The 144179-nt window shown below is 31.1% G+C and overlaps 4 protein-coding genes across 13 annotated transcripts; 1 reads left to right on the top strand and 3 right to left on the bottom strand.

Moving 5' to 3' along the window:
* Positions 1-9095: 9095 nt before the first annotated feature.
* LOC109787991 (chromatin remodeling protein EBS) lies at positions 9096-14740 on the bottom strand. Of its 5 annotated transcripts, none has more exons than XR_003802929.2 (6): positions 14507-14739; positions 14028-14370; positions 13636-13704; positions 12639-12777; positions 12387-12527; positions 9096-9408 (listed from the first exon to the last, which is right to left on the bottom strand). XR_003802929.2 is itself a non-coding variant. In XM_020346604.3 (5 exons), exons 1-5 carry the CDS (start codon positions 14577-14579, stop codon positions 9382-9384), a joined length of 651 nt encoding a protein of 216 aa, XP_020202193.1. In that variant the 5' UTR covers positions 14580-14728; the 3' UTR covers positions 9096-9381. The 5 variants fall into 5 exon arrangements, 2 of the variants coding, with proteins under 2 accessions (XP_020202193.1, XP_082918310.1); XR_003802930.2 differs by having other exon boundaries at positions 12387-12543; positions 14507-14737; XR_002238663.3 differs by lacking the exon at positions 12387-12527 and having other exon boundaries at positions 12639-12788; positions 14507-14737.
* A 4048-nt stretch (positions 14741-18788) lies between these two features.
* Positions 18789-22825, top strand: LOC109787994 (chromatin remodeling protein EBS). The gene is made up of 5 exons (XM_083062282.1): positions 18789-19066; positions 19203-19545; positions 19871-19939; positions 20745-20883; positions 22630-22825. Exons 1-5 carry the CDS (start codon positions 18994-18996, stop codon positions 22654-22656), a joined length of 651 nt encoding a protein of 216 aa, XP_082918408.1. The 5' UTR covers positions 18789-18993; the 3' UTR covers positions 22657-22825.
* Positions 22826-29538: 6713 nt separating this feature from the next.
* LOC109787987 (sodium/calcium exchanger NCL1) lies at positions 29539-34804 on the bottom strand. Of its 4 annotated transcripts, none has more exons than XM_020346598.3 (9): positions 34132-34800; positions 33397-33546; positions 32791-32957; positions 32100-32245; positions 31741-32002; positions 31027-31166; positions 30537-30777; positions 29930-30211; positions 29539-29848 (listed from the first exon to the last, which is right to left on the bottom strand). In XM_020346598.3, exons 1-9 carry the CDS (start codon positions 34520-34522, stop codon positions 29600-29602), a joined length of 2028 nt encoding a protein of 675 aa, XP_020202187.1. In that variant the 5' UTR covers positions 34523-34800; the 3' UTR covers positions 29539-29599. The 4 variants fall into 4 exon arrangements, 3 of the variants coding, with proteins under 3 accessions (XP_020202187.1, XP_029124983.1, XP_029124984.1); XR_003802933.2 differs by having other exon boundaries at positions 29710-29848; positions 29930-30021; positions 34132-34804; XM_029269150.2 differs by having other exon boundaries at positions 29710-29848; positions 29930-29999; positions 34132-34804.
* A 27088-nt stretch (positions 34805-61892) lies between these two features.
* LOC109787989 (putative LRR receptor-like serine/threonine-protein kinase At1g56130) lies at positions 61893-127203 on the bottom strand. 3 transcript variants are annotated; one of them, XM_083062897.1, is made up of 24 exons: positions 126086-127201; positions 124881-125064; positions 124695-124766; positions 123788-123859; positions 123483-123554; positions 111462-111533; positions 110710-110781; positions 110520-110591; positions 88287-88358; positions 88137-88208; positions 87962-88033; positions 87417-87488; positions 87244-87309; positions 84909-84974; positions 84738-84782; positions 83673-83737; positions 67724-68103; positions 66537-66735; positions 66288-66452; positions 65715-65833; positions 64673-64883; positions 64347-64578; positions 63065-63221; positions 61893-62460 (listed from the first exon to the last, which is right to left on the bottom strand). In XM_083062897.1, exons 1-24 carry the CDS (start codon positions 126192-126194, stop codon positions 62140-62142), a joined length of 3039 nt encoding a protein of 1012 aa, XP_082919023.1. In that variant the 5' UTR covers positions 126195-127201; the 3' UTR covers positions 61893-62139. The 3 variants fall into 3 exon arrangements, with proteins under 3 accessions (XP_082919023.1, XP_082919024.1, XP_082919025.1); XM_083062898.1 differs by lacking the exon at positions 110710-110781 and having other exon boundaries at positions 126086-127203; XM_083062899.1 differs by lacking the exon at positions 126086-127201 and having other exon boundaries at positions 124741-124766; positions 124881-125050.
* Positions 127204-144179: the final 16976 nt, after the last annotated feature.

Below are 144179 nucleotides of genomic sequence, written 5' to 3'. Positions count from 1 at the left end.
GCCTTGACCATAAATTGTGGTATAAGATAAGGAAGACAATTCACATTTGTTTCCATATACAATATATGTAATGATCAAGTCTTGATCAATTACTTCTTGAAATGTTCCAACCCTTGGGAGAAGAAGATGAAGCCACATGTTGTGTACAATCCTACCAAAGGATTTCAAATTTGTTGCCTTGAGATCATGCTCTCCAACCTCTAGTACTTTTTTTAGAACTTTTTTCTTAGAGACTTTCAAGGTCTCATACCAGTCATTCCATAACTCAATCCCATCAATAGGCAATCTCATAATCTTTCCCAGAGATTCAACTATAAGTAATATATCAGTGTCTTACAAGTTTACTAATATTATACTTGCTTCTTCATCAACTTCAAGCAAGGGAGAGAATGGGTAGAACAGTTGTGAGAACAAAAGAGGGAAGTTGAGAGAGGTTAAAAGATGTTACTATTTTATTCAAATTGGGATAGAGAGATAGATAAAGTGAAGCAGTTTTAATTACTTTTGTAACATCCTAAGAAGTTATCGTTGGAGTTTACAATAGTAATATTTTATTATTTAAACCCTAAGGCCCAATTTTTCTTTTTAATAGTTTTAATGTAATTTATTATGATGTCATCACATAAGGCTTACTTAATCAGAAGGCAAAAGTACATTTACAATTAGACATCATAGTCAAATTAGAGAATATAACCAATGATATCAAAATATATAAAATATGATATCTAGCACAATTTAATCTCAGCCATGCATTTAATATTTGATTTTTTTAATAAAATTAAACCATTCTTTTGAGAGAGGTTTAGTAAAGATGTCAGCCAATTGGAGTTTGGTCTCAATGAATTTTACCTCAATGTTCCTTTTCTAAACATGGTATCTAATGAAATGACGTTTAATATCAATGTGTTTTGATTTGGAGTGTTGAATTGGATTCTTGGATAATTCAATAAAACTTGTATTATCACATAAGATTGGAATTTTCAAATCTTAATGAGTGATCCAATAGTTATTGTTTGATCCATATCACTCGGTGCAACATGCATCCACATTTACATATTCAACTTTTGTAGTAGATAAGACAATTGTTGCTTGTTTCCTTGATCCTTATGATACAAGAGAATTTCCTAGGAATTGGCAAATACCACTTGTATTTTTCCTTTTTACTTTATCTTTAGCAAAATCAACATTAATAAATCTTGTAATGTCAAACTTGGATCCTTTCTCAAACCATAAGCCATGATTAGTAGTTCTAGTTAGATATCTAAAAATTCACTTTATAGCAAATACATGTGATTCTTTTGGACAAGATTCAAATCTAGTACATAAACCTACAAAAAAAACAATATCTAGTCTATTAGCAGTTAAGTATAGAAGAGATTCAATCATACCTCTATATTCTTTTTCATTGATATATTTACCTTCTGAGTTAGCACAAATGACATTTGATGGGTGAATAGGTGTACTCATTGCCTTACCTTCATCCATCTTGAATTTCTTTAAGATTTTCTTAGTATATTTTTCTTGGTGGATGAAAATTCCATGGTATAATTGCATAATTTGTAATCCAAGGAAGAATTTTATTTATCCCATCATACTCATCTCAACTTCACCTTTCATTAGATCTGAGAATTCTGTACACATCTTCTATAAAGTATCTCCAAATATGATATCATCCACATATATTTTTACTATTAGAAGGCTATCCTTCTAAGCTTTCCTGAATAGAGTCGTGCCTATTACTCATCTGGTGAATCCATTTTGTAAACAAAAACTGTTCAGTCTTTCACACAAAGCTCTTGGTGTTTGCTTTAATCCATATAATGCTTTAAAAAGCTTGTACACATGTTAAAGTTTTATTTTACCCTCAAAACATGGTGGTTGTTTAACATAAACCTCTTCATTCATGAATCCATTTAAGAAGACACTATTAACAACCATTTGATATAAAATTATATCTTGGTATGCTATACAGGCTAGCAATATTCTGGTTACTTCAAGTCTGGCTACCGGTGCAAATGTTTCTTCATAATCAATTCCTTCTTGTTGATTATACCCTTGTGCAACTAATCTTTCCTTGTTCCTAACAACATCTCCTTTCTTATTGAATTTATTCTTGAATATCTATTTAGTACCTATTAATGTCTAATTTCTTGGAGGAGGTACAAGGTGCCATACTTGACTTTTCTCAAACTGATCCAACTCCTCCTTCATTATAGCAACCCAGAATTTGTCTTCTAAGGCATCTTCAATTTTCTTTGGCTTTATTATGGACAGGAGATAAATAAGATTGTATTCTCTGTTGATAGAAACTCTTGTCTTCACTCTAGATTTTGTGTCTCCTATTATTTGTTCATGAGGATGGGAGGATGAAAATCTTTAGCTTTAGGGCATAACAAGTCTTTCTTTTGCTTTAGGATTCAACTCTTCTAAAGCCTTGTGATTAGGCCTGAGAGATTCTATTTTTTATGTGGTATTAAAAGGTGCTTGATCTTTTTGAGTGATTTTCATTCTCTCTAATTCTTCTACTTCCACAATCTTTCTCAATTAAAGTGTATTATCTTTTTCATCAAACATTACATGATGTTTTCTTCAACAATTAATGTTTTCAGATTATAAATTCTATATGCTTTTGATGATGATGATAAATATCCTAAGAAAATCTCTTTATTTGATTTTTCATCAAACTTTCCTAGATTATATTTATTATTTAGAATATAACATATACATCCAAGTACATGAAAGTATGATACATTTGGGTTTTTATTTTTCCATAGTTCATATGAAGTTTTATTTAAAACCTTTTTGAGAGTCAATATGTTCAAAATGTAGCATGTTGTATTAACAACTTCAACCCAAAAGTAATTTTGAATAACAAAATTTGAAAGTAGTATTCTAGCCATTTCTTGAAGTGATCTATTCTTTCTTTCTACCGCACTATTTTGCTAAGGTATTCTTGGACAAGAAAAATTATTTGTAATCCCTTTGTTTTAACAAATTCTTTGAACAACATATTTTCAAATTCACCTTCATGATCACTTCTAATTGAAATAATTTTCAAATCTTTTCATTTTGAACCTTTTTTGAAAACGTTCTTGAATGCTTGGAAAGATTCATCTTTATGAGAAAGGAACAAAACCAAGTATATATTAAGAAATCATCAACTATGACAAATCTATATTTCTTTCTGCCAAGACTAAGTATTTTTGTAGGTCCAAACAAATATATGTGAAGTAGTTCAAGTGTTCTCTGAAAGGTAATATTTTTTCTTTGGTTGGAAACTATATTTTGTTTGTTTTCCTTTTATACAAGCTTCACAAATTCTTTCTCTCATACCTAATTTTTGGCAAGCTTCTTGCTAGATTCATGTTGGATATTTTTCACAGAGTTTTCATCTTTAGATGTCCTACTCTTTTGTGCCACAACCACTTGTCACTTTCAATCATAATTAGACATTGATGATCTGAGATATCTTCTAATTGAACACTATATAAATTATTTTCCCTATTTCCAAAAACAATTTTCCTAGTTAATGTTTCTTTAATTAGACATGCATTTGGCTCAAATATAACTTCAAAACCATTGTCACATAGTTGACAAAGGCTTAAAAGGTTATGTTTTAACCCTTTTACATAGTAAACGTTATCTACTTGTGTTGAATGCATGTTACTTATCTTTTCAATTCCTTCGATTATAAATTTTCTATTGTTTTCAAAAGTGACAGATCTTCCATCTACCTTTTTTTTCCTAGAATTAGGAATTTACTTTTATCTCCTTTCATATGTCTTGAATATCCACTGTCCAAGTACCATTGCTCTTTCTTGTTCACCATGTTTCTATTCTAGTAACAATGTGAGGTATATGCCCCTATTTGTTACGGTTAGAGCATTTCTTTTTGGCTCTTCTATTTTCATATCTATTATATTCAACCTTTCTTTGAACTTCTCTAAATCCCAAGCCAAATGTATCATGAAAATGCCTTTGATCACCAATCAATCTATCTAGATTTTTCTTTCCATTAACAAATTTTGATAGATCTTTAGTCAATGTTTCAACTTTAAGTTTAAAAAGTCTATTTTCAATTTTCATTTGATGAAAAGTTTTCATTTCCTTGATGATCCCTTTTAATTGTTCAAACATATTGAAATGAGTGTCTCTTAGACAAATGTTTCTTTTATCAAAATTTAATTGTTTAAGGAGAGCTTCTCATTTTTCTTTTGAGTTATTAAAAGTTTTCCTTTCAAAGAAGCATATTTCTTAGCTAGAAGATTTGAATCATTTAGAAGATTATCAAAGGTAATTTCTAAATCTTTATCATTGGTAAAATCAAATTCAAATTTAGGCACCTACTCTTTGTTTGAATCTACCATTAAATATAAATTTGTTGCTTATTCATCATTTTCATAAGAAGATGAGCTTTCTAAGTCGTCATAGGTGACCATCATGGATTTCTTCTTTGTATTTTTATCATCCTTTTTGAGTTGTGGACACAATGACCTGTAGTGTCCAAATTTATTGCATTCATAACATTTGATTTGGATTTTGGATGTTTCCCTAGTTGGTGATTCCTTTTTGAAAGAAATTCTTCTTATTCCTTTCTTTCTTCTGAGTAATCTCTGTACTTTTCTAGTAAAAATGGCTAACTCATCATCATCTAACTCATTAATGTTTGATTCTTTTGTTTCTATTTCCTTTACAAATTTTAATGCTTTTCTCTTTTGACTAGCTTTAAAAGCTACAATTTTTTCTTTAGGCTAAAGTTTTTCTTGAAATTCTTGTTCATGAACTTTAAGTGATCCAATTAGCTCGTCCATCTAAAGCAATCTAAGATCATTTGCTCCCTGTATAGCAGGTATCTTTGATCTCCAAATCTTTGGAAAAATTTTGAGAATTTTCTTGATCTTTTGATAAGTTGAGTACTTTTCTCCTAAGTTATTCATCTCATTCATTATAATAGTGAATCTGTTATACATGCTTTCTATGGTTTTTCTATTCCTATATTTTAAACATTTTCAAACTAGTGAGTTAACATATTTACTTTAGAATATTTTACTTAATTTATTCATTCATGTGCAACTCTCAGTTTTTCCCATATGTCTTTTATTGTGGTGCACTTTCTTACTTTGTCATATTCAATTCTACTTAATGCACAAGTAAGATAGAATTTTTCTTTCACATTCAACAAGCATCTTACTTTTTCATCAACATTTCATTCTTGATTCGGCTTAGTTACTATGATTCATGTATCTAGTGTCTTCTTAGGCATTATGGTCCTTCTTCTACTATCTCTAGTAGATCCATATCTTATGAGTCCAAGAATAGCTTTATTCTATTTCTCCAGTAGTAATAATTTTTCCATCAAAGGATGAGGGTCTATTTGTTAAAGCCCCTTCTAGAATAACATAGGTGGGAGTTCCATAGCCGTCACTTCTTCAGGATTTGTTCTCCCACGTTGTTAAGTGTGCTCAACTCTAGGAGGCAAGCTCTGATTCCAATTGACATGAATATTTAGAATTCAAAAATGGGGGTTGAGTGTTGGAATTGAGTATATTTTCTAAAAGCAATTTATAAGTTTACTTGTTTATGATTCAGATTATGCAGCAATATATTAATGAATGTAGTAAGTTAAATAAATAAGTAAGGAGACAAGGAAAGAGAGATTGAACCCAAGATTTATATTGATTAATTCATCCTAGCTATGCCACATTCAATTGCCACAAAATGTTGTGGGATTTTCACAAAGTCACAACCAATTGTTGTTCAAGAACTTAGCCACTTGTTGATACAAAACACCACTGGACAATCACTTGCTATTAGTAGCAACTACTTAGCCACCTACTGAGATTTCCCCACTCAACCACTTGCTGAAAAAATAGCCCCACGGTCACTTACTATGAGACTACACAACACCCTTTGTGATTTCTTTCTACTTCAATACACCACAACACACTTGGTTCTAGGTAGGGACAATATTTTTATAATAATGGATTTTTGTATTCTTGCTATCTACTAAACCTTAAACCCTAAACCCTAAAAATTAAACATAATAAAAAAACCCACACATAATAATATATTGTTATTAATAATAAAAATTAAAGGCAGTATAAAAAATTAAAATTTTATAAATACTACAAAAAATATTTTACTCATATTAACGTTTTTGTATAGGTATCAAGCATAGTTATTATTATTATTATTATTATTATTATATATATATATATTATTTAATAAAAATATAATAAATTGAAATAATCATGAAAATTATTAATTTAATTAATATTTTTTAAAGAATAAAATTATTTATTTGAAGAAATTCAGATGTAAAAATTTATTAATTTTTTTTATTTATTTTTGATATATTCAGGAGAAGGAAGACAGCATTTTAATGAGGAAAAATAAAGATAAAATTTAAGAAAAATTGTTAATAATTTTCAAGAACTTACTTATAATATTAAAAGTAAATGTAATTATTAAATGATGCGACAAATGAGTATAGTAAAGAAGTCATTAAACACTTTTATTACAGAAAACCAAGCTATAATAGTCACAATCTCACTTAACTAAAACATTACTGTCCATATGAATAATAATTATTTAAAATATAGAGTGCTGAAACCATAAATAAACAACATCGAATAAAAATTATTAAAACAAATGACATGCGAATGTAGCAGTTTACACGCTCTCGCACACGAGACCAATATCGTGGACAATAAAATAAAAAGTAAAATATATGCATACATGTGAAGTGTGTCCAAGTCCAACTGCGTCTGCATGCATGATGCATTCAACGCTTGAATTAATGCATATGGCTACGTAGCAACCACTTCTCTATGCGTCATTTTCTCTTTCGTGTCGTTCATACATATTCCTTTTACACTAAAGTAGTAATTAACCCTCGAGATTAAAGTCATATTCATAAGAAAACTACCATATAAAATTAACCTAATCAACGAGTAATCAGATTAATTGGTTAACAAAACAGTACAACAATTTCATCGAATTAAAGTGGAGGAAAAAAGTCAGAGAAATTACGTGGTGGGATGGAGATCATCGAATACGACATACATTGTACATTGTACCATCATAATCAATTCAAAATATATGTACATGTATATCGAAACCAAACCACTATGCTTACAGACAAATAATAATTAGCATTGAATAATATTATTTTTATCAATATTTTAAGATTTTGTCATAAACTAATATGAAACAAATCATTGTTTTCCGCAAAAATGAAACTCGAACACAGCATGAAGGATTGAATAATTAATATATACTAAGGTTCGCTTTCTCATATAAGATATATAGACCGTGCAATGCAAGCATAGATAATTTGGTTGTGCATTTTACGTCAACAACTTCCATAAATATGCATGCACGAGTAACATACCATGATATATATGTTGATATCTCTGTGTCACTATGACTTAATACACGACAACCACAAATACATATATAACCCATAGTTTTTTTTTTTTTTTCTTTCTCCATTTTAATTACCTTTTTTATAATATATGTTTAGCATGTCGCTTTCCATAGTGGATGGATCGTGCACAGTGGCTAGATAAGGTTGGTTTTGTCGGCGAACATCATATGTTCTTTATGTTAAATATATATATACACATATATATCTCTATGCTCTAATAAAGGTGCCTAAACTTTGCATTATGAGAAAAAGAAAATAAATGTGCTGGAATAATTATTCTTTGATATTGCTGACGTCAAGAAGACGTGTGCACAGTCCAAATATCATTCGATGAAATTGAAAGACTGTTGGTGAATCGTATGCGCACGATAACACTTGTAGCCATGTCATGGTCAACAAATATAGGGTTCGTCTAAAAGGGAAATTAAAAGGGAAATATTTGTATTTTGTTGGTTTGACGTAAAACCTTTTTATTTTAGAAAAAGATGAGTTAATGTGAGAATTGTGGGTGTTTAGAATGGTTTAATTTTAAGGTTTTTTATATTTTATTTTTTAATTCTGTGAGGTAATTTTTAAAAATCCAATTATTATGTTTGAAAATTCATATAAACTCAATATGGTATAAGAGTTTATTTATGTAGATAAAATAAATTAATGGAAATTTCACATTAATAAACAAAATGTCAATTTATTATTGAACTTGATGTGATTGGTTAGTTTTATTCCTGAGATAAAAAAAAAAAAATAGCAAATTTAATCCTTAACTTTAATAGCCGTCAAACAATTTGATTTTCTACCATTAAAAAAATGTTTAACCCGTTCTTTATTATCTAACGATTAATTGTTCTTAATTAGTATACTTCATTTTTTACCTTCTTATTAATTGATGATTATTAAAGTGACTGTTTTGTTAAAGTTATGAATTAAATTAATTGAAAAAATTATTATTTTGAAAGAGAAAATTTCAAAAATATTAAAATTAAAGACTAATTTTACTTTTGCATCACGGCTGATTTGACGATTACAAGTTTGGTAGACTAATTGACATCTCACTCTTAATAAAAGCTAAAGTAATTGATTAGGTGATTTAAAAGCAGATAATTGTTTAATTCTTTTTTCAGAAAAAGAAATTGTTAGGTTCTATGGAGTACAAAAACCAATCTGAAACCATGTTAAATATTATTCAAGCAAACAAACTTATTATACAAATTAATATCAATTTATAATTGCATAATAATATAAAAACACCTTTTTTATGTTAGTACTTACACCATTTACTATAAAAATAAATTAGTTTCTTTTTTCAGCTTGCTTGCTTGGATAAAGCTGGCTCCAAATGTAGAATCGGCTCTCCCACTGCGAAATCTTCAAACCTTCATTTTTGAATTTTTGGTGCATATAGCTCTAACTGCAAAACATACATAATGTCTAATATATAAAGAAAAAAGGAAAACATTTTATTGCCCTAGCTGGTTCTAGATAAGGAAAATATTGTGCACTAGATGGCACAACAAAAAATTATTTTCCTTAATTTGGAGGTTGGCTTTTCAAATATGGGAAAAAAAATAAAAATGAAATGAAGTTAATTATTTACTATATGACACACAATGGCAATTTTTAAATGTTGAAATAATGGAAGCCCCTTAACCAAACAACAAAAGCTAACTGCTAAAAAGGAACTAACATTTTAAATTGACAATTGTTGTGTGCTTGGTTTTAAAGGTTTGATTTCATCTCAAGAATTAACACTTGGATTGGAGTTGTCTTGGTGGAGAAGGGGAAAAGAGATGAATGTGTCATAGAATCTAAGACTGAATACATACATAAGCTGAGTCAAATACATAAAATGTTTATAGCCTCTTGAAGAAGCTGTACATCACACAAAAGCTACATAGAGCCACCCAAATTCAGCAAGAGTCACTCACGCCTCATAGGTTACTACCGCCCTATCGTCATCTCTTCCGCCGTTTCGGCTCCACCTGCAAATTCAAATTTTAATTCTAATGATACCACACTCCAAACAAACATGTAGAACTTGCTAAAGAATGAATAAACTCTCCAACCACCGATCTCTTTGAAAATTTTCAGTAAAATTATAGATCGTCTATCTCATTCCAAGCACAAGTCTATATGGAAAAATATAACAAAGAGAAAGATCAATTCGATTTCCAGATCCTAGCTAGTAAGAATAAATGAACTTAACCAACTCTGCTGCTCTAGTAGAGCTCAAGGTTATAATACAACTCTATCATTTTTATTTATTGGTTTCACAAGTTTGTACATGAAACATTAAATAACCATTATAAGGCCATTATAACCCTAAGGTTTTCTCAATCCATCCCCCATAGACAATTTGTGAAAGGCTACATGCTACGGTGTGTTTATAAAAAACAGTGAAAAAAAAAATAAAGAGTTGTATTCATTGTTAACTACAGAAATATTTGAATACATGAAACGAAGTAAAAATAAAGTAACATTTTTGTAATTTAAAGTGAAAATAGAAAATAAAAATTTTACAAATCACCACTCTAATGGTAGCTACCAAAAAGACACTAAGCATCGTGCTTAACAGATTAACAAGGAAGCACAGATTAACAAGGACAGAAATTGGTCCTCAAAGCTACTACCGTCTGTACGGCAGTTAAAAGTAAAAGAAATCTAAAACAAATATATAACTAGAGATATGTGCTTAAGAAAGACTTAGTTTACTAGAAGACCTTACATGATTCAACTATCACTTCAAATTCAGCAGTTCCATTAGTAGAAAATGCACCAATCACAAAAGTACAGAAATTGAAGAATGTCAACCTTATAGAACTTTAATGCAGACACTTATTTCAAACAAATGCAATCATATTTCTTTACACAACACAGATAGAGACCGAATACAATCGTACAATCTTCATTTTATAACCTCAAAACACATAGATTGGTAAACATTTTATTGTTTTTTAAAAAAAAATAAAATGTATACGCAACTAAAATTGCTTATAATGGGTTTGAACTGGCTTTTAAAATAAGGTTATTATATATACTTTTTCATAGGATTGTTTTATTATTATTTTCCCTAGAAGAGAACTTTGCTCATGTTTCGTCTCCAACACTTAAATGTGAATTTGTCAACAAAATAAAACGATGTTTCTTTGTAGCATAAGAGTTATCTCCTACTTATATATACTATTTTAGTCATCACTAATCAATGTAGAATCTCCAACACATTTCCTCATGCCAAGAATTAAACATTTTGGAACTAAAATTTGCAAATCTAGACATTTACTAGCTGTCTGATGGAAGATGGCTTAAGTCCAACAACTATTGGAAAAGACATTAATACCATCTCAACCCCACTTATATATATATATATATATATCTATATCTATATATATATATATATATATCTATATATATATATATATGTGTGTGTGTGCGTGTGCGCGCTATTTTGGTCATACTATTAATCATTGTGGGATCTCTAACAAAATTCATATTTGAACTACATACCGTATACAAATTTGTAAACCTATTCAAACAAAGAACAACTTAATGCCACTTAAAATAAATACAACGGTACTGGATGATATAAATTATGTATTTATCAAATAAGAACCTTGAAAAACAGTAGCTTATTAAACGATAAGTAATGGTTATGTCATGGCTTCAACGATCTTATGTTCACTTCTCATAGATTCCTCAAGAGGCTAGTTAGATCACAAAAATATTCTATTGATAATTAGCAATAAATCTAGATGAATATGAAAATAAATAAATAAATAAAATAACATAAACATCAGTAGCAGAATAGCCATCAATCTAAGCTCCATATTAACTTCAGCCTACCATAAAAGAGACATAACGAGGATCAAATTACATGCATCAGAAATAACACCATTGTGCAGCTCCCCTAGTAAAAAAATCTAAATTTATTAAAATTATGACACTGGATTTTCATGGCACAATCAAAACTATGAACACATTAGCCAAGACAAAATTTAGTCAAAACCGCATTACAAGAGGCATGCAAGAAGAAACTTAGTTTTACAACACTTAAATGTGAATTTGTCAACAAAATAGAACGATGTTTCTTTAAATTACTGATATACAAATAAAAATAATAATGGAAACAAGATCACCCACAAGGAAATTCCCGACCAGTGAGTCCACCATTAGAGAATGAGTTTAGTTATTATAGAATTGGTGCCAGTATGTATTTCACTTGTAACTACCACAAATATTTTAGCTTTAATAAAATTTGGATTGTTAAGCATGTTTTTTAATCTGAGTATTAGTTTTTGATGATGGGAAAAAAAACCAGATTTTATAATTTGAAATTATCTTTTGAATTGCGGATATAAAGCTATATTTAGAGCTCACCATGAACCTTAGTATACATTGATGCAACTCAGAAAATGCAGATGATAGTTATAAATCATGGAAAAACATGGGAAGAGAAAAAGCATGAATCAAAGTGAATTATGTATGGAGTATGATAATCTTAAGGACATAAATTAGGCGAAGGCTCATGAGAATAAACACCACTGATAAATCTAGATATCAAAATAAATGCAGCGTTCAATACATTTACAATTATTAGAAAAAGAAAGCATGTTTACCAGAGAAGAGTACACAATTATAAAGGACAAGAGTATAGTTTAATGTGATGGCATACATGAGCACCAATGATCTCTAGATCAATTTTAGTTTTAGCTACTGCACCATGGTCTGAACTAATTACTCTCTGCAACGTTTGAATTCAAACAATGTCCAGAGTTTCAAGATAAAGAAAGCAAAGCAGAAAACAATAATGAACTATGCAAAGTTTGGATCAAAACAGGAGAAACACACTTGTCGGCACACTATACTGATTAGCATACACATGCCATGTACTTTTTCAAGTGTCAAAACATCATTGTTTTCTTGGTTTTGCGACTATAAAGAAAGAGAAGAAATCCATGCTAACCGGTGAAAAACAAGCTGCATAAAGGGTAACTTTTTAAAACAAGAAAAAATATAAATTTTTCCATCAAACTCTGAATGCTACACCATATGTTAAACCAGCCATCCCTTCCTCAGCAATGTGTCCCCATTCCCCTCCCCGTGTCTTCGCAAAAGGGAAACTAATTAGTAGAAAATTAAAGTCCAAGTCATATGCCAGGAACAATAAGTAAGAAAAACAAACTAGTAATTATTCAGTACAGGTTCAAGAAGTCACCTTGCCATCAGGTCCCGGTGATGTAGAAAATGTAGGATGGGGTTTTTTCATATCATCATCAGATGAACATTCGGAACATACAAAATGGTCTAGTTTCTTTGCTTCTTCAATAGTCATGCCCACACAGGCAGGATGATACCTACAAGAAACCTACAAAGATTGAAATATGTGCTCTATAAAACATATAGGGACATCAACAGATACAAAAATCCACAATATTCTTTGGCATTCATTACATTTAACACACTTTCACAATTAACACAAAAGTGATGTCAACAAAGTTATAGTTGATCCATGAATGCGCTAAAACTTGCATCCCCAAAATTACATTAATAGTGATATACAAAAAACCTCAAAGTATAATTTTCACCACTACCGTGAAGCCAATCAACAGAAGGAATAAGCCTCTGCATCATACAATTTATATATTCACTAACATATATATTGGAGAAAAAAAGCTATGGAACACACAGTCATGATAAACAATGGCCACAGATAAACACATGGAAGTTTCAGCCAGAGATAAAACTCATCTGTCATTGAATTTTTAACTGAATACCACCCAATCAAATGAACAATCCTTTATATATTGACTCTTTCTATTTTATTAGCTTCTTTTTTTATCATACAACCAAGATGCTTTTTCAAGACAAACACACAAAAAGCTAGCATAGGCCAAAATATAGTTGCAACAACCCAAACTTAAGCATTATTTAACATTATTGGACCAAGGGAAAAATCTTTCATTTCCCACGATCTTCTTGGTGTCCCAACCATCCCCCTTCTCATTTTACTACCAAAATTTGAACTTATAACTCTCTTAACACCCTTTTGGCCACTAATTTTGCACGTGCTGTAATCATATAATCCTTCCAACCAGTAAATAACACCCAACACTAAAATTCCACATATAATAACTAGAAGCCTAAAAAATACCAAATCCGAACTCCAAACACAATAATAGCAAACAAAGTAAAGCTGAATACACTGATTTTACCAGTCCTTGCACCCTTCACATTGTACCATAAGGTCATCCGGGTTATAAGGCATCTCACACTTGCAATACCTTCAAAACACAAACCAAGAAAAAGCCCATTAGTCTTAAAACCCTAAACCCCCAACCTCACAATCAATAAACCAAAAATCCATATTGAAAAATAGTAGAATAATTTTCAGCCCGTCAAAATATCTCAAAATTCCATTATACTCCCTATAAAATTGTAACTCATTTTTTTTATCTCTACATTTACTGAAAGTAATACGGTTTTAGTCCTTCACCATAAACCATAAAAACACGTGTTTCTGGTAAAATGTAAGGACTGAAAACATATTAAATTATGATATTTCGAGATATTTTGACGGGCCAAAACACATTAGAAAGGAACTCACACAGCAACACGGTCAGGGGTGAAAGCCCCAGTAGCAGCCTTGTACTCAAATCTACAATAGTAATCCTCAGCACCCACATTCTCAAGCTTAGTGTAGTTCTTGAAAGAGTGCACTACACACTTCCCTTCAATGGTGTGAGCACTCTGCACATCATAGTGGTCAGACAGAAAAAGTTCCTTAGCCCCATGAAACTGCCTTCGACCCCCAATCGACTCTTCAGGCCTATAGTACCACCTCACACGCACCTTCACGTTGTTCCTGTTGTCCTGCTCGATCTTCTCCACGCGCGCCACGTAAGGAGGCTTCGTAGTGTCCTGGGGCCGCATCAAAACGCAGTCACCAGCTGCACAAAACGCAAACTTTAACAACCCCAACTCAAAACCACATCATGGGCAGCCACGAAAACGGGAAAAGGAACCGTTTTTGACTTGAAAACGGAAGTGGGTAGGGGAAAAATGAAAAGGGTGGGTGTTGGTTACCTCGCACGATCTTGTTGGTTCCTCTTATGGTGTAGGAGTCCAAGTCCTTTCTTCCTGGCCTCGTTTTCGCCATGGGGATCGCGAGGAAGAAGGGTGTTTGGGGGAATGTGAATTTTCTGAGGTGTTGTTGGGTTGGAAGAAGATGAAGAAGCAGAAGAAGAACAGAGGAACCCTAGGTTGTAGGACTATGGGGTGTGTGGGGAGAGTAAAACTTATAAGGACACTAACCCAAAACTAAGGTGTTAAACACAACCAATTAAAAGGTGACACCACATCAAAATTTTGAAATATTACAAAGAAAAAAAAAATTTTAAATCAACCAGCTTTCTCTGTTTTGTCTTCTAGTATAGCTGGTACCCCAAGTCTCCAACCGAGTCATCCTTTACCCACTACTGTTACCGTTTGTGTATAACTCCATTTCTCACTTTCTTCTTCTTCTTCTTTTTTTTTTTTTTTTTTTTTTTTTTTTTTTTTTTTTTTTTTTTTTTTTTCTTCTCTTCCTACTCGAGTTACCGTGTCTCTCTCGCGCCAACGTTGTCCTCACCCTTTCTCACTTAGGTCGGAGAAATACTAGGAACAAATTGTCGGAAACAATATTTTTAATTCGTTAAAATTTATTAAAAACATGAAAATTAGAGACTATATATTTTGTTTTATTTTCTTTAAGTTTATGAAGATGATTTAGATAATATTTTAAAATTGATTATACGTAATTTTTATTTGACAAAATATTATTGTAACCCAATTTTATATCTTATTTAAGATTTAAATATATTTTTATTTCTTAAATTTAAAGTAAAATTATTTTTATTTTTAAATTTAAAATTAATATTTTTAAATTAAAAAATATATATTTTAATTTTTATATTTAAATTTTATTAGAGAATTTGTGAAATAGTATATATAAAATCTACCAACTTATTTCTTTGTTGATAAAAATATTATATTAAATCTATTAATATTATATAATTGTATCATTTTTAAATATGTTATGAATGATTTGAGGAATTAAAATAAGATTTTTAAAAAATATAAAAATTAAAAATAATAATTTTAAATTTAAGAGATTAAAAGTAAATTTATTTGAAGAATTAAAAACATATAATTTTTAATAAATTTTAATTAATAAAAATGTATTGAAAAAGTGTCTTGTATGATATGTCAGTCCATGTAAGTTTTTCTCTTTCCTAATTTGCTTCATCGTTTGATGTTTGCTTTCATTTATATGTAACGTGCTATATTTGTGAAGTCTAACGGTTTTATTATTGCAAAACATCAAAGTGAAATTTCGATTATAAACGAACAACAGTATAAACAATCCTTAAAAACCGGTTCTTTGACTTATTCGTGAAAGTAATTATGTACTTTAAGATGACTGGTTTAATTTTTATAGTTTGATTATTCTCATTTTCACTTACATTGTGATTGGTGAAGTGATTTAATAAGAAATTGAGAGGAGGCAAGAGATTAGCATAGATTTTTAAAATATTGTGTTTTTGGGAGAGGATTTGCAAAGAATTGTGTGTGAGTATCATAGATGAGTTTCTTACTCTTTAATTGCAGGGATTCATGCAAAAATATAACACTTGATGATGAAACTAATTTCACACTCCTATGACAAACTATATGTTATTTCCTCCCATAATCAACTATGTTGGTTTATAATCTATTATCATAGGATTCTAATACTGTTATTTGTGTATATAGAGTTCATCATACTCAATGTCAACTAGTATAGTTGCTTACACTAATAAATCATATAAAAAAATTAAATACTATATGTGAACATAAATAAAATTATAATTGTTAATATTATTTATTTTTACATAAATTTTAACTATATAAAATATAATTTTAAAATACTCATTTTTCTAATTTTTATTTGATTTTATTCTATTAAATAATTACAAATTTTATTTTATTTTTACATATTTTATATTAAATCATTTCTCACTTATTCTCTCATATTTTCTATTATTCATTTCCTCTAAAGAACACGTTAGGGAAGTTAGAGATCCCCTCGAAGAAATTTTTTTCCCAAGTTTTACCTTTATTATTTATTATTTTATTATTGTTGGCTTTGGCTTGACGATTTTTTATGTTCACTAGGAATGACAAACATACCCGTACCGGCAGGTAATATCCGAACTCGTCCCGACTTTAATGGGAAATACTCAGTTTGACCAGGTACAGGTACGGGTATGGGTAAAACTCGATATATTAAATCAGGTACGGGTACAAGTACGGGTATGTACTTACCCGCCCGTACCCGTGCCCGTACCCGTCCCGTTCTCATTTTTAATTTAATACTCATTTTCAATTTAATTATATTAAAAAAAATTAATATTTTTTTATGTATAATTATTTATTATAATATAAGATAAAGAAATAACTTAATTATAATTATAATATAATAAAAAAATAATTTAAAAATATCATTTTTTTACAAAAAATAAAAAATAAAAAATTTGACGGGTACGGATACGGGTACGAGTATATCTGATACCCGACGGGAACAGGGATGAAGATGAAAATCTATACCCGACGAGTATGAAAACGGGAACGAGAATGAGTTTAACTCGCGGGAACGGAAACGGATATCATGAAACACGTAACCGCCCCGCCCGTTCCCATCCCTAACGTTCATTTTCAACTTTTTATTCTGGCGATAATCAAGGGTGTTTTTTTTTTGTCATGTAGTAGCATTTGTCTTCTGATAATGGTTATTCTGGTCGGGAAGGTTTGTGAGGTTAGTCAATCAAATTAAGAAAATATTAAATAAATTTTTAAACACTACATAAGTTCCTAAATTTCATCATGCATTGTCATTCACTTTAGTCACATTTTTTTTTAAAAATTTTTTTTTGGATGGTTGTCTTATAATTTTGACACAGGCATCTCTAGTTTATTATAATATTTGGACTATTGCTTACTCAACCAATTTTTCATGTAATAAATATCATGGATTTGATATTAAATAAATCGTCTACATAATTGGTGAGTATATGATGTCTAACTTCTATATTAACTACAGAGTTAACTTTGGTACCTCATGATTTTAAATTAAAAATTTTAGATAAAAATAGTTTAAACATTACAATCAAAATATTTTAAAATTCATCTCTTTCCCTCCAAATCCTTCCATATTTGAAAAATAACTAAAATTAGATGAAATGAATTTTGACTCATTCCTTTCTTATAGTTAACAAAATAACAAAAATTATATAAAATAAATAAATTTTCCCTCTCTCTTTCTTTCCCTCTAATCAAACACTATGTGGAAATCTCACATTTTTTTTAACTTAATAAACTAATATTATTTTAATTCGTTGGAATATTATAATGACACTAATAACCTTATCCATATTTTTAAAAAATTATCTTTTTGGTTCATGAACATAATTTATAATATTAAAAAATCAATAATAAAAAATTAACTTATGATCGTAAAATGATTTTCTTTAACCAAATATTATTTTAATATTATTAGAAATCCATATCAAAAACTGGATACTTAAAAAACTAATTTTTTTGTCACATAAAAGTTTAGATTAACAAAAAGCAATCATATACAAAACCAAGACAAAATCACATGCTTAAAAACAAATTTCTTTATACCTTATTATAGTTTAAGATTCTACATATAAATTAAGGATAACAATAAATATATACCTTTTATACAATTTTACCAAAATAACCAACCATTTTAATAAATACAATACTTTGAATTTTATTTATTGAATAATCTATAAACCGAATAATTAAAAAAATAATTAATATTATATTAAAAGTGAAACTATCATGTATCTCGAAATATTTTATAAATACTAAAATTGTAATTATTATGAGATGGAGAGAAAAATAAGATTACAACTTCTAATTTAGTGATTAAAAATAACTATTTACTACTTTTTATTTAGAATAAGTTAAAACACCATTTTTAAGTATTATTGATACTGTTCTTGTTTTATAATTGGAATTTTACTTTTGATGATTTCGTAATAAAAATGTGCATCATGAGGGAAACTAAGAAAGGATAAAATTTAGGTAAATTATCATCATATTATGATAAAAATTGGTAGAGAATATCAGAATAAGACAAATTAGCCATCACATTAAATATAAAAGCATGATTTTAAGATAAAACACATTCAAAGAATACCAACAGTAGTAGCAACAGTATCTTATCTAAATTTTGTTCATTGGGAAATCGGTCAAAGCAGATCTCAGGACTGAAAAAAATTTACGAAACGGTCAAATATAAATGAACCATCCAAGAATCGCATTGCATTCCCAAAAAGCACTGTAATAAAAACTCAGGCGAAGCGTCACAGTCACTCCCTTCCCTCACACAACATAAAGTGTCACCCCTTAGTCCTACAACCTAGGGTTCCTCTGTTCTTCTTCTGCTTCTTCATCTTCTTCCGACCCAACAACACCTCAGAAAATTCACATTCCCCCAAACACCCTTCTTCCTCGCGATCCCCATGGCGAAAACGAGGCCAGGAAGAAAGGACTTGGACTCCTACACCATAAGAGGAACCAACAAGATCGTGCGAGGTAACCAACACCCACCCTTTTCATTTTTCCCCTACCCACTTTCGTTTTCAAGTCAAAAACGGTTCCTTTTCCCGTTTTCGTGGCTGCCCATGATGTGGTTTTGAGTTGGGGTTGTTAAAGTTTGCGTTTTGTGCAGCTGGTGACTGCGTTTTGATGCGGCCCCAGGACACCACGAAGCCCCCTTACGTGGCACGTGTGGAGAAGATCGAGCAGGACAACAGGAACAACGTGAAGGTGCGTGTGAGGTGGTACTATAGGCCTGAAGAGTCGATTGGGGGTCGCAGGCAGTTTCATGGGGCTAAGGAGCTTTTTCTGTCTGACCACTATGATGTGCAGAGTGCTCACACCATTGAAGGGAAGTGTGTGGTGCACTCTTTCAAGAACTACACTAAGCTTGAGAATGTGGGTGCTGAGGATTACTATTGTAGATTTGAGTACAAGGCTGCTACTGGGGCTTTCACCCCTGACCGTGTTGCTGTGTGAGTTCCTTTCTAATGTGTTTTGGTCCGCAAAGTATCTCGAAATATCAGAAATTAATACGCTTTTAGTTCCTATGTTTTACATGAAATCCATGTGTTTTGGTTTATGATGAGGGACTAAAACTGTATGACTTTTGGTAAATGTAGAGACTAAAAACGAATTAATTTTTTGTATGGACTAGGGGGTAGAGTTGAATTTTGAGATATTTTTAGGGGCTAAAAGTTATTTTACTAGTTTTTAAGATGGTTTTCGGGTTATTGATTGGTAGGGTGGGGATTTTGGGTTTTAGGACTAATTGGGTTTTTCTTGGTTTGTGTTTTGAAGGTATTGCAAGTGTGAGATGCCATATAACCCGGATGACCTCATGGTACAATGTGAAGGGTGCAAGGATTGGTAAAATCAGTGTATTCTGCTTTACTTTGTTTGCTCTTATTGTGTCTGGAGTTTGAATTTTGTATCTTTTTAGGTCTTTGTTTTGTTATATGTGGTTTTTAAGTGTTGGGTGTTGTTTACTGGGTTGAAGGGTTTATATGATTCCAGCACGTGCAGAATGAGTGGCTGAAAGGGTGTTAAGAGAGTTATAACCTGTAAGGTCAATTTTGGTAGTAAAATGAGAAGGGGAATGGTTGGGTCAGGAAGAAGCTCATGGAAAATGGAGGATGTTTCCCCCGGCCCAATAATGTTATAAATTTCTTTTAAGTATAGGTTATTGTAACTCTATTTTGGCCTATGCAAGCTTTTGATAAAAAAAAAAAAAAAAAAAAACTAGAAAGAAAGAATTAAAATATTAAGGATTTTCCATTTACTTGTGAGCTACTCAGTCAAAAATTCATTGACATGAATTTTATCACTGGCTGAAACTGCTATGTGTTTTTGTGGATGTTGTTATGATGACTGTGTTCCATAGCGTCTTTTTACCAAAATTTGTCAGTGAATATTAATTAAATGATGCAGAGACTTATTCTTTCGGTCAATTGGTTTCACAGTAGTGGGTGAAACTTAGCTTTGATATGTTTTTTTTTTGTATCAATATCAATGTTTATATAATTTTGCGGATGTAAATTTTAGTGCATTCATGGATCAACTCTAACTTTGTTGACATCACTTTTCTGTTAGTTGTGAAAAAGTGTTAAATCTAATGAATGCAGAGGCTTATATGTTTTAAGAACACATTTTAATCTTTATGGATTTCTTGTAGGTATCATCCTGCCTGTATGGGCATGACTATTGAAGAAGCAAAAAAACTAGACCATTTTGTATGTTCCGAATGTTCATCTGATGATGATATGAAGAAATCTCAAGCGACATTTTCTATATCACCGGTACCTGATAACAAGGTGACTTCTTGCATCCCGTACTGATTAATTACTACTTCACTCTGTTCTTCCTACTTATTGTTCCTAGCATATGACTCGGACATTAATTTTGTATTAATTTGTTTCCCCTTGGCAATGACATGGAGGGGAATGGGGACACATTGCTGTGGAAGGGGTAGCTGGTTTAATATATGGTGTAGCATTTAGAGTTTGATGAAGAAATATATATATATTTTTTTAAAAGAAAAAACCCTTAGTGCAGCTTCTCTTTCATGAGTTAGCATAGATTTCTTCGTTTTAAATACAGTTGCAAAACCAACAAGATAATGATGTTTTTTGATCGAGACATGAACCAGGCATGTGTAGTTCATTTTTGTTTTTCTGCTTTGTTTTCCATAATCTGAAACACCGGGCATTATTTGAATTCAAACATGTTGCAGAGGGTAATTAGTTCAGACCGTGGTGGGATAGCTAAAATTAATCTAGAATCATGGTTGCTTATGTATGCCATTAAGTAAATATACTTTTGGTGTTTTAAATTGTTGTACTCTTGTTTTACAGACATGCTTTAATTTTTTATATCGTTTTGAATGTATTGACGACTGCAATTATTTTGTTTGAGATATAGATTTGTCAATAATGTTTATTCTTACAAGCCTATGCATATTATGAATCCTTATGATTATTGTACATTCACTTTGGTTCATTTTTTCTTCTTCCTGTGTTTTTCTGTCATATATAACTTTCATCTGCATTTTCATAGTTGCATCAATATATGCTCAGGTTCATGGGGAGCCCTAAAGGTAGCTTTATATCCAAAATTCAAAAGATAATTTGAAATCATAAAATTTCAATATTATAAAATCTGGTATTTTTTTTGCCATCATGGAGAACTAGTAGACATTTTATATTAAACCTAAAAATATTTGCAATGACGACCAAACGGCACCAATTCTATTAATAACAAAACTCATTCTCAAATGGTGGACTAGGAATTTTCTTTATGGATGATCTGATCTCATTTCCATTATTATTTTAATTTGGATATCAGCAACTTATTGTTTATGTTACAAAATAGTACTACTATCATTTTATTTTGTTGACAAATTCACATGTAAGTGTTGTAAAACTCAATTTGCTTTTTGCATGTCTGTTGTAATGTAGTTTTGACTAAATTTTGTCTTGGCTATTCTATTCATAACTTAATAATTTGTACATGAAAACCCAGTATCTTCCATTTTTGTCGGATGACATAGAAGCAGTCATGATTTTTTAATTATTATTTTCATTCACTGTCATAAATTTTCAGAACTTTTATTAAAACCCACAACATGTCTTCTATCAAATGCTTTAGAGTTTTTAGGGGTTGGGGAGCTGGCACACTGGGTTTCTATTCAGGATACATTAATTTGATCCCCATTATATCTGTTTGATGGTAGGTTTAAGTAAATATGGGGCTTGTATAGATGACTATTCATCTAGTGGTTTAAATACCCTCTAGAATAATCTATATGAGAACTGAACATAAGAATTTTGAAGTCGTGACTTAACATTATTTATAGGTTAGTAAGTAGTAAGCAACTGTTCGTTGATGTTATTATTTGATAAATACATAATTTTTAAGTGGTATTAAGGTGTTATTTGTTTGAATAGGTTTACACATTTGTATCCAGGGTATTTAGTTCAAATTTGGATTCTGAGTTTGTTTTCATAATTTTTTTTTTTTTGAATTATGGTTTCATTAGAATTCAAATTTTGAATTTGCAGGTGGAGCACAAGCGGCGGAAGAGATGACCAAAATGCGGTAGTAGCCTTATGAGACGTGACTTTGCTAAATTTGGGTGGCTAGCTAAGCTTTTGTGTGTTGTACAACTTCTTCTAGAGGCTGTAAACATTTATGTATTTGACTAAACTTATGTATGTATTTGTCTTGCATTTTATGGCATTCATCTCTTTTTCCTTAGTCCATGAAGATAACTCATCCAAGGGTTAATTCTTGAGATGATATCAAACCTTTAAAACTAAGTATAGAACAATTCAGTTTAAAATGTTGGTTCTTTTTCAGCTGCTAACTTTTTTGGTTAACACGCATGCATCATTTTCACATTAAAAGGTTGATAGAGTTTGTTTGAACCAAGTTTAAGAGTATTTTTAAGGATTATTCTATCAGAAAATATTCTCATTTTATAATAGAGAAATTTTTAAAAACGTTTTTAACTTTTTCAAACAAAATTTTCAATAAGTTAAATAATCATCAATACCTTATTTGTTATTATAGAGTTATAATACTCCTTCCGTTTTTTTTTCATAGTCGTTTAAGGTTTTGCACGGGAATTAAGGAAATCGTTGATATTTTAATTTTCAAAAATATTTATTACTTATTTTCTTATTTTACCCTTTTTTTTTGTATTTTTTAAACTATTGAACTACTCTATTAAATAGTTGTCATTTTTTTTGTTTTTTTATAGTATTTTGTTGGGAACATATTGTTCTTATAAATGCACATTAACTTTATATAAGTAGTTAGAGAAAAATTAGGTAGATATTAAAAATAAATACACACATTGTTCAGGAAACATGTATTAATTATCAAGGGTAAAAATGGAAGAAAAAAATTAATAACTCATTAATTTTAGTAATATGACAATGAAAAAAAAAATAACAAATTCTAACAAAATGATTATGAAAAAAAAAACGGAGGGAGTAACGATTTTCCCTTGGTAAACAAGTGGGGGAGACACTAAAGGTTAATATGGTGATGATTTATTCATTAATTCTTGAATAATCTATTTTTTATTTTAATTTTAGGGAAATACATTAATTCATTTCTAAAGGTTATGTATGTCGGTAATTTCCTTATTTGGAATGGAGATGCAAATGAACAGCATTATTTCATTGTGGCTATTATAAAAAAAAAAAAAAAAAAAAGTAAAAACACATGCATTTTGGAAACACATGACCTTGAAGAGTGAGAAGAAAGACTAAGCTTAAAAGTGTGATCTTTTTCTATCGCGAAGAAGTGAGCACTATTTTGTGTGGCAATACTAGGTGACAAATGAAATGCCATCATCACTTTTGTTCAATTATTGAAAGCAAAGAAACATTATGTTGGTCAAATTCACGACAGAGGAATGTATCTCATCGAGAGACACAGACACTAATATTGGTTAAATTCATGAACAAAGGATTGACATGCATCATGCATGCTTATCAGGTCCTATGCTCTTGAGAAAACGAAACAATGTGAATGATTAAGAGATCAGGAGACCAGGGCTTATTGATTTGTGAATATTTCTATTAACAGCAATATATGTGCAGATATTATAAACCACGACAAATAAATCTAACCAATTATACTTGACTTATCAAAATTTAACACGTTTGGTTTTCCATTAGGAATAAAAAAGCTTGTCTTTTGAATGGTGTAACTTTTGTACAAATTATGTTTTAAGGACTCTAAAGAGAAATCAAAGAATTGTAACTTTTGGAAACCTCAACACAAGAAGCTGTATAAATCAAATCTACATTAAAAAAAAAATCTAGAAAAAAAAATATAAAATCTTATTTAACATTCAATACTAGACAAATCTTATCTATCACAGAACCGTGTAAGCAAGATACATTATGAGATGAAAAAACAAAAATTTCTTATGCTTAAGATGAGATCTAAGAGTGTAAAGTATGCAATGTAATATGATCATTTTCGGAATTTAAAACTTGGTATGTCATTGTAAAATATGAAGTGTAATATCAGGATAGGGATAAAAGCCCAAAAGAACTATCAAATTTACAAAAAGAGGGGGCAACTCATCACGCAGTCAGTAGTCAGTACTCATTTAAATAACAACCACCTTTAGTCATTTTTTTGAACATGAATCCCAAGGAGTAAAATAGCAAAATTGCTGTCATAAAGACAAGGCTAAGATTATTCATATTAAAAATTAAATGACAATTGAATATCTATTGGTGTTTATTGAACAGTTTTCTTGAATTTTGGTCATAATTACAATGTAATTAGCATAGAAACTCCTAGTGAAATCAGGATATTGTATATAACTTGCTAATTTGACTGCTAACCACTAAAAGATATATTTCTACATGTCAAAACAGAGAACATCCATCCTGAAGTGAAAATTTGTACTCTACCACATATTAGTAAGAAACTTCAACACTAGAGTTTGTCAAGAAGAAAAAGTGTAAAAGAAACTGAAAAATATATTTCCTAAATGTTTCATGAGCTGTTGGGGTAATTTTTTGCCCCTCAGGCAAGGTTTTCTTATTGAGTTTGAAAGCATGTCATGACTTCAATGCTTAGGGTCATGCATCATGCATGGAAGCCATGATCTATAGAAAGAACCTGCATATTCAACCTTTTAATATGAAAGAACAAAACTATTTCTTTAAGAATAAAAACAATAGAGCAAACTAATAAGATTAATGCTTAATTACACTATTTTGTTACCTATATTTTATAATTTTATAAATTTTGTCATTCAAATTTTTAATTTATATATTTTACTATCTAATTTTGATTGAAAAATATTGAAACATTTTATCATCCACTAATTAATTATATGATATCGTTAATTAATCATTGAAATGATATTTTATATCATATTATCATTGTATTATATCAATTAATGTTAAGAGTCAACTATTACGTTAATAATCAATCTGTTATATCAATTATCAATTATCTAAACAATAAAATATATAAAATTTTAAAAATTAAATGTCGAACGTTTAAAAGTTAGACAACAAAATTGCAAAATCATATCGAAAGAGTTATAGAAAGTGCAGACAGCCTAAACATAAAAATTTATTTATAATTCCTTTCAAGTAATGTTTAACCATTAATAATTAACTTTTAATTATCAATTTTAAATAATATATATAAACTTTTAAAAAAAATTACAGTTCCATTCAGTCGAATTTATTTCCAACTTAATTCACCACATACATATGTATATTTTTTTATTTATGCATCGAAAAATGCAAAACTTTTGTTCAATGCCATTGTAACAGATATTCGACCACATCCTTAGTAGTTAACTTTGTTTTCACTTTCGATCCCGATTCAGGTTCCAAGGAATTTTGTTATTTACCGATTGTTTGAATTGAAGTGTCAAGGAATGTTTGGATCAGCTAACTTTGCAAAGATAGCGGCACCGAAGAATCTTCCATCAAAAGATCAGCATCTTAAAATGTGTGCCGTAGCTAAATACAAACTGTACACCTCAATTATTTTTATGTTCAGTGCCATACGTAAGCATTAACTGAATATCATTTAACATAGTCATCAAAACTCTCAAGGTTGATTAACTAGTTCACACTCTCATGTAAGGAAATGTGATGAAAAAGATTTTTCAGAAAATTAATGGTAATGTATACATCAAGCAGGATAAAAAATAAATCACATTAAACATTAAATATATAGATGTTGTCTACTCTACAAAATTAGAATATAAATATAATTTATTATAAATTTTTTTTATAGATTTAATTTGATTTTTTTAAAGTTTGATATGGGAAGTTCTATTTATATTAATAATATTAATTAGCTTAATAAGTTTAATTTTTTAAAAAGTCAATAAATTTATTTTTAATATATAGTTTATTCAATATTATTAAAATTTAAATTTAAAAAAAATATAAAAAAAAAAGATTTAATCATTTTTTGTTAAAGAGACAATTCATAAATAGTCATGTATATTAATGTACATTTATGTATAGACCTTAAACTTATACATTTATAATGAAAAAAATGTATAAAAGATATATTTTAAATATTGATAATTTGCTTTTGTTTTATAAATTTATTTATTTATTTATATTTTTAATATATGTATATTAGATTTTTATTATATTATATAAATAAATTTATTTTTTAAAATATAGTTTACTCAATATTATTAAAATTAAAATTTAAAATGAAATATAAGAAAAAATGAATCATTTTCTATTAAATAGACCATTCATATTTAATCATGTATGTTGATGTATACTCACGCACAAATTATAAATTTATAAATTTATAATAAAAAAAATAATTATATAAAGAAATATCTAAGTTGTCTCTTCTCTTATGTGGTGAGAATTTTTTTTATTTTTTATATTTATAATCTATGTCAATATATAAAAGTAATTTTATATTTTTGTATATAATTATTAAATTATTTTGGTTTTTATAAATTATAATTCTTTTATCTAATCATTTACATTTCTTTTTCTAAATTTGTCTTTCACTTTTTGGATAATTACCTATGCTATTATATATATATATATATATATATATATATATATATATATATATATATATATATATATATATATATATAGTGTCTCTTTTAAGTTAGTAATATATAAAGACCATATAGTCTTTTCATTTACATATTTTTAAGACTTTTTTATCTTTATAAATTACTTTCTAACAATCATCACATTTTCTTATTAACTCTTCATTCCATCCAATGATAGAAGTTTTTTCAGTCATTCCATTTAGGGGTAGAGTTGGTTGTTATTATGGTGACAATTAAATATGCCTTTTTCTATAGAATAATAAGTTATGGTTGGAACGAGATTCATGGTTGATTTTAAAAGTTTTTCATAATTCTATCTTGGTAATTTGATTCATTCATAACAGATGAAATTATAGTCTGCTTTTGTACTCCAAGATGCAGTTTCAAGTTTCTCACATCTTTAGAAAAGGTAATCAATATATTGATAGATTGGTAACTTATAATTTATCTCATATGAGTGGTTTTATTTAGTAGGATACTTTGTCATCTTTTATTCATCGGAGTTTTTTTTATAACTATTATGATCTTCCTTTTTTTAGATTTTGTTAAATTTTTCTCATGAATTTTAGTTTGGTCCCCTCATGCACTTTGTATTATTTTCTATTTTTATTTTATATATTTAGGTGTGTTGTAAATGAATGACAAACTTTGAGATGTTAATGTTGTTGGGATATTTTTGTCTTATAAGGAAAATGCTATGCATGCCTAACTTTATATACAAAAAATTGTTAATGATATTATTAATATATATATATATATATATATATATATATATATATATATATATATATATACCTTCAATTAATGAGAACAAATGTTAGCACACAATTTTTTATAATACATAAGAGAGTTGAAATAATTTATGCACACTATCCAATTAAAAATTCTAACTCACATAATTACTATTTTGAAATAAATATATATATATATATATATATATATATTAATAATATCATTAATTGAAGGTATATATATATATATATATATATATATATATTAAATTTAATGATGGGATCTATTATAATATTTATCAAAGACACATATCTATTATCATTTTCAATATAGTTTGTGATTTCAAATGATTACACTGACTATCAAAGTCAAGAGCTTGTCACGTATTTCAAATAAATTTATTAAAATAAAAAATATATTTTAAAAATAATTAAATATATTTTCTTAAAATGAGAAATGATTTTTAAAAAAAATTATAATAATATATGATATGATTTTATGTTTAAGTGAGTTACATTTATTTAATTAAAAAGAACAAAAGAAAGTTTGATCCTTGATCAATCTTTACGATGTTTGATTGAGATGTGTAAGTGTTGAATTGAATATCTTTAAAGAACTTATAGGGCAAGTGAGAACACATAATTTTATAGGGTAAGAACAAAGATTGAGCAATATATATAATTAGAGATTGAGTAATTGGTTTGTTATATTCATCCATTTTGTCTGTGTTTAATTTCTTGTTTTGTTTGGTTAAATGCTACTTGCAAGAGAAAATCTTTAGAAAGTTGGTATTGATCATAAGGCTTAAGATTTTTTTTATGTGTTTGAGTTGTAGTTTGATAGGATGCAACATCAAAACTAATGAAATGTATGTTTATGTCAATATGTTAAACCTTTTGATGTGGAACTGATTTCCCTATGTTTAGAAACCTTTGTTTAACTTTTACAACTTGAAATGGCCTTTAGAGAGCCATGTTAGTTCTTTTTATTTCATATTAATTACAATTTGAAGACTTTGTTTATTGAAGTGATGAAAATGTGAATCCTCTCCATGAGACATTTTTATGTAAATGTTTTTTTTTGTTTTTTTATTTAAAGAAATTTATTTTGAAATTCTTTTATATATATAGAGAGAGAGAGAGAGTAAGTCCACCTAGACTTACTCTATTTAATAATTGATGTTCTACATCAAATTTTAACGATCCAACTACATTCAATTTAAAATTCTTAATATATAGATCAAATCTATAAATTTTTAAAAAGTTTAAAAATCGTTTGATACTTTCTTTCATTAATTAAATTGATAGATAATTATAAAATTATTTTATACGTTAATTTAATTTAATTAAATGAAATATCAAATGATTTTCAAACTTTTTAAAAATTTATAAATTTGATCTATATATTAAAAACTTTAAATTCAATAGTTGAATCATTAAAATATAATATAGAACATGAGTTATTGAACGGAGTAAGTTTGCGGAGTAAGTTTAGGTAAACTTATTCTTAGAGTAAACCGATCCCTTCTCATATATATATATATATATATATATATATATATATATATATATATATTAGCTAGAAGGTATCATCACTTGTGATACTATTTTGAATATTCAAATAAAAAATGTGAAAGCCTTAAATATACTTGGCTAGTTTAAGTGAGATATATGATTAAATGAGATGTTCAAACACAAATAGAATCTCTAGACATAATTAAAAACATCTTTGAGTACAAGAACCAAAACTAATGAGACGAGGTACAAAAGATATGCGGGATAAAATGTCCATGAAGGAAAAGTGGATCTAAACGATGCAGTAAGCCCCATAATAGAACAAACAATTGCCACAACCAATACATCAGCTGAGAATTGCCAAGTGATATCTCGCACATATATAAGAATAGAGATCACCACAAAGCCAAGAATATTGTTCATGAACACTGCTCCATAAATCTGCATTCACATAAATAATCTTCACATAAATATTATATAGTTAGATTAGTGAAATGTATTTGACCCAGGAAAAGGACTAACCTCATAAATTGTTTGAGAAGTATTGCGTCTCTTCTTGTGGCTAGCTTCGCTTATTGCTGAGGTTGCTTCTCTAAAATTTGTAGCCAAGGGGACTAAAATAAATGAGATGAAAAATGAGGGAATCCCTGCTTCTTCAGAGAGTTTCTGGACACTTGCTATTAAGGGCTCAGCTAGAAGAGACAACATAGTAATTCCTAGCACCACATATCCTATAGCATTCAACCATGCACGTACCCCTTTGCTTTGATTACCTTTCACCAACTTTTCAACGTGTTCCCAAGTCTAACACAAAGAATCCAACTGCAAATTTACTTGAAGAATGCTAACAACACTCTTTTTGATACTTTCATTGAAACATTCTTTATTATTGGTTGAAATTTATTGTAAACCTCAAATTTTGTGAGTCCTATATCTTATTTAATGGACCTTGATCTTGATCTATAGGTATGACTCATTAAAATTTGTGATTTCAACCAATATTGGAAAGAGTATTAAGGAGAGTGTTAAATAGAGTGTAACTAGTATTTCTCAATATACTTTATTCAATGTTTGATACCTTAAAATTGCAAATAATTGAGTTGTTTGAACAAATAAACAGTGTACTTACATGATCATTTCTATGAGGCAGAGATTTTGAGCGAAGTGCTTGACTGGGATTTGTGTTGAGCAATTTTTTAACTCCATCCAGAAATTCTTCTTTGCTTATTTCATTGTCTTTATTACGGTCAAGTTCTTGAAGCATTTTTGTAACTGCTTCCTCATTAGCAAACTGAGTGTCCTTTAATACATGTTCTAACTCGGATCTTGAGACCTTCTTGTCCCCATTGCTATCAATTTTCTCAAATAAACTGTTTCATCACAGCTATGAGAACATGCAAGAATACAGAATACTCAATTCAAAAATATTTAAGATAATGCTCTCATTTGCTTATTTGACAACTTACACTAATCAACTTGAGCTTTTGACTATTTAAAGTTCTTAATTATGATATTCCGTTATTTCTTACATATAGTTGAAGTCAATGAACATCAAATTAATTAAGTTGTAAACTGTACAATTTGCATATAGAATATTGAAAATATTTCAAGATGCTGACCCTCTGATAGCAGATTCATCAGGTGTGCCATCCTCTTTGCAAAGCTTGCCAACCCAAACATGCTTTGAGACTTCAAGTATAACATGTCTCTTCAATTCACGTTCTTCCCTTGTGTAGTCCATCCATGGCTTCACAATATCCTGTTTAATTAAGGACGTGCTTAATTTAGCAAGGAAATGAGTGAAGATGCCCTTTGTATCCCACCAAACATGACTGTAGGGGCTAAAAGAATGAAGGAAAATCCAACCATAAACAATGTGAACAGGACTAAAAGTCCGAAAATAGATTTTCTTAAATGGGTAAATCACCAAAGTGTTAAGAGTTGTTACTTTAGTTTTTGAAAACAAGAAAATTTTAAAAATAAAAGTCCCTAGAACTGCAATCTATTAATCATGTTAGTTCAATCGTTAAATGTATAGTTTGACTTGAGTAATAATACTAATGGACTAAAATAACAGTAACTAGTTAAGTTTAAGGTGAATAAAACGATTGACAATTACAAAGATTTATTTGAAATTTCATTAGTTTATGTGAAAAGGTTAACATTTTCAAAGACAGAAAAAGATAGTAATGTGTGGCATTCATGTCATAAGTTCTTTCCTTGTGTACCATAATAGCATAGCATTTTAAGCATATAATCTCATTCAAACCACCCCACCAAGTCCACTCCTATTGGCTTGCACTTGCAATCATGTTACAAGGTGAATTACATACCCGATACAGGGGTTCCAGCGATTTTGTTTGGAGGTAATTGTTTTCCAAAGCATGATTCGTTTGCTCAATATATGTTCTGATGAATTGGACAAATTCTTCCCTGGTTATAGTTTTGTCACCATTTTGGTCAATATTTTGTAACATTTGTTCTATTTGTTTGTCTGTGGCATTTGTTTCAGTTTCTTTGTAATGATACAGAAGCTCTCTTATTTTAGAACATGATAAATCCTTGTCTCCACTTGGATTGATTTCATCATATAGCCTGCATGAAGAAGCATTTAGTGGTCATGTATATATGTATGCATGCACGATGTCTAATTTTTGAGATCAGAAAACTCTTTTGAATTAATCTCACTCACCCATTTATGGCTAATTCATTGGGACTGCCATCCTCTGTGAGGATGTATTGCAGAGTTTTCTTTTCAACATGCTGAAAAATTCCTAATATCAAATGACCATGTTTTATATATTCTAGTCTCGCGGTCTCTATTTGGGGTTTAAAAACCTGTAGATTCAAAAATAGTATATCATTGAGCAATCACTCAAAAAAAAAAAAAGAAAAATCAACATGCATAATAGACTACTGTGAACGAAACATCAATAAACTATTGTGTTCTAGCATAAATAATTGCGTTTTTTAATTGGAAGTGGGCTTGATCATGTTACAACTTGACAAAATCAAATAAGCAAAATGTCAACTACTTAATAATTGTTTGAATTTTTAAACTTCATCCACCACCATATTCTTCCCACCTTCATTCTTATGAATACTTTATATATCAAGAATAATTGAGGTTTCCACTATAAATAACAAAAACTACCATATTCATTTTATTATTCATCACATTTTTTTATTTAACAAGATGGTATTCAATCGGTCTTAATAAAATTAAAATGATATCTCCAGTAACAATCTCATAAATAAATGAAAGATCAAATTCTGATATCAAATGTTAAAAACTCTTATATTACCAATCTTTAATAATGATTAAGATTATTGTATTAACTTAAATATATATGATTATTAATAGAAAGTGTTGGATAATAAACCTGGTAGATGAAGTATGAGATTAGGAAAATGACAGCAACGATAAAAGCAATCTTCAAGGTGACAGTGCGTGATGTGTAAGAGAACTGCATTATGACGAGTGGCACAACTGATAAAACCATAATCATTGCCATCTTCATAGTCTCTACATCTATTGTAATGCCACAGCCTATAAATCCAAAAATTATTGACAGATAATGAAAATAAATTAGAACAAAGGATTAAGGTCATGTTCATAAAAATTGTGAAACATTAACAAACAAGCATCAACAGTGAAGTTACTTCTAATGCTTCAGATGATGGGAATCGTCATTAGTTTAAGCTATAAATTTAGTAAATGCTATATATAACCATAAAATATAGTTTTAAATAAAAAGTAATATGGGAATCAAACACACATAGATACCAAGTTATTGGTCCGAATAGAATTCAATTCAGTCTATATTAACAAGATTTCAGATTCGAATATTCTAAAAGAAAACAGTTAAAAAGAGAGATCTCTAACTGGCCAAGTCTTTTTTTATAGTCTTGAGAATAAAATTGATAAATATTTCGTATCAATAATATAAATAAAAAAAAACACACAAATTAATGGATATATAATTTACCAGTGAATGGATCAGAAAGCTTTTGATTGCCAACGAAAACACAGGTTCCCCACACTACTGTCAGATGCAAAATGGATGATCCAGCCAACAAGCCAACTCCAGTGGAAACACATTCTTGTGCATTCTCTCCATCACTAGAAAGTCCAGTAACTGATAACAATATCAAGAAGGGTTACATATATAATTTTTTAGTCTAAAATTGTGACCTTTTCTACGAGGTATATCAATTTAATGTACTAAAACATATTTAAGTAATAAAAATTATTGTTTTAATATATACTCCCTTTCTCCCATTTTATTTGTCATTTACTGAAACGCATTAATTTTAAGAAAATAAATAATTACACCGATCTTGTAAAAAAATAAATTATACCGATTCTCATCAGAAAATAACGTTATTTAACTAAAATATCCTTCCATAAATGACTAATTATACTATATTTATTTCTTGAGTGTATTATTGAAAAAAATAATTAATATTTTTTATGTTCTTTTTGATATAGATGATTTCAATGAATGAGTTATTAATGTAAATTTACCTAAATTTGAATCATTAAAATTTAATATAAATTAAATGAGTTATTAAGTAAAATAAGTTTAGATAGATTTATTTTTAGAATTATTAATCAGTATATATATATACTTGATGATTAAACTTTTTATATGTTCTAAAATAAATGACAAATAATTTTGGAAAAAAAAAAAGAGAAAAAGAAAATAGTAATTAAATCATACCAAGAAGAACTAGGGACTCAGGAAGGGCACCAAGAATATCAAATACATTAGCACCAAAAACCCCAGGGCCAAGAATATTGAAAATCTGTTCTCCTCCAGCAGCCAAGTATGATTCACCATGGAATAACAAGTACTCATAAACCAAAATCTGAAAGAGATGACCCAAAATGTTACTGGAACATGGCAAGAAGCCATACATATGCTCACAGTACTTCCCAGAAGACTCACTCCCCTTGAGAAACAAGTAAGAGTTTTCGGTATGGCCTTCACCATTTCCATCAGAAACAAACTCAGAAGAACTAATTCGAAGGGCACGGCCTTCAGCATGAAGGGTTACTAGCACTAAAAGAATAATGAAAGTGAAGCATGCTACACATGAAATGCTTCTCATGTTGCAACAAACGAGGTTAGATAAAAGACTCAAAAGGTTGAACTACTTCATTATTTTTATTTCTTGCTTACAGGAAGATAGAGGAAAAAACTTAGACCGGAGCAATAATCTCTTAGGACTCCATCACAGGTCACTTGACGCCCCTCATATGTAACTGAGGCATCCACATTATATTTCACCAAATCCAACCATCTCACTATTACTTTCAGCCTTTAATGTCACATTTATGTATACCAATGATGTTGATTGTTTGTGTGAACTGAACAGCCTAACTCATATGAGCAAACGTGGACAACCTTAAAATATCAGATCCATGGAATGGTCATGTGGAAGCTTCAAACTAATATTTTAAAAAATTGTTGTTATGAATTGTACGTATATGGTGATTTACAATGATACTATGAATATTAAATTAGGTCTGAAAAGATTTTATGCATCACTATTAATGTGAAAACATATATAAATTAGACAGTCGTATTGAGATTAATTGAACTTTATAAAGACTTGGGCATTGACTTTTTAAGTCTTTGGACTAATAATTGCGACATAGAAGATGTCATTTGGTCTTGGTTTGAACAGAATTTACTTTCCTTAAAAAATGTGGGATTTTGTGTGTATTTTCAATAGAAAAATGTACTACGTACTATTACTATAATATGCACGTTCTCAAAGATTAATTAATTTTCGGTTTGGCCCTCACCATTTCCATCAGAAAGCAACTCAAATTAAAAGAACTAATTCGAAGGGCATGGCCTTCAGCATGAAGGGTTACTAGCACTAAAAGAATAATGAAAGTGAAGCATGCTACACCTGAAATGCTTCTCATGTTGCAACAGACGAGGTTAGATAAAAGACTCAAAAGTTTGAACCACTTCATTATTTTATTTTATTTTTTTTGCTTACAGGAAGATAGAAGAAAAAACCTAGATCGAAGCAATAATCTCTTAGGACTCCATCACAGGTCACTTGACGCCCCTCATATCTCACTGATGTTAGGATAAATATTTTAAAGTCAAATAAATTTTTTTTATTAATCAATATTAAGAATTGTTATCTCAGATTACAGAGTTAAGGTTAGTAACACATACATGTATCCATTGACGTTGACCAAGCCAAACCACCGGATTCCTTAACGGAACTTGATGTTCCTCTTCTGATGGAAAGATAGAGAGACGTATGTTTTTTATTTGACATATCAAAGATCATTACCATCTTTACGATTTTAAACCTGTTAGGGTTCTCATTAATCCCTAATTGGCCAAATCTGATTTTCACTTATTTGGGCCCATATTAGTTTTTTTCAATTGATAGTCTAAAGGCTCTTTAAAATTAAATCACTTTTATTGAGGCTAACTAAATGTAAATAGTTAATATAAATACTACAAATAATTATGTAGCCTACATTAATTATTAGAAATAAAATTTCTAACAATCTCCCACTTGGGCTTCATATTCATTTAAGCATTTATATCACAAAATTCTTTAGGCGCACAACCATATGCTGTTAATTACTTTTAGACTACCCTTAAATAATCTGGTCCATCTCATACAACAAAAGGGAACCACTGCAACTTTCATCAATATCTTATGTGACTAAACCACAACGATCACCACAATTGTATGTACTCAATGACATAGATCAAATATGAATAAGTGACATGGAAATTACATATAACGTGATCTCAGACATGTCTATTTTCATCTAGTCCAAACTTTATTCTTTATAGAGATCAATTCAAAATGCAACATATATATTGCATAACAACAAGCTCAGAATAGAATTATGAAAATCAACTTTATTTCTGTAGAAAATCCAAATAATACAAATATCTAGAAAAATTAAAAAATAAAGAAGAAATACAACATAAATGAGACTCCCACTAAATTAAAGTACTATAAGGAATTATACCCATATGAGTAGTATGCTCATGAACGACTTTAGGCACCAAACCCTTAGTAAGTGGATTAGCTAGTATAAAATTAGTCCTTATATGTTATATAGAAATTTGCTTATTCTGAACTCTTTCCTTAACAACTAGAAACTTTATATCAATGACTTTTGACTTAGTTGTACTCTTATTGTTATTGGAATAGAGAACTGCAAAGTTATTATCACAATATATTTTCAATGGCCTTTAAATGCCATCAACCACGTAAATTAGTGATAAAATATCGCAATCATATCTCATAGTTGGACGGCTCAAAACAAGCAATGAACTCCGCAGCCATAGTTGAAGAAGCTATAATAGTCTGTTTAACTAACCTTCCAAGAGATAGCTCCTCCGACCAATATAAAGATGTATCTAGATGTGGAGTATTTGTTGTCTTGACATCTAGCAAAATCAGAGTCTAAGTACCCAGTGATCTCTAAATTGTTAGACTTCTGATAAGTGAGCATATATCCTTTTGTTCTCTTCAAAAAGCGCATTAAACACTTTACTTCCTTCCAATGTTGCATCCTAAGATTACTTAACTATTTGCCCAAAACTCCCACTACAAATGTAATATCGGAACGTGTACAAAAACTTGAGTGTACATTAGACTTTCCACAGCTAAAGCATAGGAAATCTTTTGCATCTCATTTCTTTCAAGGTCATTATTAGGGCACTATTTGAGGGTAAATTTGTCTCCCTTGGCTATAAGGGTATCTCCTGGTTTACTATCTTTCATGTTGAATCTATCTAAATCTTTACCGATATAGCTCTCTTGTGATAACCTTATGATACCATGAGAACGATCTCTTAGTATCTTAATACCTAATACAAAAGAGGCTTCACTAAGATCTTTCATTTCAAAATTCTTTGTCAGAAATCTCTTGGTTTCGTGTAATAAGCCTACATCGTTTCTAGAAAGCAGTATATCATCGACATATGACACTAAGAATATATATTTACTCTCACTAAACTTATGATAAACACAATAATCAACTATATTTGCCTCAAAACCATATGAGGTAATAACTTGATGGAACTTGTGATAACATTATTGACGGGAAGCTTGTTTGAGACCATAGATGGATTTCATTAGTTTGCATACCATAGACTTTTAGTCACCAAACACAAAATTCTCTGGTTGCATCATATAAATCGTTCATTCAATGTCTCCATTTAGAAACGCAGTTTTAACATCCATCTGATGGAGCTCTAAATCATAATGAGTTATGAGTGCCATTATTATTCTAAAAGAATCCTTTGAAGAAACCAGAGAAAAGGTTTCTTTGTAATCAATGTCTTCCTTTTGAGTGAAACCTTTAGCAAATAAACGAGTCTTATATCTCTCGATATTACCTTTTGAATCCCTCTTGATTTTAAATATCCATTTAAAATCAATAGGTTTCACACCTTTAGGTAATTCAACGAGATCCCAAACATCATTGTCTTGCATAGATTTAATCTCATCCTCCATGGCATCAATCCACTTTTGAGAGTTAGAACTACGCATAGCTTAACAGAAGTTAATTGGGTCATCCTCCGTTAAACCAATGCCATCCTCATGTTCTTGGAGAAACACAATGTAATCATCTGGAATTGAACTTCTCCTTTCTCGAGTGGATCTCCTTAATGACACTTCTCGAGGTTGTTGAGCTTGATCTATGGGTATTTGAGGGAGAACCTCAATGTTGTCTTGTACAGGGACAATGTTAGGAATAAATCCATGATTGTCACCTATTACTAGGGTAAGTACTGGAATAGTAATAGGCACGAAGACTTGATCACTATCAATGACAGGTTCTCCCTCAAAAATAACATTTCTTATGTTCTCTTCCTTCCCAAACTCAACATCCTTAAGGAATCTCTCATTCCTCGTCTCAAAGAATGATCTAGTAGTAGGATTATAAAATTTATAGCCCCGAGAGCGTTTAATTAGGATAACCAACAAAATAAAAAATAATATTCCTTGATTCCAGCTTGCTTTCATGTGGCCTATAAGGACACATTTCAGTTGGACAACCCCAAATGTGTAAATGCTTTAGGCTTGGCCTTTTACCAGTCCATAGCTCATAAGGAGTTTTGTTAACTACTTTACTTGGTACCTTATTTTGGATGTAAACTACAATCTTGAGCGCTTCTTCCCACAATGACTCTGGCAAAGAAGAATGACTAATCATACTTCTATGTTTTGCAACACCGTTCATGCTTGGTTTTCCAAGCATAGTATACTAAGGAACGATGCCACATTCCCTTAGGAAAAGTGCAAAAGGCCCTGGACCTTGTTCACCTGATCCATCATATCTACCGTAATATTCACCACCATAGTCAGATTTGATGGCCTTAATTTTCTTTTCAAGTTGAAGCTCAACTTTAGCTTTAAAAGATTTGTAAACGTTTAGGAATTGGGACTTCTCATGAATTAAAAATAGGTAGTCGTACCTTGAATAATCATCTATAACATAATGAAATACTGTTGCTCATTCCAAGTTGTCGTAGGGAATGGTCCACAGATATCTGTGTGAATTAATTCCAAATTAGCCCTTTTGGCACCTAATTTTCTAAAATTTGTTTGTTTACCCATAATACATTCAACGCAAATCTCAAAGTTTACCAAGTCTAAGGGTTTAAGAATCTCATCCGACACAAGCCTTTGAATTCTCTATTTAGAGATATGGCCTAAACGCTTATGTCATAAGGTGGCTGAGTTCTCATTTATTTTACACTTTGTACCACGAGAATCAATATGAAAAATTTCTTTATTTGAACTAATTACATCTAGTATGTATAGATTATCAATTAAAGAACCAGAACCAATAATATTTGAATTTTGATAGAGACTAAATTTATTATTTCCAAATGAACAAGAAAACCCAAATTTGTCCAAACTAGAAATAGAAATTAAATTCTGCCTAGAAGACGGTACAACAAAAGTTTCAAATAAATCCAAATAAAATCCAGTTTTTAACTGTAATCTAAATGTTCCAATAGCCTCCACTGTGACCTTGTTGCCATCACCCATATAGATAAATATTTCATTATCACTTGGCGGTCGGCTCCAAAGGTAACCTTGCATGGATACACTAATGTGAGTAATAGCACCATAATCTACCCACCAAGTATCATGTGGTACAAAAGCTAAATTAACTCCAGGACAAACAAAAAAGAGAAAATTACCTTTCTTTACATGCTAGGAGGCGTACTTGGGACACTCTTTCTTCATGTGGCCAGGCTTCTTGCAGAAGAAGCAAGTAAGTGTGTTCTCATCCTTTTTGACTTTCTTTTATTGAGAAGTCCTTTCTGCAACATCCTTATTATTCTTTCTCTTCCTATTCTAAGAACTTGACGCTAAATAAACACTTTCAGTCTTTTCTCTTTGTTGCCTTTCCTCCTCTTGCACATAGTGAGAAATTAGTTCATTCAAGGTCCATTTATCTTTCTGAGTATTATAACTCACCTTGAACTGCCCAAAGTGTGTAGGAAGGGAAATCAAAACTAGGTGCACGAGTAAGTCATTAGACAACTCTAACTTTAGTACTTTTAGTTTTGATGCGAGATTAGACATTTCCATAATGTACTTCCTTATATTTCCTTTACCTTTGTATCTCACAAAGATAAGTTTAGCAAGCAAACTACTTGCATCAGCTTTCTCATTACTAGTGAAATACTGCTTAACAGCATCAAGGAAACCTTTAGCGTTGTGGCTCTCAGAAATAGAGCCCCGAAAAACTTCTAGAATAGATCGCTTTATGATCATCAGACACATTCGGTTTGAGCATTCCCACTTTTCAACCTTATCCTCCAGGTTTTCCAAAGTTGGAGTGAGTTTCTCAACCTAACGTGTAAGATCAAGATCCATGCAATGAAGAATTATCTTAATTGCTTCCTTTATAGGCCTTATTGTGTGTTTGGATGAGGAATTTATATAGGGCAATTCATTATTATTTGAAGAATTTCAAATTCCTTGAGGTGAAATACTTTGTTTGGATGAGGAATTTACAAAGAATTTAAAATTCAAGCATTTGTGAAATTCTTTAAAATAGTAGAATTTCAAATTCTCCAAAAAATGGGAGAATTTGAAATTCATCATATTTGTTTTTCTTATTTCACCTATATATTTTATCTTATCTCTTCATTCAAAAATATTTTTAAAATTATTAAATATTATCTTATATTAATTTTTAAAATTATTAAATATTATCTAATATTAATTTTTAAAATTATTAAATATTTAAAAATGGATTAATATTTATTTTTATAAAATTTAATTTAAAAATCTCAACATATAAATATATTTTTAAAATCAATTTTACTATGATGGAATCAAATTATCATATTCAACTAACAATTTAAAATTTAAGAAATTTGAATTGACTCATCCAAACATAATATTTTAAGAATGATAGAAATTGAAATCAAAGTAATTTAAATACAAAAGAATTTAAAATTCCTTGAATTTGTAAAATTCCTCATCCAAACACACTATTAAAGTTTGTCCCATTAAGCATGGGGATACAATTAATTTAAGCAGACAAGTTAACAACACTAGCAACAACAATTGTAATAAAACATAGATACAAATAATTACATGCTCACAAAGTAAAATAAATAAAATAAAATAAAATAAAATATGCAGATTATTTACATAATAGATCTATTACAAGATATCTAACACAACATTAATTCTTTGTCTTTGGACATACAAATTAATTTGTAAGTGGTACTCTCAATGCAACGATCAAATATTGACAATTAATTATGTTAAATAATAGCCTTTCTTTGAACCGGCTATTATTCACATGATTGTAACTTTATAATTGTAGTATATTTATCATCACAAACATATTATTTGGCCAAATTGTCTCTTCCTTTGGGATGAATACAAATTGCATAAATAATCTCACACTAACATCTATTGTAATTTTAATTAAATTAATTTCTATAACAGAGATTACTTTGACAACATATTATATCAATTAATTTAATTAAAAAATTACTAGAAAAATTAATAAATAAAGAGGGTCTATAATCTACCAAAATTCGCACTCAAATTTGATATAAACATGCAACATCTACCTATTTCAAAATTATCAATTCAAATTTGAGCAAAATATTAATGATCGAGAGGTATAAGAATCAGAATATAAAAAACGCAATAATTAAAATAATCCTTTTATTTAATTCCCTTAATATAAATAAAAAATATAACTTTTAATCGATCCTGTATCCATACAACTAATTAAACCAAATTGGAGCTATCATACGATCAACGCATTCAAATACAAATATTGTCAATGAAAAAAATAAAAAAAATAGAAAAAACTATATCTGATATATGAATCAAATCATGTAAACGAAGCACAAATCAAAGATTGATTCATTCAATTTCTATCACCAAAAAAATTGTAATAAGACGTTTTAGAACCCCATAACCTAACGACAACAGTGGCTTTGATACCACTTATTGGGATAAATTTCTTAAGCCCAATAGAAGTTTTCTATTAATCAATATTAAGAACCGTTATCTCATATTACAGAGTTAAGGTTAGTAAAACATACATGTATCCATTGATATTGGCCAAAAGGTTGTAGTGGAATAGTCTTTTAGTGCAATGATCTTTCTCAGTCAAATCATTAGATTCCTTAACGGGACTTGATGTTCCTCTTCTGATGGGGAGACAAAGAGATGTGTGTTTCTAATTTGACATATTGGAGACCATGACCATCTTTACAATTTTAAACTTGTTAAAGTTCTCATTAACTCCTGACAGAACAAATCTGATTTTCACTTATTTAGGTCTATATTAATTTTTTCAATTGACAATCTAAAGACTCACTAAAATTAGATTAATTTTATTAAACCTAACTAAATATAAATAACTAATATAAATATTACAAATAATATATGTAACTCACATTAATTAAATAAAAATTTCTAACAAACGAGGCATCCACATTATATTTCACCAAATTCAACTGCCTCATTATTACTTTCAGCCTTTAATGTCACATTTATATATACCAATGATGTTGATTGTTTGTGTGAACTGAACAGCCCAACTCATATGAGCAAACGTGGACAACCTTAAAATATCATATCCATGGAATGGTCATGTGGAAGCTTCAAACTAATATTTTAAAAAATTGTTGTTATGAATTGTACGTATATGGTGATTTATAATGATACTATGAATATTAAATTAGGTCTAAAAAGATTTTATGCATCACTATTAATGTGAAAACATATATAAATTAGACAGTTGTATTGAGATTAATTGAACTTGATAAAGACTTGGGCATTGACTTTTTAAGTCTTTGGACTAATAATTGCTACATAGAAGATGTCATTTGGTCTTGGTTTGAACAGAATTTACTTTCCTTAAAAAATGTGGGATTTTGGTGTATTTTATTTTCAATAGAAAAATGTACTACGTATTATTACTAATATGCACGTTCTCAAATATTAATTAATTTATTTGGAAAAATAATACGCTGGAACATTTCGAACAATTGCATGTGGCAAATGTTGGGAATGTGCCTAAATTAATTTATTTTAAGTCATTTTCAAAAGTTTTATTTAAATGAATCTAATTATTAAAAAGAGCTAATTAACTTTAGAAGCAAAATTGAATAAAAGCTCTATTTCCACTCTTCATTATTGCGGGGGAACCGAGGCTGTAACGATTATTCAAATCTACTTTTATATATTAAATATAGACAATTACTACACTGGAGTATTTTTAGTTTTTTTTTTCACAATAAGAGAATTCATAAAATTTTTTCTAACTTTTCATTTACTTAATTTTATATTTATTTCTAACATACCGTTATAATATAATTATTAATTAAAATTAATTTTGTGTCACAATATAAATTATTCAACCTTTTATATTAAACACTAGTTATCTCATACATAAATATTTTAAAGAATGGTAACTTTTATCATGAGTATTGGGATGTCATTGAAAATGATGTTTTCAATTCTATGTTATAGTTCTTTCAACAAAAAATGAATTCTTCCAGGTTTAAATTCTAATTTGGTGGTGCTCATACCAAAGTTTAAAGTTCAATGGTGTGGATAAAATATCATATTATAGGCTAACAATTTTGGTTCCAAAAATTTCATCTTACCAGTAGAAGGGCTTTGTCAAAGGCCGGTACATTGCGGATAACATCTGTGTTGCATCCGAAGCTGTTAACATGTTAGACCACAAGAATTTTGGAGGAAACCTGTTGATTAAACTGGATAATAAAAAAAAACTTTTGATACGCTTGATCGAAATTTCTTGCTTTCAATGTTACAAGCTTTTGGATTTAATAGTCTTTTTTTTTTTTTTTTTTTTTTTTTTTTTTTTTTTTTTGCAGCTAGATTGAAATTATTCTACACTCTGCAAGGTTATCCTTTAGTGTTAACTAGATGTTGACAAAGAAATGTATATATTATATTTTAAGGAGATTAAAATTATATTAAATTATTATATTTTAAAAAATTGAAATAACAAATATATAATAATTATATGTAAGATATTTACGTATGTTTGACAAATTAGGAGAAGAATATTGGTAAGACAATAAATTTTCTTATGATTTTAGTTTTTGAGTTTAAGAAATGTGACTCAATTATAAAATGAATTGAAGAATAATTGAAATTAAAGATATAAAAATAATAAATGATGCTAAAAATAATGTCATGAAATTTAGTAGATAGAAAATCCAAGACAATTAGAAACATGGTAGGCTGTAATTGAGAAGATCCAAAAGAGATTATTTGGTTGGAAGCAAGATTCCTTATCCTTTGGTGGCAGAATTATTCTCTTAAAGTCTGTACTACATTCCATTCCAATTTATATCCTCTCCTTCAAGGTTCCAAGAGGAATAATATCTCAACTTGAATCTCTATTTAAATATTTTTATGTACTACATTCCATTCCAATTTATATCCTCTCCTTCAAGGTTCCGAGAGGAATAATTTCTCAACTTGAATCTCTATTTAAATATTTTTATGGGGAGGGGATGTTGATCATAAAAAGATACATTGGGTAGCATGGGATGACATATGTCGAGAGAAGAACAAAGGAGCTTTAGGGATTAGGTATAACGACACGCCCTAAGCCGTCACATCAACAAGCAACCAAAACGACTAAAAATAAATAATATATAATAAAGAAAAGAGAGCAAATGCCAACTACACTAGAGTGAAAATATCCAAAAACGTGTAAATTGTTTTCATCATATAAAACATAACTTTATAAAAGAGTCATCATCAGTAAGATTATACAGTCATCCAAAAAGATAATATATATACAACATCATGAAAACATCAAAACAAGGACACCCTAGGTGCTGGTCAAGCTCTAAGTTTAGCCACTTCTCAAAGAAGCTACCAAAAGACTCCTTGCCATCTCAAAGCCTCACACCTGATCTTCTCCCCCACATAGCAAGATCATCACAGTCCATATTATGGAAATATAAGGATTAGCACGTATAAAATCAACCATAGTACAATATAAATGAAATATCATCAAACTAGATATTCATCATCAACATTTATCCATACTAAGGGAATGACAACATTATTACAAGTCATCTCCATGCCAAATATAAACAAATCCAAAATCCAATATATACACATCCATGCCAATGCATACATATTCTATAATAATGAAGAATCCATAACCAATGTATACAATCCATACCAAATGCATACATATTCCATATCCAAACCAATGTCACACCACTGTATAATCCCATGAAGTAACCAACACATCCAAACCAAATGTTGGCCTTAACACATCCAAACCAAGTGTTGAATTTGTGAACATGTCACCCGCCCATGTCACACACCTAACCTCTCATGGAAAATATATAGTTGGATTACATCGTCATGTAACCTTGGTGATCTTGGCCACTTCATCCATCGGTATGACTTGACCTTGCCCTCATACCGGTAGCAAATAGAATGCTTATTAGAGGAGTACTTCAGAATCCACCTAACATCTGAAGTGGTTTATTATATAATCTTTGGAAAAGTTCCATATTGGGATCCTCACCATGGGACTCCCAAATTCCATATTTTCCCAAAGATTATATCCAGATCTCACCAAGAGATCTCCCAATCCATACCATAACCTTACTTCTCTAAGTCCTATTAGATTTCCAAATCAGACACACATAAGCACATTCCATAATTACATGCAATCTTTTCCATAACCATGCCACATTCCATACCAAATATATAACATCAAAAGATGATATGATTCAACATTTAAAAGTTTCATAAAAACTCAATTATAAAAGGTTTTCTTCAAATAGACCACAATTCAGATCACGCCCGATGCAAACTCAAACAGAGACTCATAAGAGTCTCAACAGAGACCTATAGAGGTCTCAGCGCCCGGCGCACTTATCCTACGCCCGACGCAACGCTAGACAAAGACTCCCAATAAGTTTCCACGCCCAGCGTGCTCAGATCACGCCCGACGACATATCAGTAACCAAAAACACAAGGCCCACGTCTGCTAGCACGCCCGGCGTGGTTCCCTTCATGCCTGACGTGGTCCATCTAGAGACTTTCCACTTCAAATTGTGCCTAGCTCAACTAGCCTCGAGCCTGGCGTGATTTGACAATGGTGGTCCCTGATGAATGCACGCTCGGCGCCAAGAACTGCGCCTAGCGCATGTTTAACTAGAAACCTCCAAAAACCTCAAAAATCCTTCCTAACATGAACCCCTAATCCAAATTACACGGTTTCAAACCACTATAAAGCATGAACACTATCCAAAAACAACATATTAAGCGAGAAAATCAAGTCTTAACCATTAATCCATGAAAATCATGAAGAAACCCAACCAAACCCTTTCCACTCAATCCAGCCTTAATCATGCATAAAACATGGAATCAATGTGATATTTCAAACCCATACATACTAGATTAAGTCTTGTAAGTACTACCCTTACCTTAGAAACCTCAAAATGCAAGATTCAAACTAGATCCTCAAATCCCGACTCAAACTTCAATCTCCTTTTCCAAGGCTTTAGAGACCAAATCTCTTGAAACTCTAGTTGTGAAGATTGATCTTGGCTTGATAAGCTTCCCAAATGTGTCCTCAACTTCCCTCCGGACTAGAGCTTCTCTCTCTACTTCCTCTCTCTAGAAATTATCTCTGTCTGACAATTGAAATCTTCCGGTCCTAAGGCCCTATATATAGCTATTTTAAAAAATTTCCAAATTTCACACTTAGCACCTATTCACCTCAAATATCCTACTCCTTGCAGTATTTCAACTTCTTAAGCTCTAAAACAACCTCAAATTCACTTAGAAAGGCCAGATTTATCTTATGTTCCTATCATCCAATGTCCTACCATTCCTACTCCTTTCTATGCAATACTCACATCTCACCACCATATGAAATGCAACATGTATCAACATACAAACAAACATTACACTACAAAAAAATGATAAATAGTGGAGGTTATTTTGCGGAGGTTTTAAAAACTTCTTGAAGTTATTAAAGTAGGTGAAAACATTACAATTTTTTTTATTTTATTTATGGAGGTTTATAACCTCTTCTAATTAAATAATATTGTCCATCTTAAATCCCAATTTTTTTTAAAATAAAATTTTTTTCCCCTAACACTACCCGCGTGCCTCCCTTTTGTCTGAAGAAAAATCAGAATCCCCTTTTTCAAAGAAATGAAAAAACCCTAAACCCGTGCGTTCTTGCATTTCTCCGTCGTCATTGACAACGACTTCCCCTCCTCTGAGAATAATAGCATCGGTTTGCTCTGCGCCCTTGGCCTCTCCCACAACCACCTCCTATACGTACGTTTTTCTTTTTCATTCTCAATTTTCTAACTAACTCTCTCGCTTTCCTTTTCCCTCTATTCTCATTCTTCTCTTTGTCGTAGCGTGTTACGAGGACAAAAGGCGGAATCGACGCTTGGCTCCAATGGCTTCCCCTCTCTCTCCGTAAAAAAATTCATTATCTATTTTTCGTGTTTCGCGCCTTCTCCTCCAAATCTCACTACTTGCCTATCACTTTGCACCCTACCGGCTTGTCCGCTATTCTCGAAAAGTGAATTTATGTTCTACTTCTTTTAATTCTGATTTGATGCATTGGAAATAATGAATGTGATTGATATTTTCATTTGGTTTGGCCAGGGAGGGACCATTGTTGGTGGTTGCATCTGGAAGAGACACAATTTCCTATCTGGATTGGAATTGGTCGCAGGATGTGTATTTGCAGCAGTTGCATTCTATCTTAAGGTACTCCCCATAGCTTCTGGTTTTTCATCCTGATAATTTTGTGAAAATAGTATCCTTCTGTGAAACAGGTTCACGAGGTGGGTGGTGCAGCAGTCCCAACACTTACTGTAACAGGCATACTAGTATGATGACCATTGCTACAATTTCTTTATTGATGCTGTTTTCTTGGATGTGTCTCAAAATATGGAGTTTTTCTTGTTTATCTATATTGATGTTGTCTTCTTGGATGTGTAAGGTGGCCGCTAAACACTCACAATACCAGATGTTTCTAAAAAATGCCGCTAATTGCTTGCAGCGAATGTAACTGCGGAGGTTTTTAGAAACCTCTGCGATTTATTTTGCGGAGGGTAAAAACCTCCACTAAACATAAAAATAACCTCCACTGTTTAGCTCATTTATTGTAGTGTTACCTTTAGATACATACTCCTAGCCTAATGAGTTGCATGCCACAATACTTTACTTAACTAAGATGAGAAGGAAGGTGATCAGTCTTCTTCCCTCTTAGTACCAGTTCAGTATAATGATGTACAATGCATCATTTACCACATTCATGATACACATGCCTGTATAAACACCTCAAAACAATAATATCTCATCTCATACTACAAAATCACTTCTATGTCCAAACAACTAATCAAAACCACATAAATATACAACATGCACAAAGATAAGTACATTTCAAATCCACACCCCCAGAATCCAATCCAAATCCATATAAACAACATACACATACATATATACATACATATATATATACATACATACATACATATATATATATATATATATATATATATATATATATATATATATATACACATACATAAAGCATATCTACCAACTAGCTCGATATTTCCATGGAGTTACATTAGGGATCTAACTGCTTTCAATTTGGCATTATTGGGAAAATGGAAATGGAGGATGTTAGTGGAGACTAATAATATGTGGGTAAAGGTAATTAATTCCTTGTACGGAGATCATTTGTTCCTTTCAAGTGGGTCAAGGAGGAAAGGTTCTAAATGGTTTGCTGACCTGTGTAGCATTGAAAATAATAATATGGTTGCCAGAAATTGGATGACAAATAGGTGTAGAAAGGTGGTTGGGAATGGGAAAAATACATATTTCTAGGAGGAAGCTTGGTTGCAAGGAGGTTTGTTGTCACAAAGCTATAACAGATTGTATTACATTGCAAAAAATTAGAAAGCTAAAATCTCGGATTTGGTAATTTGGAGGAATGGAGGCCCTGAGTGGTGCTGGAGATGGCGTAGAGAGTTATTTCAGTGGGAAGAAGATTTATTGAATTCTATTACAACAAAAATGAGTGAGCTAAATCTGAAGGTTGATGTAGAGGATTGTTAGAGTTGGATTGTTGATCCCAATGGCGTTTACTCTATCAAGTCTGCATAAAGAGATTAGAAATGACAGGATTTTTGCTTCCAATAAATTTTTTTTCAAAGTTATGGTCGAAGGTAGTTCCATCAAAGGTTACAACTTTCGCCTGGAAGGAAATTCTTAATCGAGTTGCTACTAAACAAAATTTTGTTTATTGGAGGCATTTTGGATAGTTCAGAGGTTGAGTGCCCTCGTTGCACGGGCCATACGGAGACTGGTTCACATATACTTTTTGAGTGTCATGTATCTTATCGAGTTTAGACAGAATGTTTTAACTGGTTAGGTGTGACATAGTTATGCATAATAATTGTGTAGTGCACTTGGAACAATTTTTTGGTCTTTCTTTTTGTAACTCACAGAAAAAGGATTGTTGGATATCTATTTGGTTAGCCATCATATGGATAGAGTGGTTGGTTAGGAATAAATTGGTCCTTTCTTCCACTCAAATATCTACATTGGAGATGGTAGATTTGGTTAAAATTAGGACCTAGAATTGGCTAAGGACAAGGCATAAAGATTTTAGGTATGACTTTGTTTTTTGGTCTATGAATCCAGTAGCTTGCCTTACCTAGGTTTTAGGTGGTAAATATGGCTACTGGAGAAATCTGGTTTTGAAGTTTCTATTTCAAAATTGCGAGTTGGATGTATTTATGGCTATAGTTGGGTTTTGGTGTTACTATTTTCCCATGTCAAGTTAGGATCAGAAGGCTAATATTGTTTCTGGTTCAAGCTTATGATTGTTTTTATTCATGTATGTATTTGGGTTTTGGTGTTGTTGTTGTCCCAATCTAAGCTTTTTACTTTCTTTTATCCAATTAGAAAGACTTGGCAGTCAGGTCATTACGTTTTAGAGGCTTAGATTAGGCAAATATGGAATAGTTTGCTGAAAGGGTCATTTGGTGATTTACAATTGCTTTATATTTCATATGTAGTAGTAGGCTCACGTACATAGTTTGGAGGAGTATTTTCAATGGTACATAGTACACATATCACATATGGTAGTTTTGTAACAGGTTGGAGTACCCCTTGTACTCCCTTTAATTGAATTATTTAGCTTATATAAAAAAATACATATTAATTCTCACTTTACAATTGTGTAACTCTCTTTTTAATTAGATCAATTTGTTGATAATTCAGTTAAAAAGATAAAAATTACATAATTCCTATAATATAATATTCTTATGCACATTCATTAGAACTATTTAATTTAAACTCCATTACATATTTTGTGTGTGAAATTTGATGATCTTTTTCTAAATTAACCTGTAAAATAAAAGTAAAAATAACTTAGAGAACAAAAAATTATAATAAAAGATATTATTAACAATCAAACTTACTTTTAATCATTTTTCTAAAATGAAACTCGTTTCACAAACTTAATTATCTAATAAATGACTTTAGTTAAAATGAAATCTTTTTTTTTTTTTTTTAAATTTAAAATGGAACGTTACAATTAGATCTTTTGTCATAAAAAAAATTGAATAAATATTGCATATTCATTAAAACTATTTAATTCAAATTCTATTACATATTTTGTGTCTGACATTTGATATCTTTTCTAAATTAACCTTTAAAATAAAACTAAAAGAATTAGAGAACAAATTAAAAATTATAATAAAAAATATTATTAGCAATCAAATTTACTTCTAATTATTTTTATAAAATCAAACGTGTTAAACTTAATTATCTAATAAACGACTTTAGCTATAATGAAACTTTTTATTTTTTTTAAAAATTTTAAAATGAAAGATTACAATTAGATCTTTTATCATAAAAAATTAAATAAATATTATAATGTAATAATAAATATCATAATGATGTGACAATACTTTTGTTTCATAACTTATAATTTATAAATATCAATAAATATTTATTTCATTTATAATTAGTAATAATTACATATTATTAATTATTTTCTATTACTGACACATTAATTAAATTCAATCTCTTAATTACTCAATACTAATTGAAATGATCATCAAAATTTTGTCATAAAAATTAATATAATCAATAATTACATATTATTTTCTTTTCTGTATATAGTTTATAATATTCATTTGTTATTTATTATTTTTATAATTAATATTTTAATTAAATTTAGTCCCTTAATTTAAAATTAATATATATAATCAATGAAATATATAATTACTAATTAAATATAACTTTCAATTATCAGTTATTTATTACTAATTATTTATGAAAATATAATTTTGTAAAAATTTAACTTTTAACCGACTAAAAAATTAAATAAAAAATAAATATAGTGAAAAAATGCCTAAAAATTAGTATTTAGACATGTCATTATATGCAAAGGAGCGGCCATCAGGATGAGAGAAGGTGGAGACAATAGAGGACTGAGGAGGAGTCATCTCACGTAGGCGACAAAGGTATGGTCGTCACGATTTTTGCTTCAACGGAGAAGTTATAGCTAGTAAGTATTTGAAGGATTTATGGGGTGGGGAGGTGGCAAGGGTTGATAAATGCGATAGAGGAGCGACTATCACAATTTTGGGGATGGGGGATGAAGGAGGTTAGTAGGTGGTGAGGGACAATTAGGTAACGAAATACAACCGTTGTAGTTAGATGAGTTATGAATCTGCTATGCAACTATAGGTGGTACTCCAAGTATTTAGGTTTTGTGGCTATAGAGATATAAGGTTTGTAACTATGGAAATATATTAGAATAAGAAATACATAATAGAATATGTGAGAAATTTTGTTAACATGACAGTATTTTACAAATATTTTAAGCTAATGTGTGGACGTAATAGAGAGTAACTCAGTTTTTAAATTATAAATAGATAGATAACACCCTAGTGGGTTATATTACTTGTATGAGAGAAGTGCATCAAGGAGATCCCCTTTCTCCTGTTAGGTCCAGAGTAGGCTTAATAGTTACTCACAGCTAAAATAAGAGATGAGTAAAAAAAGAGACAAGGGAGAAAATAACCACAGTAAAAATATTATTTACTGAAAGGGAGGAAATTACAACACTTCTCTCTCTATAACTTACTCCTTTTAATTAGGAGACTACTACTACCGAGAACAGATCTCAAGGTGTATAAGAGAGGAAGAGAGAAGAGAAGAAGATTTGGGATGAAAATTATGGTTTTCAGCTTCCCTATTTATAGGAAAGTCCCAATGGCATTTTCGTAATTTCTCCTAAACTTTTAATATTATTTTATTATTATGTGGGACCCGCTTCTAATATAAAATTAGAAAACCACCGAAAGGTGGTGGCAGCTGTACGCAGCTGTACCTAACATTTCTCCCACTTGAAGATTATGATTAAGTTAATCATATCTTCACACCATTTCTTCTTTATTGATACTTCATGTTGCTTATGTCTTTAATAGGCCAAATAAGGATCGACACCATGTAAACTTGTCAGTGTTGACAAGTTTTGTCATTACGTCTGCTATGTTGTCTTTTGTATGGATCTTCTGCATATCCACTTTTCCTTCTTCTACTACTTCACGAACAAAGTGATATTGAATTCCTATGTGCTTTGTCCTGGAATGAAAGGCTGGATTCCTTGCAATGTGCAAGGCACTCTGACTGTCACAATACACAGTAATTTTCTCCTGCTTGTGCCCGAGTTCTTCCAGTAACCTTTGAATCCAAATTGCTTCCTTGCATGCTTGCGTAGCTGCCATGTATTCAGCTTCTGTAGTAGATAGAGCTACAACAGTCTGTAACTTAGACAACCAGCTCACTGCTCCTCCAGCAAGTGTAAACACATAACCAGTAGTAGATTTTCGTTTATCCAGATCTCCTGCAAAATCTGAATCAACATAGCCTCTGACAACAAACTCCGATCCTTCAAAACATAATGCAACATCTGAGGTTCCTTTGATATATCTAAGGATCCTCTTTACAATACTCCAATGCTCTCTACCAGGATCTGCCATAAACCTACTGACCGCTCCCACTGCTTGTGCAATGTCTGGTCTCGTACAAATCATGGCATACATAAGGCTTCCCACCGCTGATGCATACGGCACTCGAGACATTTCCATCCTCTCTGCTTCGTTGCTAGGACTCATACTTGAGGATAATTTGTAATTGACAGGAAGTGGGGTCGAAATTGGCTTACAGTCTTGCATGTTGAAGCGCCGCAAGACTTTCAATAAATAATTCTTCTGAGAAAGCCAAATCCTCCTGTTTTTTCTGTCTCGGTGAATTTGCATCCCTAAAATCTTGTTTGCCGGTCCCAAGTCCTTCATATCAAACTCCCTAGCCAATTGTGCCTTTAATTCTTGGATCTGATCTTTGTTGGGGCCTACCACCAACATGTCATCCACATACAACAGCAAGATGATGAAATCATTGTCATCAAACCTATTGTAGTACGTACAATGGTCTGAACTCAGTCTGTTGTAACCAAGGCTAATAATGAAGGAATCAAATCTCTTATACCAACACCTTGGCGCCTGCTTTAAACCGTACAGAGATTTGGTCAACTTACAAACCAAGTTTTCTTTTCCTTGTTCTTTAAAGCCTTCTGGTTGGAGCATATATATTTCTTCTTGGAGTTCCCCATGAAGAAAAGCAGTCTTTACATCAAGTTGCTCAAGATGTAAATTAAATGCAGCACACATAGCCAGAACAACTCTGATTGTGGTTAATCGAACAACTGGCGAGAATATCTCGTTAAAATCAATGCCCTCTTTCTGAGCATATCCCTTAACCACCAATCTTGCACGATATCTCTCCACTTGATCATTGCCATCACGTTTGATCTTATAGACCCATTTGCAACCAATGGCTTTTCGACCTTTTGGAAGATCAACAAGTTCCCATGTTTTATTTCTATGTAAGGCCTCTATTTCTTCATGCATTGCTGCCATCCACTGAGAAACATCAGAACTCCTCAACGCCTCTTGAAAGGTTGATGGTTCTCCTTCTTCAGTTAAGAGACAGTACGCATCATGACTTGCCATAACATAGTCTAAATGCCAAGATGGTTTCTTCGTCTGACGTGTTGTTCGTCGAACATCTCCATCATTGTCCTCATTTGGTTCTTGTTCATCGTGCTCTTGTTCTGCTTCAGAGGTGTCATCTTCTTTAGATTTTCCTCCTATCTCCACTATACTGGTGTCTTTGATAGTGCTGTCATTTTCCTGCTCCTTTTGCAGTTCAGTTTCTGCAAACACTACATCCCTGCTAACAACAACCTTGCGGGCAGTGGGATCCCACAAGCGATACCCCTTAACATTGTCAACATAACCCAAGAATATACATTTCCTGGATTTTGGGTCCAGCTTTGTTCTTTCTTGGGAGTTGTACATCACGTACACAGGACATCCAAACACATGTAATGAAGAATAATTAGATGGTTTTCCACTCCACATCTCCATTGGTGTCTTTAAACCAATTGCTGTTGATGGTGAGCGATTGATCAAATAACAAGCAGTTCTTACTGCTTCTGCCCAGAAAGACTTGGCTAATCCTGCAGTTCTCAACATAGCTCTTGTCCTTTCTAGGAGAGTTCGATTCATCCGCTCTGCTACCCCATTCTGCTGAGGTGTATGAGCAACTGTAAATTGCCTCTTGATACCCTCTTGCTTGCAGAATGCCAGAAAATCACCATCTATATATTCTCCTCCATTATCTGTCCTCAAGCACTTAATCCTTTTTCCAGTATCAAGTTCTACTTGTGCTTTAAATTCCTTGAATACTGGGAACACATCTGACTTCTTCTTGATTGGGTACACCCACAATCTCCGGGAATAATCATCAATAAATGATACAAAATATTTTGCTCCTCCCATGGAAATTTCTGGTGATTCCCAAACATCAGAATGGATCAAGTCAAGTATGTGTTTGCTCCTTGTAGTTACTTTGGCAAATTGTAATCTATGTTGCTTGCTTGTCACACAGTGCTCACAAAATGGTAAGGTTACCATTTTAAGCCCTGACAAGAGATTACGTTCCGCAAGAATTTTCAGGCCTCGCTCTGACATATGTCCTAGTCTATGATGCCACATCATCGTTGCCTCTTCTTGACTTATTGCTGCAACTGATGCATCTGCTTCTTGCAACGTTTCTCCCAAAAGCAAGTATAGATTTGATGTGATCTTCTCAGCTTTCATCACCACCAAATTGCCTTTAACTACCTTTAAGATTCCACCTTCAACGTGGATCTTGCACTTGAGATCATCTAGTTGCCCAATGGACAATAGATTCTTTTTCAAGCCCTTCACATGTCGTACCCCTTGAATTGTACGAATAGTACCATCATACATTTTTAATTTGATAGTACCAACTCCAGCAATTTCCAAAGCATGATCATTTCCCATAAATACGGATCCTCCTGAGATTGATTCATAAGTGCAAAACCAATCTCTATTTGGAGTCATGTGCCAGGTTGCACCTGAATCCAATATCCAACATTCATGGAGTTGTTTTTCGCCTCTGGAACTTATTGCTTCACTGTACAAGATTTCTCCATCTTCTTGGGTACTAGCAACACAACCTTGAGAGGTTGACGCTTCAGAATTCTTCCCTCCTCCACTCTTCTTGTGCCAACAATCTTTCTTCATGTGCCCTCTCATGCCACAATTATAGCATTTGAGGTTCTTCCTTCCTCGAGATTTTGATCTACCATGATTTTGACTCCCACTGGAGCCACGTTCCATTGATCTTCCTCTCATCATCGTCAAAGCTTCTGCTTGCTTTGAACTTTCCAGTCTGTCTTCCTTATTCTTTCGCCTGGACTCTTCTTCAAGAATAGCTCCGGCAACATCCTCAAAGGATAGACGACCAACAACATTATTGTTTGTTATGTTGATGATGAGTTGATCATATGAATCTGGTAAACTCTGAAGTAGAAGCTCCGCACGTTCATTTTCCACTATGTTGAAATCAGCTGTTGAAAGCTGAGCAAATAGCGTATTCAGATTGTTGATGTGGTCCGTCACTGCTGTGGACTCACTCATTCGAAGAGTGTAGAGTTTCCTCTTTAAGAATATTCTGGTGTGAAGTGACTTGACCTCGTATAATTTTACGAGCGTGTCCCAAATCTCCTTTGCAGTTGTCTTCTCTGCTATGCTCGACAAAACTGAATCAGCCATTGCTAAGTGCAAATTGGCAACAGCATTGTCATCCATTTCTCTCCACTTTTCATCAGTAATATCTGATGGCCTGCCTTCAATTGCTTTAAGACAGTTGTCTTTTCTCAAAATTGCTCTTATCTTCAATTTCCACAGGGAAAAATTGTTCCCGTTGAACTTCTCTATCTCAAACTTTGCTGCCATAATTTCTTCTATTAAACCGACTTAAGTAACTTCCACTAGAATAGTACCGCCTACTGGAACAATGATAAAATCCAGTAACAAGAATAATTCTTTTCTGATGTGACTAATCAGACAATACTGCAGCCACAGAGCATACTAAGAAATTTTCTCCGATACTATACCAATGTACACCACAGCGGAATAATAAACAACCTAGTGGCTCTGATACCACTGTTAGGTCCAGAGTAGGCTTAATAGTTACTCACAGCTAAAATAAGAGATGAGTAAAAAAAGAGACAAGGGAGAAAATAACCACAGTAAAAATATTATTTACTGAAAGGGAGGAAATTACAACACTTCTCTCTCTATAACTTACTCCTTTTAATTAGGAGACTACTACTACCGAGAACAGATCTCAAGGTGTATAAGAGAGGAAGAGAGAAGAGAAGAAGATTTGGGATGAAAATTATGGTTTTCAGCTTCCCTATTTATAGGAAAGTCCCAATGGCATTTTCGTAATTTCTCCTAAACTTTTAATATTATTTTATTATTATGTGGGACCCGCTTCTAATATAAAATTAGAAAACCACCGAAAGGTGGTGGCAGCTGTACGCAGCTGTACCTAACATCTCCTTTGTTATTTTGCCTTGCTGAAGATATACTTAGTTATGAGATATCTTTATTAGTTGATCAGGGGTTGTTACTGCCCATGGCTAGTCCCCATGGATTTCATACATCGTCTCATGCTTTTTATGCAAATGATATCTTGGTGTTTTGTAGGGAGAATACAACTAATTCAAATGTATTAATGTCTTCACTTTAGCAATATGGTGAAGCTTCGAGCCAACTTATTAATCAAAAGAAATGCAGATTTTACTCTGGTACAATGTCTTCGGCTAAAGTTGCTCAGATATAGGTTCTCCTGGGTTTTTTGGCTGATTGGGCACCATTCACTTATTTATGTTTTTTTATATTCAAAGGAAAACCTAGTGTAATGCATAGGCAAGGAATGTTGGACAAAATTAAGGGCAAAACTAGCCTTTTGGAAGGGTGCTTTACTTTCTTTGATGGGTCAAGTTAAGCTTGTTAATGCGGTCGTCTCGGGATACTTTGGTACAGTTTTCATATTTACTCCTGGCCTAAAGCGATAGTGCAATAGGTGGAAAGGCTTTTAAGGAACTTTATATGGTTAGGTGATTCAACTTCATCCAAGATTATTATAGTTTCTTAGAAAAAAAAAGTTTGCAGACCTTATAGTGAAGGTGGCAACATTGAAGCTAGCTTGGAATTTTCAGCATTCAGACGAGCAATGGGCAACACTTATGAGTATGTGTTTATTAAGAAACGAAGTGCCTATGGTGGGTTACAGGTCATCATCTATTTGGCCTTCTATTTAACATTAATTACATGATATACAGGTTAATATGGGATGGTTGATTGAGGATGGCAGGAATATCAACTTCTAAAATGATGCTTGATGTTTTGATGATCCGATAGCAGATATTCTTGGTCTTTCAACAAAAATACAACGTAAGCTTCATGCCAACATTGGTTGTTTTGTTGAGAACGAATCTTGAAGAGTCCCTGAATTGTTGCTATGACAATTACCTAGCTTGCATGTCACACTTTCACGTGCTAATATTCCTGGGGGTCTAAAGTCTGATCAACCGGTTTAGCGACCAGCAACTAATGGTGAGCTTACATTCAAAATGACTCTTTTGCATATTAAGAATACATCACAACCTTGTTCTTGGGCTAAGGTTGTATGGAGTCGTTTCTTTCATCCTATGCGCTCTAGCATTTTGTGGAGATTATTGCACCAAAAAATGCCCACGGATGAAAACATGAGTGCTAGAGGTGTGATGATAGTGTCAATGTGCAGTATTTGTAAAGTTGTTGTCGAATCTTCAGATCATCTGTTTCTCTAGTGTCTTTTTGCTCAAGTTTTATGGTTGTGGTTCCAAAATATTATTCAACAACCTATTGATTTAGCAACTACACAAGGTTTGTTGGGTTTTCTAGATAGGAATTGGAGTACCCAAGTTAGAGGGGTATAACTAGTTGTATTGATGAATGTTATTTGGTTGATTCGGCTTAAAATAAAATGTGTTCTCATTAGAAATAGAGATTTCAACTTCCAAGAATCTATTTCAATGATAATCTCTACGGTGACATTATCTAGCTCATTTATAAAATATCATATTTCACATTCTTTGAATGATGTCTGTGTTAGAAAATATGGCTTATCCAAGAGAAGAAAGGGGTAAATTGGATACTAAAAATTTCTTTCTAAATCTTCTTGATTTAAAAACTTTTCTAAGACTTTTCAATGAAATATATTGATATATAGTTGTATATAGGATATGCTATTGAGATTATTTTATACATGCAATGTCATATTCAATTAGTCCTAGCTATATGTAGTGTTCATGTTTTATGTCATACATTATTAAGCATATAATCATATTTGCAAAAATGTAAAGATAAATGTAGGGATAAGAAAAAATGCACAACACATTTATAATGGTTCAACCACATCCACTTGAGACCTACATCTAGTCTCCAATCAACTTGACTGAGATTTTTTCACTAACCTTTAATGTTATAAGTTTTACAATCACAATATCACATGCAATACATTTCTACACAATTAAAGAAACCACTTCTTGCACCCCAAGAAACACTATCTTATAGCACCCCACTACAAGCTTCTCTTTTCCTAAGAAATCTACTTAAGAAAACTAGTTACAAAGATTAAAGAAAGAATTCACTTGATGTACAAAACATTTCAACATATAGATGACTCAAACCAATGTAGCTTAGCCTATATTTCCAATGAAGATGATGATGATCAATTCAATTCTTGAATCCTTTCTTGAGGCTCTCACAAAGGTTATTAAATCTCTTCTTACAAAGAGAAACATTTTTTAGAGAGAATTTTCAAAAGTAATATCACAAAGGTTCTTGTTCTCTGAGTTTTTGAACATGAAAAATGATATATAGAGTTTTCTGATAGAAATAATCGATTATTTTGTTCTTTGCAAATATGGAAATAAACCAAGAACAATTTAATCAGTTATGTTGAATGATAATCGATTATTCCAGGAAGTTGTTTATGAAATAATCGATTATTTTGTTGAATAATCGATTATTACAACAAAATTTCTCAGGTTATAAAAAAACAGAGCAAATAATCGATTATTACTTAAGATAATCAATTATTTTAAGTGAAAACTTAATATCTCAATTTTTCATACTAATCCTCTTTTCAAATCATTTTTAAATATTCTTTTCATCATCAAATATCATCTAGATAGATATTTAAAGCTAAGTTACCTATAAAGCACAAAGTACACATGCAATAAAGCATAAACACATAACAAGATACAATTTGCACTCTTATCACTCAAGAGGATTATATTTGTAATCATCAAAACTAAATGTGACAAGTCTTCATCTTGAGCTTGGTTAATAACCTCCATAATGAAACAATTTTTAGTCACTATTTGGCCTCCTAAACCTCCCATAGTAAAACAAGTTGATTGACACTCTCTAGCTTGTGGGTTTGTGAAGTGTAATTTGGATGGTGGTGCTAGAGGATCTCCTAACCTAGCTGCAAGTGATGGTCTTTTTCAAGATCACAGTGGAGCTTTTCTTGGGGGTTTGTAGCTTTTCTTGGTACTAAGGATGCACTACACGTTGAATTGGCAGTGGTTATATTGGTGACCGAATATGCATATGACGTTGGGTGGCATAACTTTCGGTTGGAATGTGACTCGCAACTTGTTTTGGTAGCTTTTAGGAATGTTCAAATTATTCCTTGGACTATACGCAACAGATGGAAACATTGTCTTTAGTTATGTTCATATATGTGGTTCTTTTCATCTCACGTTTATAGGGATGGTAATATTTGTGCTAACAAATTGGTGTCTTATGGGATTAAGCATAAACTTAATTTTGTTTGGTGGTATCTACTTTCCAATTTTATTAGTGAGCACTTTTATGATAATTGTTGTGGATTGCCTTTGTTTTGTAATTGTTGACTTGTCATGGGTTTTGGTCCAGTCCTTGATCTTTATTATTTTTTTCATTTTTAATTTTATTGGGCATGCTATATATATATATGATTGGTAAGCTTAGGAGTGTTAACGTTGTTGGAATGTCTAAGTCCTATAATGATGCTTTGCACTCCTAACCTTTTATTTTTTTAAAAAAAATATATTGATCATATTAATTTCTTAATTAAATTTTAATATTTTAAAAATAATTTTTCAACAATCAAATTTTTCAGGGTCACAATATAACTATTTATCATAAATTCAAAATATAATTTATATATTTAAATATTGTATTTATTTACATATATAATATATTATAAATTTTAATTGTATATATTAAACATTTATCATGTGTAATACACAAACTTAAAGTACTGATATAATAGAATGTCATTGAACTTAATAAAAGAATGTAGCTAACTTAATTATATATTATTTTATTGTTTAATTTGAGTTTATTTTTTATTGAATAAGAACTATATATAATATCCAATAGTAAATAATATGTTATTAATATTTTCTTTTTCATATAAGCTTTGTCAATCAAAAGATGATTATTCATAGTTAATATATAATTAAAAAATGAAAGAAAGGTAGAAAAATTAACAAAATTAGAATTTTAAACTAGGCATGGTCAGTGTCCTTGTGAATTAATTGTGTATTGTACATGATGAAATTGACTTACATACGTTTTTGTAATTGCCTTGTGAATTATTTGTGTATTGTACATGATGATGTCTTATATATGCTTCTATACTTTGTAAGTATAGTTGAATTTTACATTGGGCATAGTCAATGTTATGGATTAAAAATGGATATGATAATTGATACATGTTTATGTACTTTGGCAAATGGTAGGCAAGTTACCATGAACATTAAGTTTATATTCAAGTAATACTTTGCTATATAAGTGAAATGCCAAAGTTTTTATGGGTAATAATGAATGACAAAATTGTTTTTTAACTTAAGTAGAGGTAGGACATACAACCTTCAATTGTGAAGGTAGGACATGATATTCATTCTAATTAATTATAAGAGTTCAACAACACAAGAAGTGCATTAACATTATGATGATGAAGCACAATTGTGACAAATTATTAGTGACTTAGTATTTGTTAGAAAAATAATGGTACCAAACAAGACAAATATAGTTGTTTTACATTTGATTTATAAAAAAAGTCATAAGACATGGCAAAAAATGGAGGACATGACCAAAGTCCTATTTTTTGCTACTTAGCCGTGAGACAACATTTTATCCCAAGTAAAAAAATACTCATACCATGTTATTGTATTAATACTACCATTGTTGCCATCTACTACCGTTGTGTCAACCACTAGTGCAACCTCAACCCCCACCACCGCCCTATTCTTATTATCATTGTTATTGCTTTCATCACCATCACTAGCACCAATATCAATGTTATTATTGTCATCACAATTCTTTCTATCATTATCATTAAGATAATAATAATTTATTAAGATAAGTAATATAAAAAAATAATTTGTAAATAATTTATTATTATTTTATTTGTGTTGTCCATTATTCACCAAACAATGTACAAAATAAAAAAGTTGTCCAATAACTCAAACATTTGTTGTTTGATGTTCTACTTGTCCTATACCTTAATGCGCATCAAGCACATCCATTAGGTTGTAGGACTAAACACAGAAATCACACAAAATATAGAAGAAAGAAGCAAAACCCTAAACTCTAAAAGTTGAAAAAACCCAACGTTTAATAATTCACAGCTTCCTTAATGCTAGTGTTTGTTGAAGTGTGGTGACTCACATATGATCCATTTATTGTATTCATCGAGTTAGTTCCCTCATCAAAGTTTACATAAGTCAAGTACTCAGGCATCATTGTTAGACGAGTCACTTCAACATCACCTGAAAGCATTGCTACTATGCGGGACATGGATGGTCGTATAAAAGGTGAGGCTTGTATGCACAATAAAGAAATTCCAACAACACGTTTCACTTCTATTTCATCAAACTCTTGCAATCTAGAATCCACCATTTCAATTTCATTATTGTTTATGTAGAGGTTCCAAGCCTGAGAAACCAAAGATTTAAGTCAAGAAAATCTCTTAAGTGCAAAACTCAAAAGTAATAAAGGGAAGGAAACACAAAAACAAAATGCCTCATTGTTTAATTAATTACACATGTATGAATTGAAAATTCATAATTATGTGTGGAAAGTAAGTTTGTATGAATATCATCAAGGATATAGAATCAACTTATATCGAAAGGTATAAAGGAATACAAATTTAAGAGATGTCAATGCCAATGCTTGGATAGATTCACCTCATATCCTTCTAAAATTAAAACTACTACAACTTATAAATATATAACAAATTGAAACATTATATATAACTTGTCTAGAATTAAATAAAATATAACCATAATTTGTCAATGCAAAAGGATACAAAAATGTGGAATTGTTCAAAAATGTAACATTCTAGCTTGAAAACACAGAAAACTTGATTTCAAGAACAATTAATTACTTAAGGTCAAACAAGGATTAAAATTGCAAATCATATCACATGATGCAATGTTATCATTTTACATTAATAACTCTACATGATCATGATTACAATTAATACCCAAATATTAAATTATTATTTTTAAAATTAATGACTATAGGCTTAGTTACATACCCATTCTAGAAGAAACATCTTTTTTTCTTCGTTGTCAAAGATAGAATTCAGATTTGACTTTCCACTGACAATCTCTAGAGCTACAATACCAAAAGAAAATACATCTGCTTTCTCTGTGAGGTGTCCACGCCAAGCATATTCTGGTGCCAAATATCCCCTTCATCATAATAAGTTTTAAACTTGATTTCAATTTACGAATAACATAGGAATATTACGAGTGCAACTCAACAGCCAAAACACTTTAGTGCTAATTATAGTTACATTTCAATAAACTCATCTAAATTATTAATACATCAATAAAATAAAATTAAAGCTACATCCTTTTTTCGAATAGACACAAAAATTGACTCAAAATAATAAAAATTGAAAAAGATCAAGTCTTCTCAAAATTTGGAATTATATTTTGAATTGCATCCACTTAATTGCATTAAATATTTTATTTTCTTATTTTTTTAATACTAAATAGTATGTTCATCATTAGTTTTTTGGTCTTGCTAACCAATGTCCTATGAGCATTGGTTAAGTATATAGAAAGTTTTCATTGAATACTAAATAAAGTTATATGAAAGAATGTACAAATACATTTTTTCAACAAAACCTTTTTACTTATGATTCTTTAACTAATGTCCTAAGGACACTTGTTAGCATTTTTGTTATTATTTTTAGTTTCATTATATAGTTGAGTTAAGTCATGTATTATTAAAGTCAATACTCAACCTAAATTAATTTTAAACAAGTCTAACATTCTATATTAAAATAATGTTTAGTCAGTGAATGTCACACCTCACGACAAAACCTATAAATTTAACCCATTTTTCTTTTGTTGTAAGGATAGGCTTGGCCAAGTTTAATTGAGTTGATATGCTCATAATTGTTACTACCTATTTTTCTTACTTTATATCTCGTAGTTATATGTTTACACACTACAAAAAAAGTTCCATGTAGTGAAAAGTGTAGGTATAGGTTATAGAGATACAAAATATATATTATTGAATCACATTTAAAATCAACACTAAAATTGTGCGTATGTATATGTCAAATAGATTTATGCCTACATATAATATATCTAGTGACACTTTTTATTTGTCACCGTATGTTACATTTCTAGTAGTGACACGTTGATTTTAAAAAATTATGCCTACCTTTCTTATTTTTAACCACTAATCATATGTAAAAATAATTCTAAAAATAACAAAGGGAAATGCAATGGACATAGGCATAATTTTCTAATAAAATGGTAAATATTAAACAAAAATGGAATATAGAAAACATTAATACTTACATTGTCCCAGCAAGCTTAGTACTTAAGTGGGTTTTTTCCTGATCAAATAACTTAGCTAAACCAAAATCTGATATCTTTGGGACAAATTGATGGTTTAGAAGAATATTACTAGTCTTCACATCACGATGTATTATACGTAGTTCTGATTCTTCATGGAGATAAGCTAGGCCTTGTGCAATTCCCTTACAAATACCAAATCGTGTTGGCCAATTTAGAAGTGAACTTATTTTTCCTAATTCACACAATAATCCAAATAGGAATCAATCCTAAATTTAATGGGCATGTTAACTCATGTATAAACACAAATGCATTATGCATGCCCTTACCAAATAATAGTTGATTAAGACTTCCATTTTCTAAATACTCATAAACAAGAAGTCGTTCATCATTCTCAATACAACATCCATGTAACTTAATGAGGTTACGATGTTGCACTGCTGAAATAGTAGCAATCTCAGTTATGAACTCTGAGTTTCCTTGGCGAGAACATTTAGATAGTTGCTTAATAGCCACAACCCTTCCATCAGTAAGTGTTCCCTATTGATTGCACAATGCAAAATGATTAATGGAAAGAAAAAGCAACTTAGGCAAAATTATTGGACCAACATGGTTATATATATATATATATATATATACATATATATATACACACACACATATATATATATATATATATATATATATATATATATTCATGTTCTACATATAATGATATTCAGAATGTGAAAATCACTATACGTAATAAAAATAAAGTTCTAACTTCATGCTAATTAATGACTCATGGTCATCTAGAAAGAGTAAGGTATGTAAGGCGTGCTAGGGGTGAAACCAAACCAAGCTAGACTTTGACGAGTCTAAGCCTAACATACAACTATGTTACTAAGTTAGAGCTTAGCTTATTTCTTTTTTGCATGCCTAATTTTAAGGTTAGATCTGACCTATATAAGAGTCTAACCTAACCTAAATCCCTAATTATGTGGTACAAGACTTATAAATTGATCTATAGACTTAAGTTTAAGTTTATTATTAATAACAATTATATTAAATTAAAATATTAATTATAAATTAACATATAATACATGATATTGGTTTTATATGTTAAATAGGACAACCTATTGAGGATACTATTATGCTTTAAAAAGTCTAAAGCTTGGCTTTTCAGTTAAAAAATACTTCTAAAAAGTTTAAGCTTAGCCTTTTTAATAAATAGGTCAAGCTAGGCTAGGTCACAGGTTCCTTATAGACCATTTGGCCTATTTCCAACTCTAACCAAAACTAATGAAAATTTTAGTAATCTTATATATGACAAAAACAAAGTTAAAATAATGGGAAAAATCCCATACAACTTTAACTTTTTTGTAAAATTACCTTATAAACAGGTCCAAATCCACCTTCTCCAATCTTATTAGTAGAATCAAAGTCATTTGTGGCATTCTTCAACTCAGAGTAACTGAAAGTGTATGGTCTAGCTTCTATACATAACAACTCTAAAAATTAAACATAAATAAGTGTTAACTTTTTAATCATTGATGTATAAATTAGAAGTTTAAACAATATTCATATGTTTTATAAGACCCTAAATTTCTTGATATTCTTCCAATTATACATTTTATCCATAAAAAATATCAAAAAATAAAAATTGGTAACATTAATGCCATTTTCCATGGATAAACTTGATTTATGTTGGAAGTTACCAAATACACTCTACCAAACTTTTCTTACATTAAATGCGGGCATACTTGCCTTAGCTAGAGTATGTTTCATTTGGAGTTCCATTCCCCAACTCAATATTGTATTAGTTTAATGAAATTCAAGGAAAAAATAGTTTATGAAATAATAGCTACACAACCTCATGTTGGTTAGAGAACAAAATTCAAAACATCCATGGATTCATTGTAATGAATGAGTTTCATATTTAAATATGTTTGTAATTACATTTACCTTCATTTTTCTTAGCATGATGTTGTCTTCCTCGAATAATGAAACAAGCCACAAAAATAGAAAGAATAACGCTTAAAACTCCAATCCCTATAGGTACTCCGATTATCACATGAGTATTTTTCTTGTTATCGGTTGGAAGCTTGTTACTAACCGAGGGAGTGAAATCTACATAAAAGATAAACACAAACTACATTATAAAACAATTTGAGGTTGTATATACTATATACTAACTTTTCATCCAAATCTAACCTGGGGTTGCACTGATGGCTGAAATTAATGGTCCATAAGTGTATTCATCAGGTATACAACAAGTCCCTTTTCCAGCCCAAAAAAGGTGGATCTCAAGGTAGTTTTCCACTACTTGAGCTTTAAATTCCATTGGGACAGCTTTGAAAGAAACCTTACCAGCTTCCTTTTGTATATCAAAATCCTTTAAAACAAGATTCCCCTGAGAGTAACACAAAAACATCAGACTAAGAATAAAATAGAATTTGTCTTTTTCTAAGTTTCCTCACTAGGTTCGATCAACTATATAGATTAAACAATACCATATTATTTATATATTGCAAATTATGTTTATAGACAAACCATTGCCCTCTAAATGACAAAAAAATGGATTAAGTATACCCTAAGAAAAAAAAATATTGTTGTAGGAAATTTAAGAGCTTTATCCTGTTGTGAAAATCATAATTTATCCTAAAAATTAATATTATTAGCCATTTTTATGATTTTCTAATTTCATATTTTGATGAGATAAACTAATTCATACAATATGCCTAAGTTTAATACTAACTCAAAAGTGGGGAAAGTTATTATAAGAAAAAGTCAATTTATTTGGAAATTTAGCTTAGCATTATAATTAAGCATAAGAAAAAATTGTGGCCAAGCTTCCAATTACTTCAACTTAATCTCTTTAATTTTAGTTTTCAAGTGGATTTAATAGATTTACTAACTTATCTCTTTGCTTGTCATAATTCATGAACCACTATCTCTTTTTAAATTACTTTTGTCTTACGTAAATATAAGAACTTGCATTGTATATATGTAATCTAGCATTGGATCATCTTGGTAGTATTTTATTTAGTTAAAAAAAAGTGACTCAAGACTCACCTAATGGATTTTGGGGAGTGAACAAAGAATCTTACTATTGTTCTAAGGCTTTCCTTCACATTTTTTTTATCTTGTTATATGTATTCTCTAGCTGGCCACTAGGCTAAAGTCTAATTTCACTTGTGATACTATTATTTTTGTTGGTCGACACTTTTTTTCACAAGATGGAGATCAAACATGAACTTCTTGCTAAATAGATTGTCCCTACAATGTGGAGCACATGCAAGCTTCCTAACCACTACACCAACCGATCAAGTTATACATAATTTTATTATTTTAGAAGATAAATAAATATTATAGTATCTTCTAAGAAGTACAATATTCACCTGGATGTAAACATCAAAGATTCGCCTCCCAGTGCTTTTCCATGAGGAAGAATCCAGAATCTTACTTTCAGCAAACTGAAGCGTCACATTGTAATTACCATTTTCAAGTCCCAGGCCATAGTATCTCAATGATGAAGCAGATAGTCGTGCTGTTTGGAACATGTTGGAATCTAAAGTGCCAACGAATTTATTTGGAACATAACTTGTATACATACTCAAACCGCTACTTCCAGTAAAGTACCCCACATTACTAACTGCCCACCTCTGCGTTTTTGTCACAAAATATGTAGCTGGACCAAGTTTCTCATTATCACTTTCATAGACAACTCCATTTGAATATAAAATTTCAGGACCACCACAGTTGATTGAAAAATTGTAATCTAGAAAAAAATTACATTAAAAAATTATTCTATAGAAAAGGTGATTCAATTGACAAATTATCATCTTTCTAGTCTTAAATTTTGAGACAAAACAAAGGATAAAACTTAGGTATAGTTCCTTAAGTAAGATTGATGTTGTTCTTCAATCAAAATTGGAGTTTTATCTCAATAATATGCACTTGCATTTAATGTAGATCTCATTAATATACATTTACGTATATTAGCAAGGTAAAACCCCAATTTTGATTGGAGAACAATACTAATCATATCTAAAGAACTGTACCTAAGTTTTCTATTGAAATAAATTAGATATTGAATTATACATAAATTAATGTAATATAATGAGATATGCTATTTCGTTTTACTTAGAAAGTAGTGGGAAAGAAATACACATGTTAAGGAAAAGAAAAAATAATTATATACATTCTACCTTTTCCTTTGTCTCCTATTATACTTTGTTACTCATGTTTTAAGATTTTCTTATTCTTTTGAATTAAATATATCTTATTAATGTTTTTTAAGGTTGAGTTATAAGGGACGAAAGCCAATGACAAAGCAGATGATCTTTCTTATATGTAGGACTTGATTCAATTGTCTATGGGTGCACAAGCCATTACAAACTATTGTAAATATAGAACATTTATTGACACACACACAAAAACATATTGAATGATTTTAGGATCAAATAGAAATAGTCATAGAATTGATTACCAAAACAATCATACAATCAAACAAAAATAACACAAGACAAAAGGTAAAAGGGAGAAAAACTTAATCAAATGTATTTTAGCTATAAACATAAAATAATTGTTACAACAAGAAACTTAAATACAAAAGTAATAAAAATCACTAATTGAATAAAGTAAACAAGCAACAATTACTAATTTACAAAACTATGCATCGATATGCCTATTTTTTGTGACCACATGCTTAATTGTCTTATCTGATAACTTGTATGAATTATCAATATGCACTATGATATACTTTGATATCGTTCATGTTTTAATATGCCTATTTTGTGTGACCACATGCTTGATTGTCTTATCTGATAACTTGTATGAATTATAGCCAAATAAATTGTCAATTATATTAAATTCTTTATGCAACTAACTCAATACAAGTTTTCATTAGATAGTTGTTTATGTTATTTTTTTATTTTTGTAGAAAAACAAGTTAGAATTATGATGCATAAGTGTGAATGACAATGATACAAAAAACATTAGTGTTTGCTTATCCAAAAAGGAATATGGCACAAACGTGCACCTATCGTGACAATTGTAATAACTTTCTAACTTCCACTAGCACAAGATAACAAGGACCTATTATACATTTGTCTAAGACATGTACAATAGTGCTTGTTGTGAAGGCTTTGCTCTCTGTCATGTCTCCTAACGTTCACCTTCTCAAGGCTATATATAAAATACCTTTTACAATGTTGAAGATGGTTGATGTACGTGAAATTATAGTCTTTTTGAGAAAACTATCAAAAGAAAACTCAAAGTTTTTGTGTGGATAATCTCACTAGATGATCTTTGTAAATCAATTAGTACCTAGTGTTTAGTTGATTGTTGAGTGACCAAAATATTAATAATTTCCATATTACCATCCTCATGATTTAAACTTTTGTAATCATTGAACCTTTTCCTTTTAATAGAATACTTGGTGAAATCCATCTCATGTTGAGTCTAGTAGTTTGTAAGCTTGAAAAGGTAAATAATATTTGGTTTTGTACTCACAATTTGAGTAGTTTGAATCCTTTGATAAGAAAAAATGTTATCAAACCTTGCTCAAATAGGCCAGTTGGACCGATCTGATTAGGAATTGGACTTGTGACTATGTTGAGTCCATAATAAGATCATATATGCTACAACTTACAAGCCCAATTATGATGTCATAATATCAGCCTAACACCAAATTAAATCGATGAAATCTCATTTCAATTAAACTAATGGTTAGTATTTTATGCATCACCTAACACCATATTAAACTACTAAAATCCAATTTTAGTTGGACCAGTGGTGAATATTTTATGTATCGCTCAAAGCCTAATGTGTTGCTAACATTAAGGGTTTAAGTGAGTTTGGTTAGGTCGAGTGTGGACGGATTCGTTACTTAACATGATCAAAATTCAATGGTTAGATTTTTGTTTTGTTTTTTTAATCTAACTCAACCCAGCCCGACCATGAATAAGTTGAATTTGGTTGGTTCAATCAGATCAACATAATTATTTTTTTATTTTAAAATTTGAATATTTCAAAATAATATATTGCTGCAAATGCAATGTTATCAACCTATAAATCAAATATGAATACAAACTTGTTAAGTCAAAAAATAATTTTGGATCCCTTAAGTTTTAAAGATTTAATGATAAGAAACAAAATATTTTTACAAGAGAAAATGTCTTTGAAAAATGTTTTATTACACAAAGTGTAAGACACAGATCGTCTGCCGATGTGAATTAGATGAAACACATAGTCTATTCATATACATGAAATGTTCATTATTTGTTGCGACTAATGACAAAATTTTTTTTGAACGCTTCATTCCTTAATAGACCAAACTATAAATCCATCTTGAAACTGACAAATCTATTAAAGAGAAAAGGATTATGCTTTCCATTATGACCAAGGATGAAGATCCCTAAAATCACGGAGAAAAGTAGATAAAGTCACTACTGTAACTGCACTATGATGAAATTGCTTTTGCAAGCTCCATTTGGTATGGAAAGATGATAAGTGGCTTCCTTAATCAAATAAAAGGTACCATTTGGTGAAATGCATTTAACGCTTACATTAAATTAGTCAACGATTACTTGACATCGTAAACAAAGTTGATGAAGACAAATAAAACAAACTTATGAGTTAGACTTCAAGTGTTATAACAATTATCTTCTCCAAGCTACTATATAAGAAGATTTGAAACTCAAGAAATAATTGCACAAGAGATATGGTATAAAAAGATAAACAACATACAAAATAAACTTGTATAAAAACTTACACTTTATAAATTATACTTGTGTATAATCCTTATTATTTCTTGTGAAAGCTTATTAGTCTACATTGGTTGTATAACATCTAAGTGAGACGAACACAATATTTGTGTAACCTCCATAACCTTTGTTATAAAGTTAAGCCTAGAGAGGCTTGTTTATAAAAGAATACTTGTTTTGAGCCTGAAGAAGCTTCTCTGTAAAATAATACTTGTTTTGAGCCTATAAAGGCTTGTCTATAAAAGAATACGTGTTTTGTGTCTTGAGAGGCTTGATTGCAAGATAATACTTGCTTTTTGAGCCTAGAGAGACTTGACCATAAAAGAATACTTGGTTGCTAAGTTTGGAGAGGCTTGTTGTGAAAATAATACTTGGGTAGTTGTTTGAAGAGGCAATTCAAAGAATATTTAGCGTTGAGCCAAAAGTGACTTGTTGAAAGAATGCTTTTATCTTTGTTGAAAGATAATGAAACTTAATCTGGTTGGATTGATGACTAGATGTAGTCTTAGTTGTTGAAATAAACCAATATAAAAATAACCAATGTTCTGTTTGACTTCTCTTCGCACTCCATCTGATTAGTGATACTACTTCACTACATAAAAAGTAAAATTTTTTTATATACACTATTTAACCCCCTTTCTAATGTTTATCTTTTCTCCATAGTTTAGTACCAGAGCTCATATTTTGACGAGGTTGAGAATCTAATCATGCCAAAGGGAAAAGATTCACTATGGTAAGTAGTGAAGGATATTACCTACCAGAAGAAGCCTTTTTCATAAAGCTTCATGCCTTTAATGAAAAGGACTACCTGAATTGGAAGTATGAAATAGAAATGTTCTTCAAATCCACCCAATATGACCTATGGAGTATAATCACTCAAGGTGATGTTGTTATTACCAACTCAGAGAGTGAGTACACTTAGGATGACTACAACATATTGCAACTTAACACCAAAGCAAGATACATCCTTGCTTTCTCTTTGTCCATAACAGAGTATAACAAAGTTCTACAGTTACTCAATGACCAAGAAAAATTAGGATGCCTTAAGGCTTATGGTAGGTGCTAAGTTAGATGCTACTAAAATAGAGGTAAAAACTGACTCAAAACTCTTATTTTTATAAATTAGATGATGATGAGATATCTTATTATATTCTCTTGGCTAACTCTCACATGATCTCCCTCGAGTACAAGAAATTAAAAGAAAAATAAAAGATTCTTGAAAAAGAAAATCTTGAATTAAGGCAAAACATGTCAGACGTAGTACGAACGATAGTCTCTTAAGGACAAGATCACCAAATTTGTCCTAAACATTGGAGGTTGAAAACCTATAACTCATGAAGGGCTTAGCCAAGCTTTTTGGCAGATTTTCTAAGTTGAACATGCTTTTGAAGCATAAAAGACTTCTGTTTGACAAAAGTGATCTTAACTTTGAACTTGGATTAGGGACCTCTCAAGCCAAACCTTAGGATTCCTTTCATAAAGACAATGTAAATGGAGGTAAAAATCTAGGCAATCAAAAAAGTAAGATCAAAGGAATGAAAGCTAACAAGAAAGGACCCAATAAAATCTGAATACCAAAATCTCAATTAATCTCTATTACAAATATCCTTAACGGGAAGAATGAAGGATTCACACTAGTACTTGGACAATGCCTACTCACAACACATGACTTGAGAAAGGTATATGTTCCTAGACCTCCAACCACATGAAGAATCGGTTTCCTTCATACCTATTATAAATAATATTTTGTATGTTGAAGGTTTAAAGTATAACCTACTTAGCATAAGCCAATTTTGTTATACTAGTTAGACTATAGTCTTTAACAAAGATGCATGCATAGTTAAGCAAGACAATGGATCTATGGTTTTTACTACTCAGAGGAACAATAGTCTCTATGAGATTAATATGACTAGTTTAAGCAAACAGAATGTAACATATCTAGTGTTCAGAGAAGATGAAAAATGAATTTGGAACAAAAAGCTTGGGCATATCAATTTGAAACATATTTCAAAAATAACCAAAAAGGGTTTAGTAAAAAGATTGCTTGAGATTTCTAGGAAAAATCGCCTTTTCTACAAAGCATGCAAGAAGGGAAAACAGATTAAAACATCTTTTAGAGCTAAGAAAAATGTATGGATTTGTCATTATAGATGAGTATTCTAGATATACACGGATATACTTCTAAGGCCATAAGCACGAGTCATTTAAGGTCTTTAAAATATTCTACAAGCATGTTTAAAATGAAATAAAAGTTTTTTGCATTATTACATCAGAAGTGACCATGGAGCTGAGTTTGAAAATTCTATTTTAAAAAACTTTTGTACAAAAACATGGTATCTTTTACAACTTCTCTTCACCAAGAACACCTCAATAAAATAGGGTAGTTGAAAGAAAAAAAAACCAAACTTTACAAGAAATGGCAAAAACACTCATTTGCAAAAATAATTTTCCAAAATACTTCTAGACATAAATAGTGAACACAACGTCTTACATTCAAAATAGAATATTAATAAGACCACTACTAAACAAGACTTCCTATGAATTGTGGAGAAGAATAAGATCCAACATTTCACAATTCCATCATTTTTAAGTGAATGTTATATATCCTAAACACTAAAGGTCAACCAGGCAAGTTTGATTCCAATCTAGACAAGGGTATTTTCCTTGGATATTTTGATACTTCAAAGGTCTATAGAGTTTACAACTCTAGAACCATTATTGTTGAAGAATTTATTCATGTGAAGTTTAATGATGCACTAACAACTAATAGGAAATTATCAAATCTAGAAGAAGACTTTGCATATTGGAGAAGATCAAATGAATGAGCCAAATGCTACCAATCAGACAATGGATTTTCTTGTAGGTCAAATGAATCAGTTAGATGAATCAATTATATATCGTAGAGACTGAAAGTTCATCAACTATCATCCTTAATATCAAATCTGAGGTGATAAGACTAAAGGTGTTAAGATAAGATCTGCTCTAAAAAACAACGCTTCATGTGCTTTGGTATCTTAATAGAACCAAAGAACATAGATGAAGCACTAGGATACAATGATTGGATCATTTCCATGGAAGAAAAGCTCCATCAATTTGAAAGGAATGACATTTGGAATTTAGCACCAAAGCCAAGACACCAAAGTGTGATTGGAACCAAATGACTGTTCAAAAATAAGTTGGATGAGAAACTTAAAGTGGTAAGAAATAAAGTTAGATTGGTAGCACAAGGCTACAATCATCAAGAAGGTATTGATTTCATTGAAACTTTTGCTCCTATTGCTAGACTTAAAGCTATTAGGATTATGTTAGCATTTGTAGCTAAAAAAAACAAAACTTTTTCAAAAGAATGTAAAGAGCACATTTTTAAATGTAAGCATTGAAGAGGAAGTTTATGTTAAATAACCTCCAAGTTTGAAAATCTTAATTTTAAAGAATATGTTTTCAAACATAAAAATGCTCTTTACAGTCTAAAACAAGCTCCTAAAACTTGGTATGAAAGACTAAGTATTTTTCTACTTAATAATGGTTTTGTTAAGGAAAAAGTTGACACAACCTTATTTAGAAAAGATCTGTAATAGATTTCATTGTAGTTCAAATATAGGTTGATGGTATAATATTTGGTACTACAAATGATTTTTTGTGCGAGTATTTTTCAATGTAATGCAAACAGAAATAAGCATGATTGGTGAGCTGAAGTTCTCCTTGGGACTTTAGATAAAGTAGATAGTGAATGTACCTTCATTCATAAAAAAATACATAAGAGAACTTCTTCAAAAAATTGTGATGAATGATTGCAAGCCAATGCCAACACCTATGCATCCGTGTATAGGTTTGTCTAAAGATGAATCATGTAAACTAGTAGATCAAATGATCTACAAAGGTATGATTGGATTCTTACTCTATTTGATCGCAAGCAGACTTGACATCATGTTCAACATCTGTCTTTATGCTAGATTTCAATTTGATCCCAGAGAATCACATTTAAAATTTGTGAAATGAATATTAAGATATCTTACAGGTTCTATTAACCTCTATTTGTTCTATAATAAAAAAATACAATTGCAGGTTAGCAGGATTTGTGATGTTGACTATGCTAGAGATAGAATTGAAAGAAAGAGTACAAGTGGATGCTATTATTTCTTATGAAGTTGCCTCATCCCATGGGCAAGCAAGAAATGAAACTTCATAGCTCTCTCAACTATAGAGGCAAAGTATATCTCAATAGTTGGATGTTGCTTATAGCTCTTATGGGTCAAGTATCAATTAGAAGACTATTCTATTCTTGAAAATAATATACCTATATTCTGTGATAACACCAATGCTATTAATTTTTCTAAAAATCTCATACAACATTCTAAGGCAAAGCACATTGAAATAAGATATTATTTTATTTGTGATTATGTACAAAAAAGAGTTTTTGACATAAAATTTATTGACACTGATCATGAATGTTTTGATATTTTTACAAAGGCTTTAGCTGAAGAATGCTTTAAATTCATTAGAGATCATTTACATCTTAAATGTATTTTAGATTGAACATTACATACATCGTCTTACATCATATCATCTTACTATGCATTATGTTTCATTTGACCTATATCATCTTATGCCTACGTGTCATTTCATTAGTCTAACCTAATATATTGACTAACATATCATTTGAGTTTTTGAAAAGATATCAAAATGCATTAGAGGCTCTTAAGTTCAAGACATCATTGGATATGTTGGTTTTCGAGAAAGTAACGTGTTGAGAAGTGGGAAAAATAGAGGCAAGTAAAGTAAGCACTTACCCCATGTCCCTTTAGTCTACCAACCACATTGTCGAGACCTACCCTCTCACTATTTAGTAAAACTTAACTATTCCCTCTCCACTCTCACACTTTCTCAAAAGCTTCTATGAACCCCTAATTGATAATCTTTTCCCCCAAATTTTTCTTTGTAAAACACCAAACCCTAAACACCTAAAACAAAAATGGCAACCAAATTTACTCTATCGGGCTGCAAGGTACCCATGGAAGAGTACCCAAATCCTCTCTTTCTACCTGACAAGACCATAATTGTGCAAAAAATGCAAGATGAGAGCTAATTAATGAAAGCTTACCTGGACCATGCTGGCTGGACCAAGTTTGCTAAGCTCAAGTGTGACTAACACCACGCTCCTTACTCCTATTTTTAGGTGTCTTCCATCTATCACTCCATCATCAGATGAGTAGACCAAACGAACTTTCGAGTGAACCTATTGATTATTGCAACAACTTCAAGTTGCAAAGAGAAGGGTGAGGTCTACAAGGGTGACTGAGAGGTCGCCATTAGTTAAGAGATAATAGATGTACTCATCTTCTCAAATGGCCTATGAGCAATAAATAGGAATGAATTGATGAAATTCCTCTAGATGAACAACCTCACCCCAATCAAGTCAAGATCATGTGATCACATTTCTGACTTGGACATGTTTTTTCTATACTACCTAGTGTTGGGGAGTAAGGTCAACCTGCCAGAACTGGTATACAACCGTTGTAAGGCATGCTTCTCGCAACGTGACCAGTTAAGAAGTAAGAGAGCCCTCATTCCCTATGGGATGCTTTTTACAAAGGTCATTTAGTAAGCAAGGATCAACACAATGTCTCTCATTGTCATTACTGATGGTGGAGACGTGTCAATGACCACACTAAGAAAAATGGGTATAAACCATCTTTTCCCATCAGTGAGGAGCCACTCACTAACTTTGAAGATGGAGCTAGAGGAGACAATCCCCCTCTAAAGAAGACTACTCTGAGTTCCTGACAAACCTACTAGTCCAAAACTTGACTTTCACCCTTTGAACCAAAAAAAACCCACTATCTCCAAAAGCCTCAAAATCCAAGTCCATGAGACTTTGTCTAATTCAAATGATAAGCTACTCATATACAGCCTCACCCAAAAATCCTCTACCTCTAGCATCGAGATCCTATCCCACCTTCTTCCATTATCTAAACAACCACCATTTACCTAATCAAGCTTTTTATCTGCCCATTATCTAGTCAACCAAAATCCAAACCTCAACCACAACCACCTTAACCACATCAACAAACCACCCTACAATCTCCACCTCTCGCCAAGCGATGCCTAGTGTGTGGCTTAAGACTAGCCCTAGCCTCTAGGGACTTGGAGGAAGAGAAAGTTGTGAAGCTTTGAAGTTGCAATCTACTATAGAAGCCAAGTAACAAGCCTTCATAGATACTACTCCAACTACTCTAGTGGCTCAACAGTTGGAAGCTATTTTCAGTCTATCTCTCTCAAAGACTCCCACTCTATCGTAGGAGGAGTACCAAGGACTAGTTCAAGAGGTACCCCAAAATTGTTTATAAGGGGGAGCCTCTATCTAAAGGTCCTACTCAGGCTGGTGAGGCTGATGCTGAAGTCAAGAGCATAAACCTGCTTGGTCCATCTTTGTGGTGCCACCATCTACTATATTTGAGTCTGATAATTATAGCATCTAAAGAAGAATGAGAGATGGAGCGTCTAAAGGAGAAGATGTCAATTGATGATGATCGAACTCCTCCTATCATGACTCCAACAAACACTCCTTCTTTTTAAACTTTTAGGAGTATAAGGGGATGTGTCTCAGTAGTGAACCCAACCTTTTTATTCACCCCATTACTAAAATACAATATGTTCGAAGGGAGATCAACTTGGATTACCTTCACTGATTGGATGGTTAGACTCTACGTATTGTCAAGCAACAACAAAACGAAATGCAAAATTTACTTAACTTAAGAGTTGTTATTGAATTAAGCATTGAAGGCACTTCTCACAACCTTCCTTTCGTGCTTGGTGAGTTATACAGACCATGGATGATTTAGCCTTGGACGAAGCTCTACACATAAGACTTTATCCCTAAGTTTGTAATTCACTCTATCTAGAAAGGCAAGGAGAAGTTGCCCCAGTACAAGCTTGACAAATGTCATGAGTTCTATGCATCTCACCATACCTCATAAGACATCTATCTTGTAGGTATTATGCCATATCGTTTCCCACTAGCCAAGGACCGATGCTTCACTAGCTACCATCTCCCTTCCAAGGCCAAGTCTACAAGCTTCAACACTCTTTATTAGACAAAGACTGTATATATATTATTCCTCATATGACATCACTTTTCATATATTTTTACTTGGGAATATAATCTTTCTGTATAGGAAAATGTTCAGGTTGCCCACATCAAACCAACCAAGTCTCTTTGCTTCCTCTACTTCTCCACCTCTCCCTCCCCTCACAATTGAAGAGGATCACGATAAGGTGATCGTTGGCCTTTACCAAGCTCTACACTATACTATGAGGAGGCAAGTACAATACGAAAGCAAATTCAACAAGTTGTTGTCTCACCTTAACATCGATTTAATTTAAGCTCTAACGAGGAGGATATCTTGGACTAACTTTTATTGGTGCCTAAAGGGGGAAAGTGATTAAATTTTTTGATTATTTTGCTCTGATATATATTTTTTAATTTCCTAAATGCTATATTTAAATTCTTCAAAATTTTTAACAAAATGATATGATTATTGAATATTTTTTGCATGTTTTCTTTGATGTCACGATTTATGCAAGTTATATTCATCAGATCATGCATGTTTTTAAGAGGAGTCCCTTATTCATTGCATATAGCACCTAAGGTAGATATAAATGGTCTAATTATATATGCTTTGATACCTAAGGTAGAAAAATATGCTCTAATATGCATGATAAGAAAGAAATAAAACAACCATGATATGCCTTATATAAAATATATTTGTATGCTCTTCTTTGATAGAGTAAGACTAAAACTTATATGATCTATATGCACACTTAGTCTGACATGCTCTAAGAATTAAAATTGAATATCATTCTAAGTTGCTTTATTATGATTGCTTAGTCTGTCTCACTCTATTTTAAATGATGATATAACTAAGTAAGTGCGAGACAATACATGTCTTTAAAGAGTATACTCATAAAAATCAATTCCCTTAAATGATCTTATTGCATCTTAGGCGTGTGCCATACATCACTTTGATAAAAACGATTCCAAATTGCTTATACGTGTTCAAGAAAAATTTCTTAACCAAAATTGAAAAAGCTTTTCAAAAGTTAAAAAACCAAAATGCTTTAAGAAATATGTTTTGAAAGATGAAAACATTTTAAAAAGTAAAAAACAAAATCATCTTACCAAAGAAAAAATATTTTCTGAGATAAAATAAAGTAGACATTTCAAAAATTCAAAAACGTTTTTGCCACTGTCAAACAAAGGGAGATTGTTAAGTTAAAAGACAATCTTGAATTCCTCAAGTTTGAGGTTTTAATGATAAAAAACAAAATATTTTTACAAGAGAAAATGTCTTTAAAAAATGTTTATCGAACAATGTGTAAGACACAAATTGTCTATAAGATGATGTGAATTAGATGAAATATATAATTTGTCTCATATATATTAAATGTTCATTATTTATTGAGACTAATGACAAAATTTATTTTGAATGCTTCATTCCTTAACAGATCAAACTAGAAAACCATCTCAAAACTCACAAATTTGTTAAAAATAAAATGATCATGCTTTTCATCAAGACCAAGGACGAAGATCCTTGAAATCAAGAAGAAAAGCCGATAAAGTTACTTTTACGTACAACTACACTATGCTGACATTGCTTTTGCAAGCTTCGTTTGGTATGGAAAGATGATAAGTAGCTTCCTTGATCAAATAAGAGGTATTATTTGGTGAAATTTATTTAATGCTTACATTAAATAAGTCAATGTTTACTTGTCATCGCAAGAAAATATAGTGAAGATAGGTGAAACAAACTAATGAGTTGGACTCAAAGTGTTACAACAATCATCTTCTCCAAGCTACTATATGAAAAGATTCAAAGCTCAAGAAAAAATGGAACAAGAGATATGACACAAGAAAAAAGAAACAACATATAAAAGAGACTTGTATAGAAACATACACTCTGTAAATTATACTTATGTATAATCCTTATTCTTTCTTGCAAAAGCTTATTGGTCTATTTTGGTTGTATAATGTCTAAATAAGACGAACAAAACATTTGTGTAACCTTCATAACCATTTTTATAAGGTTGATCCTGGAGAGGCTTGTCTATAAAAGAATTTTCATTTTAATCCTAGAGAGGATTGCCTATAAAAGAATACTTGTTTTGAGCTTAGAGAGACTTGTTTATAAAAGAAAACTTATTCTGAGTTTATAGAGGCTTAACTATAAAAGAATACTTGGTTGTTGAGATTAAAGAGGCATGACTTTTAAAGAATACTTGGTTGTTAAGCCTAGAAAGGCTTGTTGTGAAAAGAATACTTGGGTAGTTGCTTGAAGAGGCAAATCAAAAAATATTTAGGGTTGAGCCAAAAGTGGCTTGTTGAAAGACTACTTGATGGAAGACCATGGGCCAAGGGCCCAATTACTCGAGCTATAGCTAGGAGCATACAGGAAGGATTGGCTAGCTTGGAGGATAGTAGGCTTTCTAGGCCCAAGCTACTCTTCATGTGGGCCATCACATCTTGAGATTTGGGCCTAACTCATTTGTACATAGTAGTTTCTTGTATAGGTTTATTTTTGCCTTTGTATTTGTAAGGCACTTTCTTTCTTTTCTTATAGGATATTCCTTTGAAATTTTAGGGTATTTTACTTGGAGACTTTTGCTCCATTTGACCTTGTATTAAGGGTCATTCATATTCATATTTTTAGTTGTAGAAGTGGGGTGACAAATAGTAAAGTGTGTAGGTGTAACTAGTAATTGGGCCAGAAGTGGGCCTAGGCTAAATTTTACATATTGAGCTTGTTTTCCTCTATTTTTTTTCCAAGGAATTGATTTATCTCGATCTCACCATCATTTGGTGAACCTAACTAAACCAATTCCAAGATTTTTGGATTGGACTAAATGAAGGAAAACACCTTGGCCGCCTAGCTCACTTCCTTGGCCGAATTGACTTAGCTTCTTCTACACACTTGGGAAGCTTGTGATACAAGCTTCTAACTTAGCTTGCTTCCCAAGCTTATAAGTTAGAAGCTTTCTCTACAAGCCTCCTAACTAACTAAACCGGTTAGCTTGAGTGTAAGAAGGCTAACCATGGTTCTCCTTGAACCATAGTTAGTCTAGCTTGCACCACAAGCTTCTCCTTCACTATATAAGTCTTTTCCTTGACTTTGTAAACAATTTTGAGGTTAATGAGATTATAATTTTCAAAAATTATCTCTACTTTCAAAGGTCCAAACCTAGGAGAAAACCTTATCCTTAAGAACCTTCACAAAGGATTCCTTCCTTTGTGCCTTGGTTCTTACTTCTTTTTCTTTTTCTTCTTCAAGAAGAGTGTCGCGCCATCCATATTTGCATCCTTCAAACTTGAAGAGTTTCAAACCTTGTTCGTGACTTTCTATAGCTCAAGAGAAGATTGGACGTGAAGATAGAACTAGGAGAAGATCAACAATCACTTCTACTAGTCATTTCCATCACTACTTGTATCTTTGTTGAAATATAGTGAATCTCAATCTATTTGGATTGAGAATTGGATGTAGTCTTTGTGGTTGAGACAAGCCAATATAAAAATATCTAGTGTTCCATCTGATTTCTCTTTACGCTCCATCTAACTAGCGATACTACTTCACTACGCAAAAAGTGCAAGTTTTTGATACACACTATTTAACCCCTTTTCTGGTGCTTATCTTTTCTCCTCAAAACTAAATTGAAAAATAAATTTTTTAATTTGTAATATTGTTATTAACTCAAACAACCAACATTAATAGAAAATAAAATTTATTATAAATATGTTATATTGCTATAATGTTATCAACAACAAAAAAATCATTACTAAGTAAGAGTGACAATGAGTATTGTCTTGAGTAAGTGAACATTCAAATACTAATTTTATTATTATTATTATTATTATTATTATTATTATTATTATTATTATTATTATTATTATTATTATCGGTTTGAGTCATAAGTCAAAAATACAAAACTTGTTAAAAAAATAGTGTTGAGTTGAGTTTCACCCGAACACTAAAAAAATTTTGATCCAAAGGCACTAGGTAAGTTCAAATTCATGAGTTACCCATATATACTTTTACCCCTAGTTAACATATATCCCAAAACCCCTGGTATTGCTAAATGTATGTGTTTATAAGTGCTACCCAAGGAGGTGCATTAGACTTGTGTGGCTCGAGGTTTTGTCGAGGAGTTAATCATGAATCATGTGTAGAACTCTTGTTTTGTTAACATCATTTTAATATAAAATATAATGGATAACAACACAATAGAGACTTAAATCCCTTCCACCAAGGTTATTAGGTACTACAAGTTTCCAATATACCAATTTAATTGTTTAGTTGATATGTGATATAATTAAGTAATATCTATGTGTGTCTATATATATGTATATATATATATATATATATATATATATATATAGTATTATATTATATACAACAATTGATGCAGTTCAACAAGTGACCTATTCATTCTACCAATAACTTACCAATCCAATACCTTGAGTGGATGATCTAGATAAAAAGTGAATTAGTATAAAAATCTATATGAGTTTCTTTTATTCTTTACTCTTTGTTTATTTACTGGACAATCTATTCCAAATTCTATTACTAGTTATATATTTTCTAAATTGTGTTGAAAAAAATTTTAGAAAAAGTTTTTAAATTTGCAATTCAAATCACATTCTTTCATGTTAATTTTTTTTTATTGTTATCTAAATTATTTTTGGATTATTTAGTAAATGATGTTGTGCTTACATTTTTAACCACATCTTATAAACTTTAAACTTTGAGATATTTCCATTTTTTGACAACTCACAAATGTTAGTTTTCTACCACAAATATAAGAAGTGGTGGTAAAAAATTACAACTTGATGTCATTTGTTTTTTTGAACATATTTTTTGTGGGTTTTCTCTTTCACAAAGATTGTATTGTTTTCTCACCCTTACAAACCCTACAAGATTAATGAAACTCTTGATAGTATGTTGTAAATTTCAATGAACGAAAAGTTATATAATCAAACATAAATAATTATAGTACCAAATAAAAACAATACATACAAAAGGAGAGAGGAGAAAAAAACTTGTATAATGCATTTTGGTTATGCACATATTAAGATGTAATAACAAACATCAAAAATTCCAAAGCTATAAATTCCCTTAATTTAGCATAGCAAAAAATAATCATGACTAATGTGAAAAAGTAAGCATCATTAGCTTACAACTAGTTATTTCTTAACACAAGTAAATTTACTTTATAAGGGTAAAAAATTACATAAACATAAAATATTTTCATATAAATTGTTAAAATTCTCAATTTTTAACAATTATCACCATTTCATGTTACACATACTTGAAGTTTGTAAACAAAGTAAATACAATGTGGTAATTGGCAACTATTTATGAAAATAGAAAATATAACCAACAAAAAGTTTTTAGAATCAATCAACCATTTATGCCTTAATATTTCTTAAAATCAATTAATTTTCTTTCCATGATCAAAATATTGTAATAAATCATTCTCTTTAATAACTTCAATATCTAGCATGGAAGTTAAAGTAAGAAATTGTACTTACAAACTCCGGTGCCACGATTGCAAGGAAAGTTACGCTGAAGGCATCTAAGTCCTGAAGGAATAACACTACAAAATATCTAGTTATTGAATTAAATATAAAAATATTTCATGTTAGAGTATTGTTTAAATGGTAAAACTTTTTCTATTAAATTACTAATTTCTTGTATTATTCGAATAGAGGAAAATAAAATTGATGTCCATGAGATCTAAATTCAACATTGAATAAACTATAAAACTCAAATGAAAGACAAGTACATTATTTCAATATCTAGGAAACATAAACCTGCCTTAACTCCTTGCAATAAAAGCTTTTATTACAAATATTGGTTTTGTAAATGATGATCATTTACATTTAAATCTATATAACTATTTCCTTTTAAAATATTGTTTAAATAACATTTTAAGTTCTTGAAAAGTTATAATTTATAGTGTTAGTTCAAGTAATTATATAACCAATAACATTAGATTCATCAATATATAAATTTTATTCCTTCCTTTTGTATATAGTGCCTTAATGTTATGAAAATTTTACTTTAAAGTTCTAAGTTGTACAACAAACTCTTTATGATGTAGCTCTAACTCAAAATGATGGTTAAACTTCCTTATATATTAATGTCTCATAACAAGTTACATAAAGTTTTATTGATAAATGTTACACACTATAACTATTGTATTTATTTAAAACAATTGATATGATTTATAGGTATCAATCCAATTAGGTATAATATGACGATAGATTTACTAATATAATGATATTTTGTATAACAAGCATCAAATTTATTCTCAAAGTTCTTATAATTAATATATTATCATGAAAATTACTATAATTACAAACAATATTACATATGAAAAGTTAATTTCATATTCACATCGAAGGTATAGTAAATTTTGAAGACATATTAAGATGTTAAATAAACTTTTCATGATTATATATATATATATATATATATAGCAACACTAAAATAAAATAAATTTTATATTTAAAGTATCAAGTAAGCGAAATTTAACACTATTATCATGATTAATTTAAATATTTGCGTAATGATATAATATAAAAAAAATTCACCTGTTCTCTATATCCTTTGCTTGAAAGTTGTTGCCAACTAAATTACTGCATATCACATTTTAATAAGTGACACATTTTATATAATTATTCAAAACTAATGTTAAACTAAAACTTGGAGGAATATATATTATCAAGGAAAAAAAATATGAAAAAATAATGTTTAATACATACATTTGCAAATTTTGTTCAGTGACCCAAGAAGGGAGACTCCCGCTTAAGTTGTTATATGATAAGTCCCTGAAAGCACATATAAACTTACTAAATATAAATATTAAAAAATATTAATAATTAATCAAGTTGTCATATTCTTCACTAAGTTAAATCTAAATTAAACTCATTCTCATATCATATTTGATTACTCAAAGAAAACTAACATTTTATATAGTCTATAATATCATATATAGGCATTGAGTATATATTCAAATGCAAAATTTGAAAGAAGCATTCTTAGTATGTTTGAAAAAATAATTGTTAAAAGTATCAATATATGTTTTAAATGAAATATTTTTACCTATTTATTTAACATTTATATTGAGATGAAGACAATGATAAGTAGGTAATGTATTCCTTTATACTATCATAAAACTTTTGAACTATTTTGTTAGAAAAAATTAATAACAATTTGAAATCTTGAGAAACATTAAACTAGTTTGCAGTTAGGAAAACAAGTAAGGTTAGGATGGACCACCTTGATAGGTGGTCCATGGTGGACAAGGATCTAGAACCTTTAGATTAAACATGTCTCATATTTCATATCATATTTTCACCATAATTGATTGTGCTCTCTCACATCCTTCATTCTTGGTGCCTCTATTAGAGATCATTCGTCATCTTGATCATTGCGCAACGAATGTCAATTGAGTCTATCCATGACTTTTAGTTAGTGTAATACCTCTTAGACCTAACCTCGACTCCTGGAGCAACCTCTATTATTTTTTCACCTAATGACTATTGTTGATGGAGTTTTCATTTGACACTTCTTAACACCAAATCTTCCTTTCGCACTTGAAATCTCTCATTGTAGTCACTTTAAGTCACAGTCCCTCAACTTTGTATGTTTCTTCTAATTTCTTTTCTATCATTTTGCACTTTAAGTCTGAATATAAAATAAACACTTTTTCCCCTACTTATTTTCCCTTAAAGCTTGCTTTTTATTTTAAATCAAATGAGAAAAAATAATGATACTGTCATGACTTGTTTTTTGGGACTAGGTGCTTGCAATTTTAAGCTTTTATTTTTTATTTTTGACAACAAAAGCCAATGATGAGTGAGGGGTATCGGTGGTGAGCGACCATGAAATAGAACAAGGGTAGGGCTGTAGAAAAATGTTAAGTGAGGAATAATTAAGTATGGAAGACATATATATAATCATAGGGGTTATACAAAAATGGTACATGGTACACAACTTATCAAAGTGGTTCATTATAGCATTCATATAGGAAAACTAACAACTTTATCATAAAAATTAAAACAAAATTTAAATATAAATTACATTAAAATCAATAAACCTCTCATCTTCTTAAATACCCATGAAAGAGAATCATTTAATGAACAATATAAGTAGACAAAAATAAAAATTTCCCATTATAAATTCAATTTAAAATGTTTTGCTTGAAGATTCTTTTGTTTCATAATAATCAATGATAATGTTATTGTATTTGGAACATTTTGTTTAGAGAAAAATATATCATATGGAGCTCCACATTCTCTTGAATGCAAATAAAAAATGGTTGATGCAAGCATTCCAATGGATTACAAAAAAAATATTAAATGATATCCATTTTGAGATTTTCTATACTACATGAGAATATTATAAAAAATAGTTTTATGTAATTTATGCATCTATAATTGTTTTAAAATTGATAAGTTTGTATTTGTTGGGCTTATTTAATTAATGTTTTAGTTTTTTTCTCTAGATGATTCAACACTTTACTAAATTTTAGTACCTAAACCTAAATTTATTGGACATTTAACATGTAGTTTTTCTAAATTGTGCCATTGTTTATTTGTCTTGTGCTAGCTTGAAGGTTTATATCAAACAAGATAGTATAGATTTAAAATATCATGCTAGAAAAGGAGAACACACAGGAAAGTCAAATAAGTTATACATAAAAGTAAAGGTCACTTTAATAATCTTTATGTCTCAGAAAAGATTACTATCTAGTTATTCACCAAGAAGTGATACTCTATTTGTACAGTAAAAAAGAGTTTCATTTGTATTTGCATTTGACTTTGACTTTCAATTTTAAAAATGTGTTTGAATGAGTGTATTTATATATACATGATTAAATCTTATTGATTCTCTTTAATACTTACCATGGTTAAGAAAATATTAGAATTTATAATATGCATCAAAATCAACATAAGAAAACATGCATGACACTCATTTATACCAATTCATTGAATATCATCCTGCATAATAATAACCACTTCTATAGAGAAAATAATTACTAGAAATTTCCTACTTCAATGAAACAAAAATTGATTTATTGAAAAATATACTCACATGTTGAGTAAGAGTGCATTCTTTTTGGAAGGTATTGAACCATTTAGTTTGTTATTACCAAGAAACCTAAGCATGGATACTGTTAGAAAACCTTGAATAAAATGAAATCATATATGTGTGTGTGTGTGAGTGTGTGTGAGAGAGAGAGATCAAATTATATCAAGGCACATTACAAATAAGAAAGTGAATTCAAATTGAAAAGTGTGTTTGGAATCTGTCCAATTAGGTTGTTGAAGCTTAAATCCCTGGAAGAAAAAAAACTATGTCATGCTTTCTAATCTAGAAGGAAAAAATTATCCAAAAGATATTATTAAAACATATATCAATTACATGAAATAAGAAATGACAAATAATGTTTAAATAAAACAAGTAACATTTAAGATCTTAGTTACTTGTATTAATTACAAGCCAAACAAAAATTAATTGGTATAGATATCTGAATCAAATTGTATTAGCAATCATATATTTACATAAACAAATTTGTCCTTAAAAAATGTATTTTTTATGCATCATTTCCTTCACATGTTAGCCATCCTAATTCTACCACATGTTACATGTTTTCACATGCCAATATTTTTCATATTGTCAATTTTAAAAATTTATTTTCAACCCCAACAACAATAAATATTATAAAGGTATTTGAGAGAATTGAGATTAAAAGTGTTCAAATAATTTAATATAAATCTAAAGATTTCAATTTTCTTGGTATATTACTTACAATTGGGTTAAATTTCTAAATTCACCAAGATTGGTTGGAATTGTGTCAGAAATATTATTGTTCCTTAACACACTGCAAAAATTGTCAAAAAAAAATGTCATATTATAACATAAACAACAAAAAATATATGACAAAAATATAAGGGATGTCTTTAATTGCATAGTTGTTGCCTTACAAAATTGTTAATGACTTCAAATTTTGCATAAAATCCCATGAAAAGCTCTGCAAAGATAATTCACTTATCTTCCTATTGGTGTACCATAAAAAAATTTGTTAAGTACATAGATAAATAAAAAAGAAACATTTAAGTAATTTGTACACTCACAATTCCACTAGATTTGTCAAGTTGGAAAATGATAATGGTATTGGACCTTCAAAAGAATTCCCTTGAAATCTTCTGCAATATAGTTGGGAAAATGGTTAGGTCTTGTTATCAATAGGATAACTATAAGTAAAACTCACAACTCATGCACAACAAAAATGAGAGAGAGAATGAACAAAAGTATATGAAATTCACTTAATTGATTCACATGGATTAATTCAAACTTGCAATACATTGATTGCCTTTTATAGGCAATTACAAACTAATAAATATTAATCAAAGCCTATCCTTAAAGCTTAAGAAAATTTAGGGGGTAAAAAATTTACTACTAGCAAGCTATTGTAAAATAATAAGCCAGAGCTTGATGGCTAAGCAATATTACTTTGGGGGTGGTGTTGCCATGCAATAATGCGGCTTGATTTTATTATTTTTTTCTTGACATTGTCACCTTTAAATCAAACATGTATAGTTATAAATATTTTCTTCAACTTATAAAACAACTCAATTTTCAAGGGCTTCGTAAAAATATCTACTACTTGTTCTTCAATTCGACAATAATTAATCTTCACTTATTTATCAATTATCAATTCTCGTATCTTGTGAAATCAAATATCAATATGTTCGAACAACTTGTGAAAATTGATATGATATACGCAATCTAGTAATCAAGTGAAATAAGGTAATTACTAAAATCAATTTGGATTACAACTTTTATTCTGCTATGTAATAAATCTGATATACTTTGTATCTTGTTTGGTTCGTAATCTGAATGTGATTAGTAAAAAGTTGTATAAGAAAGAAAGAAATTAGCAAGATAGCAAGAAAGACCATTAGAAGCCATCTAAGCAAAGAATCTATTTGTGTTCTACTTGGGACCAATAAATGGTACTAGAGCTGAAATTTGTTAAATCACACAAGTTAGATCCTAAAAACCCTTAGAATGGCTAGTAATCAATTACCTTTTGTTGAAGGTGCCTCCATAAACAAACCCCTCTATTTTGTGGTGATAACTATCCTTTTTGGAAAGTGAGAATGAAATCTTTATGGAATCTATTCATAGGAGTATTTGGCAGGCTGTAATTACCGAGTACAAAAGTCCTACAATAAATGTAAAAGGGAAAAGTGTTGACAAACCTTTTGATAGCCAGGAATCGAGTGAAATTAGAAGAGCTGAAAATGATGCAAAAGCTTTAAATATTATACATTCTACATTGAATTCTAATGAATTTTTAGAATTTCAACTTGTAGTACAACTAAGGAAGCACGAGACTTAATACAAGTCACTCATGAAGGAACTCTAGAAGTAAGGCGTGCAAGGAAGAATACACTCATTCAAGAATATGAGACATTTAGAATGACACAAGGAGAAACCAACATGGAAATGCAAAAGAGGTTCACTCACATAATAAATCACTTGAAAGGACTAGGAAAGATCTTTGATGAAGAAGTGAATGTGAAAGTGTAGACCCCTAAAATTGTCCGGGTCGGAAATAAAGCTCAAAGACTCTCAAAGACCGAAGGAAAGTCAGCCGGAAGGACTCCTGGAAGACCCTAGGATGATTCTTTGCAGGTCTAGAAGTCTTAGAATAGCTTAAAATAAGGGTATGCAAGGATTGGAGCTCAATACACCCTCCTAGAGGTTCAGTACGGCCGTACTGAGCCATTTGAACTGTAATACGGTCGTACTGAACTCAATACGGCCGTACTGAAGATTTTGAACTTCAGTACGGCCGTACCAAATTCAATACGGCCGTACTGTAGTTCAAAAACCCAGTACGGGCCGTATTGACCCCCCAGGCCGTATTGCGCCTCAATCCTATAAATAGGACGTCATTGGCACGTCCTTCCACACTTTTTACACATTCCTCAACCCTCCTAATGAGTATTCTTGGGTTTTTGAGTTGTTCTCTACCCTAGATATCTCTCCGGGAGCCGATCCGACGAAGTTCTTGAGTCATGAGCCATTAGCTTGAGATTCGAACAAGTCGAAGGGAAATCTCTTTGATTTTCATAGTAAAAATTTGTCTTTGGGGAAAGGAGCGAGCGGACGTGTAGTGGGAAGGAGCGCCAAAAAGCCTCTTAACGTTGTTCTGATATATATAAAAGCCCGCTTCGGAGGTTTCTTTCTAAATCCTTTCTTTTACCGCTTTTATTGATTTTTGATTGTCGCATTGCATCTTTAGAGCTTTCATCATGTAAATATTTAATCTATAATTGTTTCTAATAAATGGGGGTAATTTAGTAATTTTATATTGTTATTTATGAAATAATCCGTCATAGGGAACCCGAAAGGGGCGTTGTGGGGTGCTAACACCTTCCTCGCACGTAATCGACTCCCTTACCCGACTCTGGTTGTAATGGCCAAGTTTGATTTATGAAAATCAATTGCCTTATATCTTTTTCCAATGTTTTGAGTAAAATATTGGTGGCGACTCCAAGAACCCTTCTTTTTACGAAAACCACTAATCCATGGAGGGTCCCGCTTGGGATTAACATGGATTGGTGAATCATTTAATAAAATTGTTAGTTCGATGAGGTCTCAGTTTGAGAATAAGTCGTTCTAACAATCCATCATCTTTCAAAACTTAAAAAGAGTCCAACCATCGTCGCGAATGCCAATGTCCGTTTTGGCGGGTGGCGACAGATGGCGACTCCGCTGGGGAAATTCTCGAGAGTCAGTCCCATTTAGTGATGGATTATTTCTAAAATAATAGTTTAAAATTACTTCATTACCCCTCACTTGTATGATAACATGTTTTACATAGTTGGCTTTAATAAATGTTGGATGTTTAAATTTACGCAATTGTTTGAAATACAAACTGCACACGAACCTTTGCACACAACAGTTCCCTCTATACCCGGGGGCATGAGTGGAAAGCCATAGGGAGTGGATGTTAGTACGGCCGGTTGTCGAATGGGTCTATAGGTGCCCGTAGACCGTTGTCGGAATGCATCACTCAAGGTGATAACCATGAACTCAAGTCCGACAGTGCGTTGGAGCTTTCCATCGAATTACGACGAGAGGAATTGGGTCCCTATAATGGGGGCACCTTGGGGGCCTCAGACCAGTGAGAACAGTTAGAACCTCCTTGAATATGCACTTTTCTGCAGGATACCCCTACCTCGTGATTCGCTCGTGACGGTTCGTGGATGAGTGAATTGTTTGTGCATCGTTTATGTGACATTGTTTGAGAATACATTGCATTCTTTAAACATACAACATTCCCTTTTTTTTAGAAAAAAAATAAATAAATAATAAATAATAAGAATAAATAGGAATAAGAATCTTCCCTTACATGGTGTTAACATCTACCTTCATCACATTCATATAGGTAGTTTCCATTTTCACCCAAAAAATAAATAAATACAAAAACAAAATACCCAAGAAAAAGAAAAAAGGGTTATTTATCCAAACCAAGCGATATCATGCATCATCTTAGGAACATCCTAAAAACATGATAATGCTTAGTTGAATAAACACAATGCATGCATATTCAACGCCATCATCTCATATCATGCATTCTTATCAAAGATCATGGAGGGATCTAGGTTTGCATTTCATACATCTCTCCTAGTAATTTATTAATAACATTAATAAAAAGAAAGGATTAATCGATGCGTATGTTCGAAAAATGGATCGCACGCCGTTTGTTATTAAGCGTAAGCCAACAACCGCGCCAAGCGAACGCACATCAACTCCGTTGTTGGTAATCAAGACGAATAAAGGGGAAGGTCCGATACCATTGAAGATCACTGCTCCAAGACCTTTTCCCTACAAATCGAATAAGGTTGTGCCATGGATATACGACATCCATTCTTCTGCCGACAGCGATATCTCTAACATCGCTGGACTTGGGGGCATGACTAGGAGTGGCAGGATCTACACTCCCGAAGATCTTCATGATAAAGCTCCCAAGAATAAAGGAAAGGAAAAAGAAAAAGAGAAAACTGAGGAAAATAAAGAATCCGAGGAGGAGACTGACGAGCTGTTAAAGTTTATCTGACAGAGCGAGTACTCCATCGTGGATCAACTTCATAGGATGCCCGCAAAGATTACTCTGTTGTCGTTGATCCTAAGCTCCGAACCGCATCGACAAGCTCTGTTGAAAGTCTTGAACGAGGCATACGTGTCGCACACTATCTCCCAAGATAAGTTTGGGGGGATTGTTAGTCACATCACGGCTAATGATCACCTCACTTTCACCGATGAAGAGATCCCCGCTGAGGGACTGAATCACAACAAGCCCTTGCACATCTCTGTAAAGTGTAAGGAATATCACATCGCTAAAGTCTTGGTGGATAACGGATCTTCCTTGAATGTAATGCCAAAAAGAACGTTCGATCAAATGGCAATCAAGGGAATCCAAATGCGCCCGAGCAACATGATCGTCCGAGCTTTCGACGGTTCTAAAAGAGAAGTGGTGGGAGAAATTAATCTTCCAATCCAAATTGGACCCACCATCTTTAATGTCGAATTTCAAGTGATGGACATTACTCCCGCGTACAGCTGTCTCCTCGGCCGACCTTGGATTCATGATGCGAAAGCTGTTCCCTCTACACTCCACCAGAAAGTCAAATTCATAGTGGGTGATGACAAGCTGGTGACCGTACAAGCCGAAGATGACATACTCATCAGCAAGCCGTCTGCCATACCTTACGTGGACGCAGCAGAGGAAGCTCTAGAGACCGCCTTCCAAGCATTGGAGATTGCCAATGTCGAAACATTTCCCCGAGAAATGAAGAAGGTAGCCTACATGCTCACCAAGAACGGATACTTGCCTGGACAAGGACTTGGCAAGGATTCCCAAGGAATTCCCGAGCTACCCATTATTAAGGATAATCCGCGGAAACAAGGGTTAGGATATAACCCTAATAAAGATCAAAGGACGAAGAGGAACCAAGGTCCTTCTCGACGTTCTTTAAGCCAGATCTTTAGGAAGGTCGGTTCACAAGCGTCAAGGCCGGTCGTCGTCATCAAGTGTTCTTCTTCTTCCGATAGGGATGTATAGACCTGATGACTGTTAGAGATCACTCCTCGGGGACAGCCCGACCCCCGAGCCTCGATAGGGCTCATGTTTCCACTATAATTATAATAAAATCATTCTCTATTCTTTCTTATTGCTTCTTTTCTTGCTTACAATAAATTTCTAGACCACGTTATTTTTAACCCTGTTTGAATAAGCATGAATGAAGTTGAAATTGTCTTAATAACAATAAACCCGCATCATTTTAATGCGAAAGTGTGTGTGATAACTTGGAGCACCATTCCTTGGCCTCAACAAGCGCCATCATGGATAAAAAAGGAATCCTTTAAAGAACAAAAATCATAAAAACAAAAAAAAGCTCGGCAGGAAACCCAAAAAGGGGGCTGCGCAAAAATAAGAGCAAAAGACCCGCTAGGAATCCCACGAAAGGGTGACCTAGGCAAAAGTTAGGGTTAGAAAAATAAACAAAAACAAAGGTCCGCTAAGACGCCACAAAAGGGTGTTTTAGGCAAAAATAAGGACAATCAAAAAGCGAAAATAAATCCATGATGGTACCATGAGCTGAATTCAAAAAGAAAGGTTCAAGGAAACTATCTAAGTTGTCAAATCACAACGTCAATAACAAGACTTCCTTAACTTCATAAGTGTTTAATCAAACAAGTCTAAACACATAAGCCTACCTTGGCCAGCCATTCTTACAAAAACCATTTTCGAAAAAATAATCCCCTCTAAAACACAAACTTTTGAACAAAAATACCTTTCCCTTCTTTTCTCTTGTCCCAAACGATTTTAGAATAATCTAGTGGAAACATGGAGATATAGTGGTCAATAGGAAGGTTAATACATCTTCTAAAGGAAGGGAATGATCACTGGGTCGATGACACCAATCTCGATATAACACGCATCATTCCTCGGTTACAGAAATTGGTAGCGCACAGCCCGTCTAAGAGGAATGGCAAAATCCAAGCAAAGAAACGCATCGGTTAATTCTTTTGAAAAATAAATCAAATAGAATTAGGTGCATCATACCGCATACATGCATACAGATGATAGGTGTACTGGAAGATCACTTATTCTCTGTTTATTGAAAAAACAAACAAAAAACAAAAAAAACAAAAAAAAGCAAAAAAACATATAAACTTCAGAAAAAACAATGCGCCCGTACCATGTTCAGTACGCCCGTACTAAAATTAGGGTTATGAACAAATTTTCAACTCAATACGGGCGTACTGAAATGAATACGGCAGCATTGGCCATAACGACCACACCAATACGGGCGTATTGAATTCAATACGGCCCGTATTGGCCCCTTCTTTTGTACATCAACAACATCTTCATTCCTCGGCATACTTTATCTGTGAGTGTGTTTGAGATCCCTCCGATTCCAAAAAAAAAAAAAAAAAAAGCCGAAAAATCGACAAAAAAGGCAATCAATAATAGAAAAAGCCGAAAATCGACAAAAAAGGCAAAATTCAGAAAATCAAACAATCATACAGAATAACTGAGCCTGGAGAGGCTTGCCAAAATAATACTCCCCAGAGACATCTCAGCTTGCACTCTTGGGCCGAATTCCCAGTGAAAGCTATCAGAGCAAGATCAGCAAGATTCCCCGATGGAAGCATGATCATCCGAACAGAATGTCCGAGTCAAAGGACTTAAACTTCCTCGGTGGAAGATAGCTTTCCAACTCGAGCGCCGAGTGAAGCTAAGCCTGAAGAGGCTTTCTAAATAATACTCTGGGATACACAAGATCCTCAATTCTCATTCGCCTACTCAGAGGCACCCCCTTCAAAAAAGGAGAATCAGAAAAGATCAAAATGACAGAATCCCCCAGCGGATAACAGCCTACGCAGAGGCAACAAAACCAGAAAATCAAAAAAGAGCCACCCGAATAAGGATAACCGGGATACTCCACAAACGTCGAAAGGACGTCAGCCAATCATAAGGCATCGCTCACATCAGAAAGAGCATCTTTGTGTCTACATCCCCAAGGAATCAGAAATTCCCCAGTGGGCACCAACTACGCAATGGAAAGTTGGGACACAAGAACCTATGAGTAACTGCACATCCCCTAGACGGATCCCTGCGTTATCCAGCCCTCAGCGGCATCAAAATCAACAACAATCGTCGAAGCAGCATCGTGGACTGTGGAGACAAAATCATCTCGAATCCCTGGAGAGGGCAAACTCACGCTACCAAAGTGACCAGAAGCACGGAGGTATGCAACCCTGGAGAGGCGACAACCAATACTCAGCTACCGACGTCGTCAGAAACACGGAGGTATGCAGCTACCGAGGTTGTCAGAAACACCAAGGTATGCAACGAGCCTGGAGAGGCGACGACTAATACTCAGCTACCGACGTCGTCAGAAACACGGAGGTATGCAGCTACCGAGGTTGTCAGAAACACCAAGGTATGCAACGAGCCTGGAGAGGCGACGACTAATACTCAGCTACCCCGTCGTCAGAAACACGGAGGTATGCAGCTGCCAACGTCGTCAGAAACACGGAGGCATGCAGACCCTGGAGAGGGCAAACTCACGCTACCGAGGTTGTCAGAAACACCGAAGTACGCACGAGCCTGGAGAGGCGACGACTAATACTCAACCTGGAGAGGCTACTCGACAATTTTCCCACCTGAAGACACTACAAGTTGGAAGGGTGGCTTACTCCCCGGACAATTGGGTCAACTCCTTTACTTGTCAGCCGGTACACCAAAAAGCCGTTCGACTAAGTAAAGGGGGGGCAGCTGTAGACCCCTAAAATTGTCCGGGTTGGAAATAAAGCTCAAAGACTCTCAAAGACCGAAGGAAAGTCAGCCGGAAGGACTCCTGGAAGACCCTAGGATGATTCTTTGTAGGTCTAGAAGTCTTAGAATAGCTTAAAATAAGGGTATGCAAGGATTGGAGCTCAATACACCCTCCCAGAGGTTCAGTACGGCCGTACTGAGCCATTTGAACTGCAATACGGCCGTAATGAACTCAATACGGTCGTACTGAAGATTTTGAACTTCAGTATGGCCGTACCAAATTCAATACGGCCGTACTGTAGTTCAAAAACCCAGTACGGGCCGTATTGACCCCCCAGGCCGTATAAATAGGACGTCATTGGCACGTCCTTCAACACTTTTTACACATTCCTCAACCCTCCTAATGAGTATTCTTGGGTTTTTGAGCTGTTCTCTGCCCTAGATATCTCTCCGGGAGCCGATCCGACGAAGTTCTTGAGTCATGAGCCATTAGCTTGAGATTCGAACAAGTCGAAGGGAAATCTCTTTGATTTCCATAGTAAAAATTTGTCTTTAGGGGAAAGGAGCGAGCGGACGTGTAGTGGGAAGGAGCGCCAAAAAGCCTCTTAACGTTGTTCTGATATATATAAAAGCCCACTTCGGAGGTTTCTTTCTAAATCCTTTCTTTTACCGCTTTTATTGATTTTTGATTGTCGCATTGCATCTTTAGAGCTTTCATCATGTAAATATTTAATCTATAATCGTTTCTAATAAATGGGGGTAATTTAGTAATTTTACATTGTTATTTATGAAATAATCCGTCATAGGGAACCCGAAAGGGGCGTTGTGGGGTGCTAACACCTTCCTCGCACGTAATCGACTCCCTTACCCGACTCTGGTTGTAATGGCCAAGTTTGATTTATGAAAATCAATTGCCTTATATCTTTTTCCAATGTTTTGAGTAAAATATTGGTGGTGACTCCAAGAACCCTTCTTTTTACGAAAACCACTAATCCATGGAGGGTCCCTCTTGGGATTAACATGGATTGGTGAATCATTTAATAAAATTGTTAGTTCGATGAGGTCTCAGTTTGAGAATAAGTCGTTCTAACAATCCATCATCTTTCAAAACTTAAAAAGAGTCCAACCATCGTCGCGAATGCCAATGTCCGTTTTGGCGGGTGGCGACAGAAAGTTCTAAAGTCATTAAATAGGATATGGCAACCTACTGCGACAGCCATTACCAAATCGAAGAACTTAGCCAAAATGACAAGTGCTGAACTATTTGAAAAACTAAGAAAGTATGAAATGGGTATGACTAGAATGACTGAGGAAGAACAAAAAGATAAGAAAGTCAAAGGTCTAGCTTTGAAAATAGACAATTCCTCAAGTGAAGAAGAATGCAACAACAATGAAGAAGAATCTGAAAATGAAAAGCTGAACATAATGGTAAGGAAATTTAGGAGAATTATGAAGAAAAAGAACTTCAAAAAGAAACCATCAAGTCAAAAGAAATTCTTCAAGAAAAATGAAAATTCTTCTCCAACATTTAAATGTTTTGAGTGTGGGAAAGTTGGTCATGTAAAGGTTGATTGTCCCTACTTAAGAAAACAAGTAAATGAGGAAAACAAATCAAAATTCAGATCCAAGAAGAAGAAAACTTATATAGCTTGGGAGGACAATGCTTCTATAACCTCCAGCAATAGTGAACAAGATCAAGAGGCAAATCTCTATCTCATGACAAAACATGATTCAGATTATGAGGTAAGTGATTCAGACTCATCCTCTTGTTCTTACAATCAAATACAAGATGCCTTTTCTGAACTTTATGTTAAAGCCAAGAAAATAGAAAATTTGAATAAAGTCTATAAAGGAAAAATTAGAAAATTAGAATTGAAAGTATCTTTCCTAAAAAAAATGAAACTTTTGCAACTGAAATTAGTAAGTTAAAATTGCCTTGCATAGATTGCAAAAGTTTGTATGTTGCATTAAAATCAAAAGAAAACAAAAGAGCAGATTTGAAAAATAATTATAGCAAATTCATGACTCCACATTTTTCATGTAACTATTGTGTGAAACCTGGACACAATTATTCTAGATGCATGATTAGGAAATATGGTGTTCCTAGTGGAAGTTTTAGTTGGATTAAAATGTTTGATTATGTACGTACTAACTCTCAAGGACCCAATTTCTTTTGGGTACCAAAATAAAGTTAAATTTTGATTTATATGTGTGCTTGAGAGCCAAGAAAATAATGTTGTATTTGGACAGTGGTTGTTCAAAGCATATGATAAGCAAGTTTATTACCTTACAAGAAAGAGAAAGTGGTACAGTAACCTATGGAGATAACAAAAAAGGCAAAATACAAGGTTTGGGTACAATTGGTAACAATTTTAATACCCTTATTAAAGATGTTCTATATGTAGAAGGTCTTAAATATAATTTGCTTACTATTAGCCAGCTTTGTGATAAGAATTACAATGTCTCCTTTAATAATGAATGTTGTATGATTAGTGATAAGAATAATAATGAAACCTTGTTTGTTGGTAAGAGGATTAACAACATATACATCTTAGATTTAGATCATACATCATCTAGCATTACATGTCTTTCCTCTAATGATGATTTAACATGGTTATGGCATAGATGCATTGCATATATTAATGTTGATTGTCGCCACCCGCCGAAACGGACGTTGGCATTCGCGACGATGGTTGGACTCTTTTTTAATTTTAGAAATGTTGGATTGTTAGAGCGACTTATTCTCAAACTGAGACCTCATCGAACTAACAATATTTATTAAATGATTCTCACCGACCTATGTTAATCCCAAATGGGACCCTCCATAGATTAGCAGTTTTCGTAAAAAGAAGGGTTCTTGGAGTCGCCACCAATATTTTACTCAAAACATTGGAAAAAGATACAAGGCAATTGATTTTCATAAATCAACTTTGGCCACTACAACCAGAGTCGGGTAAGGGAGTCGGTTACGTGCGAGGAAGGTGTTAGCACCCCACAACGCCCCTTTCGGGTTCCCTATGACGGATTATTTCATAAATAACAGTGTAAAGTTACTAAATTACCCCTATTTATTAGAAACGATTATAGATTAAATATTTACATGATGAAAGCTCTAAACATGCAATGCGACAATCAAAAATCAATAAAAGCGGTAAAAGAAAGGATTTAGAAAGAAACCTCCGAAGCGGGCTTTTATATATATCAGAACAACGTTAGGAGGCTTTTTGGCGCTCCTTCCCACTACACGTCCGCTCGCTCCTTTCCCCTAAAGACAAATTTTTACTATGGAAATCAAAGAGATTTCCCTTCGACTTGTTCGAATCTCAAGCTAATGGCTCATGACTCAAGAACTTCGTCGGATCGGCTCCCGGAGAGATATCTAGGGCAGAGAAAAGCTCAAAAACCCAAGAATACTCAGTAGGAGGGTTGAGGAATGTGTAAAAAGTGTGGAAGGACGTGCCAATGACGTCCTATTTATAGGATTGAGGCGCAATACGGCCTGGGAGGTCAATACGGCCCGTACTGGGTTTTTGAACTACAGTACGGCCGTATTGAATTTGGTACGGCCGTACTGAAGTTCAAAAACTTCAGTACGGCCGTATTGAGTTCAGTACGGCCGTATTGCAGTTCAAATGGCTCAGTACGGCCGTACTGAACCTCTGGGAGGGTGTTTTGAGCTCCAATCCTTGCACACCCTTATTCTAAGCTATTCTAAGACTTCTAGACCTACAAAGAATCATCCTAGGGTCTTCCAAGAGTCCTTCCGGCTGACTTTCCTTCGGTCTTTGAGAGTCTTTGAGCTTTATTTCCGACCCGGACAATTTTAGGGGTCTACATTGATCAATTAAATAGACTAGCAACAAAAAATCTAGTGAATGGTCTACCTAAAATCAAGTTCTCTAAGGAAGGACATCATGATGCATGTCAAAAGGGTAAGCAATCTAGAGCTTCTTTTAAAACTAAGAAAATGATTTCTACCTCTAGACCACTTGAACTTTTGCACATAGATCTCTTTGGACCCTCTAGAACCATGAGTTTAGGTGGTAATACTTATGCTATGGTCATGATTGATGACTACTCTAAATTTACATGGATTGCATTTATGTCACATAATGACAATGCTTTTAAAGCCTTCAAAATAATTGCAAAAAGAATTCAGAATGAAAAGGATTTGAAGATTAAATCTTTGAGAAGTGATCATGGTGTTGAATTTAAAATGAATCTTTTAAAACCTTTTGTGAAGAACATGGGATTAATTCCCTAGGACTCCACAACAAAATAGAGTTGTAGAGAGGAAAAATAGATCACTAATAGAGCTAGTTAGAGCCATGGTTAATGAAAACAATTTACCTAAATATTTTGGGCTGATCCAGTAAATGCTGCATGTTATATTCTAAATAGAATCTTGATTAGACCCCTTTTAAAGAAAACACCCTATGAGCTTTACAAGAAAAAGAAGCCTCACATATCTCATTTTATAGTGTTTTTGTTGTAAATGTTTTATTCTGAATAATGGCAAAGAACTTCTTGATAAGTTTGATGCTAAAGCTGATGAAGATGTCTTTATTGAATATTCTACAACTAGTAAGGCTTATAGAGTCTTTAATTAAAGAACATTAGTTGTAAAAAAGTCTATACGTGTTAAATTTGATAAATCTAACACTCCTAACAAGGGAAGTTTTTTATATTATAAAGATGAGATAGGCAATGAAAGCATACTTCAAGAAAAATAAAATTTTGGAATAGCAACGACAAACACCAACTGCTGGAACTCCTCTACCCAAAGAATGGAAGAAGCCAAAAGACCTATCTCTTGACAACATACTAGGAGATATAAATAAGAGAATATCTACTAGACATTCTCTTAATCTCTTATATGATGATATGACATTTGTTTCTCAAATTGAACCATTTTTTGTTAAACATGCTTTGAATGATGAATTTTGGATTATGGCAATGCATGATGAACTGAATCAATTTAAGAGAAATAATGTATGGGACTTAGTTCCCTCCAATAAAAATATGAATGTCATAGGAACTAACTAAATGAGGAAGGTGTTATAGTTAAAAATAAAGCTAGGTTAGTAGCAAAATGTATAATCAACAAGAAGGCATAGACTTTGGTGAAACTTATGCTACTATTGCTAGGCTTGAAGCTGTTAGACTACTACTTGCATTTGCATGTGCGTATGACTTTAAATTGTATCAAATGGATGTGAAAAGTGCATTTTAAAATGAATTTATAAATGAAGAAGTGTATGTTTCACAACCTCTTGGTTTTGTTGATTTTAAATTGCCCAATCACGTTTACAAGCTTAAGAAAGCCTTGTATGGACTTAAGCAAGCCCTTAGGTAATGGTATGAAAGGCTAAGCAAAAATATTATCTATGGATCATAACTTTCAAAGAGATAACGTTGACAAAAATTTCACCAAAAGTAAAAGGAACGTTTTCTTGAATATTACAAATTGCTTATTTGTGAAATCTGATATGATATATGTAATCTGGTAAAAAAGTGAAAGAAGATAATTACTAAAATCAATTTGGATTACAACTTCTATTCCGCTGTGTAATAAATATGATATACTTTGTATCTTGTTTGGTTTGTAGTCTGAATGTGATTAGTAAAAAGTTGTATAAGAACAAAAAGAAATTAACAAGAAACAAGAAAGACCATTAGAAGCTATCTAAGCGAAGAATCTATTCAACCCATCTTCTAGATTTGTGTTCTACCTGGGACCAACATAGGTTGCTCAACATATACTTCTTCTTGTTGTTCTTTTTCTTCCAAAATACCATTTAGAAACGCACATTTAACATCCATTTGATATATATTCCAATTATTTTGAGTTGGGAGAGGAACAATCATGCAAATGGTATCCAACCTTGCAAAAGGTGCAAATACTTCAAAGTATTCAATACCTAGTTTGCACTTATAAATTTTATCCACCAACCTCACTTTAAAGTAATTAACTTCTTCATTGGGATTGTACTTGGTATTGTATACCCATTTCACCCCAATAGGCCTGTTATTTGCTGGAAAATCTGTTAACTCCCACATCTCATTTTTCTTTGTGGTATAAATTTCATCTAAATCTTGGATTAGTATATGTTTTAATAATGAAAACTTAATTTCAAGTTTTAACCATGAAAATTATTCTTGTGGAGTACTAACAAATCTATTTAAGTGCTTTAGATTTACTTTGTTTAGTACTCAAGAAATCTACAAGTGTTTTAGCCCAGAAACACCCGTAGAAGATAGCCAAGCAATATAAGTTGATATGAAACATCTTATTCAAAGTTGATTCTTGAGTATACAAGTTTGTTGATTCAAGGAAGTTCAAGATGGATATCTTATCTTAGGGAAGATTCCTTGAAGACCTTGTATAGAAGTACCTATAAAGGAACCATTTGCTTTAGGAAGTCTTAGTTCAATCTTAACTTCTCAAAAGACTGATACTGAAGACCCTGCTCAAAAGGTTGTTTAGAAACATACTTAGATGGAAGCTCAAAAGAGAGCTTCAGAAGCAAGTTGTTTTTTAGAAATTTACTGAAAGCACAAATGAAAGTACAAGCTAATGTAAGCACTACTTAAAAAATAAGCTACCCAAAACAACCATATTCTAGAGGCTATAAAAGGAAGACCAATGCTACATTTTTTAGAAAGCAAGATAAAAGAGATCCATCAAAATACAAGCTTACATATTCGTAATCCTTACTTCATACTCTATGTTAAGATCGATCTCCACTTCTGTGTTAAGGATAGATTGTGGTAACCATAGAAATTGTTAGAAAACACAAAAACTTGATTCTGTAAAAAGGCTTCCCTACCTAGATCTGGTGTTCAAAGGTGTAGGAAGGAGTAAATAGATTCAACAAGTTGGCTAAGAGGAATCATAGCAAATGGTTGTGAGTGTGGGTATCTCAACAGGTTGTTGAGGGAGAAAATCTTAGTAGATGACTAAGTATTTTTTGTATAAACCTTCCCTACCCAAATCTGGTGTGTAAAGGTGTAGGAAGAAGTTAAAAGGAGTCAACTAGTTGGATGTGAAACCTAATAACAAGTGGTTGTGAGTATGGATATCCCAATAAGTTTTTGAGGAAAAAGTCTTAGTAGGTTGCTAAGTCTGAAACACAAGTAGTAGGTGTCTGTGTTGTGTGAAAGTGAACCCAACATGTGCCTGGTGGTGTAATTAGAACAATTGTTGCTGATATAGTGGAAAAATCTCACGAAGTGTGTGAGGACTAGACATAGCCCAAGTTTGGGTGAACTAGTATAAATTCCTATTTGCAATCTCTCTTACTCTATCTACTTTATTTTTTGCAATTGTTTATTACGATATATATCTGTACTGAATGTTTTATTATTGTTTAAATATTTGATTAAAGAAAGCTCTAAAGGAAATACTAAGTTTTACTCACTTAGAAGCATCAACTTTTGAAGAACATTTTTACTCTAAACTTCTTAGAAGCAGACTTTAAAGTAACTAAGTTTTTAAACACTAAAAAATACCATCTTTTGAGTAACAAATTTTCATAAAGAATAGATTTTTAAGAAAACAACAATTTAACCCCCTTACTTGTTGCCTAACATTCACTTCATCATCACCCATTGTTTTTCTTCGTTTCTCATCACTTGAGACTTTTTCAAAATTCACGGGCTCACAGTATGCAAATAAAGCAAAATTGATAATCTTCTTATCAGATGAGTCATTATCGTTGCCCACAACATAATCTTATAATCTTGCTAGTGGTTGATGATGCCTTTTTGGCCTTTAGATGATTTTGGTTCATCAACAATTGGATCTGGTTGCCTTTTGATCCCTTCACAATTGTTAGGAATTATCATCTTCTCCTTTTGAGACTTTGGAGACCAATTCCACATGACTTTCTCATCAAACATCACATCTTGACTAATAATCACCTTTTTTGTTTTTGGATTGTATAATTTATATGCCTTTAAACTTGAGTTGTAGCCAATGAAAACACACATTTCTCCTCTATCATCCAATTTCTTTTTGACTTGGTTTGGAACGGTGCATATGTTATGCATCCAAAAACTCTGAGATGTCAAATTGATGGTCTCCTTCCACTCCAAGCTTCTTCGAGTGTCTTGTCACAAACATTTTTTGTTGGACATTTGTTCAAAAATATAGACAAGGAACAATTGCTTTGGCCTAAAACTATGTTGGCATATTTTTGGCCTTGAACATGCATCTCACTACAACCATGATGTTTTTTTTTTCTTTTAGTAACTCCATTTTGTTGAGGCATGTATATAGTTGTCAATTAGTGTTGAATTCTGTGTTGCTCAACAAGCGAGGTATTCTTGGCCTCTACCTATTCTCAATACTTTGGTTGTACAACCATTTTGCTTCTCCACAAATGCCTTAAGCATCTTAAAGGCATTACATGATTATGATTTCTACTTCAAGAAATATACCCATGTTTTTATGCTAAAATCATAAATGAAAGCAATAAAATACTTGTTACTATCATGAGTTATTAGGAACTCAACAGTGCATAAATATGAATGAACTATCTCCAAGATCCTTTTTGCCCTCGAAGACATTCTAATCGGGAATGATTCCATGTGCTTCTTCCCAATCTCACACTCTCACACTCTCACATACATTGTTAGGAATACTCACAACAAGTAAGCCATAAACATTATTTTCTTGACAAATAATTCAATCTAGAAAAGTGGAAGTGACCAAAATGCATATCTTATAACCAATAATCATTAGGAATAAATAAACTCACGCAAGAAAACTTTTCATGATAAATTTTCAAAAGGAATAGGCAATTAGGAGTCATTTTTATCTTAAAAAAAATCTTCCATTTTTTTAATTAACGTGTAGTAAACATGATGAATGTGCATGTTATAACCCTTCTCTGATAGTTGTTCCACATTCAACAAATTATGATGAAGACTAAGAGCATAGAAAACATCGGAGATAAAATTTTGCAAACCATCTTTTAATCTTATATTAATTTCGTCTTTCCCCGAAATAAGAATGTTTGTGTTTCCAAATTTCATGCTAGATTCTACTATTTCATCTGGAGATGAAAATAAATCTTTTTCCCCACATATATGATTGCTAAATCTAGTATCCAAAACCAAATATTTTCATCCTTTGGAAATGTATTGCTTGCTAAAAATAAACTTTTTAGGTTATAAGATTTCTCACCAATATGTTGATGACTTTATACCACGTTTGCTTATTGTTTAAATATACCATACGTAGCTTTGTGCGCAAACTTTTCACAATAGAAGCAATTAAATTTTGCTCTGTTAGTAATTATTACATCGCTTTCTTCCATGGTTGACAACACCAAAAGCATTTTTTCTTCTACCTTGGTTGAATGATATAAAATTATCTTATCTTTGATTGAAATTTTCACATCCTCTACCTTGAGTTTCCTCGACCTTTCCCTCTGTAATTTCCTCTTCCTTGATTGTTACAATTATCACAACCTCTATTTTATGCATTTTGACTGGTTTCAACAATGTTGTTGAAGTTCACCTAAATTTTTAACACTTCTTCATTTACTTTCTCCAAGATTGTACTCATGTGACTTTCAATGCTTTGTTGCAACATGGTGTTTGTGTCATGGTTTTTCAATAATCATAGTCACCACATGATCAAACTTCATCGACATCGTTTGAAGAATTTTCTCTACCACTTTGCTATAAGGAATATCTTCTCCATACACTCTTATCCTATTGATGAGATTTGTAACACATGAAAAATATTGTTACACGAATTCAAAATTGGACATTTCATACATTTCATATTCCCTTCATAAAGATTACAACCTGGATTTCTCATCCTTCTCTACTTCTTATATGACAACTTCAAAATATTTCACACTTCTTTTACAGTTTTGGCATTTGCAATTTTTTCAAAAATAGAAAAGTCTATTACTTGTTGAATTTGTGATAGCGCCAATTGGTCTCTCCTCCTAGCAGTATCATCAACTCTTTCTACTAACCCCAGTTTAACAAAGCTCCTAATATTGTGAGTTCTCAAATATGTAGTCACCAAAGTTTCCCAATAGCTAAAATCTAATTTCTTATCTAGCTTGGGACCAAACCAAATAATATCGTAATTGGTTGTCATATCATTATGAATATAATAACTGTATATTTATTTTTGACAAAGTGAGAATCCTTTTTGTTAAATCAGACGAGGAAAATCTCACCGCAAGTTTTGAATAAGACAAATATAATACATGTTGTTAGTTCTAACAAGTTTGCTAGTGTTTCAAAAGAACATAAGTACAGGTAAAGTTGATCAAGTATCAAGAACAAGCATATACATCAAACGATCAATACGACAATCATTAAAGTTTCTAAGAAACAAATCAGAACAAAGCTTTAGACGGAAGTTGGTCAAACAAAATAAAAGTCAACAAGATTAGACGAAGAATAGTACAAAACAATAAGCATCTCTAGACGGAAATGAAAATCTATTCATATATATAAGTTAATCAGACGAAAAGGGTAGTCAAGATCAAACGTAGTATCTGGTAACCAGATGATGTCAAGAATATTGAAGCACGTCTAAAGTCCACTAATCACATTAAAAAGAATTATACAAGAAACACAGGAGGACATCAACGTGAATAAAAAAAAACAATTCAAATATCGTCTATATTTACAAAATAACACACGAGGCTGTTGAAATCATGAAGAGAAGAAGAAAGAAGAAAAGGAAGCTTAAACATCAAATCATGAGTGTATAAAAAAAAAAGGACAACTGCTTTTCTGAAAAGTGAAGTCTCTGCAGCTACATGACCAGAAAAGGACAAGAAGTTCCTAGGTCTCAGTAAAAATCAGAAATAGCAGACTCATAACACACGCAATAACTAAGAACGGGAAGCAACATTTAATGCAAGAATCCGAGCATTAAATGAAAGGATCAAACTAGTCATGAACGACTATATCTGCTTCAACAGAAATATGCAACAAGCAAATTTTACAGGCCTATAAATATGCAATATCATCAAACCTAAAAAGGTTAGGCAAGAAGCAACGAAAGAATGATTATATGCCTTGCCCCGGGCTTTTGATTGGAAGAAAAAGAGTGATATCAAGCCCACGAGATAGAGACCAGAGATGAGCACACATAATTATATGTACAATGTAATATTGTATTTTTATCTCTGTAGACTAAGGTGTTCGAAATGTCAGTGATGGACTAAACCTTAGTGAGTGTTGTAAACCTATGTATCCTCTCCATGAGAGTAACCGAAACACTCAAACACAAGTCTCTGTAAAACTAAGGTAACAAACCTTAGTGAGTGTAGGAAATTCTCAATCCTCTTTGTGAGATTTATGTATGCACTCAACCAAAACTGTCTAGCCAACATTGTAAAGCCTGAAGAGGCTAGGAAAAAAATACTTGTAAAGTCCGGAGGGGCTTGTCAAAGAATACTCATTGCTAGCCAGAAGTGGCTGAGAAGAATATACTAGCGTTAGTGAGTGAAGCCGACGGGCTAGGAGTGGTCGAGAATACTTGGAGAACCAGAAGTGGTTTAAGAATACTAGAGTGGGTGAGAGAAGTCGACGGGCCAGGAGTGGTCGAGAATACTTGGAGAACTAGAAGTGGTTTAAGAATACTAGCGTTGGTGAGTAAAGCTGACGGGCCAAGAGTGGTCGAGAATACTCAAGGCTAGGAGTGGTCGAGAATACTTAGGTCCAGGAGTGGACGATAATACTCTATGTTCTTCATTTCCTATCTAGTGGAACCCTTCAAGTTGTAGGAGACTGGACGTAGCTCAGTTGAGTGAACCAATATAAAATGATTATATTGTCTTATTTATATTTCAGACGTAAATCCTTCTTAATTGATAAATCATGTTAAAATCTTCATCTACTCTCCGTTCTTTAGTAAAACCATCTTTCAGACGAAGACGCAAATTTTTTTCACAAACATTTCAAACTGAAAAGTTTTATCTACTGCTTATCCTTAAATGAAACTATCTTCAAAAAGGAAAATGCAAGAACTTTAATTATCATTATAAATCATTTTCCTAGTAGATGATAAAATCTTTCAGACGCAATGAGCTTGTGTTAAGCAAATCCTGCATAACTGTCTGACATCTAAAAGTATATTAGACGAAGAACATTACTATTGCAAAAACGCCTTCAAAATTTCCTTCCTTCACACGTACACATATTCAACCTCCCTTCTATGTGTTTTTCCGCTAACTACACTTTTTTTCCTTACACACATTAATATTTATTTTCACCTCACATTACCACCTTTCTCTCAAGCTTTGATTGCAATTGTTATTAGTAGGATAACTATAATTAAAACTGGCACACTCATGCTCAACGAAAATGCTAGAGAGGGAAAAAAAGTATATGAAATTCACTCAATTGATTCACTTGGATTAATTCAAACTTATGGTACATTCACAACCTTTTATCACTACAAGAAAAACACAAATTCTCTATTTCCAATGGATTTTCGACGGATGAAAATCTGTCGAAAAAAGGGGCGTCGAAAAAAAATCTGTCAAAAATTATTTGAAAATCTTTATATGATTTCGACAGATAAATCCGTCAAAATTTTTTTGTTTAATTTTAATAAATTTATTAATGTAACAGCCCTCATATTTGGTTTCTCAAGGATTCTATATTTAACGACACCTTACTTTTTAGCATGGTTTGTCCTTACTTGCATAATTTCCCGGAAGGTTACTCATCCCTATATTACTCCAAGTCAAGTACACTTAATTGTGGAGTTCTGATGAGATAAGCTACCGAAAAGCATATGCATGTTGTCAGTATAGGTAATACAAATTAATTCATTTAAGTCATCCTCAGCTATACAATCTCATATTTGTACTATCTTTAGATCCCTCTCATTTGAGTGTGTTCGGACCGTTATAAAATTATAATAATATATATAATAATTATATTACCAATAATAATAATTATATTATATTTAATTAATCTTTATTTATATATATACTTACTTTTATAATTAACAATCTACTTATTTCAATTTAAAATTAATATTATGATACAACTTAAATTATTTATTATAAATATAAAAGTTTAAATAATAATTTATATATTTTAAAATGAGAAGGGGTTCCAAAATAATAATTTATATAAAGTTATTGAGCGGTATAATACTTAGTAAAAGTTACATCAATATTATTATAACCCTTCTCTTTTAAAATATTATTTTTATAAATTAAGTTTTAACATTTTAAATAAATTATTAATTAACTTAATATATTTATTCATCTTAAATCTAAGATATAGAATTCAAAAATTGTATTTATCCTTGTTTTATTTTCTAATTATCAACTATTAATAAAATACTAATTTAAAATATTATCTAATTATATCATAATATTTCATATCAAATTTAAAACTAGATATTAGTTATACAAAAATATCAAAATCATATAGTAAATTGTCAATAAAATTCTAGTTAAATAATTTAAAATAATTAATTTTTCAAATATATTGTTTGCAAATTTAACATACACCATGAGTTATTGAGCAGAGTATCTTTACTAAGAGTTACTTTATGAGTCATTTGATTCCTCCTTCTTCTCTCTCTCTCTCTCTCTCTATATATATATATATATATATATTTATTTAAAATTTTATTGATGATCATTTTTAATATATGATTGTCAATTTTGGTCAAAAAATTTTACATTTTTGACAAATGTAAATTTGTCAGAAATATTTCATCAGTAATATAACTTTTCTTACAATTTTTTTTCATCGAAAATATAAATTTTATGACAGATTTATATTTTTCAAAAATTACCGATAGATAAATCCTTCAAAAATTACTGAGGATATATCCGTCAGAAATTTAAATTTTTTAACAGATTTGTATCCGTCAGAAATATAAATTTTCTGACAAATTTGTATCTGTCAAAAATTTTTGACGGATATATCCGTCAGAAATATAAATTTTTCGATAGATTTATATCCATCGAAAATTATCCGTTAGTAATATAACTTTTCCTACGAATTTTTTTTCATCAAAAAAATCCGTTAAAAATATAAATTTTCTGACAGATTTATATCTATAAATCTGTCAAAAATTATCCATCGATAATTTATATTTTTCTTGTATATAGGCACTTATAAACTAATAAAATATTAAAAAAAACCCTATCCTTAAAGCTTAAGAAAAATTCAAGGTGGTGACAAATTAGCTACTAGCTAGATTGTAATATAATAAGCCAAAACTTAATGGCTATCCAATATTACTTCAGGGTCGGTGCTTCCATGCAAGAATGTGCTTTTTTATTTTTATTTTATTTTAGTTTTTCTGACAAGTCATATATGATTTTGAAGAAAGTAACTATCATCGAATTTTCTTTGTTTCGTGACATATGATATATGAAAATACTAAATTGTTTGGAATTTAAAGATTACAAATATATCTATTCTTTTGGTTTTAAATATGATTATGCACACTAATAAAAAGAGTCAATAGTAGTGATGATTGTCTTACAGAGTATTAAGCTTAGACCAATTCCCAATAAAACTAGGTATCTTGCCATTGAGTTTGATATCAGTTGCCCACCTGCAACAAATTGACCATGTATTAAATGTAAGCGCAAACATTAATTTCATATTATATTATCTTCATTCATTTTTTTTTCTTTGAAAGCTCATTTAAGGGGTAATTATCAAGGACTTACACTATCTTGAGATTTATAAGATTAGCAAATGTCATGGGAATTTCCCCACTAATTCCAGAGCTGGAAATATAACTACAAGGATAAATATGCTAAATCAATGTCTTTCCATAGTTATGGAAGAATACAAGTTAAATATATTGACATTTGCAGAAGAAAAAAAATTTACTAATTGATCAACCGAAATCCGAAAGAAAAATAAAATTAGCAAAATCAATCCATTACATACAATACATTATGCATAGCATAACCCAAACAAGAAAAAGTACTCTACATCTATATGTGAAAATGAAAAGGAATTCATTATGCATTATGCCATGGAGATTTCAATGAAATCAAGCATGCATATGTTCTTTGATAATATTAAAATAAATATGGACATACAACTTCAATCCTAATGTCAAATAATTGTTAATGTTTTCTTGTGTCAAAGGAATAGGTTTCAGAAAAAAAAAAAAAAAAGGTTTGATAAAGGCTATCTATAGAAATAATCAATACTGGTTATTCATCCAGAGTTGTTTGTTGGGCCTAGGTACCAAATTTGAAAGGACTTTGACCAATCTTTTTGGAATTTTGTACATCATGAAAATTTTATCTTTCCATTATTCATATTGTATTTAATGCTTTAAGAATTGTATGATGGCTTTGTTTTCAAGCCTAATGCACACTACTAATGAGTCAAACTAAATACTTTATCAGGTGAAATTAAACAACCTAAAATGATGCAAAAATTAAATGAAAATTTAGAGTGTTACAGTTGTTCTAATTTCACTAGATTCCCTAACTCAAGTGGAAGTGATCCAGAAAAGTTGTTTCCCAATAAAGACCTGCATAATAACAAATAAAAAGAACGAATCATTAACTCATTACATTTTAAAGAACAAGTTAGAATTTATTCAATAACTCAAAACATCCAATTTGAATTTTCCCTAAAAAATATGGTACAATCATTTTGATGTTGCAAATAAGTTTCCAAAAAAATTAATTTCAAGATCTATACATTCAGAACATCTAATTTATTGATTGAATTATTAAAATTTAAAGTAAAAAGAGTTATTGAGTCAAGTAAATCTTTGTAGACTAACACATATATATACACAAACAAACCAATCATGATATTAATTACAATGGTTAGTATCTCTAGAAATTCCATCTAGATTAAAGGAATAATTAACTTCACATATGCAATACATGTGCATCAAGTTGGTTACATATTCTTCTAAGTTAAATAAATTTCATGTGCACATGCGTGTAACTTACTTAAGGTGGTATTTGTTGTAATGGTTCTTGACTATGTTCTTGGCACATAAGAATCTTATTCCTAAGAATATGACAGATGATGTTGCAAAATCTAGTTGATTTTGTATAAATTGCATTCTCATTAAAAGTTTTAAGTTTGGTTTAAGTGAAAATTCTGAAAAATAAAATTAGTTTATAAGTACCTATTAATCTCTTAGCTTTATTCACACCACTCTCTCCTTTTCTTTTCTTTTTTTCTTTTTTTTTTCCTTTTTTGAGTAAAATGTCATTTTTGTCTCTAAAATTGTCATTTTAGTCACTTAGATTTGAGACTACTTTTTCTTTTTTCGAGTAAGAAAACAATACATGAATGTAATTTAAAAGGATGCCCAAAATGTGGTAAGATTTAAAATATACATCTAAAGAAAGGGAAAGACTAATCCATATTCAATCCTCAAGTGGTGAGATTTGAAAGAAGCATCCTCCTTGGCATGGGTAGAGTAACCTTCTTCGATCCCCAAGTCGTGATACAACCAAAAAAGGCTTAGTCTTAGCATGAGAATTGTGTAAACCCCAAAGATCCTCCATGGTGCCCAAGATCAATAAGGAGATATATGAAACCACAATTGACAATGGAAGGGATCTACCCCCTTTAGACAAGGTAATAAAATGACATTCTCTAGTAAAGGAAAAAGTAGATAAGGTAAATTCTTGGATAACAAAAGGTGGTAGATGATCTTAGATGATAAGAAATTGATAAGTTATGTAATATGGATGCCTCTTGACGATTTTGAGTTCAATTGGCCATATGACAGTAGACCATGAAAGATAAAACAAAAAAGTTAACCAAAACCAAACAACTAACTAAACAATCATTTATGTTATCGATGTTGAATGATGACGTAATGTATGTATTTTCATGTGGGTATTAGATGTATTTTCATAGATGTATTGTAAGCATAGTTCTAAATTGCGTTTACGGCCATTACGTTTGTGGTTAGTGTGACTATTGCAATGCAAACTGTGGTTGTTGTGATATGAAATTATTATATATTTGCATTGAGCATAAACAAATAATTCTATAATAATAAAAATTAATAAAAACTATTTTTCTTAATTTTTTACTCCAAACTCATTTCTCCCTTTCATAAAATGTGTTATATATGCACCTTGCAGTACTCCAACCAAACATCATTAATTGCTTCCCACCCACTCTTAACATCATACTAGATTAAAAGATTAAAAGTTGAATTTATGTATGTTTTATGAATTAAAAAAGTTGAATAAAATTGTTTTGCAATTATGTTATTGCAATTGCAAATTTTTTTTAGTAATTTAAATCACATCGCAATTGCGAGTCGTTGCAGTTGTAGGGAGCACCACAACCACAACATTACATTACAGCCACAATAGGTGTTGCATAACACAATTTAGAACCTTGATTGTACATCTATTTAATATATAAAAAAAAAATGTGCTTATATGCACTTTTTTAATAAAGCTTAGGCATGCACGATATCACTATAAAACTATGTCATCCCGACAACATTAACACTCCAAAGCCTACAAACCAATTGTAGCACACCTGAATATATTAAAAAAGAAAGAAAACATAACAAAGCATGGGGACTAGACTAAAACCCATGAGACAAATTAATAAAATCTAAAAGAAGGTAAATCACAATAATTAAAAAAGAAATCCAGCCATATAAAAGAGGGAACAGTCCAAATAAAATCAGCATTATAGGTTATTCCATAGCCAACTAACTTGTCAACATATTGGTTGCCCTCAAGCTTCTTTAGGAGCTGCAACAAGGCTCACACTGATGAAATGTCCAAATGTTATTTAGTGATATTTTGTAGCCAAAACCATAAGGCCTTTGCAAACAGATAGTCGAGAAAAATATGATCTATTGTTTCATTTGTTTGATCACATATACTACATATAGAGACTACAATGACACCTTAATTAGGGTTGTAGATTTTCATCAGTGGACAACTAGTTGTGAATGAGGTGCAAACAAGAAACGCTCTAGAGGGGGAAATGAATTTGGACCAAGCTCTCTATTATCCTAAAGGGAGAACAAATAAAAGAGCTTATTTAAAAGAGAGAATCCTTGAAATGGATGGCTTCCAAATGATTGGTCCACATCATAGCTCTTAGGTATTGTTGAGATGCCTTGAATTTATATCTTGTCCGTTACTATTTCTATCTTTATTTGGGTTGTAATGAGGCTGTTATATTTTATCCTTGTTATAAGGCTAAAAGGCATCTGTATCATCATCTCTATTCATTCAGAAATAAGAAACTCTTGAACTGCCCATGGACGTAGGTCACACTGACTGAACCATGTAATTTGTGTGTTGTTTGCTTTCTCTTGATCTCTTTCTTTTACAATTGTCATAACAATTGGTATCAGAGCTCTAGGTTACGCTAGGGCCTGATATGAAGAAACGCAATGTCTTCGTACAAATTCGATATTGATAAATTCAATGGATCGAATGATTTCACTTTGTGGAAATTGAAGATGAAAGCGGTTCTTGTGCATCAGGGTTACGCTGCAGCGTTGGAGGGTGTGGATAAATTACCCACGACTATGACTGATGATGTAAAGAAAATGATGTTGGAAAAGGCGCACAGTTTGATTCTCTTGAGTTTGACTGCTGAGGTTTTGCGAGAGGTAGGTGAAGAGACAACGACTGCAGGGATGTGAAAGATGTTGGAAGATAAATTCCAGAAGAAATCCCTAACCAATCGGTTGTATCAGAAGCAACGTCTCTATACCTTGCAGATGTCTGAGAATATGTCTGTGAGAGATCATCTTGATAATTTTAACCAAATTATCTTGAACCTACAGAGTATTAGAGTTAAAGTTGATGATGAGGATCTAGCTATTATTTTGTTATGCTCTCTGCCAAAATCATATGAGAATTTTATTGATACTATGTTGTATGGCAGGGATAGTATTACTCTCAACAATGTGAAGGACAGCTTACAATCTAAAGAATTGAAGAGAAGAGTAGTTTCTAGTTCTAATGTGGATGATGTAGGTCTGACAGTTTGCAGAGGCAGAAGCATGAAGAGAGGAAATAGTAGCAAGGGTCATACACGCAGCCACTTTCAAAGTCAAAGAAAGTGAGATGTTACAAATGCAAAGAGGTGGGGCACATAAGGAAGAATTGTCCACAACTGAAGAAAGATAGAAATAGTAACGCCAGTGCAGCTGTTGTTCGCTCTAGTGCAACTATCTCTGGTGAGAGTTCAGATGAAGGAGATGGCAGAGATGTTTTGACTATCAGTACTACTGGTTTTGCTGATACATGGGTCATGGATACCGGAGCTTCTTATCACATGACTTTTAACAGGAAGTTGTTCAATTCATTTAAAGAATGGAATGGTAGTGTAAAGTTAGGTGATGATGAAGAGCTTGGAGTAAAAGGTAGTGGCGCTGTACAGATAAAAATGTATGATGGCATGGTCAGAACGTTTGATGCTTGGTATGCTCCTGGCTTACGGAAGAACCTGATTTCTATTGGTATCTTAGATAAACAAGGGTACAACTTTTCAGGAAATGATGGACAAATTACAGTTTCTAAAGGTGTTCTGGTTGTTATGAAAGGAAAGTTACAACATGAAATTTATGTTATGCTTGGCAATTCCTTTCAGGGAACGGTGTCTATATCCCATTCCTTAGAGCAACAGGTTGATAATACAAAATTATGTCATTGTAGGTTGGGACATATGAGTGAGCGTGGACTTGCAGTGTTGAGTAAACAAGGACTATTGGGTGGAGCGGTGACAGGGAAATTGAAGTTCTGTGAATCTTGTGTTATGGGTAAACAACGCAGGTTGAAATTCAGTCACGGTAAGCACACTTCAACCGAAATATTGCAATATGTTCATTCTGATTTATGGGGTCCTTCCCCAGTTCAGTCTCATGGAAGGAGCAGGTATTTTGTGATGTTTATTGATGACTAATCTAGAAAGGTTTGGGTGTATTTTTTGAAGTCCAACGATGAAGTGTTTGGGCATTTCAAGGAGTGGAAGACTATGGTTGAGAAACGAACTGGGAAATTAGTCAAGACTCTAAGAACAGATAATGGACTAGAGTTCTGCAATGCATTATTTGATGATTACTGTAAAGAAGCAGTATAGTCAGGCACCTCACAGTGAGACATACACCACAACAGAATGGCGTTGCTGAACAAATGAATCAAACACTACTTCAGCATGCTCGATGCATGCATTTAAATGCTGGTCTCTCAAAAGAATTCTGGGCTGAAACAGTTAATACTGCTTCCTATTTGGTGAACAGGTCTCCATCTACTGCAATTGACTTAAAGACTCCTCAGGAGGTATGGTCTGGTAAACCTTTTGATTATTCTGACTTACGTATATTTGGTTGTCCTGCTTATGTTCATGTTAATGATGGCAAATTAGAGCCTAGGGCAATTAAATGTATATTTCTTGGGTATCCTACGGGTGTCAAAGGATATAGATTATGGTGTACTGAAAATAACAGAACAAAAAAATTTGTTATTAGCAGAGATGTTACTTTTAATGAGTCTGCTATGTTTAGCCAGAAAGAGGAGATTGAAAATCTTGCACGAAATAAAAGTACAAATAAGGGAGTTCATCAGAAGGTGGAGCTTGAGGTTGAAGATTCAAATAAAGAAAATTTGAATCCTGTGGAACAATATAGTAATGTTCAAGAAGAGCCTCAAAGCATAGCAACAAGGAGAACAAGGAGGGAAATCAGAAAACCTACGAGGTATGCAGATGTTACTAATGTTGTTGATACTAACTCTATTGCATATGCCTTGGTAGTTGGTGAAAATCTTGATTCTGATGAGCCTAAATCCTATAAGGAGGCAATTCAAAGTAAAGAAGCATCAAAATGGATAATTGCCATGGATGAGGAGATGCAGTCACTTAAGAAAAATCAAACCTGGGAGTTAGTACCATTACCTAGAGGTGTGAAGCTAGTGGGATGCAAATGGGTGTTAAAAAGGAAAGAAGGGATTCCTGGTGTTGAACCATCCAGGTTCAAGGTAAGACTTGTGGCAAAAGGTTTTTTACAGAAAGAAGGAATTGACTACCATGAAGTGTTCTCGCCTGTGGTAAAATATAAGACTATTCGAGTTCTGTTGGCTATGGTGAGTGCTTTGGATATGGAGTTAGAGCAGCTTGACGTGAAAACTGCATTCTTGCATGGAAATTTAGAAGAGCAGATTTACATGTCACAGCTAGATGGATTCCTTGAGGCCGGAAAAGAGAACCACGTGTGTTTGCTGAAAAAATCCTTGTATGGTTTAAAACAGAGCCCGAGGCAGTGGTACAAGACGTTTGATGCTTTTATGATTTCCTATAAATTTGTTCGAAATGAGTTTGATAACTGTGTTTATAGTAGGAAGTTATCGGATGGTTCCTATATATATTTGTTGTTGTATGTGGATGACATGTAATTGCAGCTAAGAGCAAGATTGGTATTGATGCTCTTAAAGCTATGTTGAGCAGTGAGTTTGAGATGAAGGATTTGGGTGCTGCCAAGAAGATTTTAGGAATGGAGATTTGGAGAGACAGGAATGCAGGTCTACTCACTACAAGAAAATGACGATTTTGCGACGGTTATATGACCTACATTGCGACGGTTATAACTGCCGCAAAGACAACATTGCGACGGTTTGGGAACCGTCGCAGAGTCGTCCGTCACCAGGCAATTTTGCGACGGTTATCAGAACCGTTGCACAAACCGTCGCAAAATTGGAATTGCGACCGTTTCATCAACTGTCGCACCAAATGCCTCTATATTAACATTGCGACCCTTTCATCAACTGTCGCACCAACTGCCTCTAAATTAATATTACAATCCTTTTTTTAACAGTCAAAAATTATAATTTTTTTTTTATTTTAATAAATTTATTAATGTAACAATCCTCATATTTGGCCTTTCAAGGATTTTATTTTACGATATTTCACTGTTTAGCATGTTTTATCCTTACTTGTGCAATTTCTGGGAAACTTCCCAGAAGGTCACCCATCCTTGTACTACTCCAGGTCAAGCACGCTTAACTGTGAAGTTCTGATGAGTAAGCTACCGAAATGTATATGTATGTTGTCAGTATAACTTGTACAGATTAATTCATTTAAGTCATCCTCAAATATACAATCTCATATCTGTATTATAATAATAATATATAATAATTTTATATTACAAATAATAATAATAATAATAATAATAATATATTTAGTTATTCTTTATTTATATGTACTTACTTTTATAATTAACATCTACTTATTTCGATTTAAAATTATAATTTAAATTATTTAAATTTTTTAATTTATAATGATAATATAATTTATAAAATTATAAATATTTATTTATTACATACTTATAAATTATTTTAATATTTTAAATAAATTATTAATTAATTTAATATATTTATTTACCTTAAATCAAACATATAAAATTCAAAAAAAAATGTATTTATCCTTGTTTTATTTTCTAATTATCAACTATTAATAAAATACTAACTTAAAATCTTATCTAATTATATATAATATTCTCATATCAAATTTAAAACCAAGTATTAGTTATACAAAAATATTAAGATCATATAGTAAATTGTCAATAAGATTTTAGTTAAATAATTTAAAATAATTAATGTTTTAATTATATTGTTAATTAGAAAATAATTTATTCCAAAACTAATTAATTTTTTTATATTAATTATTAGTAAAATTTAATAATTTTTAAATTAACAATTAATTGGATCAATGAAATTCAACACACACGATGAGTTATTGAGCGGAATAACTTTACCAAGAGTTATTTTGTAAGTTATCTTAAATCAAACATATAAAATTCAAAAAATATATTTATCCTTGTTTTATTTTTTAATTATCAACCATTAATAAAATACTAACTTAAAATCTTAACTAATTATATCATAATATTTTCATATCAAATTTAAAACCAGTTCTTACATTTTCGACAAATATAAATTTTTCTAAAATATTTCATCAATAATATAGTTTTTCCTACAAAAATTTTCTCATCAAAAATATAAATTTTCTGACAGATTTAATTTTGTTTTTATAAGAAATCATCTTCGATTAATTTAACATTTTGTATATATGATTTAACAGTAAAAGATTTTCAATTTAACGGTTAAATTTACAAAATTCACATTTAATATAAAGTTATTGAGTTGTGTAACACTTAGTAAAATTTACACTGATGTAATTATAAACCCCCTCATATATATATATATATATATATATATATATATATATATATATATATATATATATATATATATATATATATATATATATATATATTAAATGTGACTTTTACTAAGTATTACACCGCTCAATAACTTTATATTAAATGTGAATTTGGTAAATCCAACTGTTAGATTGAAAGTTCATATCTCTCAAAGATTATATATACAAAACTTTATATTAATCCAAGATGGTTTGATACTTCATTTTTATAAAACAAAATTGATGTCATATATTCATTTTAAAATACACTAAAATATAAACAATTTGATTACCTTCCAGTTGTTGTTCAATTTTAACAAAATTTGATATACAGTTATAAAGTGATATGAACTTTCAATTTAACGGTTGGATTTACAAAATACATATTTAATATAAAGTTATTGAACAACATAATACTTAATAAAAGTTACATTGGTATAATTATAACCCCCTATATTATATATATATATATATATATAGATATATATAGGGACGGATGTACATTTGGAATAGTGGGCACTTGCCCCACTACTATTTGACATATACATAATTTTTTATCTAAAAAAATAATATATTTTAAAAAATAAAAATTATATTCTAATAAAATAAAAATATAGATTCAGAAAAAATGTTTATTTATTTTATATCTATCAAATTTTTGAAAGAAATTAATTCTCATGTAATAAATTTTTTTTTCTTAATAATGAATTAATTTTTTAAAAAAGTTTAATTATAATATATATATATATATGTATATATATATATATATATGTCTTAATATTCACATATATAATGTAATATATTAAAATAAAAAGTTTTTTGATAAAATAAAATTTTTACTATGCATGTTTATCTTTTGTGTTTTTTCTTTATTGTATACGTTGATTGAAAAAATCAAAATAGTAAAATTATATATATTGATTAAAAAAATCAAACTAAGAAAAATCAGAAGATTTATGTTCCATTTAGAATTGTTATTATAAAATATATTTTAAAATAAATTATCATCTAAAAATATATATTAGATATTAAAAACATATTTATATCATAAATAAATTAAACTGGATTTTTATAAATTTTAACATATTTATTTTTATATTTTTAAAGAAAGTATATATAAAATTGTTAATAAAATATAAGTTCGTTAAGATAATATACATAATACTTAAAAAAAAAATTTAAAATTCTAATAAAAAAAATGCTGAAAATTTTGCGACGGTTTATGACTAACTGCCGCAATGTTAAATTTGCGACGGTTATGATTAACTGTCGCAATGTTAAACTTGCGACGGTTTATCATAAACCGTCGCAATGTTAAACAAATTTTGCGACAGTTTATGATAAACCGTCGCAATGTTAAACAAATTTTGCGACGGTTTACGGTAAACCGTCGCAATGTTGAACAATTTTGCGACGGTTTTGAAAAACCGTCGTATGAAGGGTCGCAATATCAAAGCGACGACGGTTTCTAGATAACCGTCGCAATTTGTCCGTCGCAATTTATCATTTTTCTTGTAGTGACTTTATGTATCTTAGAAGAAATACATTGAAAAGTTGTTGCAGTCTTTTCAAATGGAGAATTCTAAGCCTGTTAGTACTCTTTTGGCAACACATTTTAAACTTGATGCTAGCACTCTTCCTTGTACTGATGAAGAGAAGGAGTATATGAATACGATTCCTTATTTTAGTGTTGTTGGGAGCTTAATGTATGCCATGGTTTGTACAAGACCATATTTGGCTCACGCTGTGAGTGTGGTTAGTAGATTTATGAGTAATCCTGGAAAGGCTCACTGGGAGGCTGAGTGAATTATGCAATATTTGAAAGGTACTAGTAATATCTGCTTAGTTTATGGTTCTAATGATATTGGGCGTGGTCTTATTGGCTATGCAGATTCTGACTATGGTGGAGATCTCGTGAGGAGAAGATCTTTGACATGTTATATCTTCACTCTTTTATGGTTGTGCTGTAAGTTGGAAAGCAACACTTCAACCTACTATTGCTTTGTCTACTACTGAAGCGGAATACATGTCCTTGACAGAAGGGGTTAAAGAAGGTATATGATTGAAAGGTCTTATTGATAGTTTGGGTTTGAATGTGCAGAGACGTATACTTTATTGTGATAGTCAAAGTACTTTATGTTTGGCAAAAAATCTAGTCTATCATGAAAGATCAAAGCATATTGATGTCAGATTGAATTTCATACGAGATGTAATTGAAGACAAATTGTTCTCCATAGAGAAGATAGCTACTGTAGACAATCCAGCATATATGTTGACTAAACCTTTGTCTTTTGAAAAGTTTAAGCATAGCTTGGACTTGGTGAATGTTCGCATCGCTTGAGACCCTTCGGGTAGAATAGGTGGGAGAGTTGTTCTTGGTTACTGGTGACTTGGGAAAATTCAAGTCAGGGTGGAGAATTGTTGAGATGCCTTGAATTTATATCTTGTCCGTTACTATTTCTATCTTTATTTGGGTTGTAATGAGACTGTTATATTTTATCCTTGTTATAAGACTAAAATGCATCTGTATCATCATCTCTATTCATTCAGAAATAAGAAACTCTTGAACTGCCCGTGGACATAGGTCACACTGACTGAACCACGTAATTTGTGTTATCTGCTTTCTCTTGATCTCTTTCTTTTACAATTTTCATAACAGGTATATTATTTCAGGACAAGGCAACTTGTCTGCAATAGCATTTGCAAAATGTTGCAGACGTTGTTTCTAACGAAGCCACTGTTGGGTGCTTGCAAATTAGTGAGAACATATGTTTTGAAAATTAAGAAGGGTATGGACTACCCCCAACTTTATGAAAAGGGATATTCCCTATAAAAAAAAAGTTATGTAAACTCTTTTATTGAGTAGGAATAAATTATATGTACATTCTCACCCAATGTGATAAGAGATTTAAAATCCTAAGTAAGAAAGAAAAATTCAAGTTAGAGTCACTATTGTGAGATAAGGTTGATGAACACAAAATGATAGTAAGCTTAAACTATATATACTATAAAAAGGTTAGTACTATGTATCAAACACTAGAAAGAAGCGCCTCAAAAAATAATAGTGTGTCCACTTAGTGAGTGATAATAAAAAGGTATGATGAGATATGATTAGGTATATTATATAATAATGGTGGACTAGAACAATAATTATGTTGTAGATTTAGAGTCCAAAGGCAACATCTTAAACTAGGTGGCATAGATCCAATCATAGGAGCAGACTAATTATTTATAGATCTTAAATGAAGGATTATAACTTGAAGAGATCATTAGGATAGATGTCTCATGCATGTTAGTCACATTTAGAACACTCGCTTAGACTTTTTTGTCGTTAGTTTACTCTTACTATTTTATAAAATAAGTAGATGAAGCTACTAGGAATGAAGCTAACTTGAAGCTGCTAGCAAAAGGATATGTTTTAATTTATGAAAGTTTTATTATTATTTTTGAATATTTTATTTTGAAGCATTTGTATATAACTTGATGTACGAACTATGAAGTACAAAGCAGTGGGTGTTTGTTATTTACGAATTTCCAAATAAGGAATTTGTTTATTGTAATGTTCAACTTTATGAGCTTTACCTCAAAATGTTTAAAACAAATTTTTATGTCCTAGAAATCTAATCATATATGGTAATACCCCTAGGGTGTTATATTTTGTGGCAATAAAGTTGTAGAAAATTTTCGTCTCTTTTATAGATGTGCATTGATCTTATCTCAATTTTTGATGAATCTTAAAAAATTTTAAAAACAAAACATGTTACCTCTACCACCTTGCTTGAAATTTTCAATTACCAACCCAACCCATTCCCTTTATACTTGGTAGAAACTGTCATACTTAGAAAAGAAAATCTTTGCATCATCCCCAAGAAGCCATTGAAAATCTCTTCATATTAATAAGATTAATAACCAATATTGAAAGTTGATCGATCTATTTGTCAATGTTTTAAAGTTGACAAGGACTTTCCTTAAATTTATAATTAGGCTTGAAGAATGTTGAATGTTCTTCAGTATATAAAGAAAAATATTTCTGTGTAAGCTATCAGTAATTAAGATGAAAAAGAAGCCTAAAATTATAAAGGACAAAAATTGCCAATGTTATATGCAACATGACACTTTACTTGATGAAAATCATTAGAATTTGCATAAACAAGGAGATGGGTTAATCATCTTATCATTTACAATTTTCCTTTCAGACCATTCTTTTTGCAAGAAATTTGAAGAAAATTGACTACTGAATTTAATAGAAAAAAAGTGTATAACTTACAACGATCTTAAATCAGTGAGTTTTCCTAATTCCTTTGGAAGCTCTCCTGATAAAGCGTTAGCTGCTAATCCCCTTCTCAAAATTAACGAGTAAAGAAATACATCACAGAAAATATATAAAGGAATCCATGATTCAAGAACAAATGACATAGTAAGACTAACAGTTATAACAGATGAGAATAACTTACAAGTGTGTTGTAGTGGATCAATTTTATCAACAAAAAAAAAAATAGTCTCACAAGAACCACATACAAATGCATATAAACTTGTCTCAGAAATAGAAGAAAGAAAGAAAACTAGACTTACAGGTATTGCATGCGACTTAGATTGCCAATGGAAGAAGAAACCGAACCTGTCAAGTAATTTTGGTTCAAATTCCTGCAAAACATTTTAGAAAAGTAGGTAGTTGTTATACACCATTGGTATTAATGTAATTGATTATTAACTAAACTCTCATTTTAGTCCTAAATTTAGAAGGCATTGTTATATTAATTTCTGGAAGAAAAAAAAAAGTTGTCAAACAATTTTTGTAAAATAAATCCTTAAATTTAATTATTTACTGTTGTTTTGATCCTTAAATATATATTAATATTATCACTTTAATATTTTTTTTTCTAATTTCGAACTAATACGATCGTTAATTTATACATTTCAAGAATTTTTTTTTTCGATAATTTCTGAATTTCATGGATATATATGACAGTTTATTCTTGATTATTTATGTTACGGAAAGTGCGCAACTAACGTGTCATCATAATTTTTTATGTGAGTAAATATTCTCTATGATCTTAAATTTGAAAAATTTTGAGGTATTAATTCCTGAAACTTAGAATGTAAAATTAGCTTTTAAAAAAGACTATTAGGGTTAGCCTAGTGATTGGGTGAGGAAGAGTTGAGGTAGTTAAAAGCATGAGGACCTAAGTTCAATCTTCATTACGACCAACTTTGTAATTTTTCTTATCTTTAAAAAAAAAAATTAGCTTTTAAAAGTTAGTGTAAATTGACGATCACATTAGTCTAAAAGAAATGTGTGATTAAAATGATAAGAAGTAATTAAATTTAAAAAATTATTTGATACTATAAAATATAATTTTATAATTCTAGAAATTAATATGATAACGTCTTCTAAATTAGAGATGAAAGTTATCAATGTATAATCATTTGTTTCTAACCAATGTAATATTGTCAATCACACAAAAATATATAAGCATACAGGTTGAAGAGGTATGTCAAAGTCCAGAGCTCTTTCGGGATCTCACCAGTAACATCCACTGAAAAGACTTTCCTGTTCAATGAATCCAACAAAACAAGCAAGAAAATGAATGTCAATGATATTTCTTTTTAGCTCAGAATCAGATTCAGACTAGAAATTAATTCTAAAGGTGATCTTAATTTGTACAGTTGGGTTATGTGGCATGTAGATCCCTTTTGATATGAACAATCACACTTGATAATTATATTAAATTGGTCATCATCCAATGAAGTAGCATCAATGGCCACTCCACTGCATGGTTCACCGCTTATATTCCATTGAGGTGGTGCAGATATTCTCCATTTCTGGAAAATTGCATTTAAAGCTGTCACTGCAAAAATAAATAATACATTTTAAGTTAGTTTTCAATTCATATATATATATATATAAAAAGGAAGATTCAAACGATGTAATTTTTATTGACTGGTATATCATTTAATAATTTTATATTGAATGTAAATTTTGTCAATATGTTGAATTATAATTTCATATGTAAAATTTTGTTAAAATTGAATAACGATTTAAAGACAATTAAAGTATTCATATTTTACTATATTTTGAAATGAATATATTATGTTCTTTTTAGTCTATATGAATAAAATATTACATCATCTTGGATTAATATAAATTTTTACATAAATAATCTAAGAATAAAGACTTTCAATTTAATGAAATTTTGAAAAATTCATATTTAACATAAAGTTATTGAACTTTTTAATAATCAGTAAAAGTTATATCTATATTATTTGTATATATATATATATATATATATATATATAAGAGAAATTTAACATAAAGTCTACCTAGATTTACGTCATTCAATAACTTATGTTTAACATCAAATTTATAAATTTTTTAAAAAATTTAAAAATCATTTAATACTGTGTTTCATTAATTTAAATTGTCGGATAATCATAAAATTTTGAATTAATAAAATAAAATATTAAATAATTTTTAAATTTTTTAAAAATTTACAAACTTGATATATGCATTAATAACTTTAAATTCAACAGTTGAATTGTTAAAATTTAATATAAAATATGAGTTATTAAACAAACTTACTCTTAGAATAACTAAATCTCCATTTATATATATATATATATATATATATATATATATAATTTCTTTTAAAGTATAAATCAAATTTACAAATTTAAAAAAAATTAAAAATCATTCATTTTCATTAATTTAAATCATCAGAAAAAAAAAATAGATTCAAATTGTTCAACTGAATGATTTAACACATTCAAATTTTTTGCTTTTTCATCGATCGTCACGTGATTTTGCAATAAAAGTTCCATTAATCTTTGAGTCATACATTTATATAGAATAAAAGGGAAATAGAGACTTACCTTCAGCAGGATCTGTTGTAGCCTGGGCTTGAGCTTGGATCACAACTATCATTCTCGAAAGACAAATAGCAGAGATCGCAAAAACCAAAACTGAAGGTAACAGCTTCATCTTCTGAACAATATCTAACTCACTCAAAGAGAGATATACAAATTAGAATAACAATGAAGCCCATTTTATATCACCTATGGCTATAAAAGTCGTTGAAGAAGTCAATTTATATGAGTAGTAATAAGAACAACGAAAGTGAACTCCTTCAAATTTTTAATGGGAAACCAATTAATTTGTGTATCACCTTTGACTATAAGATTATAATATATAATTAAGGACAAGAAGTTCATCACATCACATCTAGATTTAACAATATTGCACAAAAATAGTAGAACAATTGAACATCCAACGTATTATAACCATGAATGTTAAAATCTCAAAAAGTTATAGTACTTATATATCATTTTCTATAATAATATTTTTTAATTTTTTTAATCACATCAAAATTTTATCAATTCACCACTTTTTTTGTTTACTGCATCAATTCACACTACTTGTAGACTTGACAATTGCAGAACAGTTGAATATCCAACATACTATAACGATGAATATTAGAATCTCAAAGTTATATCATTTCTATAAAATTTCTTATTTTTTAATCACATCAAAATTTTATCTCCAAGTTTTTTTATTGAACAAAAAATTGCACAAATTTGTTGTTTTCAAAGTTAAATAAACTATATTAAGGACAAGAGAGTCACGATCGACGACACAGCGGTCAAAGATTTATAAAATAGTAGAATCATTGGAAGTCTATACTAAGGCCATATTCAACTATAATAATTAAGGACAGGAAACCCACCTCTTAGATTTAACAATAAATAAAAATTAATATGTTTTAGTCTGTGCACAGGATGAATGTTTATTTTTAAACATTCATAATAATATATAAATATTAAATATATAAATTATATTTATATCTATAATAATATATAAAGGTAATATAATGTTTTAATTTGTGCATATATTTTTAAGACATTTTTACCTTTTATTTATTTTGGTAACCGTGTAAGACAATTCAATAATTTTATTTATTTAAAATAACTTTTTCTTTAATAAATTGTAACTTCCCTACAATTTTATAATTTTTACGCACACAATATTTATAAAACATGGAATATCTTTATTTTGCTAGTTTTACCTAATTAATATCTATTATCCTTATGATAAAAGAATATCACCAGTGTTCACAATTTGTTCTTTCATATTATCCTCTGATTAACTACCATAAAAAATGCCGGGACTAAAAAAAATACTCATTAATTAATTATAAAAAGTTGCTATTCGTTAACTTGTATTATCCTTCTAGTATTGAATACTTGAATAGAATAAATTGTATTATAGATTTGATTTAAATCGGTTTTGCATGCTTTGTCCCATTTTCTTTCTTGCATCACATGGAAAAGTTAAATTAATTACAAGAAAAGCTAAAAAAAAAATTCTGAAAATAAGAAGGGCGAGGAGCAAAATGAATCCAAAATTTGAAGTAGACAAGTTAAGAGGTAAAATCTTAAAGGACACTATCAAAATTAGAAAGAAAAGAAAAGGGCTAAGTCAAATTTGGCAGAAAGTGGGGACGGTGGTTCTGTTAGACTATTGTGGATGGAAACCTCAGAGTAGGAGGATAAACAAGTTGATGACTTGACTTGAGAGGAGTGCCTACTTTTTCATTTATCCTTTTATTGTTCTTTCCGAGAAAATTGAACAAGAAATATATCTTTACCAATTAATCAGCAATTTTTTTAACAATGGGATACATTCAATTCTTGAAACACAACAAAGATTGGTTCAATTGATTATTGTAAATATGTGATATTACAAAAGTTATAAAGGTTCACATTCACTATCTTTGAAAAATAGTTTATATACTAAATTACGATTAAAAAAAATAATAAAAAGAAGTAGGCAATAATGGTGAGGCCTATGCTTAGTAAATTCTTTTCCTCCTTTATATCTGTTCTTAAATTATTTTTAAAAAAATTATTATTAGTGAGTCAAAATATTGTGTCTTTATATTTTATTTAATAAAAATATTAAAAAAAATTATCAATATTTATTAAATTAACTGATATGTTTAATTTTCAAATTTTAAAATCTCATATTTGAATTTTATATTTATAATGATAAATTAATTTTTAATAAATTAATTTTTAATATTATTTTTAATAATTTAAAAATTTAAGGATAAAAAATCATCTTAAAATTATATATACCAAATTAATTATCTTTATATATACTAGAGGGGCTGAGGCACTTTGTGCCTCTAATAATTATACACAAACAAATATTAAAAGTTACATATACTTATTTAAAAAGAATATAAGAAAAAAAAAATATATATATATATATATATATATATATATATATATTTAATATTTTAAAGATATAATAGTCTACTAAAAGTGAAGAAAAAAGGGGTGATTACTAAAATATATCCTTTTATAATAGTTATATATATATATATATATATATATATATATATATATATATATATATATATATATTATAGATTAGTCTTTAGAAGAGTGTTCAACACGCTTTGTGAAGTGTTTTCATCAGGTTTTACACATTCATAAGGACCACCTTCATATTCGAGAATGTGAGCTTCATTTCTACTTATATTAGCAAATATTTCTATATTTTATCTTATTTCATTATAATTGATAGGACTAATATTTAGCTATGCTATCAACAACACAATTACGGCCCTATTTAATTTTATTCATGCCCTATATTCATTAATGAGTAAAAATAGTAATTAATATTTTCTTTTGTACTCTTGACTGATCCACCCGTTTGTTTTTGCTTCCCATGCACGTGTTTGGATGGAAAAGGTTCTAAAATTATTTTCTCTATTTCATAAGATTTATATAAGCCTACAACTACAAATTATGCAAGTTTTCGGTTTCACCATGAAGTTTATACCGGTGAGTGTCACGAAGTGTTCCCTAATAACAACAGTGATAATAAAAAAATTAAAATAATAAGCCATGTTTTGCCAGAGTTAGTTTGCATAGCATAAAACTTGGGCCCAACAACACGTGTGTCCTATGTAACGAAGTTAGTAGCCCAGAACAGGCCGTTCCAAAATTGGAACGGGTCATTCCAAATTACTAAAACAAAGGTAATTTAGTAGTCCAGAATTGGCCGTTCCCAAACTGGAACGGGCCGTTCCAAACTACTAAATTGGCTTAAAATCCCTAGTTGAGAACGGGTCGTTCCAAATTGACTGTTATGGGTAAAAATGCAACCCCAGAACGGGCCATTCTGGTTTAAGAACGGGCTATTCTGGCCACTCCTGAATTTCTATAAATATGACCTATGTGCAGTTGAGGAGGCGAGGTTTTAGAGAGAGGTTCTAGAGAGAAGGACTATGGGTCTGTGAGCTCGTTTCTCTCAACTTTCTCTGTATAATTCTTCTTCTCCTCTAAGTCACTAATTCTTTTGTCTTCCCTTGAATTTCATACTAGAAAGCTTACTTTTAGAGGATTAAAGTTCAAGAGTCGAGCTCAAATATTTCTTCTTCTTCTCCTCCTTCTCAATTCTTGACTTTTCAGAGCCAACTTTTAGGTAAGGGAAGCTAAAATGTAGGTTGTTTAATTTCAGGAGAATTGGAAACTCCATCGATGTATGATTTTGAGAAGTGGTTGAATTAAAGAAATTCCTCATTTTTAGGATTTTGGGAAAAATGGGGTTTTTGATGATTTTAATGAGTTGATTTGTTGTTTGTTGAATCTGAGTTCATTTTTAAACTGTATGAAGCTTATATGTTGCGTAATTGATGGAATTAAGTTGTTCACATGTTGTTAAAATTATTAAAGTTGTATAGTGGTATAGTTGAATATAAAGTTGTCAAGCTGGTATATGAGATGTTTATTGTTGTATTGTTGTAAGTTGCCTATTGTTGTATTGCTGTAAGTTACCTATTTCTGTAAGATGTCTATTGTTGTGTTGCTGTAAGTTGCCTATTGTTGTAAGATGTCTATTGTTGTATTGTTATAAGTTGCCTATTGTTGTAAGATTCCTATTGTCGCATTATTGTAAAGTTGAAAAGTTGGGGACATATGGTGAAGATATATGTCCTATGTTGAGATACATAGTACTAAGGTGATAAGTTGAAAGTTGTTTTAAAGTTGAATCCCTTAGTACTGTGTGGGCGATGTAGAAGTAGTCGATCCATGTCATGGTTGAATGACCAATTTGAGTAAGGTATCTAGTTAGAGATGTAGTCTTTGACTAGGTACTGGAGGGTGCATGGTACTTGGAGGACAGTGGGTGGGCTAACTCCATATGTGGATTGGTGATGCTAGCCAAGGCCGTGGTAGGCTCATACCTAAACCCTTCTGCCCTAACAGTAGTACTGGACCTCTGAGTCTAAGTGACACACCTGAGAAATCGCCTATTGTTGTCTATACCTGATTCTCTTCGGAGTTCCTAACGATGTTCTATACCTGACCTGGTTAAGATAGGTCAAACGTTGGATTCGGTAGGGTTTATGCCACCTAGACTGCTCAACCTCAGTTGTTGGAGATCTCCTAGTTGTATATGCGTGACGACGCATTAAATTTTAAGTTGTATGTTGTTGTTGTTGTATTAAAGTTGCTTCTAAGTTGTATGAATGAGTTGAGTTTTTATGTTGAACTGTGTGGTTGCGTTGTGATGATGATTGGATGCCCGAGTAGTATAGTATTATCTTATACTTGTATGATTGTTTATTGAACTCTAGCTTACCCTTCTATTTCCATGTGGATGGACTACTATGATTATACTGTGTATGGGAGCAGACCAGGGCTAGGTTGGAGCTGTCGGTTGCGTTCGTTGCTAGAAGTGGAATTTTGTTTTGGTTTCTAGAATCAAAGTTACCATTTTGGGTAACAGTTGTTATGTTTGACCGACACTAGGAGATATTAGATTTGGATAACTGTATAAGTACTTTATATTTAAAAACTAAATGATTCTCATATATTTTTCGTATTTTTATTTATAAGTTATCCAATTTTATTATTCATCTTAGTTTACTATGAATAGTGCGATTCCACTAAGTGTAGGGATTACGGCGGGTCGTTACACCCTAACAACAGGCCCAAACGTAATGTTGTTCAGCCCACATGGCTTAGGGATTGGAATCTCATCTATCCAAGTGGAAGGTGTAGATTATTTTCTCGTTATGCTTTTATGCTTATATTGTGTAACGTTTCATTTAAAATCTTAGAAGAATGTTCGAATTTTTATCTTAATTTTAGCCTTTTTAATCTCCTAGCTATTATAATTATAGTCCTAAAAACAAATTCTTTTATTTCTTGGACTACTGCATCTCACATCCATTCTCAATTATTGTTAGGATATAAAATAAAATTTTAAATTATAAGAAAAGAAGAAAAAATATGAATTTATAAAACACACAATATCTTTATTATTATGATACTTGTTGGGTAATAACTAAAAAAAATTCATAAAAGTTTAACTTCCAAATAAATATCATATTAATATGTAAATGTGTGTAAATATACTTGATACACTATAAGATATCATATTCCTTTTAAACAAATATAAACTACACCCTCATCAACTTAGAGCTAATCATCTTATAAAATCCCGATGCATGATGAGTATTAGAACAATCCCTAATATGTTTTTGGAAATAAGGTCTTAACCTTTTGTTGATGTCGCTGAAAGGTAACTTTTTAATTGTTTGATACCTTTACTTGGCTCCTTTCAGTACTCAACTAATGTAATGTATAGGTACTTGGCCCTTCTCTGTCTTGGGCTATGACCACATTTGTAGACTCATCAAAAACAAATAAGTACAAAAGCATTTACTAGTTTTATTAGGTTTTGCTAGGGTAGGAGGTGTCAACAATATCTCCTTTAAGTTTAGGAATGCTTGCTCGCATTCTTATGTCCACCAAAACTCCTTTTTCTTTTTTTTTTTTTTTATATTAAGGCTAGTATTGGTTTTATTTTTTTGCCTAGCAACGTAAAAACTGGGAAAATGATGTGATACTTCTTATGAATCCTTGTACCTCTTTAAAGTTGACTGAACTTCTCATCTGGATCATTGGTTTATACTTGTCTGGATTAACTTCAACTCTCCTACAAGTCAACATGAATTTGAGGAACTTTTTGCCTTCCACTTCAAAGCACTTTTAAGAATTTAATCCCATCTTGTGTTTTCTTAATTCTCTGAACACTTTGGCAAGATCTTTTACATGGTTATTGATGGTATCAGACTTTACCACCATGTCATCAACATGGACTTCTATGTTTTTTTATTTGTTATAAAAAAAAACCTTATCTATTAACCTTTGATATGTGGCCTTAACATTCTTCAACCCAAAAGGCATGACATGATAGTAGAGATTGGAGTCATCTATAATAAAGGAAATTTTTCTTTGTCCACAAGGTACATGTGTATTTGATTACATCCCATATAAGCCTCTAGGAAACTAATTACTATGTGTCTTGGGACTCCATCAACAAGTCGATCTATACTCAACAATAAGTAGGCATCTTTGAGGCATGCTTTCTAAAGATTAATATAGTCAACACACATTCTCCATTTTCCACTACTATTTTTTACCAAGATAACATTGGCTAACCAGGTGGTATATTGGACTTCTCGGATGAATTTGACTTCTATCAATTTTACTCTTTTAACCTTCATCGTAGTTCTCCTTTCTTCCCACAACTTTTTTTTCTTTGAGCAATCGCCTTACCTTTTCAACTTACGGAGAGTTGATGATAATGGAAGGCTAGGTCAATTCCTAACATATTAGTTGTTGACCATGCATATAAGTTAGCATTTTTATAAGGATGATATTAATCTTTTATGCCAAGTTTAGTGTCAAAATTGGTACATTACCCTTTTTCCTTTCCCAATTGATGTGTTTTTGTTGACTTCGATGGTTCCATTCGAAACTCATCATCAACCCTTGGATCTTGTAGTGTCCCTCAATTTGACGTCTCAATAGCTTCACTACTCCACTCCATGACACTTCACATGGTGACACTTAACACAACTCCTTATTGGTTAGAACCATTCACTGGTCAAAATTCTCTATGCGTGGCCTTTTTTTGAGATGCCTGACTTTCTTTATGATTAGTGAATGTCTCAACGAACTAACACAAGACTTTTTAGCGTGTTTTGTCCTTAATCGCACACATTCTGAGAAACTTTCTAGAAGGTCACTCATTCACAAATTGCTCAAAGTCAAGCACGTTTAATTGTAAAGTTCTTATGTGATGAGCTACTAAAAACTAAATGCATCTTATTGGTATAGGTAGTACAAATTAATTCTTGCACAGTCTCACACCTGTACAAATATTTAGATCTTTCTCATTCTGGTGTGTTTGGGCTATTACAAGCCCACCAACTTTTGCCTGTTTGTCTTTGAACCACACTATACTATGAGAGAGGATTTACTTTAATACCATTTGTAACACCCTTCAAATTTGATGTCTCAACGACTTCACTCCATGATACTTCACATAGTGATACTTCACTCTATGATACTAGTCAAAACCTTATGTGGGTAGCCCTTTCTAAAATGCTTGACTACTTTTAGGATCAACGACTGTCCCCATAAACCAATAGAAGACTTTTTAGCGTGCTTTGCCCTCACTTGCACACTTTTTGAGAAACTTCCCTAAAAGTCAATCATCCCTAAATCACTCCAAGTCAAGCATGCTTAATTGTAAAGTTCTTATATGATTAGTTATTAAAAAGTAGATGCATCTTGTTGGTATAGGTGATACAAATTAATTCTTTTAAGTTATCCCCAAGTGCACAATCTCACACCTGTACAAATATCTAGATACCTCTCATTCTAGTGTGTTCGGGCTGTTGCTGATATAACTCCACCATGTTTACTGTTTTCCTTTTTTATGAGGAGGTTGTGGTATTATTGACCTAAAAAGTTGGCCTTTTATATCCTTCTCATCTAAAGGTGTCATATTAAGACTAGTTGCATAACACTCCTTTGTTGTTTTTCTGATTGGAATGTACTATGATGATCTTTCTAGAAGCAAAAGGGAATTTCATTACCAAGTACAAAGTTGATGTTATAGCTCCAAGCTCGTTAAGAGAAGGTCTTCTGAGTAAAGTATTATAAGACATATTAGTGTTAACTAATATGTATCTTGTGTTGATAGTCTTCCTCAACTTGTCACCAAAGGTAAAAGTGGTGAACAAGTCAACTTATCCTTTTGTAACCACCCTCTCTTTAAAATATCCAAACATTTGGTCACTATAGGGCATAAATTTGGATTTCAAAAATTGCAACTGCTAGAAAGTTGACATATATAGTATATAGGTTGAAATACCTTGATTGATCAATGTTTTTCTAATGACAAAGTTGGTTATCTCTACTGTAATTACCATAGGGTTGTCTTGACAAGGATGTAGACCTTTCTCCAAGACTGCTAATCAATTGTGCTTATTGTTCTGATTGATCTAGGATATATGTTTTCTCCTTGTTGAGTTTGTGAACTCTCATCCAACAAACCTTTTAGCAATGGTGTTGATAACTCCTTGAAGTTGGGTTTTGTGTTGCTCTTTAGTAGGGCTTGATTTGGTTTTGGAACACAATCAATCATTTCTTTCTTTCTTCATTTCAACATATCATACCATCAATTATTATTTTTCATTTGGGAAGTGCTCAACCTTTGAACAAACCTTCATAGGTCCCCAACTTGGATTAAATCCACTATCTTATCCCTTAATGTTGAGCACGACTCAATAGAATGTCCATAATTATGATGATATGTACAATGTTTGGTCCTATCAACCCTTTAAGGAGTTGAAATTGTTTTCAAAGTAGCAATGAAATTGCTATTCAAAGCTTCTTCAAAAATCTTAGCTCTATTACTGGTTAACAATGTGTAATAAACATATCTTGGTTCACTTCAAGCGATTTTTCCTCCATCCGCACGTACTTCATTGCTTTTCTATGAAGTTCCTCCATATTTGGTGTCAAATTTTTGTATAAACTATAAAAATATGGTCCATGTTTAAAGGTTGATCACATTTGGTGCACTTTTACTCCATGTAGTGAGATCAAGAATTTCAAGTGCCAATTTCCTAAATCTATCCATAAAATCTCTAAGGGACTCAATTTTTTCCTGTTATATGCTAATGAGTGCATCATATGTCATGAGGTGTTGTTGACCAGTCATAAGTTGAATGCTGAAACTAGTTATTATTTCTTAGAAATAATTGATGGATCAAGTAGGCAACCGTGTAAACCACCTCATAGTCACCCTTTTGAATGATGTGGAGATTAATCGACACATCACAACATCATTGTTGGTAAGCATGTTTACTTTTGAAACATATAGATCTACAAGATTGTCTTAATGAGTTGTCCCATCATACTTTCCTAGCCTCAAGTTTTATCATTCTTTAGGGATAGGTACTTCCATAATGTCGTTCGTAAAATGGTGTTTACGGAACTCTTCGAAAATAATAGTCAAGTGAGAGCTAGATTCTCTGATATGGTGACAAAATTATATATCTCTTATTCCTATAGTGGTTTGTAGTGATAAGGTATTAGTATCTTTTGTGACACCCTCTACCCCAATATACATTATTTATCATAATGATAAAAAGAACGTCTTATTGAGTTAAAAATCTTTAAGAATTAAAACAATAATTCCAATAACATGAGAGTAGAGAATTCACATTCATTACCTTTAAAACATGATAAAATGTGGAAAAAAAAAAATAAAACACGAGTTCTTCCAAAATATAATAATGAAATCCTAACTACGCCTAGCTATGCCCCGATGTCACATATCCTATCAGAGCATGCCCAACTGAATCATAAGCCTCATCACCAACATCCTCATGTTGATGATCACCTGCAACATAATTTTAAACACATACAAAAAGCAACAAGGGAGTGAGAAACATCTCACTTGGTTCCAAGTGTAGAAATAACAGTTAGGCAACACACACACAAATCATACAAGCACACTCATAGCTACACATTATTTAGGTACAAATTCAAATTATATATACAACAGTAACACATGCACAGTCATTCATCAATGCAATGATCTCATGGACTCGACTCATAAATGCATGTGGCGTTAGTCACGTGTCTCATAATCACATTTCTCATCATTTCATCACTGGTGACCCAAGGTACACCTTGTTAGTTTGTTCCATCACTTGGTGACACAAGGTACACCTGGTTAGCTTGTTACATCACTTGGTGACCAAAAGGTACACCTGATTAGCTGGTTACATCACTTGAAGGTACACCTATTAGCTGGTTACATCACTTGGTGACCAAAAGGTACACTTGATTAGCTAGTTACATCACTTGGTGACCAAAAGGTACACTTGATTAGCTGGTTACATCACTTGGTGACCCAAGGTACACCTGGTTAGCTCATAAATGCAAATGATGCATGTCACACATTCTCGATTTCATTGACTCAACATTCCACATTTCACATCTCATCATATCTCATGTCACATTATTTCTCAATATCATATCACAGATCATACGTTCACCTTTCACATTCTCACATCATATTCACATGGTCTTATACAAGAAACTTCTCGTCATCATATACATCAAAATAATACATAAATCCTACCAAGAACTTATCCAAAACACGAAGCCATCATCAAATTTACATATAATGCCTCAAATCATTCATAGATCATATTCCTAATTTTACATCATAGGGTTTCCCAAAAGAACCCACAAAACACTCTAGTTCATATCAAAACTTATCTGTTTTCAAAATTTAATCACATATTCATACATCTCATTCAACAAGGAGTACAACAGAAGAATCAGAAATCAAAACAGAAAACGTTCATATTTTTCATGTTTCTCATATAGGGTTCTCTCAGGAACCCACAGAGCACTCTAATTCATATCAAAACATATTTAATTTTGAAATCAAATACATATTCACACTCACAAAAGGAACGCAACAGAACATTCAGAAAGCAAAATAGAAAACATTCATATTTTGCCTGTTCTTAGAAGCATGCATCAGGCAAGGGATTGGGGATCAATCCTACTACCCAACAATTATTCCCACACCCCTGAACGAGGTTTTTCACTCCCCCTTACCTGGATAAGCAGAAGACAAAACTAGAGCAAAATCTGGTTGATCTCCTTCCCTTGGTTCTCCTTGGTCTCCAGAGAGTGTGTCTAGAAAGAGTGTCAGAGTGCTCTATTTATAGATTCCAGGAGTGGCCAGAACGGCCCATTTAAGATCCGGAACGACCCGTTCTGGATCCTTTCATCAGGTGAAAAATTCACATCTATAACGGCCCATTCTCAAACTAGAACGGCCCGTTCTAGAGATGAGTTTTAACTCACAACGTCCATATTCAGAACGACCCGTTCCCAACTTTGGAATGGCCTATTCCCAACTAGGATTATAGGCCATTTTGGTGGTTTGGAACGGCCCGTTCTGGGCTACTAAATCACCTCAATAAATCTTATGAAAATTACTAAATTACTCTCCATAAAAAGTATGAAAACTAGGGTGTTACATCTTTTGTTGATCAAGGCTGACTAAGCTCAAGCTCAAGTTCAAGAAATTTTGATGATTTCAAAGAGCTCTTAAATGAGTGCAACTTATATTGATCGTTATTTTTAACTTTGTGTTTTATGTTAAATCAATAGTTATTCTCATAATCTCTACATATAGTTGATGGTTGGTGACTAAAAGTAACATGAATTTAGTTTAATGCCATTTTGGAAAAGATTGAAGTTGAAAATTTGAAGGTATGGGTTTTTACTCAAAACAATCAATTAAATAACTTAACACAATCAATTATTCCCCTTGTTTTTGAAGGCTTTATGAAACCTTCAAAAATAATTGATTATATCTTGAAATAATTGATTATTTTAGAATCTAACTAAAAAATAATTGGTTATTTATCAAAAGAATCGATTAAATTATTTTTGTTGGATTTCCAAATCCACAAAAAAGAAATAATCGATTATTTCACTAAATAATCAATTATTTCAATTAAGAAAACTCTATATATCGAATTTCATTTCAAAACTTCAGTGTGACTTATTTTCCACTTTTCTAAACACCAAAGTAAGTTATTAAGCAAGTAATTCTTGATAGAAAATAATGAGTGTTGGATCGAGCGCTTACCACTAGGCCAAAAGCTATAGCTGATAGTCAGGGCGCAACTCTTTCTACTTAAGAGCATAGCAGCCCAAGTTCCATGATTCGACAGTGACTTGGCCTATCTAGCCTCTGCCACGGGATAATTGATGCAACCCACAACAATCTCCCCCTCAGTAATTTCCTCGCTGGGTATCGAACTCATGACCTTAACTCTGATACCAATTGTTGGATTAAGTGCTTACCACTAGGCCAAAAGCTATAGTTGATAGTCAGGGCGCAACTCTTTCTACTTAAGAACGTAGTAGCCCAAGCGCCATGATTCGACAGTGACTTGGCCCACCTAGCCTCCGCCACGGGACAATTGATGCAACCCGCAACAATGAGAAACTAAAGTTAAACACTTGAAGTTTTCTCTATCATGGATAATGGTGTTTTTAGTCATCATCAACCAATGTGAACATCGAATATCTCTATTGATTTTGTTTATCACCTACATTGTTAAATTTGTTTATTAAGTGATATCCTTTTGTAATCTTTGTGATTTCTTAAGTAGCTTTCTCAATGGAAAAAAAACTTGTAGTGGATTTTTTACAAAGGTGCTTCTTGGAGTTCAAGAAGTGGTTTATTTAATTTTCTAGAAGTATAATTCTCATGCTTGTGATTGTAATTAAAACTTTGGATATTAAAGATTAAGTGAATATGTTAGTCGAGTTGATTGAGAGATGGATGTAGGCCTTAATGGTTGTAGCTGAATCGATATAAAATCTTGTGCAAGCTTCTCTTACCCTATATATCTTGGATATAATTGTTACTATTTTTGTATATTGATTGTATATCTATTTGATCTATTGAATGCACATCATATAGGGTAATTCATTAACATCTTGCACAATCTAATTTCAACATCTTTATCCCAAACTTGATTAAAATCAATTGATTCAATTGGAAATCTTTAGGAAAAAAAATTTATATGATAAAGTTTAGACAAATTTTTTAAAGATCCAATTCACCCCTCTCCTAGATTAGACCATCTTTTATAACAACCCCCTTGGACAAGTTAGTATTGTTAGGTTGCCATGTGGGATAGTTTCTGGTAAAAATGATCTGGATATTCTTCTAGGATTCATCTAATTGTCATCACATGTCAGCATTTTCACGTTGAAGGGTTTCTAAATCCTCTTCATTATGCTTTTGTTGTTGCCCATTATGTTCTTGTAAGACTAGTGTTTCCTTGCAGAGTTCAACTAGCATTTGAGCACTCTCAAAGATCTTAGATTTTCTCACTGGTGATTTGCTTGTGCCTACCATTGCTTCAGTAAGTAAGACTGTTCAAAATTCAATATAGCTCTACAATGAATGTCAAATGTACTTACTAGGAAATCAACACACCAAAACTCCAAGGAATGCTCGTTCGACGTATCTTTGGTTAGGATGGTGGTAATACTTATAATGATACTTCGATGTTCAAGTTAGAGATCACCAGACTAAGTAAATAACACACACACACACACACACACACACACACACACACACATATATATATATATATATATATATATATATATATAGTGACGGATCCAAAAATTTTAGATAGTGAGAGCAATACTTATATTTTTAATATTAAATATTTTACATATACCTTTTAAAAACATAAATATATATCATAATCATTTTTACAAATTCCTACATCTACAATTACGATTAAGGATGATAATAAATTAGGTCAGACTAAGTTGTATTATAATTTAATAGGTTTGGACCTAACTTTTCTTTTAAAATTACATGTCCTAAATATGACTTATTTATCTGTTATAAATATTTTTTAAATGTTTGGTTAGAATCCCCTAAAAATATTGTTTGGTTAGAACTGTAATTTTAAAGACCTACTTTATAATAATTAAATACTAATAAAACCATAAAAATAAATATTAAATTTTATAAAATAAAATTTTAATTTATTTATGATATAAACATGTGTTTAATATCTAATATAAATTTTTAGATGATAATTTATTTTAAATATGTTTTATAAAAAAAAATATTTCAAAATAGAACATAAATCTTCCAATCTTTCCTATTTTAATTTTTTTAATCAACATATACAACTTTATAATTCTTATTATTTTTATTTTTTTAAATCAATGTAGACAATAAATAAAAAATACAAAAGGTAAATAGCCAATTACAAATTTTATTTTATCAAAAATTAATTTTTTTTAATATATTACATTATATATGTGAACATTAATATATATATATATATATATATATCATAATTAAACTTTTAAAAAAATTGATTCATTATTAAAGAGTATTCTTTATCGCATATAAGAATTAATTTCCTTCGCAAATTTGAAAAATATCAACTAAATGAACAAATCATTTAAATTTATATTTTATACATACGATAATTTAAATACATATATCTATATATTTTATTAGAATATAAATTTTACTTTTTAAAATATATTATCTTTTTAGATAAAAAATATATATGTATAAAGTGGTAATGGGGCAAGTGCCCCCACCACCGGCTCCAATACAAATCCGTCCCTATGTGGCATTGAAAAACAACTAATGTAATTAAATAAACAAACATACTTACAACCACTACCAAGTTTTCCTCTTTGTCTACTTGTTCGAGCTTTGATGGCTGGAAATCGTTCTCATCCTTATTCTTCATGTCCTTTTGAATGATTGGAAGTGTAGTATATAAATAAAATTACATTAAAGTATAATGTAAATATATTATTTTCGATCCTTTTAAACAAACAAATTATAATGTAAATACATTATTTATGATAATTTTATAAGATTTTTGTATCCATATAAAATATTTTTAAAATTAATTTTTTTAGAATAATTTATTATAAATTTGTTTGAAATAAAGACTCAATTTAAACTCGCACGTACTAAATATTTAACCATTTAACCTCAATACCTTCAAAATGATCGTGTATATTCCTAGCTATTTCCCTTTTGTTAGACCATATAAATGGTCATTTAAATTATATTATGTACTCATAAAAAAAAAATATATTACGATCAACTTTCATGACATATTCTTATTACACTTTTTTGCACTCACTTTTCTCTCTTACTTTCTTTTAATTTGTCATATTAACAGTCTTATTTTGTATTTTTCTTTTCTTTTTTTTTCTTTTAACTCTCTTTATTATTATTTTTTACAATTATAATACAAAAGCCAATAATTCACATATAATTACTGGTAATAGAAGGGTATGCAATAAAATACAAGAACATTGGACTTGAATTTTACAAGATTCAACGCTTAACACCGACATCGTGTTGCTTACGCTCTAGTACCAAATTAAAGTTAAGAAAATTATAGAAAGCACTTAAAAGGTTCCAAGCAATTATTGATTGAATTATGTCAAGCTGGCATCTTGACATGGCTCGTGTAATTTACATTGCACATAAATGCATATAAGAGAGATAACTCACTTTCATATTTATTTTATTTTTTTTTTATTTTTTGAGGACAACTCACTTTCATCTTGAGAAACTAATGTTTAGTGTTTATTTGATAGATAAATTAATATGTTTGTACGTTGTACATCTTTTTTTTTTTTTTTTTTCCGCAAATATGTTTCTGAAATACCCTAGAAAACAACACTCTTATATATGATCCTTCTATTCTCCCTTGTATATATAAACAAATAACCTATTTCATTCTGTGTGGCACACACATGCAGATTACTTTTATTTTAAGCTTCGAAAATATATATATATATATATATATATATATATATTAATGTTCTTATATATGGAAAAGAATGAGAAAAAATAACAAATTAAATGTGATAAGAAAAGTCAGAAATTTAAAAAGAAAATAGAAAAATGAAGTAATTAAAAACTAAAAAGGAAATGGATATAAAATAAGTATGCCGTAAGGATAAATACTCAGAAAATTAAGGCCAAGTCTTCGTTTGTCTGTTACGTCGTAAGTGTACTAGTCTTATTTCTTCCCCAAATTTTCCACAATGAAATTAATCAATTAGCTGGACTACTTAGGATTCATGAACTATGGGGAAAATGAAAGAAGGGAATATACTGAAAAGAAAAGAATCATGACTTTGAAATTTTCAAAGTAGCACATGTTTTTGAGCTTAAGGTTCATACCACTTGCATGAAATATCCTACCATAACATTCCAACACACATCAGAAATTCAAATTTTATACAGTAGTTAGACTTTTCCTTTTTCTTTTTTAGAATGTTATTATCATAGTTTTTTTATTATTAAATTTTGAGTTCAATTTTGATGCATTATAAACTATTATTAATTATGTGATTAATTAGTGTAAAAATCAAACAAACTTATTATATATATATAACAAAATTTGTTATTAACGACAATAATTTAATTGTTGCTATATATAAAAATATTAATGGCTAATATATAATAGTCACTAAAAATGTATTTATATTACACTAAAGTTTATTATTAGCGACAATTATTTATTAGAAAAAACTTAAGTCCCACATCGATTAGAAATAAGATAATTAAATAATATATAAGTGAGTAATAACTATCACCTTACAGGTTCATTTTATAGGGTTGACTTCTAATTCACTATTCTAAATTGATATCAAATTACCCATTATTACCAAATTCAATAGTGTTATAAAACAATTAGAAAACAACTTTCACCTTATAAATCTCACATTTTTTAAGAGACAAGATAATTAAAAAAATAAATTAAAAAATATATAAATAAAAGACAACCCTCATCTTACAAATCTAGATAAAAAAAAGTATATAAGTGATAAATTTAGAAAAAGAAATTATAAAAAGAAATTATTTAAAGTAAAAGAAACAATTAAAAAAATTAATTTTGGTGTACTATACAATAACTTGTGATCACATGAAAAGTGTTAAAACCCTCTATAACAGTGAAGGAATATACTGTTTATCCTTGGCCGTAACTAATACATCAAACTAAGCCCCCATGTTTTGGAAGACATAACTTTTCTTACTACTACTTTTCCTATTCATGACATTCAAACCGAAATCAAGTACTTATTTATTGCATGTATTACTCTCTCTATCCCACAATAAGTACATTTTAAAGTTAATTTATGTACATAAGGAATAAAATAAATACTTTTTTATACAATTTCATTAAAATAATTTACTTTATTAATAGATATATTATTTTTAATTATGGTGATTAAATAATTTATGAAGAGACAAATTTAGAAAAATTCAATTAATATGTTATATTGAATAGTAAAAACATCATTATTCTTTTCTTTTTTTTTCTTCTAAATATACTCTAAATGTTAAAACTACGATTAAATTGTGACACAAAGGGAATATAAACAACCCAAAACTGAGAAATGATATAATTGCATTGCTTAGCATTTGATTCCATGTCGGTTGCATGTAGTTAATTAAATTTTTTTCATCCATGTTTTTTCTTAACAAACTCGTAAAATCCAACAACATCAACAAAGTCTCATCTAAGTGAAGTAGGCTACTTGGATCATTGATCTCAATTGAAGATAATATAAGGGTTTAAATATAATTTTTAACCCTAATAAAATGATTGAATTTTGATTTTGCACTCTATAAATTTTTAATTTATTTTTTATTAATTCTTCTAAAATTTATAAACTTTGTTTTTGTCCTTAAGAAATGAATAAATTTTGGTTGCGATCCTTGTAAAATATTTTTCTTTGATTTTTATATCTCTAAAATCTAAAGTTATTATTTTTGTGCCTAACGATCATATTAAAGTAGATAAATAACACTAATTTTAAGGTCCTATAAAACTTTTTAAAAGTGTCAGGCACTAATATAATATCGATAGCAGTTGTGGATAATATCTATGATAGTCACTTAACTTTTTAATAAGTAAAAGTAGTTAAAAATAGTCAGACTAATAAAAACAATGAGTCCAATTTT

The sequence above is a fragment of the Cajanus cajan genome, chromosome 8, assembly GCF_000230855.2.
Source record: "Cajanus cajan strain Asha chromosome 8, NIPB_CcT2T_4, whole genome shotgun sequence".
Taxonomy (NCBI): Eukaryota; Viridiplantae; Streptophyta; class Magnoliopsida; order Fabales; family Fabaceae; genus Cajanus; species Cajanus cajan.
The sequence above is the reverse complement of the archived record's forward strand: the minus strand, read 5'-3'. Positions and strand labels throughout refer to the sequence as shown.

Bases quoted from the DNA above. Each gene is read 5' to 3' on its own strand.
- LOC109787994 (XM_083062282.1), top strand. From the start codon at position 18,994: ATGGCGAAAACGAGGCCAGGAAGAAAGGACTTGGACTCCTACACCATA. The intron at 19,546-19,870 runs GTGAGTTCCTTT...TGTGTTTTGAAG, and splicing joins ACCCCTGACCGTGTTGCTGT to GTATTGCAAGTGTGAGATGC. The intron at 20,884-22,629 runs GTGACTTCTTGC...TTGAATTTGCAG, and splicing joins CACCGGTACCTGATAACAAG to GTGGAGCACAAGCGGCGGAA.
- LOC109787991 (XM_020346604.3), bottom strand. From the start codon at position 14,579: ATGGCGAAAACGAGGCCAGGAAGAAAGGACTTGGACTCCTACACCATA. The intron at 13,705-14,027 runs GTGAGTTCCTTT...TGTGTTTTGAAG, and splicing joins ACCCCTGACCGTGTTGCTGT to GTATTGCAAGTGTGAGATGC. The intron at 12,778-13,635 runs GTAAAATCAGTG...GGTTTCTTGTAG, and splicing joins TGTGAAGGGTGCAAGGACTG to GTATCATCCTGCCTGTGTGG.
- LOC109787989 (XM_083062897.1), bottom strand. From the start codon at position 126,194: ATGAAGCTGTTACCTTCAGTTTTGGTTTTTGCGATCTCTGCTATTTGT. The intron at 125,065-126,085 runs GTAAGTCTCTAT...TTATTTTTGCAG, and splicing joins TACAACAGATCCTGCTGAAG to TGACAGCTTTAAATGCAATT. The intron at 88,359-110,519 runs GTAAGACAATCA...ACTATATTGCAG, and splicing joins TGGTCTAAGCTTAATACTCT to AAGATTTCAAGGGAATTCTT.
- LOC109787987 (XM_020346598.3), bottom strand. From the start codon at position 34,522: ATGAGAAGCATTTCATGTGTAGCATGCTTCACTTTCATTATTCTTTTA. The intron at 33,547-34,131 runs GTATGATTTAAT...TATTGTTATCAG, and splicing joins TGAGTCCCTAGTTCTTCTTG to TTACTGGACTTTCTAGTGAT. The intron at 30,778-31,026 runs GTCAGCATCTTG...GTGATGAAACAG, and splicing joins GATGAATCTGCTATCAGAGG to TTTATTTGAGAAAATTGATA.